The 144,179-nt window shown below is 43.4% G+C and overlaps 2 protein-coding genes and 1 pseudogene across 9 annotated transcripts; 2 read left to right on the top strand and 1 right to left on the bottom strand.

Moving 5' to 3' along the window:
• Positions 1–27,451: 27,451 nt before the first annotated feature.
• On the bottom strand, positions 27,452–38,777 carry LOC122448885 (collagen alpha-1(I) chain-like). Its single transcript, XM_043480552.1, has 4 exons — positions 38,672–38,777; positions 37,831–38,627; positions 33,971–33,974; positions 27,452–27,464 (listed from the first exon to the last, which is right to left on the bottom strand). Exons 1-2 carry the CDS (start codon positions 38,775–38,777, stop codon positions 37,870–37,872), a joined length of 864 nt encoding a protein of 287 aa, XP_043336487.1. The 3' UTR covers positions 27,452–27,464; positions 33,971–33,974; positions 37,831–37,869.
• Positions 37,633–123,860, top strand: BEND7 (BEN domain containing 7). 8 transcript variants are annotated; one of them, XM_043479682.1, is made up of 10 exons: positions 37,633–37,787; positions 38,641–38,836; positions 41,214–41,297; positions 68,091–68,390; positions 71,395–71,517; positions 75,098–75,363; positions 86,723–86,948; positions 108,998–109,117; positions 118,081–118,134; positions 119,866–123,860. In XM_043479682.1, exons 2-10 carry the CDS (start codon positions 38,776–38,778, stop codon positions 119,877–119,879), a joined length of 1,248 nt encoding a protein of 415 aa, XP_043335617.1. In that variant the 5' UTR covers positions 37,633–37,787; positions 38,641–38,775; the 3' UTR covers positions 119,880–123,860. The 8 variants fall into 8 exon arrangements, 6 of the variants coding, with proteins under 6 accessions (XP_043335617.1, XP_043335615.1, XP_043335613.1 ...); XM_043479680.1 differs by having other exon boundaries at positions 119,708–123,860; XR_006271595.1 differs by lacking the exons at positions 118,081–118,134; positions 119,866–123,860 and adding an exon at positions 97,947–98,194 and having other exon boundaries at positions 86,727–86,948; positions 108,998–109,092.
• Positions 123,861–126,309: 2,449 nt separating this feature from the next.
• On the top strand, positions 126,310–138,570 carry LOC122448884 (annotated as a pseudogene).
• The last annotated feature ends 5,609 nt before the right edge of the window (positions 138,571–144,179 follow it).

Below are 144,179 nucleotides of genomic sequence, written 5' to 3'. Positions count from 1 at the left end.
ATTGTATATCCTTGCCTCCTTTGTCGAAGATAAGGTGTCCATAGGTTCGTGGATTTATCTCTGGGCTTTCTATTCTGTTCCATTGATCTATATTTCTGTCTTTGTGCCAGTACCATACTGTCTTGATGACTGTGGCTTTGTAGCATAGTCTGAAGTCAGGCAGGTTGATTCCTCCAGTTCCATTCTTCTTTCTCAAGATTACTTTGGCTATTCGAGGTTTTTAGTATTTCCATACAAACTGAGAAATTATTTGTTCTAGTTCTGAAAAATACCGTTGATAGCTTAATAGGGATTGCATTGAATCTATAGATTGCTTTGGGTAGAATAGCCATTTTGACAATATTGATTCTTCCAATCCATGAACACGGTATGTTTCTCCATCTGTTTGTGTCCTCTTTGATTTCTTTCATCAGTGTTTTATAGTTTTCTATGTATAGGTCTTTTGTTTCTTTAGGTAGATATACTCCTAAGTATTTTATTCTTTTTGTTGCAATGGTGAATAGTATTGTTTCCTTAATTTCTCTTTCTGTTTTCTCATTCTTAGTGTATAGGAATGCAAGGGATTTCTGTGTGTTAATTTTACATCCTGCAACTTTACTATATTTGTTGATTAGCTCTAGTAATTTTCTGGTAGAGTCTTTAGGGTTTTCTATGTAGAGGATCATGTCATCTGCAAACAGTGAGAGTTTCACTTCTTCTTTTCCTATCTGGATTCCTTTTACTTCTTTTTCTGCTCTGATTGCTGTGGCCCAAACTTCCAAAACTATGTTGAATAGTAGTGGTGAGAGTGGGCACCCTTGTCTTGTTCCTGATTTTAGGGGAAATGCTTTCAATTTTTCACCATTGAGGGTAATGCTTGCTGTGGGTTTGTCATATATAGCTTTTATTATGTTGAGGTATGTTCCTTCTATTCCTGCTTTCTGGAGAGTTTTAATCATAAATGGTGTTGAATTTTGTCAAAGGCTTTCTCTGCATCTATTGAGATAATCATATGGTTTTTATCTTTCAATTTGTTAATGTGGTGTATTACATTGATTGATTTGCGGATATTAAAGAATCCTTGCATTCCTGGGATCAATGGAAAAAAGACAACCTCTTTAACAAGTGGTGCTGGGAAAACTGGTCAACCACTTGTAAAAGAATGAAACTAGAACACTTTCTAACACCATACACAAAAATAAACTCAAAATGGATTAAAGATCTAAATGTAAGACCAGAAACTATAAAACTCCTAGAGGAGAACATAGGCAAAACACTCTCCGACATAAATCACAGCAGGATCCTCTATGACCCACCTCCCAGAATATTGGAAATAAAAGCAAAAATAAACAAATGGGACCTAATGAAACTTAAAAGCTTTTGCACAACAAAGGAAACTATAAGCAAGGTGAAAAGACAGCCCTCAGATTGGGAGAAAATAATAGCAAACAAAGCAACAGACAAAGGATTAATCTCAAAAATATACAAGCAACTCCTGAAGCTCAATTCCAGAAAAATAAATGACCCAATCAAAAAATGGGCCAAAGAACTAAACAGACATTTCTCCAAAGAAGACATACAGATGGCTAACAAACACATGAAAAGATGCTCAACATCACTCATTATCAGAGAAATGCAAATCAAAACCACAATGAGGTACCATTACACGCCAGTCAGGATGGCTGCTATCCAAAAGTCTACAAGCAATAAATGCTGGAGAGGGTGTGGAGAAAAGGGAACCCTCTTACACTGTTGGTGGGAATGCAAACTAGTACAGCCGCTATGGAGAACAGTGTGGAGATTCCTTAAAAAACTGGAAATAGAACTGCCATATGACCCAGCAATCCCACTTCTGGGCATACACACTGAGGAAACCAGATCTGAAAGAGACACGTGCACCCCAGTGTTCATCACAGCACTGTTTATAATAGCCAGGACATGGAAGCAACCTAGATGCCCATCAGCAGACAAATGGATAAGGAAGCTGTGGTACATATACACCATGGAATATTACTCAGCCATTAAAAATAATTCATTTGAATCAGTCCTAATGAGATGGATGAAATTGGAGCCCATTATACAGAGTGAAGTAAGCCAGAAAGATAAAGAACATTACAGCATACTAACACATATATATGGAATTTAGAAAGATGGTAATGATAACCCTATGCAAAACAGAAAAAGAGACACAGATGTACAGAACAGACTTTTGGACTCTGTGGGAGAAGGCGAGGGTGGGATGTTTTGAGAGAACAGCATCGAAACATGTATATTATCTATAGTGAAACAGATCACCAGCCCAGGTTGGATGCATGAGACAAGTGCTCGGGCCTGGTGCACTGGGAAGACTCAGAGGAATTGGGTAGAGAGGGAGGTGGGAGGGGGGGATCGGGATGGGGAATACATGTAAATCCATGGCTGATTCATGTCAATGTATGATAAAACCCACTGCAATATTGTAAAGTAATTAGCCTCCAACTAATATAAAAATAAATGAAAGAAAAAAAAAAGAAATAACCCAGTTGTTCCATGGAAAATTCCACTATTGGTGCCAATATAATAGAGATCATTATTTTGCAAAACTGTTCATCCTAATTATCTGTTTTTAGAAGCTTGTATTGTCTATGGATGCTCATTCTACATTTGAAAATAATAAATATATTTTGAAGATTAAAAAATAAAAAGGTTACAAGAATACGTTATACAGCATAGTGAGTATAGCCAATATTTTTAGCAATTTTAAATGGAGTATAATCTTTAAAAATATTGAAGAGACCAAATCCTAACCACTGAACCACTAAATCCCCCATTTTATTTTTTTTAAATAATTTTAGTTAGTTGTTTTTGGCTGTGCAGGGTCTTCACTGCTGCACGGGATTCCCTCTAGTTGTGGGCAGGCTTCTCACTGCAATGGCTTCTCTTGTCACGGCTCTAGGGCACATTGGCTCTGGAGTTGTGATTCCAGGGCTCCAGAGCACAGGTTCAATAGTTGGAGGCACAGCCTTAGTTGTCTCATGGCATGTGGGATCTTCCCAAACCAGGGATTGAACTTGTGTCTCCTGCACAGGCAGGTGGATTATTTACCACTGAACCACCAGGAAAGCCCCCCCTCCCATTTTATTTATTTCTTTTTGGCTGTGCCACATGGCTTGCAGGATCTTAGTTCCCCAACTAGAGATGGAACCTGGGCACACAGCAGTGAAAGCACCAAGTCCTAGCCACTGGACCACCAGGGAAGTCCCTCCAGTTCAGTTCAGTCACTCAGTCACATCCGACTCTTTGCGACCCCATGGACTGCAGCAGGCCAGGCCTCCCTGTCCATCACCAACTCCCGGGGTTTACTAGAACTCATGGCCATTGAGTCGGTGATGCCATCCAACCATCTCATCCTCTGTCGTCCCCTTCTCCTCCTTCCCTGAATCTTTCCCAGCATCAGGGTCTTTTCCAATGAGTCAGTTCTTCGCATCTGGTGGCCAAAGTATTGGAGTTTCGGCTTCAGCATCAGTCCTTCCAATGAATATTAAGGACTGATCTCCTTTAGGATGGACTGGTTGGATCTCCTTGCAGTTCAAGGGACTCTCAAGAGCCTTCTCCAACACCACAATTCAAAAGCATCAATTCTTCAGTGCTCAGCTTTCTTTATAGTCCAACTCTCACGTCCATACATGACTACTGGAAAAACCATAGCTTTGACTAGACGGACCTTTGTTGGCGAAGTAATGTCTCTGCCCATCAGAACAAAACCCAGTTTCCCCCTCAGTCAGTCTCTCCCATCAGGAAGCTTCCATAAGCCTCCTGTCCTTCTCCATCAGAGGGCAGACAAACTGAAAACCACAATCACAGGAAACTAACCAATCCGATCACACAGACCACAGCCTTGTCTAACTCAGTGAAACTATGAGCCATGCCAGGTAGGGCCACCCAAGACAGACAGGTCATGGTGGAGAGTTCTGACAAAATGTGATCCACTGGAGAAAGGAATGGCAAACCACTTCAGTATTCTTGCTTTGAGAACCCCATGAACAGTATGAACAGTATGATCTGAGCCACAATCAGTTCCCAGTCTTGTTTTTGCTGACTATATAGAGCTTCTCCAACTTTGACTGCAAAGATTTCGGTCAAAAAAAATCTGATTTCAGTATTGACCATCTGGTGATGTCCATGTGTAGCGTCTCTTGTGTTGTTGGAAGAGGGTGTTATCTATGACCAGTGTGTTCTCTTGGCAAAACTCTATTAGCCTTTACCCTGCTTCATTATGTACTCCAAGGCCAAATTTGCCTGTTACTCCAGGTATCTCTTGAGTTCCTACTTTTGCATTCCAGTCCCCTATAATGAAAAGGACATCTTTTGGAGTGTTAGTTCTAGAAGGTCTTATAGGTCTTCATAGAACAATTCAACTTCAGCTTCTTCAGCATTACTGGTCAGGGTATAGACTTGGATTACCGTGATATTGAATGGTTTGCCTTGGAAACGAACAGACCATTCCATTGTTTTTGAGATTGCATCCAAGTACTGCATTTCGGACTCTTTTGTTGACTATGATGGCTACTCCATTTCTTCTAAGTGATTCTTGCCCACAGTAGAATCATAGTATAATGGTCATCTGAGTTAAATTCACCCATTCCAGTCCATTTTAGTTCACTAATTCCTAAAATGTCAATGTTTACTCTCACCATCTCCTGTTTGACCACTTCCAATTTGCCTTGATTCATGGACTTCACATTTCAGGTTCTTATGCAATATTGCTCTTTACAGCATCAGACTTTACTTCCATCACCAGTCACATCCACAGCTGGGTGGTGTTTTTACTTTGGCTCCATCTTTTCTTTCTTCTTGGAGTTATTTCTCCACTGATCTCTAGTAGCATATTGGGTACCTACCAACCTGGGGAGTTCATCTTTCAGTGTCCTATCTTTTTGCCTTTCTGTACTGTTCATGGGGTTCTCAAGGCAAGAATACTGACGTGGTTTGCCATTCCCTTCTCCAGTGGACCACATTTTGTCAGAACTCTCCACCATGACCCATCCGTCTTGGGTGGCCCTAGACGGCATGGCTCATAGTTTCATTGAGTTAGACAAGGCTGTGGTCCTAGTGGTCTGATTTTAAAATACACCGAGTTCAGATGTTTTCACTGCAGAGAACCACATAGTCTTTACAGAACAGTAATTCAAACTTTCTGGGCTCAGAAACTCTTTCTATTTGCAATAATTCTTAGAGATTTCAGGAAGGCTTTGTTGAGGTGAATCATACCTATCAATATTTATCATACTGAAAATTAAAATAAAAATCTTAAATTATTAATTCATTTTAAAATAACAACAAACACACTATATCTTAAAACAGATATACTTTTGTGGAAAAATAATGGTTTCAAAAAATTTAGGGAGAAGAGTGGCATTCACTGGCTGTGTGTGCTCAGTTGCTTAGTTGTGCCTGACTCTTTGTGACCCAATGGACTGTAACCCACCAGGCTTCTCTGTTCATGGAATTTTCCTGGCAAGAATACTAGAGTGGGTTGCCATTTCCTGGTCCAGGGGATCTTCCTGATCAGGGGATCCAACTCAAGTCTCCTGCTTTGCAGGTAGATTCTTTACCACTGAGCCACCTGGGAAGCCCAGTATTCATTTACATCATTTCACATCTATTTAGTATCTAGCATAAACAAAAGAAATCCAGGTTCTCACATTCACTTCTAACATTCAGTCTGTTGTAATGTGTTATTTTGTTTAAAGTATGTGAAAAAGGGACTTCCCTGGTGGTCCAGTGATTAGGACTCCTCACTTCACTGCAGGGGGCATGAGTTCAGTCAGGGAACTAAAAGGAAAATCTTGCTTCAGACAGCTATGCAATTGGGAAATGGCAGTATCTTAATCAGACTAGTGTAGACATTCTTCTTTGATACTATACCCAACATGACAAACTGTGGCTTTCTAAAAATTAGTTGCAGTGTGGAATCAGAAACCATATGAATAAATTTTCCTACTCTGTTACATTAATGTCCATCAGTCTTTCTTGAACTTTATTTGTTATTGTTTTTTAATTTTTATTGGAGTAGAGTAGATTTACAATGTTGAGTTAGTTTCTGGTGTATCTTGAACTTTAAATGTATCATTTACTTATGCATGATTTTCTAACATCATGGACTGGTCATTTGGAAAATATTAGTTCGCTGATTTATGCAGGTCTTCCAAAGGCTAACGCACTATATTTTTGTTGTTGTTTAGTTACTAAGTTGTGTCCAACTCTTTTGTGACCCCATGGACTGTATCCTGCTAGGCTCCTATCCATGGGATTTCTCAGCCAGGAGTATTGGAGTGGGTTGCCATATCCTTCTCTAGGATCTTTCCAACCTAGGAATCAAACCCATGTCTCTTATATTGGCAGGTGGGTTCTTTATCATTGAGCCACCTGTGAAGCCCAACACATTATATTACATATTTTAAAAATCATTTATTAATATCCTCAGAAAAGGGTCTCCTCAGAAAAGCCTTTTGTTGGTGGTGGGAATGTAAATTTGTACAGCATTAGGGAACAGTATGAGGTTCCTCCAAAAGCTAAAAATAGAGTTGATATATGATTCAGCAATCCCACTCCTGGGCATATACCCAGACAAAACTATAATTTGAAAAGATCCATGCACCCGTATGTTCATAGCAGCACTATTCACAATAGCCAAGACATGGAAACAACCTAAATGTCCACTGACAGATAAATGGATAAAGTATAAATATAGATATATAATGGAATATTACGCAGCTATTAAAAAGAATGAAACAACGCCATTTGCAGCCCCACGGGTCCACCTAGAGATTATCATACTAAGTGAAGTAAGTCAGAAAGGGAATGACAAATACAATATGACATCACTTATATGCAGAATCTAAAATACAACACAAATGAACACATTCATAAAACAGAAACAGACTCACAGGCATCGAGAACAGACTTGTGGTTGGCCAAGGCAGAGGGCAGGTGGAGGAGGGAAGGATTGGAAGCTTGGGATTAGTAGATGCAAACTATTATATATGGGATGCATTTTTTAAAAAAAAACAGGTCTTGCTATATAGCATAGGGAGCTATATTCAGTATCCTGTGATAAACCAAAATGGAAAAGAATATAAATATATATATATACATATATATGTATAACTGAGTCATTTTGCTGTACAACAGAAACTAAACAACACTGTAAATCAACTATACTTTAATAAAAAATGTTAAAGCTTTTTAATTACAGGAAAGAGATTAAGCTCATGGTGGCAGATACAATTTGGTAATTGTAAAATGCTAGTTTTTACTGAAATCTCGTATTTTATCCCTAGCAACAGATTTTGTCAGTTGTTTCCTTTAAGTGACAAGCTCACTTTGTTCGTTTGCAAGAAGATGCCTCCCAATAACCAAGTCTGAATACCATATTTTGTCTCTTGCTTCTTCTTTTAAGTAAAAGCAGTAGCCCACACACAGAAAGAAAGAAGAGCTGGCTCAGCTTGCAATTCAGACAACACACATGCTTTTCCTAAAGCCAACCATTAGAATTCAGTATGCAACAGAAGTGCTTCATGTGTACTTCCGGTTTCATCACACAGAATATTAAAAAGATGCCTAGCCATGTGGCAAGAGTTGATAAAATTAATCATTTTTACTGCTTTATTAAGAACTTTTTAAGTGAAGCTGGCTTTCGTGTGTGTGAGGGCATGAATATGAAGGATCTGACTAGTGGTACAGTTTAGAGCCACAGTTTTGATTCATGCTAATGCATCAGTGAACTTACTATTGCTTTTGTACCTTCAATGTAAATGTCAGCTTTCTAAAATGTAATATATAAATTCTGTGTTCCACTTATATTTTTTATGGAGTGGGGTTTTGTCAAAGGAGAAAATTATCTTAAAGATCACATGGAAGTAAATATTTCCAAAAATAGCCACAAAAAATAGTGAAAAGGTAAAAAAAAAAAAGATAGTGAAAAGGTGTAGTGAATTGTTACTTCTCTCTTTCCACTTTTTTTTTTAACCAGAGGATAATTGCTTTACAATATTGTGTTGGCTTCTGAATTGTTACTTCTAACCTAAAAGACGAACTGCTAAGGAACTGCTGTCCCACGCTATTATTGTTTAGTCACTCAGTCGTGTCTGACTCTGCAAACCCATGGACTGTAGCCCACCAAGCTCCTCTGTTCACGGGATTTCCCAGGCAAGAATACTGGAATGGGTAGCCATTTCCTTCTTCAGGGGATCTTTCCAGCTCAGGGATTGAACTCATGTCTCTTCCATTGGCAGGTGGATTTTTACCGCTGAACCACCAGGGAAGCCTGCTGTCCCATCATAAACAATTATAAAAATAGGGGAAATAAATGAAACAACTCTTTTTCAGATTCTGGACAACAGGCAGCACAGGCCTGTGCCTCTATGGCCAGGGAAGCCAGCGAGCTGAGTGCTTGCTCTGGACTGCTACCTGGGGGTCGTTTCCAGGATACAAGGCACACAGGCAGAACCCAGTGGTCTCACGGAGTTGAGGAAAGGAGTTCTGAACACTAATGAAGCTACATTTGTGGGACAGAATCCTGGGAAGGACAGAAGCACTGAAGGAGAATCCTCGAGAGATCTGCAGAGGAGTCCCTTCAGATCATTGACTGAACCCTGATCTTCGTGTTCAGGTGAAACTCCCGACACGGAGTAAAGAATCACCCTGAAGCAGAGACCACACGATACACAGAACTCAAACAGGGCTAGGGCCTACACCAGGCATAGAAGAGAGTCTTCAGAAGGGAATCACCCACACCGCGGTGATCTAATCGATTTTCGACTGAAGGCTGCTCTGACTTACCCTAAAAAAGCAGAAAAGCCGTCCTCAAAAGGGTCAGTCTGATTCCAACCAGCTTAACTGTGTGTCAGGCCAAAGGTCAATATTTTTGAAGGAATACAATGATATCTAGCACCCAACAATATAAAAATCCAGTGTCCCGAAATCCAAACAAAACTACTGGGCATGCGAAAAATATAATTCATAACCAAGAGGTTACTAGTAAAGAGTATTTATAGAAAACCTACAGCTGGTATCATACTGAATGGTGAAAGAATGAATGGTTCCCCATTGGTTTGAGGAAACAACCCAAACATATATCAACTAATAAATGGATAAAAACAAATGGTAGTATAAGCTTTTCAAAGGAATAATTATCCCGCAATAAAAAAAGAATGAACAGCTGAGACATGCAACAACATGAAAAAGTCTCAAAACATGCTAAGTGAAATATTCCAGACACAAAATACCTTATACTTCGTGATTCCATGTATATGAATTCCTCAAAAATGAAAACTACAGTGATTGAAAGCATATTAGTGATTACTAGGAGCAGGAAAGTGAAAGTGAAGTCGCTCAGCCGCGTCAGACTCTTTGCGACTTCATGGACTGTAGCATACCACGCTCCTCCATCCATGGGGTTTTTCAGGCAAGACTACTGGAGTGGGTTGCCATTGCCTTCTCCAGCTAGGAGCAGGACTTGCTGGCAATTGACTACAAAGGGGCAGGAAGGAGCTTTTTGGGGCGGGGGGGGAGGATGGAACTATTTCTATATCATAAAGTTAAAAAAAAAAAAACACCACTTCTAGGCACACCCTAAACTTCCTATCACCTGGAATATTCCATAGTCCTCCAACTGCATCCATTCCTTAGTACCCTCTACCATTCTCTTGTCCTGTGCTAACCACCGTACCCAAAATATACACACTTCCTTGTTGGGCTGTTGGGGAGGACATTATTTGTGACCACAGTCACTACAGTTCATAAGGAGAGACAAAGCATTGCAAGTTGGCAAAAGCAATGGTCATGAGAAAAGCCAGCTATGAACAGCCCCTGAGTGTTAGAAAAATCTTTCAAAGCACAATTATATGCTATATTTCATCAACTCTAAGATGCTTTTTTTTTTCACATTTTAACTTCTCTGAAACACAGATGCATCTTCAGTTGATGATATCATGCAATTATAACTGGCTGTGTTTCTTTTTCTTAGCAATACCTTTTTTCAAACAGTGCACCTTAGAAGTAATGGCAAATCCCAGAGTCAATAAACTGTAAGATGGCTGGACAGAGGATGCACACGATGTGGCTGTGGCTTCTGGGGTAAGAAAGCAGAGATGAGAGCAAAGTTTGAATCCAGAGAACTGGAACCATGCCCTGCACTGGAGTCTTCATGTTACATTTGAAATGAACAGCCCTGTCCCCACTCATTCCTGTCTCTTGTTAAAGCTGAGGAAGTACCCTGGCAAGTGGTTGCCAACAGACTCAGGAACAAGCTGGAAGAAATAATGCTAGGGAAAGGTAACAAGTGCATGTCCCATCTCCAGCAGGGGGCACCACAGAGAAGACAAATAGATGGATTTGAGCCTGGCTCAGGTGAGGGAGAGTATGGTTGGCCAACTGCGTTATGAAATTAGGTAACTAAGCAACTTGCCACAGTGCTACTAGGGGATGAGAGGACAGGGCTTCTCCACTATAATTACTTATCTTTCTGAACTTCAGTTTCTTCATTTGTAAAATAAGGGATAATGATCATACCAACCTAATAGAATGAGTACATGGACTAAAAAGACATAAAAAAACATGTGAGGGCTAAAAACAAGCCTGGCATATGGTAATACTCAATAATTTTATGTATCATTATGGTCATTTCCGTAAATACTCAAAACTACATTCATTCATTCACTCATTCTTTCAACAAGCATGCTTAGCAGTTATGATGCTAGGAGCTGAATAGTTTATTGTATTTTGTCGCTGTTCTTTATGTCTTTTTAATATGCTTAGAAATAGCCAGTAACAAACACCAGTTCCTCATACTCTCCTCAACTACTTATCATCCTCAATGTATTTTATTTGTTCCAATATCTTGCCAATTAAGCAATTAGTTGAAAATAGAGCCAAGGCTTTACTCTTTATATTAAAACCAATACTATTGATTCATCATAGACTATCCCAGCTGTTTGCATGCCAACAATGATCTAGAAAAATACACAAGGCTGAAAAAAGAGAAATAGAAAGTGGCTTCGTTAATGAAGGAGGTGTTATTGTAAGGCAGTCATTTGCAAAATAAAGATAATACTACACTGGCACAGATTTTGAGAGAAATAAATGAAATTATATGTCAAGATGCATAAATTTATTATTATAAGTAGACTCATTATTATAGATTTTGTAATAAAAAATAACATGGTACCCCAAAACTAATATATGTCAATTATGCTTTAATTTTTTTAATTAAAAAATTATTTTCTTTTGATTGGTGAATATTTTAGTAAAATTCCTAAGAGAGGTAGAGACAAATATTACTCTGAATTTAGATATGATTTTTTATTGTATTGAATAAAGGAAATTATCCATGATTTATTAATGGGCACTAGTGCTACATCTGTCATCTGTACTTCCTATTTCCCAAATTTGTATTTCTTCCTTTGATTCCAAGCCCCTTAGCCTTTCAAAAGGAAAAACATGCTTTTAGACCAGAGGTTGTTCAACCCTGCCTGCTCAGTAGAATCATCTAGGGAATTTTGAAAAACACTGATGCCCAGGCCTTATCCCAGAATAGCTAAGGCAGAATCTGGACATTAGTCAATCTAAAAGCTTTCCAGGTGCTCCTAGTGTGATTCAATACTGAGAATCACTAGTAGCAAATTAAACACCACCTATGCTATTTAAAAATCACACACGTGCAACAATACACTTTCTGGTGTCAGCTTCTCTCCTGACGTCGTTTTGTTGAGCATGACCTGCACACAAGACAGCACTGAGTGTGGACTGTCGTGCGTCCCTTTCGTATCCCCATCACCCTTCAATTACACTTTTCTTTTTTTTTTTTTTCAATTACACTTTTCTTATTGCGGCTAATAGTCCACCTTACTGCATAATTATTTCTGTATGTATTTAAATTATCTTTTAGAATATACCTTTCCTGAAGATAAGAACACTGACAGTGCCTTTTAATGGCAGATCTTTGCTGTTTCATTTGCCCACTTTACGATTTCACTGGGGAGTGACCATGCATCCCCTCCCCAACCTTCACTCCTGCCTTATACCTCCCTCCTGAATAACATAACTACGTTTTTTAATTTACTTATTTTATTTTGGCTGTGTCAGGTCTTAGCTGCAACGTGCGGAATCTCTGTTGCATTATGCAGGGTCTTTCGTTGCAGTGCATGGACTCCAGTTGTGTCACAGCCTCCAAAGCACGTGGACTAAGCAGTTGTCATGTGCGGGCTTAGTTTCTCCACAGCATGTGGAATCTTAGTTCCCCAACCAGGGATCGAACCCATGTCCCCTGCATTCCAAGGTGGATTCTTAAGCACTGGACCACTAGGGAAGTCCCCTAATATACCTATTTTCTTTTCCTAATTCAGGTGTCACCTCCACACACTTAATTTTGTTCTCATGGAATTCCATTCACCATTCATACTTCTTCCAAGTGTTTTCCCCCTCAAATTATCACTAGAACGGCTTTACAATTCTTCCTCTCCCTTGGTTCTTCCCTTACAGCTTCACTCTTCTTTTCTTCCTACTAACTCTTTGCCTCATTCTCTCCTATCACTCAACCACCTTTTCTCTAAGTCCCCCACAAAGGGTATTAGCCTCATTCAAAGGAATAAGTTGCCCAAAGGACAGAGCTGGGGTGTTCAGGGGCATCACTTCTGGCCAGTGTTGGTGAGGTGTTCAATGAGAGCTAGACCTTGAGACAAAAGAAAGGCTAGTGGGGAAGACCAGATCGTCCACACTGGTTAGGTGGGGTGGGGGGCAAGCCGTGGGTGAGGATATGGCCCATTGGTGCAATGCCAAGAGGAAGAGGTGAGACAAGAAGAATAACCAGCAAGTTCATGATCTGCCAAGAAGAAACAGGTTAGACTCAGGGACAGATAGAGAGGAAAAATAGGTAACAAAGTGCAGAGATCAGAGTTCACAAGGCATACAGTTAATGAAACAGGTTCTGGTTTGATCAGCACTCCACACCTCTTTTTGCTATCCTGTCAGTCTTAAAGTGCTCATACTTAGATACCTTCTCGCTCTGCTCCTTATTAAAGACCTTCCTCCTGATAGCTCTCCTAGAGCTATCAAACTAGGACTTTGTGGTGTAAGAGGTGAAAATTGCTTATAGTCCTTAGCGTAGACGGTAGACAGACATGTTAGCTTCTTAGATGTAGTTCCTGTTAACAGAGCTGAGGGAATGAGGAGATCATGTCAGGTGTTACGGGGGCTGGATTGGACCAGACAGAAGTACTGACTCAGGCAGAGGCAATCTTAGGGGTAAATGCAAGTTACTGCTGTGAAGAGAAATCGGAAGTTCGTGCTAAAAGGACAGCATCAAGCATGGGATCAGAGAAACAAGTCTAAGGCCATAAATAGGAGGAGGGGCAAGGGATCAAAGCCAGAATATTTCTAATATTTTCATGAAGCAGAGTGCAATCGTGAAATAAACACTAGGCATGCACAGCGTGTCAGAACAGGCATTCCCAAGACCTGGACTCGTGTACTAGGATAGCTAACCAATTTAAGGACACAGGGGCTGATGAATCTTGTCCAAGAGATCCCTCCTACAGACAGGATAGACCCAGAGTTGCCCATCTGAGATTTCTTGATGGAGGACGGAGTTCCTCTCTTGGGTGTGTATGAGTATCCAAGGGCACCCTTCAGGGGGCCCCTCCCACTGGACCAGAGTGGGAACAGGTCTTGGAGGTTGTGGCTACATCAACCTCACTAAGCATTTACCTGGGGCCTCATGTAAGACTGTTGGAGTCAGTCTTCAGGGTGTATAATAGAGGTCAGGTGCTGAAATGTGTAGAACAGCACATACCAGGGGAACTGGTATGATTGCATGGGGAAGGCAATCAGAGCTGTGAACACTGTAATTCTGAACTTTGTAATAGACTCTCTGATAAAGATAGATGGGGTGGATGGTGGAAGGGGAGTCAGCAGCTCTCCCATCTGAATCCCTCCCCTTGCTATCTGGTACTTATTGATCAGGGCCTTAGATTGTAACGTCCCTTGTCATGCTAATGGAGGCCTGTAGGTGTTTCTGAGCAACGTGAGCACCTACAGGGATCTGACCAGGAGCTGGGCTCACAGAGGTTCAGGATGATCCCAGGAAGAGGTGGAGGTAAAACTGTAAATAACACAAAAGGGAGTACCCAGGGGAGGTGAGTTCTGGGAGCTGTTATTTCTGGATGACTCACTTAACCTGTTCATCTTTGCTGCCATTAAACACAAAGAGTGCCACTGTCCCAACCTCCTCTGAAAAGTGTCATCCTCAATAAATTCCATAGCTGCATAAGGATATCTGGGCACTGATGACGGTGACTTCCAAACAGTCCCAGCAGAGTCATTAATGCAGACAATATTTCAGAGCCCGCTAAGTCATAAGCTAAGGGTCCTTGAGCACAGCCCTGCCCTGGCCTCCCAAGAATGGGGGATAGAGGATCCACTTGGGGGTTAGTCCCTTCCCCCTCAGCACAGTGACAGCTCTATCAATACTCTTCCTTGACCTTGTTACCACCACCCTCCAATCCCATGAGGTGAATAATATCACTCCCTGGGCAAAGAGACACGGTGTGATCAAATGACTTGCCTTGTCACATAGCACTGAGCAGAAGACCTTGAACCCAGGTTGGCATTGTTTCAAAGTCCATGATCTTACCAACTAAATTAGTACTGCCTCAAGGTAGAGAACAGTCTTGGGGGACAAAGCACAGATGAAGGACACATCAGTCAGACACTGTTCAGGGCTTGCTGATTTCAACATTAATTCCAATCACAGCCAAAAGGGAAGAGAAAGTGAGTATGAATGATGGGCACCAGGTGGTCTAGAAGGACCTAGCTATTCCAGAATCCATCTAAATCCAGTATGGGGATTTTCCATAAACCTTTGTTGAGGGGCCTGGAAAAAGAAGTTTTTTGTTCTTGCTGCTTGTTTCTGTTTTTTTAAATCAAGAGCCAGACTTGATTTTCGTGGTTAAATAATGAGTTTCTCAAAATGACTAGGTGGAAAAGATCTAATGCTGGGAAAGATTGAGGGCAAGAGAAGAAGTGGATGACAGAGGATGAGACGGTTGGATGGCATCACCAACTCAATGGACATGAGTTTGAGTAAACTCCAGGAGATCGCAAAGGACAGGGAAGCCTGGGGTGCTGCGGTCCATGGGGTCACAAAGAGTTGGACATGACTTAGCAACTGAACAACAACAACAGTACTCACTGAAGGTACATCCCGGGACCCAAGAAACACCAGGACAGCAATAAGTTTATGAAAAGAATTATTTAGGGACGTCCCTGATGGTCCAGTGGTTAAGAAATCTGCCTGCCAATGCAGGGCACACAGATTCAATCCCTGTTCCGGGAGGACCCCACATGCCGTGGAGAAATAAGCCCAGGCCCCACAGCTACTGAGCCTGTGTTCTAGAGCCCAGCATCCACAACTACTGAGCCCACAAGCTGTAACTACTGAAACCCTCGCATTTTAGAGCCCATGCCCTGCAATGAGAAGCCACTGCAACGAGAGGCCCGAGAACCACAACTAGAGAAAGCCCACAAACAGCAACAAAGAGCCAGTACACTGCAGAGAAGACCCAGCAGAGCCAAAAAAAAGAAATATTTAAATCAAAGAAAGCATTAGTCTAAATGGGAAGTAAGGATTACAGAATATTTCAAATGAATACAGCTGTATAGAATTATAGAAATTTGGAAATAGAACAAAATAAAATCAGGTACAATTTGAATTTTATCAGATAATCACAAATGTTATCATTTGATAACATTTATATACATATTTTATATGCATATTTATAGACTTTGTAATGATTCTATGCATATTATTTCATATCCTGCCTTCTTAACAATATTATATCATATGCACTTTTCCATTTTGACTAATAGTCTTCATAAGTTTATTTAGTTATATAATATTTCATTAAGTGAGCTATAACCAAAATTAATTTAAATCATTCTGCTCCTGTTGGATATTTAGATCACTGCAAGTTTTTGCTATTATAAATTATTCTGCAGTGAACATCTTTATGCAAATGGAACTTTATTTGCATAAAGTATTTTAGATTCATTACTTCTTATATTTACTACCACTCTAGGCCAGATCTTAAGCATCACATAGCTCCATGAATGAATTCACATGCTAGTCAGTCTCCCTAGCTTCTGATCTATCCTGCATAACTCTAAGAGATTAATTATCCAAAAATGCCACTTTCATCTTGTCAATTTCTTACCTAAGATATCCTTCTCTGTCTGCCTTCCATCACCTGGTATAACTGGACTATTCTATTATAACCTTTATAGACCAAGTGGAAGTGTGTTGGGGTCCCGAAGGCTAATCAGCAAGACCCAGGAAAACAGATGGTAGAGGTAACTTAGTAGACAGGAAAAACTAAAAATCAGCCAGACTTGTTGGTAATACAATATCATTAAGAAGCAAGCTATTCACCTCAAAGAAACGTGGGAAGTCCTGGAAATTAGAGGCACTAAATAAGACAGAGGGAGGCATGAAATGCAACCAGAAATAGAGGGACCAAACTTCCCAGGAGGTCCAGTGGCTAAGACTCTGCACTCCCAATGCAGGGAGCCCAGGTTCAATCCCTGGTCAGGGAACTAGATTCCACATGCCACAACTAAGAATTTGAATGCCACAACTTAAAAAAAGATCTCGCATTGAACAACCAAATAAATAAATTTTTTAAAAAAATAGAGGGGTTAGTTGAAAGTGGCTGTAAAAAGTCTCTTCCATACTCCATGAAGTTGGGTGCTCCTCCCCAACCCAGAAAAGGTGTGGGAGGTTTACTTTTGGATAAATTAAACCCTACAATCTGCACATAGACACCAGACACAGTAGAGGAGGGCAGTGAAGAAATGTCCCTAAGATTTCTTTGCATGAAAGTTTGTATAGTGAATGGTGTAGTCCAAGGTCCCCTACCCCATTGTCATCTCCCAAGTTTAGACCACCAACCACCAACCTGTCTCACCACTGTTCCCCATCCTTGCCTCTAACCTCCTGGAGATTAAGTGCACATACATTTGCATTTGAAGGTCAACCAATAAAACAGTTATACGCCTGCCAATTACCCTACAGTGAAGCAAGCACACCAGACAACAAGCCTTGTTCATACTCATTAAGTTGCCAAGTAGGACTTCTAAAATACCCAACTTTTAACTGTAAAAGGACAGCCCATGATCACTGAGCAATTGAGGAACACCATCTATGTTGTTCTTTTCCAAGACTGTTTTGGATATTTTAGGTCCTTTACCCTTCCACATAATTGTTCTGATTTTTTTCCACCATATATTAATTTTGTCTTTTCCAAAACCTAATATGTGTGCATGCTAAGTTGCTTCAGTCATGTCCGACTCTTTGCGACCCTACGGACTGTAGCCCGCCTGGCTCCTCTGTCCATGGGATTCTCCAGGCAAGATACTGAGTCGAATCAAATAGTATGTATTCCAGCTTTGTTCACTCAGCATTCCTGTCACATTCAGGCATGTATAAGTAGTACATTCCTTTTGATTACTGACTAGTATTACACTGTATGATAATATCATAATTTTTAACCTACTTTCTTACTGATAGATATTTTGTCTCCAGATTTGGGCTAATATGAAGAGAGCTGCCGCAAGTGTTCATGTTCGTATGTTTGAGTGGATACACAACTTTGTTTCTCTTGGGTAAATAACTAGGAGTGGAATTGCTGGGTCAAAGAAAGGGATAACATCACAAGAAATTACCAAACCTTTTCCAAGGTGATATTATAATTTTACATCCCACCAGTTGCTTCACATCCTCCTCTCAACATTTTCCACTCTCATTTTTTAAAATATATTTTAGCCATTAGAATAGTATCTCATGGGTTTTATTTTGTTTTGTTGTTAGAAGTGGGTATTTATTTTAGAAACAATTTCAAACTTAAGAAAAGTTGCAGATAAAGTACAAAGTACAGTCCCCCTTGAACCAGTTGAGAGTAGTTGCCAATATCATGTTCTTTACTCTCAAATAGTATTTCCTACAGAAAAGGATTTTATCCTGCATGATCACAACACTGTCAACAAAATCAGTAAACTCTCATGATTACATTACTAGTATTTAAGAACTACTTGCCAGAATGGCCATCATCAAAAACAAACAAACAAACAAAAATGCTGGAGAGGGTGTGGAGAAAAGGGAGCCCTCTTACACTGCTGGTGGGCTTGTAAATTGGTACAGCCACTGTGGAGAACAGTTTGGAAGTTCCTTAAGAAACTAAACATAGAACTACCATATGACACAGCAATCCCACTACTGGGCATATACCCTAAGAAAACCATAATTAAAAAAGATACATGGACTCCAATCTTCATTGCAGCACTATTTACCATAGCCAGGACGTGGAAGCAACCTAGACGTCCATCAATAGATGAATGGATAAACATGTGGTACATATATACAATGGAATATAACTCAGTCATAAAAAGGAACAAAATTGAGTCAGTTGAAGTGATGTAGATGAATCTAGAGGCTGTCATACAGAGTGAAGTAAGTCAGAAAGAGAAAAACAAATATATATTAACGCACACATATGAAATCTAGAAAAGTGGTATGGATGAATCTATTTGCAGGGCAAGAATAGAGGTGCAGACAAAGAGAACAACGTTGTGGACACAGGAGGGGACGGAGAGGGTGGGACTAACTGGAGAGTAGCATTAACATATATACACTACCATGTGTAAAATAGATCAATACCTAGTAGGAAGCAGCTGTGTAATACAGGTTGCTCAACTTGGTGCTCTGTGATGACCTAGAGGGGTGGGATGGGAGGGAGGGAGAGAGGCTCTAGAGTGAGGGAATATATGTATACATGAATTTTATTAAAATGTCCATTCTCAGCACTTTCCAGTGGCTCACTCCGCACTCCCAATGCAGGGGGCATGGGTTCAATCCCTGGTCAGGGAACTAGATCCTGCATGCCACAACTAAGAGTTCGCCTGCTGCAACTAAAGATCCCATAGGCCGCAACAAAGACCAAAGATCTCAAGAGCCACAACTAAGAACCGATGCAGCCAAATATATAAGTATTTTTTAAATGTCCTTTCTCCTCCCACATATCTCTGGGGGTAAACCCTGCCTCATTTAGATCAGTGTTGTAATTCATCTCCCCTGCTTCAGTGATATGTTTAGGAAGGGTCATCTATCAGTCAGGAAATTAGAAGCTACGTTTTGCAGGCTAGATATAAAGGGTTCTAATATAGGAAACTGGTGGATTACTCAGAAAAAAAAAAAAGGGCCTAAGAGAGCAATGGTCAGATAAATCACTGCTCATCTTCTCAACCTGAAGCATTCAAGCAGATGGCTCTCAAAACTCACCTTGAAGTTTCTCTGAGTATCACATCCGCTCACAATTCTGGCTGAAACAGACTGGAGAATAATGATCTTTCCATCACTCTGGCTCAAGGATTCCTCCTGCACATATGCTCTAGTATGGAACCATATGATAAAGGGGATTCTGGCAAATGTAGCTCCTGGCTTCTCCTCTTCCAAGCAAAGGAGAACTTAGGGGTGATGATGACACCAAATCAATAAGGGATAATCCAATCCAGGGCATTGACCCAAGTCAGCCAAAGGCACAGGAAGGGAAGAAAGCTGGAGAGCTTCTGAAAAAATATTTGCTGATAAACTAAATAAAACAAATACTTGCAGTAAGGATAGTCCTCCTTCGCTTTCCACTGGAATTCTCTTCTATGTGACTCTTGGAACCAAAGGATTGATCTTATGATCATGAGAAGAGCCAGTTGAGATGGAGGCAGATACATCTTGAAGCTTGTCCAATCTGCATTTCTTGTTATGTGAGAATATATGTTCTTATTTAAGTTATTTTCAATTGTTTTTTCTGCTATTTATAACAGACAGAGCCCATTACTTAGGTCATGCAGGTAAATCCCAGGAGAAATCATTTACAAGAGTGAAAATGGGAGACTTAATGAAACAAGACTGGGATAATGAGTTGCAGTACAGAGCATGGTGATTTTTATTCTGTGCTTTGCACTATTTCATGTTGTAAAGACGATATATGCACTACTTGGATAAAAGATTGAATTGGAAAAGAAACAGTCCAGGGACTTCCCTTGTGGTCCAGTGGCGAAGACTCTGCACTCCCAAAGCAGGGGGCCTGGTTTCGATCCATGGTCACAGAACTAGATCCCACATGCCACAACTCAAAGTTCACTTGTGGAAACCAGCATAAATAAATAAAAATGGATATTTAAAAAATACGGGGCAAGACAACTCATGTCCATCTCCACAGTGAGCTTTTCTTGATTTACTCTGATCTATAGAACAAAAAGAAATGGCAGCTAAATGCCACAGCTTGTCCTTTTATCTTAGCATTCTCAAAGCCAACATATAAGATTGTGTAGGTCCTCAAGACACGTCTATTGAAGAATGGGTAAATAAACAAATGAATAAACACAATTACAAACACATGGCTTTTTAAAAATAATGTTGTGGGGGACTATACTTTCATTCAACTCAATCCACTGCTCAAAAAATAATTTAGAATGACACTTTTATTTCAGCTTTATTTCAGTTGAGGAGTCATACAGAAAGTTTCATTAATTTTGCTATCTTGTTTTTTTCCCCAAATTATTTAACTTATTATCATTATATACTTTAACCACCAAAGTATGTTCCAAATTTTCCTTGATTGTTTCCAAAAGTCCAATGCATCTTTAAGGATGAAGATTTTTCATTGCTGAGAACTGAAATAACTTGACATAAATTCTGAAGGTAATTCCAAACAGAGACCTGCATGTTTTTGAACAATGCAATGTTCAAATGCAATGCAAAGCAATGATGTATGAATACAAAGATTTCAACATACATGTTGACAACTTTGAGGAAAAACTCCATTTATTTGGAGTATTAGTGCTACTTGGCATGACAAAAATGTGTTTATCTCATGGTTACACGTCATGTAACACATATGTTTATCTATATGAGGATAATGGGAAAACAGTAAATAGGAAATCCACAATGTCATGAAGACATGACTAGATAATGCCAATTTAGTTTTTAATGTTCCTGTTGAGAATCACTGTTTTAGTTCTCCCAGGGAATCTTACAAAGATGAAATAAATGAGGCACTAGTGCTACAGTTTTGCTACCCAATGTTTGTTTGATCAGAATTTAATGGATCCTTATGGCCCTACTTTCTTCCTTTCTCTTCACTTTGTCTAAACAGTGTTTGCTAGGTTGTAGGTAGGGATACCTGAGGACACATCACATTCAGAGGAAGCATCGTTGTGACAGCAAAAAGTCACTGGATAAATATAAATAGAAACCACAGTGTCTCAAAAATTGCCAAAAGGGGGATAGATCTTACAACCCACAGCAAAACTTGAAAATCTTCGCTTGCTTTCTCCCCTCTGGTAGAGGGGCCTGGGCCTGGGCCTGGCAGGAACACTGTCCTGGTCTTTCTCTACATTTCCTTGTGCCTGCCCCCCCCGCCCACCGCCATCTCCCTTCTCCACTTCTGGCTCATGTTCCCCTTCCATACACACACTGTCTTCTTCCTTCTCTGCACGTCGGCTCTCATCTTCCATATCTGCTCCTTTCTCGCTTTGTCACTTCCTGAGATCAACGTAACCGTTCTTGGCTGCATTTAATTCCCTCTCTCCCATTAGCCTGGTCCAGTGCAATCCTAGGACCAGGGACACAGCATCGGTAAAGACAGAATTCGCCTTGCCAAGGTGAGAAGCAAGGAGATCCAACCAGTCCATCCTAAAGGAAATCAGTCCTGACTATTCATTGGAAGGACTGATGCTGAAGCTGAAACTCCAATACTTTGGCCACCCGATGTGAAGAACTGACTCATTTGAAAAGACCCTGATGCAGGGAAAGATTGAGGGTGGGAGGAGAAGGGGAGGACAGAGGATGAGATGGTTGGATGGCATCACCAACTCAATGGACATGAATTTGAATAAACTCCGGGAGTTGGTGATGGGACAGGGAGGCCTGGGGTGTAGCATTCCATGGGGTCACAAAGAGTCAGACATGACTGAGCAACTGAACTGACTGAAGGTGAGAAGGTGAGGTGTGAATCCTCAAATATTATTATTGTTTCTTGTCATACCAACATCTCACAGGCAGAATTACATTTCACTACAAACTATGATGAATAACCTTAACCAGATATACTCTTAGGACATCATCAGGTACAACAAGGTCTGGCTATAGAGTCCAGGTGAACAATTCAGGGACCACTTATTCACTGAATATGGCTACAGCCCTGCTGGGAGCTGATTAAATTGGCATTGATTTACATGGATGGGTTTGCATGCATTTACATAAGATATGGCTCAGTGGTAAAGAGTCTGCCTACTAATGCAGGAGATGTGGGTTCTATCACTGGGTTGGGACGATCCCCTGGAGGAGGAAATGACAACTCACTCCAGTATTCTTGCCTAGAGAACTACATGGGCAGAGGAGACTGGTGCTACAGTCCAAGGAGTCGCAAAGAGTCAGACACGACCGAGCGACTAACCCTACTACCATTACATATAAGGAGCTATCTCGTGCCTGGGACTACCTCATCCCTCAGAACCCCCTCCTTTGATTTGATACCTCAGCACCACTTTTCTAGGCCTGAAAGGGTGTCTAAAGCTCCAGAAAGTGCCAAGAACCCTCCTACATCCACACACCCTACTGCTCTCTCTGGACTCTGAACCTTGGGTGAAGTTCTGAGGACTGAAGTGTATGGAAGCTGCAGGAGCAGAAATTCCTATTTATTATAGGGTTGCCAAATAAAATACAGGGCACTCAGTTAAATCTAAACTTCACATAAAGAATGAATAATTTCTTAGTATGTCCCTAATATTGATGATAAGCTTATTTTAAAAGCACTCATTCTTTATGTGAAATTCAAATTTAACTGGAGGCTCCTGTTTGATTATCTGTTCTTACCTAGGTCTGGTAACCCTAATTTATGAGAATCAACCAAGAGTGAAAAAACCTTAGGCTTAAAAATGGAAATTCTCAGGTATAAACTGCCTCTTGAATTGCCCACAAGAAAATGTACCTGAAACATCAAAATATCAAGAAAGCAGTCTCTGAAAGACAAATACTATATGATATCACTCTCAGGTGGGGTGTAAACTAGGGCACAAATGAACCTTTCTACAAAACAGAAATAGACTTGTGGTTGCCAAGGGGGAGGGAAGGACTGGGAGTTTGGGATTAGCAGATGAAAACCACTATGCATAGGATGGATAAACAACAAGGTCCTACTGTATAGCTCAGGGAACTATAGTCAACATCCTGGGATAAACCATAAGGGAAAAGAATGTTTTTTAAAATGTCTGTATGCATATAACGGAGTCACTTTGCTGTCCAGCAGACTGGCACAACATTGTAAATCAACTATACTTCAATTTAAAAAAAGAAAAAAAGCCAGTCTCTGAAAATACCAAGACCAGACAGAGGGAGTCTGCAGCACTAAGATGTTGAAGTATCTAAACATATTTTATTGGTCTCCTACAGATAGAGACCAAGTCAACTTGTCCTAAAAGAGTATATGGTGTTGTAGGCACATGAAAATTTACTTGTCAATAAGTATAGATGAGCTTAAAGTCTCTTCTTGGTTCCTGGAAGGGGGAGTTGGGAATTTCAAAGCAAAATGCTTATAGGAATGTTTAAAAATCTGAGGGAAATCTACATTGCCAAACTGAGAGATGATATAGATCAAAGATCCTACAATAAAATGTAACTACAGTGACTTGGAAAACTTAAGAGGGATGAGGGTAGGCATCAGGCAATGTGCAAAAAAAAAAATCATGATTTTTGAAAAACACTAATTGAGTAGAAAAGTGAAAATCTGAAGTGATAAATTCAGTCTAATCTGGCTAATTCTCACTTTCTTATCTTCAATCTTGATTATTCTCATAAAAAGGAGGAAATAAGGAGTCTCACCCTAATTCTTCAGAGAGTAGAACTATTACAGAGTCACTTCATGGAGCTGAATCATTATTTTAAAGATAAATATGTAATATATGTTTATGTAATTATAAACAATTTCAGTTAAATTAGTGAAAATTATTAGCATTGTATAGATATATCTGGGCTTCCCTGGTGGTTCAGAGGTAAAGAATCCACCTGCCAAGCAGGAGATGCAAGTTCAATACCTGTGTTGGGAAGATCCCCTGGAGAAGGGAACAGTAAACCACTCCAGTATTCTTGCCTGGGAAATCCCATGGACAGAGGACACTGGCAGGCTACAGTCCATAGGGTCACAAGAGTCCAACAGGGCTTACCAACTAAACAGCATAGATGTATCTATATGGATTATTCATTATTAATCATCAAATTATGAAACCAGAAGAATCACCAAATTACCTAAGTTTCACAGCAGATATTCAATTTATTTGTCTTGCTTTGCTGTTTTAAAGACTATCAATACATACCTCTATTAGATACAGATATCAAAGCATTCTTGAGCAAAGGTTTAACTACAAAGGATTTTACAAGTGAAATGAGACTGTTTGGCCTCCCAGCGAGGATGGAACAGAGCATGTGCTAGTTCAATGGTAGCAGTAGCTACTGAAAATGATGAATTCGAAGCAGCTTCCTGCACCCACAGCTATTCCCTGTGGCATGAATAGGATGGTGAATCCAGGGTGAGTTTGTCAATGATGAGATTTAGCCCAAGTGAAAGCAGAGCTTCCCTGAGAACAGATCAGGGAAACAGGAAGAGGTGTTTGGAGCAAGTAAAAAGAATGAAGCAGTAGGAGGCTTTAGAGTGAAGGCCCAGGTAGTCACAGATAAGACTGTGCTGTTTATGTCTCCTCTGAAAAAGTCCAAAAACGACTCCACACGCTCAGCTCTCTGTTTGAAGGAAACAGACTCTATTCTGCTGAAATATGATTTTGGAGCCATGACGGTTAATTTTATGTGTCAACTTGACTGACCTGATTAAACATTACTTCAGGGTGTGTCTGTGAGGGTGTGTCTGGATGAGATTAGCAGCTCAATCAGTGGACTCCATTAAGTAGATCACCCTCCCAAGTGCTGGTGGGCATTACCCAATTCATTATAGGCTGGTGTAGAATCCTGAACAGAACAGAGGAAGAGGTATTTACCCTTTTGCTTCCTACCTCCTTGATCTGGGACACCGACCTTCTCCTGATCTTGGATTTACGCCATCAGTTCCTCTGGTTCTCAGACCTTCGGACTTAGACTGTAATTACACCACCAGTTTTCCTGGGTCTCTAGCTTGTAGATGCATTTCGTGGGACTTCTCAGCCTTTGTAATGACTTGAGTCAATTCCTCAAATAAATCTCTTTACCTACATGTATATTGTTAACCTAAAATAATAAAGCAGTCAATTATTTTACCAGTAAAATGGGTTCATTCTGGAGCCGCAAAGGATTGCCATTCAGTGCGTACAATGATGGTGAACCACGTGATAAAACAAAGGAGAAGAAACTTTTTTATAGAGGAGAAGGAAGAATTGGGAGGGGTTATTACAGAGTCCAATGGGGGAAACTTGGAGGGGGAAGTACAGTGGCTTTTCATTGGTTGGGTTGTAACAATCTGATTGGCTGAGCTGTTGCCAGGCGGAGAAAACTTTTTGATCCTGCAGTCAGTGTTAAAGTAGTGTCACTTCCTGCTGGGGATGCAAAATAGGTCTTTTACTGTTGGTATCTGCGTTGATGTTAAATGGCATGTGTGTGAGTACTCTTCTGCCTCCCAGCTCCATTTCAGTGAAGTTTCCTTTCATTCATTTGCATAGTATCCATATATCTACAGCTATACCTCTCCTGTTGCTGCTGCTGCTGCTAAGTCGCTTCAGTTGTGTCTGACTCTGTGTGACCCCATAGACGGCAGCCCACCAGGCTCCCCCGTCCCTGGGATTCTCCAGGCAAGAACAGTGGTCCTACAAAGGTCCATATAGTTAAAGCTATGGTTCTTCCAGTAGTCGTGTATGGATGTGAGAGTTGGACTGTAAAGAAAGCTGAGCACTGAAGAATTGATGCTTTTGAACTGTGGTGTTGGAGAAGACTCTTGAGAGTCCCTTGGACTGCAAGGAGATCCAACCAGCCCATCCTAAAGGAGATCAGTCCTGAATGTTCACTGGAAGGACTGATGCTGAAGCTGAAACTCCAATACTTTGGCCACCTGATGAGAAGAACTGACTCCTTGGAAAAGACCCTGATGCTGGGAAAGATTGAAGGCAGAAGGAGAAGGGGATGTCAGAGGATGAGACAGCTGGATGGCATCACCAACTTGATGGACATTAGTTTGAGCAAGCTCCAGGAGTTGGTGATGGACGAGGAAGCCTGTTATGCTGCAGTCCATGGGGCCACAAAGAGTTGGACATGACGAGTGACCGAATTGAGCTGAACTGATTGGTTCTGTTTCTCTGGGGAAACCCTAATAGGAGAGTAAAAATAAGTCCATGAGGCATCACAGAGGGAAATGAATCTATATTTGCCAACATGGAGGCCTCCTCTGGCACATCCTCTTTGCCCAGCCCCAACCACTCACCATCTAAATTCCATTTCCTATTTTTCATTCAGTTTTAGAAGTGACAGTCCATGTGAAAAACAGCAGCTTTTTCTCACTTTGGCAGCTAACCAAAGAGTATACTCACTGATGGCAGGAGAAGTCTCTCAGATCTGTATTTCCCAGGGTTCTAAAACCTAGAAGCAAGTGATTTGCACACAGATAGGAGTTTCAGTGAATTAATGAATGCAATCTCCAAATGGTTAACATTTACAAACACTAACTAGCAGTATATTATTAATCTCCAAAAACAAACCAGACTGAATCACAGAGACCATCTTGCTGGGGATGCAAAGTAGGTCTTTTATTCTTGGGATCTGTACTGACCTCTGTATTTACAATTCTCACCCAGACTCCTTTAGAATGAGACTGAAGCATGAGATCAGGGGAGTGGAAAACAGACTGCAGACACCGAAGGTGTGGCTGCGGCTTTACCAAACTTTGTCCAGCACTCAATTAGCCAACACAAAATGAATAAAAGTCCTGTTAGCATGTCACACACACTGGGGAAAGAACAAATGAAATCACATGGATAAAATTCATCTCTTTCTATAAAATTTGTTCATTTGATCTTTCTCCCAAACCTTCTTTGACATGATTAACCAAAGATTGAAAACTGAAGATAGGAAACAAACAAAAGCCCATTGGATTATCTAGTCCACATTTTTTGGCCCTGTGTGCAAATTGTTTGTTCCCTAGAGAAATATTTTCTACTTCTTTTTTAAGAATTTTTTTTTATATGGACCATTTTTTTAAACCCTTTATTGGATTTTGTTAAAATATTGATCCTGTTTTAAAATTTTGTTTTTGGCCAGGAGGTATGTGGGATCTTAGTTCCCTGACCAGGGATTGAACCCACACTTCCTGCATTGGAAGGCAAAGTCTTAACCACTGGACCGCCAGGGAAGTCCCTAGAAATATTTTCTAGAACTTTGTCTAATCCATTTCTGGTAGATTTGCTCGTTTCAGCCTTTTTCTGAAGAATTTATTCCAGTTATTGTTTAATCACTCAGTAGTGTCCAACTCTTTGCATCCCCATGGACTGTAGCCCACCAGGTTCCTCTGTCCATGAGATTTCCCAGGCAAGAATACTGGAGTGGGTTGCCATTTCCTACTCCAGGGCACATTCCCAAACCAGGAATTAAACCTGCATCTCCTGCTTTGACAGGCGGATTCTTTACCACTGAACCACCAGGGAAAGATTCCTTATTCCAGTTAGGCACAATTTTGACACCTGAGAGTTATTCTGAGATTTCCATTTCAGTTTGCCTTATTTCAGTTTTGCCCCATTACTCCTACTTAGACCCCTCCCCTGTCACCATACTGTGGGTCGTTTTCACATTCCTTTTTAGGCATAATTTAACCATGCTTCACACATTAACTTGAGTAGACAGTATATGGTATAAATTACAGAAAACAGCGATGTGTGAAGACATTCTGTGGTGAATAAATTAAAGCATTAATTTCAGACATATCAAACTAACACTTTTTAAATTTGTGGTTCATATAATTTTCAGGCCTGTTTTCTAAGGTCTTTGGAATGGAGGAATTAAATGGAAGATTAGTCTAAAACTTCTACTTTTATTTCATGGGATAGAGATCAGCCATTCCCATGAATATTTAAAAGAGGAAGAATTTTAAAAAGGGAATTTAACACAGAGGACCTACTCAGATTTACGGAGATGTTGACATTCAGATATACATGTGAGAAAAACTGGGTTTAGCAACTCACCAGACATTATCACCACCAATCTGGCAGTAAAGAGAATTAAGACTATTGACAAGCAGGAGAGGACTTTCTCACCCACCGAGGATTTGTGCAACTTGGTACAATGAGTCTGAGTTGACAGAAGAAGCAAATGTATTTATATTGCAAAGGGAAGATTTTACAAAGGAGAATCTAACTCAAATTGACCAAAATTGCTAGCTGGAAACTATTCTCAGCACAGGCTCACCAGGGATCCTGGAGTTTCTGGTTTTCACAGCTGATATAGAACCACAGCATGTACATGGAACTGGCACCAAAATGCATGTGTGTGTGTGCATGCGCACGCACACACACACACACGCACACATCTTTTTAGGTAGTGAGACTTGAGGAAAATGATCAAGTTAATTCTTGCTCCTAGTTTTATTATACTTCATAGTATGTATCACTTACTCTATATCTTTATTTTTTATTGCCTCTTTCCCCCAACCCCTTCTAGAATTCAAACTCCATGTGGACAGAAATTTTTGTTTTGTCTTGCTCACTTCTATAACCAAGGGACCTAGATATGGCCTGACACAGAGTAGACAGCTAATGAATACAGCTTGAAGATATTCATTTGGCACTGATTCTCTAGTTAAGGAACAAAACAGAAAGATACCATGCATACTTTTCTGTTAAAAAGAGCTAACTCTCCCCCCTAAAACCAATACAGAATGGGGAAAGGCTCTTTAATTTCCTAAAGGTAGGCTTTAAGATAGTGTTAGTCCTTAAAGATAACTGGGAAGCATCTAAGATCTGTCCATCTAATGACGGTCTTGACGATAAGGCTCATGAAGGCAGAGACAGTGTCTCATTTTTCTCTTGATATCAGCTCATGATGTGGACCTGGGATAAGGTAATAAATAAAAACCAGTTGGAAGAGCTGACCTGGACTGTGTTAGTCCCTGATCTGGGCATTTCTATGTGTTAATTCAATTACTTTTTTTTACAATAATTCTATGTGGGGGGTTACAAGTCTTACCCCCTAGTTTCCAGCTCATAACATAAGGCTTTAAGATCATTATTGAATAATTGGCAGTTATCAATGCTTTTGAACTGTGGTGTTGGAGAAGACAGTTGCTTGGACTGCAAGGAGATCCAACCCGTCCATCCTAAAGGAGATCAGTCCTGGGTGTTCATTGGTAGGACTGATGTTGAAGCTGAAACTCCAATACTTTGGCCACCTGATGCAGAGAGCTGACTCATTTGAAAAGACCCTGATGCTGGGAAAGATTGAGGGCAGGAGGAGAAGGGGACGACAGAGGATGAGATAGTTGGATGGCATCACCGACACAATGGACGTGGGTTTGGGTGGACTCTGGGAGTTGGTGATGGACAGGGAGGCCTTGGCGTGCTGCGGTTCATGGGGTCACAGAGTCAGACACAACTGAGTGACTGAACTGAACTGAACTGAACTGAATGTACCTTGTCTCCCAGATCCAAACTTGCCCTTCTCTGAGCTGGCGGCTGGTGGAAGGCAAGGCTGTCAACAGAGGGCGCCAGAGGGACACACCTCAGCCCCAGGAAGACATCCTGTTCACCTTCTGGCCCTCCATGGCTGGTATTTGATGTTGGAGGCTGGTGGCCAGCTTGGAGGACTCCAGCGGAACTTCTGGCCACTCTGTCCTCACTGGGAACAGTTTCTGCAGTCCAGCTCTGGCCCCACCTTCTGGACTGTCTTCCCCCATATGAGGTTGTTGCTGTCATTGTTTGGTCGCTAAGTCGTGTCTGACTCTGCGACCCCATGACTGCAGCACATGAGGTACCCACAGCTTCTCTGAAGGGGACTGACTCTTACCCTTGGGTTTAGGGGTGGGACTGGGGTGGCCCCTGCCCTGGTCCTCTGTCCCTTTATTGTCCCCTCTCCTTCAGCCAAGACGTCATGGCTGCAGTCTCTGTAGCCCTCGAATGCTTTTTACCCTGTTTAGTAGCTCAGCTCCTTCTACTAATTACCAAGCCTTTACATTAAATTGTCCTCAGATACAGTGCTGGGAGGATGCTATATTATATCAAACAATGAACCGCCCAAGATGCTGCTGGTGGGAAGCAATCAAGCTGGGCTTCAAAGCCAAGAGATCTGGAACCAGAGGACACACTCCAAACTTCCATGCTACGTTGTCTAAAACATTTGGGAGAAAATTCAGGTTAGCTTCCCCTATGGCCTGGACATCACTCATGCCACAGGAAGTACTTACTTGCCTAGAATCTCACTCAATGGCAAAAAGTAACAGTGTTAGAGGAGGAAGGTACTCAAATGCACCTCCTCAAGTATGGTTTCCAGGTGGCGCTAGTGGTAAAGAAACTGCCTGCAGGTGCCGGAGACAGAAGAGACGCAGGTTCGATCCCTGGGTGGGGAAGATCCACTGGAGGAGGGCAGGACAACCTACTTCCGTGTTCTTGCCTGGAGAATCCCCATGGACAAAGGAGCCTAGAAGTTACAGCCCACAGGGTCGTAAAAAGTTGGTCACGACTGAAGCCACTTATGACCAAGAGACGGAAAACTGGACCTCGGAAAGACCCCTGTCCTAGTCCTTGGAGCGCCTGTGTGCCCCAACGAGAGTCTGGGTGCCACAGTGAAAGGTCCTGCATGATGCAACCAAGACCTGACACAGCCAGCTAAAAAAATAAACAAAAGAGACAGGCAGAGTGGGACTTCACACACACAGAGGAGCAGGTGTCATGAAGACAGAGGCAGAGATCAGAATGATGTGGCCACAAGTGAAGGAATGCCTGCAGCCTCCAGAAGCTAGCAGAGGTGAGGCCCAGAAAGAGGCCAAGAACAGATCTCCTCCAGCGCCTCGGGAGGGCACATAGTCCCCTGCTGCCACCCGAACTGTGACCCCAAGGTACCCATTTCTGAGTTCTGACCCCCAGAAATAGGAGAGAATAAATTACCATTATTTTAAGTCACCGAGTTTGTGGTAATTTGTTACATCGGCCTCAGGAAACTGATCCACTGACAAATTCAAGTTTCTTATGTGACTGGAAAAGATCTATATGATTGATCCTTTAACAACACTGATTTGAGCTGTGTGTGTCCACATGTACTTGGAGTGTTTTTGGACTTGTACTTGGAGTGTTTTCGGTAGTAAGTCTTATAGTACTGCATGACCCACAGTTGGTTAAATCCTCAGATGTGGAACCTTAGATACGGAGGAATCATGGATACAGAGGAACTGCATAGGTGGAAAGTGGACTTTAATTATATTCAGATTTTTTACCATGCCAAGAGTCAGCGTCCCTAACTGCAGAGTTGTTCACGGGTCAACTATAAAGCTACCTTCATTAAAATTCAGAGTTTTAAGAACATTCAGGATGAAAATACGAGCTACAGATTAGAAGACATTTGCAAAATAATATTCTACAAAGGACTTATATCCAAATATAGAACTCTTTCAAATGAAAGAAAAAAGACCAACAACTGGTAAATGAGCCATTAAAAAGAATGAAATAATGCCATTTGCAGCAACAGGGCTGGACCTGGAGATCATCATATTAAGTGAAGTCAGAAGAAAAAGACAAATATATGATATCGCTTACAAGCAGAATGTTAAAAAAAAAATACAAATGAACTTACAAAACAGAAACGGACTCACAGAGAATGAATTTATGGTTACCAGATGGCAAAGGGTGGGAAGGAGGGATAGACTGGGAGACTGGGATTGATGTATACACACTGCTTTATTTAAAACAGATAACCAGCAAGGGCCTACTGTATAGCACAGGGAACTCTGCTCGATATTCTCTAATAACCTAAATGGAAAAAGAACTTGAAAAAGGATACATGCATATGCATAATATAACTGAATCACTTTGCTGTACACCTAAAGCTAACACATTGTTATCAATTAACCATGTGCTGCATGTGCTCAGTGTGTTGGATTCTCTGCAACCCCATGGACGGTAGCCTGCCAGCCTCCTCTGTCCATGGGATTTCCCAGGCAAGAATACTGGAGTGGGTTGCCATTCCCTTCTCCAGGGGGATTTTCACAATCCAGGGACTGAAGTCGTCGTGTCTCTTGTATCTCCTGCATTGGCAGGCAGGTACTTTACGACGAGCACCATCTGGGAAGCCCATTAATAGTTAATTAACTATACCCCAATATAAAATTAAAATTTTAAATGGCCAAAAGACTTGAACAGGCCTGTGAAAGAAAAGGATGTCCAAATGACCAATAAGCACATGAAAATGTGCTTAGTGTCACTGGACAATTGGGGAATGCAAATTAAAATCCCAATGAGGCAAAAATGTACCACTATGCTCCGATTAACACCAAGTGCTGGTGAAGATGTGGGATAGCTAGCACTCTCATATACTGCCTGTGAGAATGTGTGAGTGTGTGCTCAGTCATGTCTCTTTTGCAACCCCATAGACTGTAGCCAGGCTTCTCTGTTCATGGGATTTCCCCCCCACACAAGGATACTGGAGCAGGTTGCCATTTCCTTCTCCAGGAGATCTTCCTGACCCAGCGATACAGCCCAAGTTTCCCAAGTCTCCTGAATTGCAGGCAGATTCTTTACTACTGTACAACTTTTGATACAACTACTCAGGAAAACTATTCGATAGTACTTACTAAAGCCAAACACACACACACACACATATACACACTCTAATCCAGAAATTCCACTCATGAACAGAACATATACACAAGATACAGTGTGCTTATGTCCACCTAAAGACATAAACTAAAACGTACAAGAATATCCATCAACTGTAGAATGGATAAAAAATTGCAGTATATTTATATAATGAAATAATATAGAGCAAAGTAAATGAATGAACTCTTGTACCCAACAACAGGAATGAATCTCACAGACATAATGCTGAGCAAAACCTTGATACAAAATGGTACACATTGTATGATGCCATTTATATGAAGTTCAGGAACACAGGAAACCAAGCTCTGGTGATAGAGGTTAGTTAGACTTATGGTGTCCTTGGGAGATTGTCTGCTGGGAGGGACCTCAGGGGAGCTGAAAATGTCCTAGATCTTAACCTGGCAGAGGGTGGTTTTTCTGTGGATGTAGACATAAGTAAAAGAAATTCATTGACGTGAACACTTAAGATTCATGTTCTTTACTATATATGTTAGATCTTCATTTAAAAAACATTAAATTTTTATTTTAAAGAAATGGCAGAAAGTAAGGTTAATGCATCACACTTAAGAGTCAGGAAACCTGCATGGCATTCAAGCTTCACTAAAAAACAATCTCATGAAAACTGATTTTCCTCATTTGCAAATTTGGAACATTAATACCTATCAACTTCCTATAGCAATTAAGAGCATTAGATAATGTATAAGTATTCTTGAGTTCCTATATGAGAAGCCTCATATAAATATACAGTAATGTTTTTGGTGGCACATTTCAAGATCTCATCTTCACTTAAGTAATCTCTTACAGATACTACCTCCTTTAAGTTATAATTGCTAAAACCCATGAAGTAAATGAAAATGGAAACTTGAGTTATGCCAGCAACAAACTGATAAACTGAGTCTAGAGTAGGGCTTACTTCTATTCTTTCCATGACCCTTCTGATGGGTGATCGTCACAAAATGAAAAGTTAATATTTATACTTATTAATCTTCCTGGAGGATTCCAGAATCAACTGACAGGATTTTCAATTCCAGAGACTCCAATCAAAGATTATAAACAGCCTCAAGCCATAATACCATCCCACTTATCTCCTTTTGGAGGGTTATTACATAAATAACAGCCAGGTTACAGTCATTATCTATGCACATAGTGTGGTTCAAATCATATAGTTCCTGTAAATCTGAGCCGTCTAATGTGGTAGCACTAGCCACATGTGGCTATTAAATATGTGAACTTAGCTAATCTGAATTGGCTTGTCCTCTAAGTGTAAAACACACACCATTTTCAAAACAGTGTGCAAAGAAAAAGAAATGTAAATTGTATCACTGAGTATTTTTATATTGATTGCATATCAAAATGATAATATTTTTAATATACTGGGTTAAATAAGATGTATTATTCAAATAAATTTAACTTGTTTATTTTTACTTCTTAAAAATGTGGCTGATAGAAAACTTTAAATTCCATTTATGGCTTGCATTATATTTCTATTGGACAGCAGGGCTCTAAATAAAGATGGAGATCTTTTTAATGCTGCTCTTCTCAGTACAGAGTTTTCAGAAAAGGATTTTTAAAAATTAGGGTTAAGGTTGCTTAAGTATTCTCTGGCCAAATTACCTGCCTTTATCAGAGATTAAAACCTATCTTTAATCTTTATCTACAATCAAATGAATTCTAGAATGGTCATATGATTAAATATTTGGCCTACCTGAAGTCATGAAATATTTGACCAGTTTTCCCTGAGCTTTAATAATATGTAAACCTGTGGCTCTAAAACCTTTGGGGAAACCTGAACTAGTGAGACAGAAAAAATGACCTTAATATATCTCCTGTAGGATTGTGCAGAACACCCCTACATTAAAAACTCAAAAACAACAGACTGTTACGGACTTCCGTGGTGGTCCAGCTGTTATGACTCTGTGCTTCCACTGCAAGGCGCACAAGTTCCCTGGTCAGTGAACTAAGATCCTGCATGCTGCGTGGCAGCCAAAAAAACCAAACCAAACCAAATACCAAACAAAATACTGCTACAAGCTGAATTGTGTTCCCTGCCCTCACACTCCTATGTTGAAGCTCTAACCCCCAAACGTGAGGGTACTGAGAGGCAGGGCCTTTGGGAGGTAATCAGGTTTTGGATGAGGCACTGATGATGGGATTATAAGAAGAGATCAAAACTCTCTTTCCACCACTGTGAGAAGGCAGCTGTCTACAAGCCAACAAGAGAGCCCGCACCAGGAACTGATCCTGCCAGACCTGAATCCGGGGCTTCTAGTCTTCAGAACCATGAGAAAGTAAATTTCAATTGTTGAAACCACTTCATCTATTGCATTTTGTATGGCAGCTCAAGTGACTAATATCTACCACTTAAAGCAATCTCTAATTAAACATCATTATTAATCTTTTGTTCTAGTTTAGTCGCTTAAGTCATGTCTGACTCTTTGGGACCCCATGGGCTGTATCCCCCCGAGCTCCTCTGTTCATGGGATTTCCCGGACACCTACTGGAGTGTGTTGCTATTTCCTTCTCCATGGGATCTTCCTGGCCCAGGGATTGAACCAGCATCTCCTGCATTGGCAGGTAGATTCTTTACCACTGAGCCACCAGGGAAGCCCTCTTATTTAATCTTTTATTAATAGTAATTTTGAATATATTACCTTTTTTGTTATATAAAGGTATGGTGATTTGCACAATGTGGAGAATAAACAAGTATTTGCCGATTTTCTCTACCTGTTAATAGGACAAGGCTGACTTATGGCCTCTGTAGACCAACTTCCTCGCAGACCATTTCTGTTGAACCAGGAAGAAGGGTCAAAGAGAATAATCATTATTTTAAAACATTATCACAATGAAATATCTTTTCTTAACTATATAAAAAATATTTTCTTCAGCAAAGGGAATTCATATTCCCACTTGAACTGAAAATGCTAAGTTGTTAATATCCCCCTAGGGATCTGCTTCTTGGTATGGCACCTTCAATGATTTTATCATAGCAAGCATAATAAAGTCTCATTTTATGCTCCAAGGCATGAACGATCCTAAATGTTTTTCAATCAGTACAGTCCTCAGCCTGTGGCTTCTGGAATAACATTTTTAAAGGCACTAAAAAAAGAAAGAAAGGGTCCCCGCCCAGGGGACAGAATCAGGTGTTTTGTTTCTTCAGAAATCTTCAAAACACGTTCAGGTACATGGTTTTAAAGAAAGAGAGGCAAAAAAAACAGTAGAAAACCAATTAGAGTAGTTGACCAATCCTTGCTATCACTTTAATCCTTTCTGCTACCTTTTAGAACTCCGAAAAATGTATATAATTTTGTTTGTCCTACACATATTTTCTAGGAAAAGGCCCTGAACTCTGAACATAATCTCCAAGGAGACAGTGAGCAAAAGTTAAAAACCTCTTATTTAAGGGTTCATTTTAGGGAACAAAAGGAACACTCCTCATTGTTTATTTGGCCCCTGTTGCACTGGCATGCAGGATCACAGTTCCTTGACCAGGGATGGAACCTGAGCCCCCTGCATTAAGTGCAGAGTCCTAACCACCTGACCACCAGGGAAGTCCCCTGAACTGTCCTTTTTCTCACTTTGAAACCAGCCTTCCCACTTATTACATATATACCACCTAATATACCCTGATGTTGGGAGGGATTGGGGGTAGGAGAAGGGGACGACAGAAGATGAGATGGCTGGATGGCATCACCGACTCAATGGACATGAGTTTGAGTAAGCTCCGGGAGTTGGTGATGGACAGGGAGGTCTGGCGTGCTGCGATTCGTGGGGTCGCAAAGAGTCGGACACGACTGAGCGACTGAATTGAACTGAACTGAACTGACCTAATATAAGACCTCGGAAGGTGTACCAGGCTCTGCTTCTGCTATATGATGGGTTACCTGGTTCCTTGATTTCCTGGTGTGTATGTGCTTATGCAGGTTGCCTCCAACTTATCCCTTTCTCTTAGGCGTCCCTGTTAAATAAGAGGGGATCCTGGGGCTTCCTTGGTGTCTCCATGGTAAAGAATCTGACTGCCAATGCAGGAGACACGGTTCGACCCCTGATCCCAGAGGATCCCACATGCTGCGGAGCAACTAAGTAGTTTCACAAATACTGAGCCTGTGGCTCTAAAGCCTGGGAACCGAAACTACAGAGCCCTTGAGCCTCCAGAACAAGGGAAGCCATTGCAAAGAGAAGCCTGAACACCAAAACCAGAGAAAAACCTGCCCAGCAAGGAAGATCCAGTACTGCCAAAAATAAATAATACATAAAATTAATCAAAAAAATAAAAAAATAAAAAAAGAGTGAGTCCTGAGCAGCTGCCTCTTCATTGGAGTGAGGTTGGCAGTGTTACCACATTTATCAACATACCCTCCCCACTTATTCTCTCCACTCTTTTGAGGTCACTTGAACTTGTCACAGTGCTGGTTCCGACATCCATCTCTTTACTCTCTTTGTATTTGCGTCTAGAGATGACCAGTTTGGTGGCGGTACTTTTCAGCTTATCAGATCACATTTCTGACCTGCCAGTCCCCGCTGGTATAGAATTCTCTTCCATCCCCACAATCAAGTTGTTGTGAAAAAGCAATGGAGTACTCTTAGCTCCCTAGAAAAGAATGCAATATAAAACTAACACAAGCTTTGCGTTGCTGCCGATTATTCTGGCAGAGCCCTGTGCACCTGCCTTGGCCATGTCTTCCCTAAGAGTCAGAAGGGAGGTGGGGCACCCACTGACGTCGCATTGCTCACCCCATCCACCCTCTCCAAGCCCCACATTCCAAGTTCTCTCCTTGAACTTAACTCCCAATCTTCCTACATCCCTCCTCGCATTGGAGTAAAGAACTGAAGCTCACTCTTTTCCATACTCGGCTGATCAGAAAATTCTAAAATCTCTTTTCCTTGCAGAGCTCAGATGGGTAAGTTTTGGGGTTTTGGTTGATTTTTTTTTCCCCCTAAAACTTGCCTGAAACCAGTGTCTGTCCTCCGATACCCTGAATCTCACGCGAGAGGAATGGGCTGGCCAGGAGGGTCGCCGACACCCAGGGCCGTTGAGAACAAGATCGGCCCCGGGAAGATGCAAGCGAGCTCGGAGGCGGGACCCAGGCCCCCCCCGGGCAGCCGCACCCCGACTCGCCGGCCCCCGAGGCACCTGCGTCGGGACCCCAGCGCCTGGCAGGGACGGCGGTCCCCGGGGGCGGGCGGGCCGGCCGGGCCGAGGGCGCTGCGCCGCGGCCTCCGGCTCCTCCTCCGGGAGCCGCGCGGCCAGGCCGGTGGGTGGCGGCGGCCCGGGCCCCGGGGGATGGCGGCGGCCGCGCTCCGCCAGCAGGTGGCCCCGGGGTCCCGGCGGCGCCGCCTCCTCCCGGCGCCCCTCCTCCCGCGGGGGCGGTCAGCGCCCCGACCCGGCTCGCACCCTGCCGCCGCCGCCGCCGCCGCCCTCGGCCCGCCCGCCGCGTCCCCGGGGCCGCGCTCGCCGCCGCCGCCGCCGCGTCGGGAGCTGCACCCAGGCCGGCCCGCGGCGAGCGCCCAGGGCGCCGGCAGCCCCGGCCCGCCCTCCCCGCCCCCAACTCGCTCCCCAAAGGAAAGTTCGGCTCCGGCGGCGTCTCGCCCGGCAGCCGGGGATGAGCTGGGGTCGGGGGGCGAGCTGAGCGGCGGCCAGGAGGGGGCAACTTCGCCCGGGAGAGCGCCTCCCGCCCGGCCCCGCCGGCCGCAGCCCCCGGGCGGGCTCGAGTGGTTTTTCCCTTGCCTGTGCCTCCCCCCTGCGGATCCAAGAGACGGACCTTGGTCCCCGCGCTCCTGCTGCCGGGTGACAAGAGCCAGCGCCGCCGCCGCCTCGGCCGCCGCTCCCTCCGTCCCTCCGCCCGGCCGCCCCCGGCCGCAGCCCCTGCCCTGCCCGCCCGCCGCACCATGGAGTTCTCGGAGAGGAAGCGGAGCAGGAAATCGCAGAGCTTCAAACTGGTGAACCGAGGTAAGCGGGGCCGGGCCGGGCCGGGCGGGGGGCGTGCGGGCGGCGGAGGGAGGACTTGGCCGCCGCGTAAACAGCCCCCGGCCCCGGTGCGGCCAACTCCGAGGGCCGGGGCTCCTGATACCCCCCCGCCCCGGGTCCCCTCCCCGAGTGGGGCTTCGGCCGCACACACGCCGGGCGGCGAGGAAAGTTGTGCGGCTGGGGGTGAGGGGGGGAGGCAGGATGTGATTCCGCGTAAACAAGTCGGAGGGCACATCAGGAAATTAGCAAACAATGACACTTGGGGAGCGGGGAGCCTTCTTTGGTATTCCTCGCCTGTGGCTCGGCGGCCGGGTGGGGGAGGACGCGTCTCCATCAGGCCGTGCGGACACCCACCCGGACCAGTGGTCGCGGTGGTTTGGGGTTGGTGTGCTTTTTTTCCTCCCTCCTGCAAAAAGAAGGAGAAAAGGTGGTGGTGGCTGTTGTTAAGACCGAGAAAGAAGCTCATTAGGTGTCCAAGCCCAGAGAAGAATTATTGACATTCAGCATCTTTCCCGGATATGTTATTTGGGCAGGGAAGATGTTTTCGAATAGATCACGTAACAGTCAGATAAGTATCATTAAAAAGAAAAAAACGAAAAATACAGCCGGTCCCTGACGATTTAACAGGTGTACACCGTGGTCTCTGGGCTTGGGTTTATTTTATCAGGGGAGAGGAAAGTTGAATAGTCCCGCCTGTGTTCAGTGACTTGTTAAAGCGTCTTTATTTTTCCTGATTAGACTTTTCAAAAAACGATAAGAATGTAAGGGCAGACAAAAAATTATATCTATCAAAATGCATCGTGTCACCTTAAATTAGATGCAGGTGACTTTTTCTCCCCTTCATGTCACAAGTCCCAATATTGAGTTTAGAATGATCGTGTTCAAGTGTCATCTTTAAATCAGCTTGAAGTCAAAACCAAACCAGAGAACCTGTCCACTCTGTTCCTCTGTTGTAGTATCTAGCACTGGCATCAGACTAGAGAGCAAGGTGATTATTTTAACAACCTGGAGAAGTCACATGTAAGCTGATGAAAATTAGAGGGCGATTGCAATTTCCAGCTAAGCTAACTGTGGTGTAGATTCAATAAAGCCTGCTTTCGGTTAGTCTGAAATTGATTTTGATTATAGACATTTTGAAGATCTACTCCTATCTGTTAACTCGAATTTAGTTTGGACACTGTTTGATGAAAAAAGCCTGTCGTAGTTGTACGTATTCAAAATATTTGGCTTTGCTTTTTTCTCTGTACAGTTTTTTTCCCCCAGCAGTGTTGATTACTCAGTCATTTGTACTTTAAAAGTACCTCCATTTGTGACTGGCCTGTTGGTCTATCTGATTCATTCTGGAATCTAGGTGGCTTTCTTATTTATGACTTAAGGAAACTTACTTTGTTGTTCAGTTGCTCAGTTGAGTCCGACTCTGAGACTCCATGGACTGCAGCATGCCAGGCTTCCCTGTCCTTCCCTATCTCCCGGAGTTTGCTCAAACTCATGGAACTTAACTACTTTATCTTAAAAGTGAGATAAGTTTTGTAGACCTTGTTCTGGGAGGGCTAAGGCCCCCAAAAGGGAATCACTGTTAAGAAGGATTGTCTAGTTTCTTACCTAAGCAATCCTACTTTTTAGAAACAGTTGCCAAAGTGCAGTAGCCTCTTTAGAGAAGCTTGTAAAATACTGTGTTTTAAAGTTTGACTGACATAGCAAGTCTGTCTTTTTCCTTTTTTTAAAAAAAATTACGGGTCTGCTTTTTCTCTCTGCTTTGCAGGTGCATTTTTAGAACTTAAACGATTGTATGTTGAAGTGTGGTAGCCGAATGCAAGACTCTCTTTCTTATTCCAAATTATACTATATTTGAAATAACAAATCAGTATTTTTTATGTGTGCTTGCCTGCAAGCTGCTCAAAGGCTAGGATTTTTCTGGATAAGCTAAGAGTACCAGGTAACTCTGAAGCGTACTATCATCTACTCATGCAAATAGGTTGTAGAGATAAATTTGGAAGCTTCTTCTGGCCTACGACTGGGCAAGGTTTTTTCCTTTTCCTTATAAAAATACTTGTCATTTGGAAGAAAAGAAGCCTGGTATGTAATTGGCATCTGTGGACCAAATTTCCTGTGAAAACTGTGTGATCAAGCAGAGCTGTTTTCTAAAGTGAAAATAATAATTTCAAGTTCGTGTACTTCTCCAGAGTAAGCAGAGCGGTAGGGATTACCAGTGACTGTAAATTCTGTGATGAACTGAGATCTCAAAAAATTATAAAGTATAGCTTACACATAACGTATATAATGACATTCTCGCCTTTCTTGCTTATTCATATCTTGCAGGTCATTAGAATTCTAATTTTTGGCTGTTTTCTCACCCCAGATTATCACCATGAGGTCTATAAGATCTCAGACTTCAGCAGCGATGTTAATGGGGAGGCCAAAGAGACACAACCCATTTTTTTAGGTAGGTTCTTATGTCAATTAATTTCTCAGCAAAACAGTGTGGCCATTTGCAATTAGGGGGAAGGGGGAAAAAAAAAAGATTGTGCTAGAATGGGAAATGTCTGCCACCGCTTAATGTATGACATTCTTTTCAAGACCTTTTATTTTACAGATTGCCAATAGATCCCTTATTAACATGGCTAAAAGTTGTAATTTCAGACATAAATGTTTATTAGTGTCTACACACAGTGCTAATTATCACTCACTCCCGGAGCCAGAAGCTGACCGTGCAGTTTTGTGGCTCTGTGCTCACCCCATTTACATCGCATATTCACTGGCATGCTTCATTGGCAATAGTTTGTGTAATTGGGGTATTACATCTTTGACATCTGGATAACAGAAATTCAATTTCCAGGAAGCTGCTATTTGTTTGCTTTTGCCTCCTCCTTGGGTGGGGTAGAGGATTAATATGCTGTCTGATGATAATGTCCCTTCACCGCTGTGGCCTGGTTGCTAATCCTGCCATGACAAAATTAAATTAACTCTCCAGCCAAAAAGCAGAAGGAAAAGGAAAGTGTGATGGTCCGTCGAACCACCTCTAGGTAGGACTAGTGATCACGGAGCCATTCCTCATTCGTCTGCCCAGCTTTATGCTCACTTCACACCACGTCAGAGAGGGGAGGCCGGTCCCTGCTCTCACCACCCTCCTTCCTGACCCACCCCAGGGCCACGCTGAGCAAAGCAGCGCCTTGGAGGCCATCCGACAAGAGTAGCTTCATGATGGATGAGTAGGTTCCCTAAAATGATGCCGCTCTGTCCACGTGTGGTTTTCAGTACAGAAACTGTACCCGAAGGGCCTTGCCCATGCAGTTTGTTACTTGTAGACCATGAGTCAAAAAAATTTCCCGAATAGCTCAGCAGGTAAAGAATCTATCTGCAATGCAGGGAGACACAAGAGGCGCAGGTTTGATCCCTGGGTTGGGAAGATCCCCTGGAGAAAGAAATGGCAACCCATTCCAGTATTTTTGCCTGAAAATTCCCATGGACAGAGGAACCAAAAATGAAACAATTTAGGATTTTGCCACTAAGGATGAAGTACCTGTGAGGTCGGAGTGGAGGACAAATCATGGCACTGGGCCTCCACCGTACCCACCCCCAACACTTCCTAGAGCCTGGGTGGCAGTGTGAGAGCTGGGTACCCCATGAGGAAGCAGAAGTGGGAGACAGTCCTGGCAAGAGCCATTGAAAGCAAGGGCCAGAATGGCCATGTCTCTGGGGAGAGTTGATAGGTCATTAAAAAAAATTTTTTTTTAATTGGAAGATAATTGCTTTACAGTATTTTGTTAATTTCTGCTGTTGAAAAGTGAAAAAGTGAGTGTTAGTCAGCTCAGTCGTATCTGACTCTTTGTGACCCCAGGGGCTGTAGCCCGCCAGGCTCCTCTGTCCATGGGATTCTCCAGGCAAGAATACTGGAGTGGGTTGCCATTCCCTACTCCAGGGCATCTTCCCAACACAGGGATCGAACCTGGGTCCCTTGCATAGCAGACAGATTCTTTACCATCTGAGCCACCGTGCAACTATGTAAATCAGCTATAATGTGTACATGTATTCCCTCCCTCTTGGACCTCCTCCTCGATACCACCTGTCTAGGTCATCACAGAGCTCCGATCTGCGCTTCCTGTGCTGTACAGTAGCTTCCCACCAGCTATCTATTTTACACATAGTAGGTCTTTTGGAAGCAAGATGGGTGCTCAGATGCAGGGTACTGCCAGTTAAAACAACAAGGAAGCCAGGCAGTTGAGGGTTCTCTTGATCTTGCTTGATGGAAGAGAAAGGGTGGGTTGCAAAGGACTGAGAATTGAAATGGGTACTGAATAGAGCAGGGGTCCCCAACTTCTGGGATCTGAAATGCCTGATGATTTGAGGTAGAGCTGATGTAATAATAATAGAAATAAAGTACCCAACAAATGGAATGCGTTTGAATCATCCTGAAACCATCCCCCCCGCCGCAGTCCATGGAAAAATTGTCTTCCACGAAACCAGTCCCTGGTGCCAAAACGGTAGGGGATCACTGGGACAGAGGTAAAACAGGAGGGAAATAATGACATTTCTTCCACCAGCGAGCACCAAAGGCGTGTGGCGCTTTCCATCCAGGCAGAGACTGTGGCTGGGGCCAGCACTGCTCTCAGCATCTGTTTTCTGTTCTGAGGGTCTAGAACCCAAAAGGTTCACAGTCAAGAGAGGTGCTGTGACCCAGGAGGAGAATATTCCTGGACTGTACTCTGTTCAGTTCTTTCCACTTATTCAGAATCCTGTATTTTCAGTTCCCTTAACTTGATCAGTCGGAATTCTATATCAAAGCACCACTCAATCTAACCATTTGAAAGGAAGAACTTGCCAATTAGTAGAAAGAGGTACATTTATCATAAAAAAGGAACATCATATCCTTGGTTTAGTTCATCTCCACACAGCAGGCTGTTCCCCCGTCTGCTGGGTACTTGGAAAAGGGTGAGGATGCGATACAGTGGGTGGATTCCAGGTACAAAAGGTGCTAGTGCTCGAGATTTGGTAAGAGGTAAACTTTCAGGGGCTTCCCTGGTGGGTCAGAGGTTAAAGCATCTGCCTTCAATTCGGGAGACCTGGGTTCAATCCCTGGGTTGGGAAGATCCCCTGGAGAAGGAAATGGTAACCCACTCCAGTATTCTTGCCTGGAGAATCCCATGGACGGAGGAGCCTGGTATGCTACAGTCCATGGGGTCACAAAGAGTCGGACACGACTGAGCGACTTCACTTTCACTTTCAAACTTTCCAAGGGGCAGGTCTGGCTTCATTCTTCCTAGCTTGAGCCCAGGAAGATAAGAGAACATCAGTGCAAGGCCAGGCTTGTGATAAGTTTCTAAGTCGCTGTTGGTCACAGAGGCCTTAGACATCAAGAGACAAGATGGAACAGTGTGAAAGTGCCTAGGTAATTCTCAGTCTTTTGCTCATTCTGGGGAAAGTGGGATATGGCTCCCATGGAACATTTCTATTTTGTGATCTTCAAGTCAATTGGGGGGAAAAAAAAAATGGGAAGAGCAAATGATTATGCAAACCTGATTTCTAGAGTAATTGAAAACAGTTACTGATAACATATGAAACACAGTTCTGTTGTTGATGGTGTTATAAAGTGGACTTTTTTAGGTTATAGTTCTTTCTCGCAAATGTCAGTCACGTTTGTTTTGTAAATGGTTTGAGTCCACCCATGATATTACGCATCATGGTGTAGAATTCCACGTGAGGTCTGTGACACCCAAGGGAGATTGTTAGCAAAAACAGCAGAACTGTTTGACCTGTAACACATTCCAGAAACAGGGCCTTTGGCATGCTGCATGGGATTTTCTGTCAAATGTCCATATGTGTCATCTCTGATACTATCTGCACCTGTAAGATTACAGTTCATGTCTCAGGAAAAGAGTGCTCCAGAATTTGGCAGAGGTTCCCACCTCAAATCAATTTCCCTGGGATATTTTTAGGTTGTTGACTAAGGCAGCACATTCAACAGGTTAGGATGGCTCAGTGGTGTGAACAGTTTGACCGAGAGCTTTTTGGGTGTTCTTCCCACACGTTTAATTTGCTAGCAGGGTCAGGAGAGATTACCCTGTGGACATTGGCTTTGTCCAGCTGGCCGTAATGGGCCACTATGAAGATTTGAGCACTATTTTGGAGAAAAACGGCTTAATTCCTTTTGATCAGTGTAACAGATTTTTCTTATTTTTTGAGAATATATGACAAACTCAGCACTTTTCTGGAATGGGAGTGGGGTTGGGGGCAACCAAAGAAGTGGATAGGACAGGGATCTTCTCTCAATGATTAAAATCCAGCTGGACAGGGACTTCCCCTGCTGGTCCAGTGGTTAAGACTCTGCTTCCAATGCAGGAGGCCTGGGTTTGATCCCTGGTCGGAGAACTAGATCCCACATGCCTCAGTGAAGATTGCACATGCTACAACTAAGAACTGGTATAGCCAAAAAAATAAAAAATCCTGTTGAACAAATTCAGGACGCAGTGAAGGACAAAATTCAGTCATCCTAACAACTGCAGTTGTCTGAGCACTTCCTGTGTGCCCAGCATTGAGTCGAGTCATTGACAAGAAGGATCTCATTTACCCCTCAGAGCAAATCTCTTAAGAGTCCTCACTATCCGTGTTTTGTAGACAAGACTAGAGGTGTTGGGCTTCTCTTGTGGCTCGGCTGGTAAAGAATCCGCCTGCAATGCGGGAGACCTGGGTTCAGTCCTTAGGTTGGGAAGATCCCCTGGAGAAGGGAAAGTCTACCCACTCCAGTATTCTGGCCCAGAGAATTCCATGGACTGTATAGTCCATAGGGTCACAAAGAGTCGGACACGACTGAGTGACTTTCACTAGAGGTGTCAGGGAGGCTGCCACAGGTCTCCCAAGGGGCAGGTGTGATCGCTGGGACCCCACCAGTCCATGTGAGCTGGGAACACCCCGCAGCACAGCGTGTGTGTGTGTGTGTGTGTGTGTGTGTGTGTGTGTGTGTGTGTGTGTGGTAAATGACAGACGTGAGCCTTTAGGGCAAAAGCTGAGCTAGAAGGAAAGGATCACATTGCCGGTGGGGTGGGGCGTGCTGGAAAGGCAACACTGTGACCTTGGGGAGGGTTTGAATAGGCAGGGGAGCTGGAGAAGATTCCAGGTGGGAGAGGTGATGGGAGCCTCAGCAGAGAACCGAGTATCACTATAATCAGACTTTAAGTGAGGGTTGTGCTCTGTAGTTTGGACAGTACTGGCCCAGCTGTCATGATTTTCTTTTTTTTTTTGGCAGCACTACGTCTTAGTTGTGGCACCTGAGGTCTTCGATCTTTGTTGCAACATGCGGGATCTTTAGTTGAGGCATGCAAACTCTTAGTTTCAGCATGTGGGATCTTAGTTCCTGACTAGGGATTGAACCCAGCCCCCCTGTACTGGGAGCACAGAGTGTTAACCACTGGACCACCAGGGAGATCCACATCCCCTGATTTTTCTCTTTTTTTTTTTTTTTTTGGCTGCCCTGGGCGCAGGCTTTCTCTAGTTTTGGCAGGCGGGGTCACGCTGTGGTTGTGGTGCATGGGGTTCTCACTGAGGTGCTTCTCTTGATACAGAGCATGGGCTCTACAGCGCTGGCTCAAGAGTTGTGGCTTGTGGGCTTAGTTGCCCCATGGCATGTGAGATAATCTTGGACCAGGGATCGAACCCATGTCCCCTGCATTGGCAGGTGAATTCTTAACCACTGAACCACCAGGGACGTTCCATCTCATGACTTTTACAGCGGACCTGTGCGTGGCCCGGGTGGATGTCATTATTCCCATTGCCCAGAGGAAGAAACTGAAGCTCAGAGTTAAGTGACTTGCTCATAAGTAGCAGATCCTGGACTAAACCCAGGACTCCTGTCCCAAGGTCTTTCCCTCTGCCTGGTTGAGCCGGGCAAATCCAGGGATCATTGGAGAAACCTCAGCCAGCATCAGGGCACTTTTAGGAAGTATTTTAATGCAACAATGAATTTATTATCCATAACAATAGCAAACATTTTGGAAAATCTTTTTCTATCTAGATTTTGTCCTAGGTTTAGTATTATAGTAGATAGATGTGAAACATGTCTTTTCAGGTGTCTGGTCCCATTCATTTGTTCAGTCCGATATGTATTGTGCTTCGGTTATGTGCTGTGCTGGCTGTTCTCTTTAATGTTGAGTCTGTGAAACAGCTTTCAGAAGACGAAGCTCAAGGTGCAGTAGCCGAGCTGAGCAAGCGGGGTCGAGATCTCTGATGTTTTGAATCTTTCAATGGCTTTCTTGATGACAGCCAGCCCTTTAAGAGTCCCCCGAATCTTGAAGATTCTCCTGGGGTTAGGAATCCAGCCAACCAGAGTAGTGTCATTCATCAAGTTGGATGCCAGGTACCATGCTAAGAACTTTGTTTTGGGAGGTTTTTTTTGGGGAGGGGGCGGGTTACGCCTTGAGGCTTATGGGATCTTAGTCCCCCAACCAGCGATTGAACCCAGGGCTGCAGCAGTGAAAGTCCTGAGTCCTAACCACTGGACTACCATGGAAGTCCCCACGTGGAGAACTTTGCATGTTATCCCATTCATTTCAGTTCAGTCACTCAGTTGTGTCCGACTCTTTGCGACCCCATGAACTGCAGCACGCGAGCCCTCCCTGTCCATCACCAACTCCCAGAGTCCACCCAAACCCATGCCCATTGAGTCAGTGATGCCATCCAACCATCTCATCCTCTGTTGTCCCCTTCTCCTCCTGCCGTCAATTTTTCCCAGCATCGGGGTCTTTTCAAATGAGTCAGCTCTTCGCATCAGGTGGTCAGAGTATTGGAGTTTCAGCTTCAGAATCATTCCTACCAATGAACACCCAGGACTGATCTCCTTTAGGATGGACTGGTTGGTTATCCCATTAATTGCCCCCCAACAGTATTATTATTCCCACTTTGAGGAATTTGAGGTTTTCATGAAGTAACTCAGTGACAGAACCAGGATCCAAATCAGGGTCTGTTGTCTCCAAAGCTCTCTTACCCACGTGGAAGGCTTGTTGAAATGAACTCCCAGGGGTATAAAGGTGGGGGGGGAGCAGAGCAGCCAGGAGCAGGTGGAGGAGGTCCTGAGCACCTGTCCCATGTCCCACCTCCTCCGCTGGCCTCTGCAGAATGGTCAGGGTGCCCTCAGCACTGTGGAAAAGCCTCTGGTCCAGATGATTTTGGAGAATTCCTACAGCACTGATGCTATGTCTGGTTCTACTGTGGGTCCAGAAATGGTTTCAAAAACAAGAGCAAGCCAAGTCCAATCTGAGAGCCTCTTGAGGAGCCTTAAGGACTGGTGGCTTCTTTGAACATAAATGCTCATAAGTACCTGTGCTTCTGTGGCTGTGGGCGCAGGCTTAGTCGTCCTTGGAGAGGACTCACTTTATTGCCTGAAGTTTAAGAGCTTTTGCTGCTAGGCTGTCTCATACTTCCACTAATCACTGAGTTAATACTACAACCCCTCCTGAAGGTGGGTGTTATGTCCCTTAGATGAATACAAATGGGAAGCTGACCTCAGAGATGACAGCAACTTGCCCAAGGTCACACAGGAATTAGTAGCTGACCAGGCTTTAAAATTGGGTCTTTTAACATCTCATTCTGTCCTCTTTTCTCTGTGCCAGAGCTGCCTCACTCCCCCCACCCTGCACCCCCACCTTCTGCTCAAAAAAGCTGATCTTAACATGTAATTCATCATCCTACCCCATGCTCAGAGACTTAACTGTCTTCTCATGGATTCTAGGGTCAAGTTGAAATCCCTTAACTTAATGTTGAGTATCCAGTCTGCCCCTAATGTCCATCTCCATCTTCAACTTCGATGTAACTCACCTCCCTGGGCCCCACTGCCCCCTCACCCCTAGCAAAGTAGGATTTCAGGTGAGAAAGCGGGCCCCACCACAGGTAGAAGGAATGGCATGGCCAAAAGCTTGGTTGAGGGGAAGCCCGGGACCCATTTGGGAAGAAAGAGACTCGGGTTTGTTTAATGTCTACTGTGGTCGGTGAAGTCTTGGTTTGAATCTCAGGTTAACAGTTCAGCACACCTTGAACAGACTCTTGAAGGTCTTATCTTCTATAATGAAATGCTGATGGAGATCCTAACTCCCTCATCCAGTGCCCCCATAGCACACAACACATCCTTTGTGGTGAAACACATTTTCAAACTAGAAAACACTGCATTTGTTTTTGTCCCCTTTTTCTCTGAATTAGAGGTTATCTTTTCTCCTGGGCACCTCAGCACTAAATAGGAATGCCGCTCTCCTATAGCATTTACCGCAGACTGCCTACAATAGTTCCTTGTTTCGTATGTGCCTTTACTGTGCTTCATGTCACCCTGAACACATCCCATGTTGAACTATGGTTGTTTTTAACCCACCTCTCCTCCTGTACATTGGAGGATCACAGAGAAAGTGGGACCTAAACTCTTTTGTGAATCCTTTAGAGCAGGGGTCCCCGGCCTCTGGGCCATGTCCTGGCACCTCCTGTTGGATCAGTGGTGGCATTAGATTACAAATAAAGTGCATGGTAAACTTAATGCCCTTGGATCATCCCAAAGCCATACCCTGCCCCCGGTCCATGGAAAAGTCATCTTGCACCAAAAAGGTCCCTGGTGCCGAGAAGGTTGGAGACCGCTGCTTTAGACCACTTAGCACAGTGATTTGTTTGAATACAATAGGTACCCGACATGATGGGTGCTCAAATCCCTGTCATCTCTGGGCATAAGTATACTGGACCCAAATTGAAAAATAACATATGTTTTGCTGGCTCTGTACTTCACCGTGATCTTGGCAGAACTTTACAAAGGGGCTGAAGATGGTCCTGCCCTGTTCGTAAGCCCATGTTTAGAACTAACCGTCTGGTTCTTGGGCTCCACTTGCAGCAGGTTTTCCTACCTGCATTTAAGAAAATCCATGCATCAGGTGGCAACAGACCCTGGTAGCTGTCCCGTTTGGACCCTCCGTCCCCACCCCCGATGTGTGCGTCTACACACACCTCTTTCAGTTTCTCCTAAAAGCTCAGGGTGGTTCTGTGACTGCCCTGTGAGTGAAACTCGTGGTGGGGTTGTGTGAGTTGGCTTTTCCCCCACCTATCACCACAACATCACTGAAACAAAGAAATCTTCACAAGGGACAGACTCTAAGGAGGTATCTTAACAGTTTAGCCTCCCTGGTTCCCATGGGAATATGGATTTTTTTCCTTTTGGAGGAAAAGAGTATGGCCATTCATAAGGGGAAAAAGAGACTGGGGAGCAGTGTGTTTCGCATCTCAAAGTTAAAAATAGACCTAGGACATTTACAAAGCACATCTGTTATTCTTAAAAGTGTTGGAGAGAATGCCACCTGCGAAGGAGGGTTACGCAGTAGCAGGACGCTTGCAGGGGCCCATGGTAATTGATGCAGGGGCGCCTGGAGGGCCCGTGGAGGATCGCACCCTCCCCCGTCCCCACCAGAATCTCCTATTGTGTCTGGCTCTCAGATCAGGACTCAGAAGATAGATTGAGACCCCACAGGAACTGCCACCTGCCTGCTTCAGGCTGATTCCTTACACTGCTCTTCCCACTTCCTATGCTTCAGCCACTCCAAACCACTTTCCACTCCTGCAGCCACCTCGCTTCCCCTCTTTACTGCCTGCACTGACCACCTCCTCTGCTTGCAACCCTGCGCCTGCACCATGCTCCCTCTTCTGTGCTTGGCTATCTCTTATCCCTGAAGACTCCAAGATGACGTTGCTTCTTCCAGGCAGTCTTCTTTGATTTCCGCCTCCCCTCTCCTTCCACAGCATTTCCACCAAAGTGAAGGCACTGCCAGTTTAATTCTCTCTCTCTCTTCCTGTGTCCCCACTGCCCAGCACCATGCTGGGCACGTTACAAACATCCAAGGATGCTCAGTGAATGAGCGAGGAGCTCCACTTCAAATTAAAAATAGTGAGATCAGCTACTCTGAAGCTTTATCATTCACCTCTTTTACCTCCAAGCTCCCATCTTGGCTTCATGAGGTGAATCTATGTGTCCATCTCAGGAGTTACCTGGACCTCACATGTCAGTAGTAAAATACCCAGTGGAACAGTTACTTTTCTTTTTTTTGAAAATAACAATTTTTAAAGTAATTAATTTCATTTATTTTAAAGTTTTTGATTGTGCTGGGTCTTCATTGCTGCGCGCATGCCTTCTCCAGTTGCAGAGAGCTGGGGCTGCTCTTTGTTGGGTGGTGCGTGGGCTTCCCTTGTTGCGGCGCTCCAGGCGCGAGGGCTCAGTAGTTGTGGTCCAGAGGCACTAGTGTGCTGGCTCAGAAGTTGCTGTGCACAGGCTTGGCTGCTCTGAGGCATGTGGAATATTCCCGGACAGGGGCTCAAACCTGTGTTCCATGCATCGGCAGGTGGCTTCTTACCCACTGTCCTACCAGGGAAGTCCACGGTTACTTTTCATTACACATGTTTTTCTTTCTGGTTAAGTTAATAGCTGGCCCCCTTTTAAAGTTGAACTCAAGACTAGGATGCCTTTGTGTGTGTTCCTGCCCCTGCCCCCAGGGTCTTACAGACTTAGACCCCACCTGTGAGGGTATCCCTGAAATATTGCGGTACTGTGGTGCTGGTCCCTGCCTGCCATCACCTCTACGTAACTGCCTTGTCTGTGAGATCTCTGTTGACCCCTCAAGTCTCAGCTTGAATTCCTGCAGGGCAAGACTTTGAGCTTCCTGTGTTCCCAGGGCACAATACCTGGCAACAAGTAGGCTCTGGGTTGCTAATTTTGGATAAATGAGTACCATGTTAAAACATGTTGAAATGTATTTTGCCTCCAGTTATCAGCTGATCCGAGTGGGACGGTTTGTTAAGCCGAGAAGGTTTTCTTGGGCAGGACTGTCGTACACATGGAGGGAGGTTAGGATCGTACCCTCTGAATGTTGGCATCATAAATACACGTGCAGGTCGAGAGCTTCCCACTCAGTCACTGTGACGACCAGCCTCCAGCACGTGGGAGCCAGAGTGTGATCCTTCGCGTGCCAGGGTTGTGGGGTTCTTTAGCTTTTTTAAAAAATTGTTTTTGGCCGTGCTGGGATTAGGTTCCTGTACACGGGTTTTCTCTAGTTGTGACGAGCGGGGGCTACTCTCTTCTTGCGGTGTGTGGTCTTCTCATTGCGGTGGCTTCTCTTGTTGTGGAGCCCAGGCTCTCGTGTGCATGGGCTTCAGCAATTGCGGCGCATGGGCTTAGGTGCCCTGTAGCATGTGGAATCTTCCGGGACACAGGGATTGAACCTGTGTCCCCTGCATTGGCAGGCCAATTCTTAGCCACTGGACCATCAGGGAAGTCCAGGTCCTTTAGCTTTGAGTGGGGAAAAAGCCTGGATGCCTTTCCTTCACCATTCTCTCTCTGATGCCCTGTGTGCAGGGGGACAGCAGAGACAGAGGCTGTGATGGACCAGTTCAGCTGTATCACCCTTCGGAGAAGGAAGAGATCAAAGGGCACATTCCATTCAGGGTCAGGTTACTGCACCTCCTTTCCACGCAATGGACGGCTTACTGCCTGCATATCTGAGCATATATTTTAAAACCATGAAGAAGTTTAGACAGGTTTTCTTTCAAGATTCCAGACAGTATCCTGGTAAATAAGAATCCATAAAATTGTTCTCTTAGTATTGCAATTTTCTCCCCCAGCTTGTACAAATATATAGTGTGTTCTCTGAATTCCAAGGGTTTTACAATGTTTTTTGTTTTTTTTTTTTAACTTGGAAATCAAATTTTACATCTGAAAGGTTAATGGAGAAAACTAATTATGCTATCTGGTAACCAAATGTGTGATGGGACATTTGTCTCTGTAATTAACAGCAAGGAGCTTTTATAGTTTCATAAAATCGAATGCTACATCGAGTATTCCGTGAGCATTTGTTTGGACGAGGTGTCCAAAACAGAGATGTTTATGGACGATATAAAGTTGAACTGAGATGGAATGCAGGTGTCTGCTGTGCATCTCGCAGAATTTCTCATTGTTGAAATGGAAGCCAGAAGATTAATAACTTGACTTTGTCATGATAAAATAAGTAATGTGTTCTTGGAACAGTGGTGCGGCACATAAGTTACTCGGTAATTCCAAGAATTTATTCTGTTCCAGGAATAATATCCTGACCAATTTATTTTTTACAGAAAAAGTTGATGCAACATAATAGCCTCCGAAGTTGCTTGTGTGGCTAATGGAATTATATCTCAAATGTGACTTTACGCCCACGTGTAAGATGTAAAGAACCCCACAAAAATGCAAGGTTAAGGCACACCTTGAAAGTAAGGAGTCAGGAGGTGCACAAGTAAAGGTTCTTCTGTGAACATTAACTCATTCTCCTCGCACATATATAATTTTTTCAATTACTAGCAAGACTTTAATGGGTACCTTAATAAGCGCTGTGTGAAATATAGCGGTGCCGTCGTTGCTGCGGGAGTGGGAGCTCGAGCTGTCCCTGTGAACTGTTTAACTCCTCCTGTGAGAGGCAGGGACGCAGACCCAGACCTAGTCCGTCTTCCTCTGATTTCCTTTGGTCATTCTGGGCAACTCAAGTCTTTGACGTAGACCATTTTTAAAGTCTTTATTCACTTTGTTGCAACAGTGCTTCTGTTTCACGTTCTGGTTTTTTGGCTGCAAGGCATGTAGGATCTTAGCTCCCTGTGAACCATTGCCCCCCCACCCCACCCACTGCCACCTCCTGCATCAGAAGGTGAAAGTCTTAACCACTGGTCCCCCAGGGAAGTCCATATCTTGTTTGTTTGTTTGTTTGTTTGTTTTGGCAACTCAGTCTTATCCTTTGTGAAAGGAGGTGGGGGGTGGGGGTGGTGTGGATTTCTTGTTTGTTCTCCTGGATGAACTGGGAAGAGGCAGAGAATGAGACCTGTTCCCCTGGGGAGCTTCCCTGATAGCTCAGTTGGTAAAGAATCCACCTGCAGTGCAGGAGACCCTGGTCCCATTCCTGGGTTGGGAAGATCCCCTGGAGAAGGGATAGGCTACACACTCCAGTATTCTTGGGCTTCCCTGCTGGCTCAGCTGGCAAAGAATCTGCCTGCAGTGCAGAAGACCTGGGTTTGATCCCTGGGAAGGGAAGATCCCCTGGAGAAGGGAAGGGCTACCCACTCCAGTATTCTGGCCTGGAGAATTCCATGGGCATCGAGTTCATGGGGTTGCAAACAGTCAGACATGATGGAGCGACTTTCACTTTCAGGCATCAAGTAGCCTCATCTGGCCACCCCCTCACACCCCATGGAAACAAGGAGAACTTCTGTCACAGATGTCGGTTTACGCCTTGTACATCAGTGGTGTTGGGGGGTTGTTCCCCCCGCAACTTTTCTCAACAGTAGCTTCAGCATATCTGATTCTAGAATTAACCATTCCTATACCCATTGGTAGGTCTTTATTGAGCAGCCCTTGGTGCCAAGCTGGGAGATTTGACAACCCATAGGTTGTGATAGAAAGACAGAGCCAGGGGACCTCACCTGGGGGCTGAAGGGAGGTGACCCTTGAGAAGAGGACATTTAAGCAAAGAAGGACCTAAAGAGTAAGTATAAGGTGGGGCTGAGGCTGTGAGACAGTAAGGAAGTGAGAGCCTGTCCCAGGAGCCAAAGACCCTCCTTAGAGAAATTCTTTTCTTTTATTAAAAAAAATTTTTTTTTGGCCATGAACATGGCATGTGCGATCTTAGTTCCCTGACCAGGGTTTGAGCCCGCCACCCTCCGCACTGGAAGAACAGAGTCTTAATCACTGGACTGTCAGGGAAGTCCCTGAAGACCTTCCATAGAGCTGAAATGGGGAGCCCTCTGGCCATCCAGTATAGTCACTAATGGGGTTTGGATTCAACTGTCCTGAAGTTAGGCCTGGTTTTTTTTAAAGCTATCCATGTGATTCTCATGTGTATCAGACCCAAGAGCCACCGCCTCGAACAGGGGGAGACGTGGCCAGAGCCAAGGCTGGAGAAGCCCCCAGTGCAAGAGTTGGGCCCCATCACCTTCCACCAAGGCAGGTCCCATGACAAGGTCTGCATTTCCGAAAAATCACCCTGGCTTCAGCATGGACTGTGGTGGGGTGGAGCAGTGCTGCAGGCTTTTGGCCGTAGCCCCTTCAAGTGATGATGAGAGAGGGGTGGAAGGACTCCTGAGTAATCTAGAAGTTACAATAAGCAGGACTCAGTGTTTAAGTGGCTGTGGAAGGGAAGAGATGGAAGATGAGGCCCAGTTTTCTGGCTTGGATAGCCAAGTTGGTGCTGTTTATCGAGGCTTGGTGATAGTCATCGTAAAATACATTCTTGGACGTAGTTTTAAGGTTGCTTTTGAAATGTCCAAGTGGAACTGTCCAGTGAGCAATTGGATGTATGGGTCGAGAGCCCTGAGGTGGGATCAGGGCTGAAGTCATCACAGATGGTCACTGGAGCCAGAAGAGAGGTGGGGTGGGTGGGGTGAATCCAGAAAGTGTGTGGAGAGGGAGAGGCCCGTGTGGGACAGGGTCCAAGAAAACTTCAGCATTTAAGGCAGTGGCCGTGACCTGTAAGTGGGTCATGAAGTCAGTTTAGCAGACTGTCACCCACACAAACTATCGATACAATAATAATAAGAGAAATAGGTTAGAAAATATCAGAGTGTCTTGCATGCAGGAAGGATAAATTCATGAAACTTTGATTTTCTTGCTGTGAATCACAGTCCAGAAAGTTTGGAAGCTGCTGAGTACAGCCGCAGTTGCCTCACCCCTGGCCTCGCTCAGGGAAGGCAGCCACTGCCAGTCTCCAGGTGCCTTTGGGCCCACAGTTAATCAGTTTCTTGAGATTCGTGGAAGAGAAAGATGCTGTGAACATCATACATCTCTCATCATCATTAATATTATTTATACTGAAGATGTTGGAGAAGACTCTTGAGAATCCCTTGGACTGCAAGGAGATCCAACCAGTCTATCCTAAAGGAAATCAGTCCTGGGTATTCATTGGAAGGACTGATGTTGAAGCTGAAACTCCAATATTTTGGCCACCTGATGCGAAAAGCTGACTCATTTGAAAAAACCCTGATGTTGGGAAAGATTGAAGGCAGGAGGAGAAGGGGACGACAGAGGACGAGATGATTAGATGCATCACCGACTCAGTGGACATGAGTTTGGGTAGACTCTGGGAGTTGGTGATGGACAGGGAGGCTTGGCATGCTGCGGTTCATGGGCTCGCAAAGAGTCGGACACGACTGAGCGACTGAACTGAACTGAACTGAATACTGAAGATGAAACTGTACAACAGCATGAGTATTTTAAGTTGGAATATTTTTAAAAATTTAAATGACCGAAGAAACAGTACCGCCAGTACTTAACCTTGTTCATCCTTAATTGACCCACGATATGGTATGTAAGTTAATATTTAAGTCAGTAGGGGCAATGTGCAGTTCTGTACTAGCGTTCTTTAAGAGTTTTCTGTGCAGTAGAGCAGAGGGTCAGGATTTCAGGTTATATGGAAACAGATTGTCTCTTTCCAGACAGTCAATTATGAACATTTTATTTCTGATTAAACGAGGGCAAGATTTTGTTTATGCTCCTCTCGGAAAATGAAAGCAGCCCTTGGTCTGCAGTCTTGTTATATTTTTCCAATGTGTGTTGTCAGCCTTTGAAGACTTTTGCTTTATGTCTCAGAGAACCATAGGCACAAATAAATTCTCATCTTCTGTAGGACTAACGGGACTCACATGAGCCCTGTTTTGAATTTAAAGGGCATGTCTGAGCTGCCTTCTTAGTTTGAAACCGTACAGCTAAGTTGGACTCCATAAAGGTAGTGTGGTCCAAAGATTTCACTGTTTCCACCATGGGTATTAAGATCAGTGGGTGGTTAGTGTGCTGCCCACTTCATGCAGTGCCCAGTGCAGGTCTCTGCAGTTTCCTGGATGCAGTGCAGTGGGCTTCACGGATGGAACCCTTCCTGCTGGCCAGCTGGTTAGTTCCCTGCCCATCCTGGTAGAACAGTGAGGCTCATGGACCTTGGAAGGTGATGGGTCTCTAATGTCTAAATTCAAAGTCCATGTTTTCTCCTGGGGAAGATGTACTCATCAACTTCTGAACCCATTTAGCTTGTGATCAGGATTAAGGGTAGGCAGTGTGCTTGCCCGAGGGCCCCGTACATAGTAAAGTGGTGGTCCATAAATGGTGACTCTAACCCTTTTCCTCCTAAGCACATCCAAATTCCTGTAAAAAACACATAGCTTGGGACTTCCCTGGTGATCTGATGGTTAAGAATCAGCCTGGAAATGCAGGGGACGCAAATTAGATCCCTGGTTGGAGAACTAATATCCCACATGCTATGGGGCAACTAAGCTCACGTGCTGAAACTAAAGAAACTGTTCTGTAACTAGAAAGTCTGTGCATCAGAACAAGGGCAGTCACATAGTGCAGCAAAGATCCAGTGAGCTGCAGCTGAGACCAGACGCAGCCAAAATAAATGTTCATTAAAAACAACAACAACAACCATGGTTTGTACGCTTCTAGAGAAAATCATCTTAGGCCTGTACCCCTGGATTGCAAAGTGCACCCCAGGCAGCCCCCTCCTTCCCTGACTTCCTTTTCACCACCTACTTCCCACTCCTGCCCAGCTTCATCTTTGCTGGGAAACATCAGAGAAGATTTTTTTTATGTCCAAAGCTGTTTCCACCAGTTGCCTTATACCCAACTTTACAATCCCACAGGGAAAAGAGTGTACATAATTCTTCCAGATTATTTTTTTTCTTACAAAAATTAACACATATTCATTTCAAAATCATTTTTTTTACAGTTTTCATTTATAAAGTTGAAAACAAGATATTAAAAAAATCCTGTCCCAGTCACCCTCTCCAGAGGTAACCGTAGAGTATGCGTAAAAAATACAGGCGTGTGTGTTACAAAAAGGAAAATGGGGCTTTCTCTGGTGGCGCAGTGGATAAGAATCCACCTGCCAACTCAGGGGACATAGGTTCGGTAATCCCTGGTCCAGGAGGATTCCACATTCTGTGGAGCAACTAAGCCCATGCACCACAGCTGCTGAGCCCTCGCTCTAGATCCCGTGAGCTGCAGCTGCTGGGCCCACGAGCTGCAACTATTGGAGCCCGTGCACCCTGGAGTCCGTGCTCCTCCCCTGGAGAAGCCACTGCAGTGTGATACCCAAGCACCGCAACTAGAGAGTAACGCCCCGGCTCTCTGCAACTAGAGAAAGCCTGTGCACAATAACTAAGATCTAGCACAGCCAAAAATGAATGAAAAATAAATCAACCATTCAAAAAGGAAAATAGAACTATCCTGTATAATGTTTTGTAATTTTTTTTTTGCTTAACCAAATCTCCATCTGTTCCACACAGGTTGAGTGCCTAGTTTAAGCCAGGCAGGCTCTGACTATCCAGTATTGAAGGAAATAATCATGGTCTCAGCCTTCATGGAGTTTATAGGATAATCCTGCACTTATTTCCAAATGACTATAAAAAGGTCTGCTTCATCCTTTTCAGACATGTAAAGATACACTGTAATCTCAGTCTACAGATATGTCATAATTCACTTATCTAATACTCACTGATTGATGTCTGGGTGGTTTGCAATGTCTCACTAGTGAAAATGATGCTACCGTGAATGTTCTTATAAGTATGTCATAGACATTTGTCTAAATGTTTCTGTAGGATAAATGCCTATGAGTGGAATTGCCGAATTTCCCCTAAAAGGGCCCCTACCTGTAGCCTATGAGAGGGACCATAACCCTACACCTTCATCAAAAATGGGCTTTTTGAATCTGTTTATTGTTGTTTAGTCACTAAATCATGTCCAACTCTTGCAACCCGATGGACTGTAGCCTTCTAGGCTCCTCTGTCCATGGGATTTCCCAGGCAAGAATACCAGAGTGGTTGCTATTTCCTTCTCCAGGGGATCTTCCCAACCTAGGGATCAAACTCAAGTCTCTTGCTTGGCAATGGATTCTTTACCATTACACCATCTGGGAAGCCCTATGAATCTATGCTGCTGCTGCTGCTGCTGCTAAGTCACTTCAGTCGTGTCCATAGTCTTTGCCAAATTAATAGACAAAGAATTTTACATTATGTAATTTTTGTTACATTAATCATTAGGGACATTAAGAGATTTGAACTATTTATTTCCCTTATGAGTTGCATGTTCATGTCTTGTGCCCATTTTCCATTGTTAGTAGGTATGTGGCATCGTCTTCTTCTTCACTGATTTGTAAGACCTGTCCTGTACATTTGGGATCTGAACTCTTGGCTTGATTATTCCTTAACATTATTCGAAGTGGTGGCTTCTGACCTACCCACTTAATGTGGCTGGAGTTAACAGTCCATGTCTGATGAAGGAACATTCAATTGGGAGGCCATGCTGTATTTGTTATAAAATCAAATTTTTCCTTGTTATAAATACATTTGGGGAAGAGAAAAGTAGATAAACTCTCTGAATTGGTTGGGTAGTTCTAGTGGTGTCATATTGCTTTCTTCATTGATGTCCTGTCATTTTCAGGATAAAGTAAAAACAAGGTCCCTGTGTTCTATGTTTCACCCATTCAGTGATCATTCAGTTCAACCAATCAGCTTCTCACTGGTTTTTCCTCTGCCTTCAGTGGTCTTCTCTCTTCTCTCCCTCAAAGCACCCATGGACTTGCTGACCACATGTTCTTCACCAACTCAGGTCTTCCTCTCTTCATGAAGTCAGCTGTAATCCTCACAAAGTTATCTCGTCCTGTCAATTCCCAAAACACTCGTAATTTAGGCATCATCCAAGGCATTTATCCTGTGTTCTCTAGGTTTAATCTGTCCGATCGTGCTATAAATGTATTCCTAGAGCACATAGCTGGAGACAGTCATAAGCAACAGCCCTTTGCCTTCTGTAATGGTTCTGAGTTGGGGGACCGTGGGGCCCTGGGCTGTTCCATGGAGAGAGGGATCTGCACATTTCGGTGGGCTCAAAGCAGAGAATACTTGCATTTATTTTTTTAGATAAAGCATGAAGCCATCAAAGAAAATTGTTCCTTCATCCCCTTTTAGGGCTTTGCCCCTAAACTTCTCATGGATGTTTTTTCTACTCTGTCTGTAGATGCTCTTTGAGGGACATACTTTTTAAAACTTATTTTTAATTGGAGGATAATTGCTTTACAATGTTGTGTTAGTTTCTGGTGTGCAGTGAAGTCAGTCAGCCATATGTATACATGTGTCCCCTCCCTCCGGGGCCTCTCTCCCACCCCACGCTGATCCCGCCTCTCTCGGTCATCTCAGCGCTGAGCTGAGCTCCCCGTGGTGTACGGCAGCTTCCCACCAGCTCTCGGTTTTACACGTGGTAGTGTGTATGTCAGTGCTGCTGCCTCAGTCTGTCCCACTGAGGGACACATTTGAGAAGCAGCGTGACAGCCCATGTCGATTCATGTCCTGGTGTTTCTTTGCTCCCCTGGCCCTTCTTACCCATCTCAAGCCTTTCTTCCCCTTTCTGCTTTGCAGGCCCATCTTCCCAGCCTGGACCAGTGGCATTCTGTCTTGGGACCTGTCTTGGCATCACTTCCTCAGTCTCAGTTAAAAAGAGCTCCTGCCTCCCATGCTAGCTGTGGGTGGCCCAGGCTGGGTGAGCTTGCCCACATGTCAGGAGAGAGGCCCTGAGTCCTCGGAATCCTTGTGCGTTCATCTGGGTTCCCAGCGAGGCTGTAAACCCTGGAGGGGAGAGATGGTATCTTGTCCTTCTTGTCTTTTTCTTTCTTTGGTCCTACAGAAATCTCATATTTAGTAGTAGTAGTACAGTAAATATTTATTGAATAGATGATTGAACCTGATGTTATCTAAACAGATTTGTAAGGAACCTCGTCTTTTCAATGAAAACGCCTTCTATGCCTGGGCTTCTTAATTATATTCCACCTAACACTTCAGTTGAACAGGAGGGTCGCCCAGCACTGTGGCAGCACGTGTGCAGGTTAACTCCCCCTGATCAACACATCTGATTCCACCAGTTCACCGATCCTGCAGCCGACGTTTGCATCCTTCCTTCCTAGTGGCATTTAGACTACACAGTGTTCTCAACTGGACTCCAAGGACTGTTTTGGGAATGTAGGTTCTGATACATTCTCTTCCGTAGATCTTGGCTCCTCTTTATTTGGGGGATTCCACTTCAGATTGCTTCAGAGCAAAGGGTTCACTTGGCAGCCATCACTCTGTTCTCTATGCTTTTCAGACCCTTCTTGCCATTAGCACCCCCAGGCCTACATGTCCCTGGTAAACGTGGCTGCCGCCCCCAGGGATGGCCAGCCAGGACCTTGATAGTGTCTGCAAGTCAGCACAGGTTTGGGGCATTGATGCTAACCCGGGTCTTCTCAGGGTGCAGAGTCCACTGCAGATGCCTGGCTATTCCACTCACGTGTCGAGCATTGTGGTGGAGAGAGCTGCTGTGTGGTCTTGATGGACCCTGCTTCCTTTTTTCCTGCTTTCCTTTTTTCTCACTGCTCTCATTTGACAGGTCAGAGTTCAGCCTTTTCTACAATACGACTCCACGCCAGCTTCTGCTAGTGTTTGAGAAGGAGGTACTTGTACTATCCAGTATAAATCATGGTTATCTCAGTATTTCTCACTGATAAACTCAACTTTTTTCTGTTTAACTACCATTACCTGGAAAATGTAAGGAGTTTTTTTTTTGCAAGGAGTTTTAAACCTTTTTTGGAGGCTGCACTTTGTGGCTTTTGGAATCTTAGTTCCTCGACTGGGGATCGAATCCTGGGCCCACAGCAGTGAAAGCACCCAGCTGTAACCACTGGACCGCCAGGAAGTTCCCTTAAAAGGCCTTTTCCAAAAAGGATGTTCACAGTGGTATGCAGCCATTGCCACTGTTTCCAGCACTTCTTCAACATCCCAGACAGGAGGCATCCTTAATACCACTCCTTCAGCATATCTTCTCAGAGGTTCCTCCTCTGTTTCTAGAACTGGAGGGGTCAGCTTTTTAGACCATAAGGTTGCCCAGCCTCCTGCCTGGAAGCTACAGTTTGAGGCCACTTTTTCCTATGGATAATGAACAGTGTTCGTGATAACCTGTCAAGTGTTTGAAGAGGAGTCACTCAGTAGCTATTTGTCTCTCAGAGAAACGACCCAACTTCTTTAACCTTTCCTTGATCCTTTCATCTTTTTTGTTGACTTTTGCATGATCTCAAGTTTCTCGACAGCCTCTTTAAAAGAGTGCAAAACTGGACGTGATGGGAGGTCCCTGGCGGCTGTGGTTAGAACTCTGTGCTTTCACTGCTGTGGCCCGTGTTCAATCCCTGGTCGGGGAATCCCCGTTCAATCCCTCGTTCAATCCCCGAGTTGTGTGGTTCGGCCAAAAACAAAAAGGCTGGACATGATACCACAGTAAGAGCCAAAGCATACTGGATGTAGTGGTGACTGTCCCCCAGTCCTTTCAGTGTCCATCAGTCCTTCTGTAGACATGAGTTGGGGAGTGGCACCCTGGGGATGGACTAGACGGTGGTCAGGGTGCGTGAGGAGCTGGAGATGATGCGGTTGTGACCACGGGGACTGCTGCCTGCCCTGGGGACTCAGAGTCCAGGAGGAGCAGGTGAACTCACTTGGCCAGCTTGGACACACGTGAGCTCTTAGCTTTTAATGTTGAAGTGAGGGTGCTGAGCTCTCCACGTGTTAAATCAACAGGAAACCTAGTATCTCCGTATAAGATGTCCTGCCACCCCCTGAGCTGTTTGTGAGCCCAAGGGGTTGTCTCCGTCCAAAGGGGCCAGGTACCACTGGTAATAACAATAGCTACTGCTGTCTCCAGTATTCCCACTTCATCACCATCAACTTCTTGTACATTCCCAACTGCCTGCCGACTATATAAATTTCCTTTGTCAGAACTAGTCTCAGGGTGGTGGTCCAGTGGCTAAGAATCCGTGCTCCCAATGCAGGGGGCCTGGGTTCCATCCCTTGTCGGGGAGCTAGATCCCACATGCCACAACTGAAGATCCCACATGCTTCAGCTAAGACTCGACACAGCCAAATAAATAATAAAATAATAAATATTTTTTAAAAAAACTAGCCTCATTGTATTCCCACTCTCCTGCAATCTTCTAATTCTTTGACTGATGTTAGATAGCATCCATTCAGTCACCCCAGCTAGAAACCTCAGATTTATCTTTCACTGATTCTTCTTCACATCCTTGCGCCCATCCCCACATCCAGTGAATCACCAAGTCTATTTGGTGAACCTTCTTCAATGTCTCCCTCTCCATCACCATCACCCTATCCTGGCCCAGTCTGTCACAGCCATTCATGAAACCTTCAGCAATAACCTAGCCGGTTTCCTCTCCCCACACTACTTTCACCATAGTTTTGCCAGATTTGTTTTTCTAAGGGAAAGATCTGATTGTTTACCATCCTTATGTTAAAGAGAGAGTGAATTTGAAATTACCTAGAGCCGGACTTCCATGGTGGTCCAGTGGCTAAGACTCCATGCTCCCAATGCAGGGGGCCCAGGTTCAATCCCTGGTCAGGGAACTAGATCCCATATACCTCAACCAAGAGTTCACATGCCGTAACTAAAGATCCTGCCTGCTGCTGCTAAGATTTGGTACAGCCAGATAAATAAATAAAAATATTGAAATAAATAACCCAGAGCAATAACCCAATATCTCCAGTGCAAAATTATTCTTCCTTAACCTGGCACCTTAATGGGATGACCTCACTGTATGCATTGACTTCATCACCTGCCACTTTTCTTTATGAACCTTAAACTCCCGGCACACAGACCGCTGTTCAGGAAGAAGAGGGGGAAGTGGTACAGCTGTGACATCTACCCAGACAGTGAGCTTCTGCCTGCAAGAGTGATGCTCAGGGGCCACCCTCCGCAGTCCCAAGGGAATGGGAGGTGAATAACTTTCACACAGGGGGCTTCAGGGGGGCAGGGTCCTCAGAGAAGGGCCAGCTTTTAGCTCCAGCAAGAAATCAGAGGTGTCTACAGATAGCAGGGTAGTCTGCTCGCTGGAGTTCTGGGGGCACGTAGTTAAAAGAGGTGCAGGTCAGCAGGCTGGGGAAAATCAGGACCATTTTTCAGAATAACCAACCCATACAAAAGGATTTGAGTAAAAGATGTTGAAAGATTTGGAAGGGGAGTACCTTTCAATTTGAACAGGATGATCTTTGTATCTCTGGGGCCCAGGAGATGCTTGATAAATTGTTACTGAATAATGTATTTCTGGTACTTTTTGACTCCATCCTATTAATATTGGGTTGGCCAAAAGGTTCATTTGGATTTTTCTCAGTATGTGGTTTGTTTATAACCTTAGTATCACATTTAATTCTACTAGACTTCATTCTGGTTGTGATACAATATTTCTTTCATTTACGTAAGGAAGATGTATGAAATGACTGTTATAGCTCAACACTAGTTAATTTTTCATACAAAGATATGGTGACTATTTTGAGTCTTTGTGAAAAGAAGGCATATAGAAATGGATATATAATGTTAATGTACATCATCTCACTCTATCTTTGGGCATTACTGCCTTTTTTCTTTCATTACCCCAAATCGTGTTCTGTGTAGTATGTTTTTCTCTCCTGACCAAGTCATCCTATATGATGACTTCTGTGTTGCAAGACTCTCAGTTCTGTATTTTGCAAATTATTTACGTAAAGGAAAGTAATCTATGTAAAGGAAAGTGAGTCTTGAAATTTAGCAAAGGGTAAAATCCAACCTGTTATCTTTTGTCAGTCTTGTCCAAGGAGTCCAGTTACTAAACATACAAACCATTTTTCATTTAAGATTGTTTTACTAATGCAGCCACACACCATGGATCCATGTTTGTAAGATTCCTGTTCATTTTTTCTAAAAAGATCCAGCCCCTTGTGGTTAAACATGTGTAAAGGCATGGCTGGGTTTGGAAAGTGAATAGGTTTCCTCATGGAATTGTTGCTTCTTTTTGTTGTTTGTTGTTTGTTTTTGTTTTTTGCCCTTATCGCACAGCGTGTGGGATCTTAGTTCCCCAACCAGGAATTGAAACATTCTTGGCAGTGAAAGTGTGGAGTCCTAACCACTGGGCAACCAGGGAATTCCCTGGAATCATGCTTCTTTAGAGCTTCTTTTTCCTGGCATTTATACACGGAGAGGACATCAGCTGATTAGAACCGGAAAGACAAAGTGGTCAACTAGTGCTTCAAATCTCAATATCTTAATTTATCCCACTTTTTTTTCTTTTTTTTGAGTCAGAGAATTTGGCTTCACTGTGGCAATCAGAATAAGCCCACTGTTTCTGAGAAGGACATACGTGACTCTTAGAGCTTTTCGGTGCCCTGTGAACATCTTGGTAACGGGAAAAACCTACATCCCTCCTCGACTGCTCCCCCTGGGTTATGCCAAGCATGGACTGGTTCAGAATTCATTTTTTACGGTTCAGGAAGCTGAAGTCTGAGAATAGCAGGTGGCTCATCTTGTAGCAAGTAGCAAGTCAGCACAGTTGGGAAGTGAGTCCAGGTCTGGGGCACCCCAGCCCCAGTCTGTCCCCGGACCCACCCCCCAGCATCTGTGGTCCAACCTGCAAGCTTCACCCTCTCCATCCCAGCGTGTGCAGGCTGCTCAGCTTTCTCTGTCGTCCTCACTTTTAATCTTCAGGTCTCCCTCCTGATCCTCTGCTGCACCCCTCCTGAATGTGTGAGGACTCGATTCCCCTCTCTCTGCAGAGTGCATCATCCCCCCGCCCGTGTGTGTGTGTGTGTGTGTGTGTGTGTGTGAGAGAGAGAGAGACAGAGAGACAGAGAGAGACAGAGACAGAGAGAGATGCGGTTCTAGGGCCTCCTCCCCCGGTGGCGTGCTCAGGGCTGCTCCTGACTTCTCTGGCTAAAGGAAAGACAGCTCATCCCGCTGCCCTCTGGGGACACCCAGCCTGTCACCTCCAGGAGGCTGCCCCGCAACCAGCCCGTTTCCAGCCTTCCCCATGTCTCTCAGCTTTCCTTGACTCCAGCAATTCTTACACTTAGCTGTTTTCTGTCCTTTCAGCTGTCCCGCAGTTGGATAGACTGTGAGCCGTCTTCTCAGGAAGTCAGCCAGCTCTGCTACCTGCCTTCGCAGCCCCCTGTTTTTCTTCCTCCACAGTCCCAGGTCCTAATCGGTTGTCATGGTTTGCCTCTTGTTTTGATTTTGTAAGTCAGCCCACAGCCAGGATCTCCCTCTTTCTTCCACAATCCTGGTTGTCCTCTTCAAAGTATCAAGTGTGCAGAATTCACACTCTACTTTCAGTCTTGTAAGTTTCAGAGCTGTAGGTTCTCAGACTATGAAACTAAGCTCATGACAAAGCAACTTTGATCCTAGAAAGTTCCAGGATCCTCATGACCTTTTTTCCCTCCTTCTGAAGACAGCACTTTATCATAGGATTCAGTCACTGGAGCAGAAGTGGAACCTTTGAAAAGAGAGTGGCCCTTTGGCTGTGATGCGTCAGGGTTCATGTGGGGAGTAAGCTGGCACTGATCCAGGCTCCAGGCAGCGTGCCCGCCTCTGCCTGGCTTGGCTGGTGTGGTTCTTGCCGGGGCCCTGGGACGGAGGGGAGTGGCAGCCACCAGCCAGTGTCAACCGAGATCAGCGTGCTGCAGCCTAGATGCGTGTGTGACGTCCCTGGTCCAGAATAAAAGCCCTGCAGGAAAGAAGCTCCTTCCTGCCCAAGCTGTGCTGTTAGTCACGCCGGGAAAGGGCTGGTTTGGATGCTGAAAGTAACAGCAGCCACACTGGCTTATAGATTTATCTCTCAGAATTCCTCTGGGACCTTTTCCAGACACACCCTGTTCCCCAGACATCCTGAGAAAGTTGTAAATGCTGGCTTCGCATTTCTTCAATTGTGCTTGGTCATTCATTCTCATAAAAATCTGGAACATGATTTATTGTTTCTGTATTGTCATTTTCACAGGTGTTTGAAATGAAAAGAGTTTTATGACAAAGTAAAATATTTCTCCTCTCAAGCATATGCCAACACAGAGCAGTATTGTAAATTTGGAAATCTGTGTTAATTCTGCATTTGTTCATGTTAGCTATTAAAGACAATTAATACTTTTGTTATCATTTTAAAAATTGAAGATACTAACTTCACAGCATAAAAATAGAAAAGTTTCCTTACATTCAGTTTTGTTACTGTTGTTGTTAGGTTTGCTAAGTCATGTCCGACTCTTTGTGACCCCGTGGACTTTTTCAGGCAAGAATAATGAAATGGGTTGCCATTTCCTTCTCCATTACATTCAGTAATGTATTTGTGTATTAATAAGTTAAATATCTAACTAGACAATGCAAAATACCTATATTCATTGTGCAGTTACCAGTGTGATAGAGAAATCTGGCTAATATGCTGAGGGCATTACAACATAATTATATTAAATGTACTCAGGACTTCCCTGGTGGTCTGGTAGTTAATACTCCCAATGTAGGATGTTCCCAATTGGAGTTCCCAATGTAGGATGCGTGGGTTTGATCCCTGGTCAGGAACTAAGATCCCACATGCTGCACAGATGTGGCCAAAAATTAAAAATAAATAAATAAATGTGCTAGATTTGTTTGTAGGAGCTATGTTTTCCTAGTAGATGCTTTCTGTGGGCCTTTTCCTTCTTTCATAGTTGAAATTTCAAGCATTTAGTAGAATGACTCTGAGTGTGTACTCTGGCATTAGACTTTTATTTTAAAACCCAAATTAGAGAATAAGAAGAAAAGACTACTTCCCTTAACCTTTGTAAAGTTACTGGCTGATGACAATTTAAGAAGACAGTATGTTTACAGTGGGCTTCCTTTGTGGCTCAGCAGTACAGAACCTAGCTGCCAATGCAGGAGATGAGGGTTCAATCCTTGTGTCGGGAAGATCCCCTGGAGACGGGAATGGCTACCCACTCCAGTATTCTTGCCTGGAGAATTCCATGGACAGAGGAGCCTGGCGGGCTACAGTCCATGAGGTCACAAAGAGTTGGACATAACTGAGAGGCTGAGCAAGCATGCATGCATGTGTGAAATAGCCCCTAATAGATCTGGGCATCCTTTAATGATATTATTTATAGAAAATATTTTATATCTGTATAATTTCAGTCATCTTTAAGTAATATTTATTGAGCACCCTCGGTGCAATACAGATACCTTGGTTCAAAAAAATAATAATAATAATGCTCTGAGGAAAGAAGATTCTTAAAAGAGAAGCTTGCATCTGGAGTCAGTAAATCCTCCCCTGATTCCAAAGAAGGAAGGAGTGGTGTCTCGTTTTTTGTTTTTCTTTTCTGGTAGTGGATTATTTTTTCTTTCACTAATTTACAGTGCTGTCTCTGGCCCTGTTTCCATTAGGAGATGAAAGCATGGAAATTAAAAAACAAATTACAGGAATGAGAAGATTACTGAATGACAGCGCTGGGAGGATATATCAGCGTGTGGGCAAGGAGGGGGAGAAACTTAAAGAGGAACCCCAGGATTTGGATGCGATCTGGCCTCAGCGTTTGAACTCTGCAGAGGCCCCCCAGAGCCTCCACCCGTCTTCCCGGGGCACGTGGAATGAGCTGCCACCCCAGAGCGGGCAGTTCTCAGGGCAGTACGGCACCCGCTCCCGAACCTTCCAGAGCCAGCCCCACCCTGCTGGGAGCTCCAACGGTATGGCCCTCATCAGACACTCACAGTCGTCGCAATGTGTTTTCTGTCTATAAACATTCAGTGTGTTCTTTGAGTTCAATATAGTAAACCCTCCTTTAATTACCTACCTTAATTGAGTTATTTTAAAAGCCAGGGAGGACATAAAAGAAAAAGAGCATAAAAAAAATCTAGACTTGAGATGCAGGAAAAACTGGGGGTTCTCTATTAGAAGGGATAGTTTCTTGATAGACACTTTAGCTCTTTAAGAAGTCAAAGCCATCAATGGCTGAGATACGGATATCATTGTCACAAACAACTGAACGTTAGGGCAGAAAGAGCTCCACTGTGTCCTTCAAAGAGGCTTCCTGGTCACGTGGTGTATTATTAACACATCCCCTTGCTAAGTCCTGGGCTTTCTTCATTACGGGGCGAGTCACTTAAAGGGAGGACTGATGAACCCACCAGTCAAGTGACACCTTGACTTTAACCTCCCATTCAAGCTCCTGACCCAAATGATCCATATGTTACAACTTGCTTCATTCAGGTTGAAAATTATTCCTTTAAAGTAAAATTTCCTTAATTTAAATTCCTCATGGGTTTTCTAAAATTAATTTGGAGTGTAGGTGATTTATAGTGTTGTGTTAGTTTCAGGTGTATAGCAAAGTGAATCAGCGATGCACTTAAATATATCCACTCGTTCTTAGATGCTTTTCCCATGTCGGTCACCATAGGGTATTGAGTAGAGTTCCCTGTGCTATCCAGTAGGTTCTTATTAGTTATCTATTTTTTTAATTTAGTTTTTTTTAGTTATCTATTTTAAATTCCTAATTGTTAAGGGGGAAAAACTCAAATGGCAATTTTTTTTTCCCCCAAAGCGTAAGGAAAAACTTGATTTCTCCATTCATGTTAATTTTCCCTCCAGTAACACTGATCGTTATTCGTGTTATAAATTAGATACAGATGTGCAGATCTGTAGTTTTAACAAAGGGAATGAGAAGAAAGGAAGAACGCATTTCTAGTTTCTTTAAAAAGTTAAGGATTCCCCGCCCCAATCATCATCCTTCAAGAAAAAGAGAACTATTGTGATTGTATGTTTTGTTTTAAGCACAGTTTGTGATAACCAGTTCAAAGGTATGAAAAGCCATCACTAGCTACTGCTGAAGAGACAGGGAGGGACCCCAAGAGATGTATGGGTGTCTTCTGTCTCTCTTAATATTACATAAGCCAATATCAGATTCTCATGCTGGCGTGCTTCCAGGTTAGAAAGAGATGGCTCTTTAAAGAGTCCTCCATAAAAATAAAAAGGCAGTTCTCTTTAAAATTAGAAAATGATTTATAACAAGCTGAGAAGGATTGGTTTTGTCCTCTAAAATGATACAGACTTGGAATAGTGACTAGGAATATTCACAAAGTCCTCCTAACTCTACTGCTGTGGGAGAAATGACTAGAGAAATAAAATGGCCTCAGGAATCTATGAAACTAATAAGCGCCCCATCAGAAAGTATTGGGTGAATACTGTTCTATTTTCCAGGCCCCAACAAGGATGGTGGGTTTACTTTGGAAAATATGAGTAATGGTCAGAGTTACAAACCTAAATTCCCCCATATTTGTTTTAAAATACTTCTGGGTTAATGGCGTATTTTTGATCGGAATACATTTGGTATCTCACTGGAGTTTTAATTTAATCATTTGTAGTTTTAAAGTTGTAACATCTCATTTTGCTACAACTCTGAATGTACATAATTGTGCTGCTCCACACATTAAGTATTCCATAGTTTTGCTGTGGTGAAACTTTTAATAATTAATATTTGCAAAGAATGCATATTGCAGGATGTAAATTACATTTAATGTATAGTAAAGAATATAACCGGACCAAAACCTTAGAACTTCCCTCTTCCACCTATGAAAAAACCCAAGTGAGAGCAGTCTCTTATCCTGATCCCCTTTAAGGGAACTTGGATACTGAGGCCAGGGCTACTGTACTGAAAGCATGTTTTTCCAAATGTCCCGTTTTATTCCAGCAATAACAGGAAGATATTTGTTTACATGTAAGTGAAACAGAGGAGGAAAATTTTATGATGTATTAAACAGTGACAAGGGCTTCCTTGATAGCTCAGTTGGTAAAGAATCTGCCTGCAATGCAGGAGACCCTGGTTTGATTCCTGGGTCGGGAAGATCCCCTGGAAAAGAGATAGGCTACCCACTCCAGTATTCTTGAGCTTCCCTTGTGGTTCAGCTGGTAGAATCCGCCAGCAATGCAAGAGACCTGGGTTCGATTCCTGGGTTGGGAAGACCCCCCTGGAGAAGGGAAAGGCTACCCACTCCAGTATTCTGGCCTGGAGAATTCCATGGACTGTATAGTTCATGGGGTCGCAAAGAGTTGGACACAACTGAGCGGCTTTCACTTTCAAACAGTGAAAACGAGACTAAAATGAAACTGAAGAACTGGGAATGGAAGATGTAGAAGGGCACTCCTTTATGAAGCTGGAGAAAAGCCAACACAGCAGCAGCCTCTGACCCTCAGTTCACATGGACCCTCCCAGGCCCTGCTGCCCCCGCTTCCCCCCACCCAGACACACCACACCCAGCACAGAAGCAATGTGTTGACAATTCTTAATTTTTGGAATCACATGGTTAATGCTAAAACTATCTTTTAAATAGTTAGATACATTTAATTCTCAGTATGAACCCTCAGGACATGTGCAGCTACCCGGTTTGTTTGGTTTTAGATAAAGGCTGTTCACAGAGCTAGTTTTTTTGTGCAAAGTAGCACAAGTGTGTTCTTAGTAAATGTTTTCTGTATCGTTATCTGAGATGAATTGGGGTGGCAGCAAACTGTGTGTGTCCGTCCACACAGGCTCCGCCGCCCTGTGATACGACACACACCTGACGGGAGAAACCCGGACAGTCAGCTAAAGTCAGACCCCAACCTCCAGGCTGTGAAAATCACCGGGTACCTCGCTTATTTTCCCCTTTATAATCTTGCTGCTGCTTGGCGGCCATCATTCTCTCCTTTCCCGCTCAGGAGAACTTCCAGTGGTGAATTCATCAGCTGGATCCAACTGCTGCACTTGTAACTGCCAGTCGACGTTGCAGGCCATCCTCCAAGAGCTCAAGACCATGCGGAAACTGATGCAGATTCAGGCAGGTATGCAGGTCCGGCCTCAGAGGGAGGCTCTTCAGTGGGGATATTCATTATGCTTTGATTACACTGTGCCTCCCACCTTGCTGTCTCACCAGCAAGGTTTCCTTTTTTTTTTTTTTTTAATTAACAAATTTTTTATGGAAGTATAGTTGATGGGGTACTTCTTCAAGCATCCATTTTTCTCTGTTTTTTCCAGAACCCACCTTCCTGTTAGCCAGCGTCACAGATGCTTTCTGGCTGACACTGCTCAGTCCTTCTGTACATGTGCTCCTGGTCCTTCACAAATGTCAGCTAATTAAACTTTGAAACAATTACACCCGAAGGCGGGCAGAGCCCTTCGGCTCCTCTCCCTAGTGTAAATTGACAAGGAGGTTCGTGATGGGGAAGGAGGTGAGAATGGCTCATCTTCCCTCCTAAGGGGCTCGGTCTGGGGGGCTGTGTGCATCTTACAACCCTCACTTCTGCACAAGCCCACCCTGCCTCCCACCCTGGGCTCCCTGTGATGGGTGAGGAGCCAAGCAGTTCTGTACATGCAGAGGAGCCCTTAGGAAGCCTGGGCTCTGCTGGCAGATTCCAGAGTATCAGCTGACAAGAAACGTTGGCCCTCGGGCTCTGCTGGTGGCTTTTCTCCCTAACATTCAGGTCAGAGAGGCTCAGAGACAACTCTGGTTTTGTCTTTTTATTTACACGATGCTTTTTTTGTTGTTGTTGTTCTCACTCCTGTTAGACAAGTTGAGGAACCGAAGAGCAGTGAACTTGCATTTTAGGGTCAGAGTTCCAGTTTCTCCTGTCTTAGCTTGGGTGACTTCTCTGAACCTCAGATTTCTCATCTGTAACTAGAGTATTAATATCTAACTCACAGGGTTGTTCTGAAAATAGAAGAGATAGTAAATGCAACTGAACTCGGTAAAGCATGATCTGAGCCTCAGCTATTTTGTGAGTGTTGTTACGAAGACCTGGAGCATTTCTTAGAAGTCTGGAAGTCTAAGTCCTAATTATAGTGGCTGTGATTTCTAGTCTCCAAAATTAGGGGAGAAAACGCTTTTTTTGTCATAGGGGAGCCTCACGTGCTGCAGTCCATGGGATCCCAAAGGGTCATACACGACTTAGCGACTGAACAACAGCAACAGAAAATAATAAATCATTTCATTAAGCCTTCCACTTCATCAGGGAAAACTGCTCTTGAAGCTGGAAAATGGCCCAGTCATATATAACTAACTTCCCCCCTTTCCACTGTAAAGGCATTCAGACAGCTCAGAAATCGTCCTTGGTGCCGTTTAGTTAATTCTAGTAAAATTTTAATATTCAGTGATGTGGTTTGATACTTAAAAAGCTTAATACTTAAACATATCAGTCACCCAAGACCACGTGCAAGTAAAATGAGCAAAAGGCTTTCTGAGAAGCAACATCTAATTTTATGCACTGGATTTAGTCTTATCCCAAGGGAAAAAATAAAAAGCATTTTGGTCAGGCCAGTAAGCATTTAACTCACCTTGTTCCACAAGGATAATCTGTGTTCTTATTAACCCAGCAGAGGCTAACATCTCCTAAATAAGGAGCTCAGAAAGAAAGGTTACTTCATTCTGTACAGATTTCTTTCCTCAGAGGAAGAATTTGTTAGCACTTAAGAAAATATGCGTATGAAATGGTAATGATTTATTTTGTTACTTAAGCTCCTTACTCCCAAAATGGCAAACTACAAATTGCAACCATTTAAATCCCTGACTGAAGCCTTTTGAGAATCTATTAAGTAAATGCCACTATGTCACCCTGTTTCCTTTTATGAACCTTTGCAGATTAGGGCAGTAAACGACCCCAGAGCTGACAGGGATCCCAGAGGATAAACTGAATAAATTAGTCCCCTTTAATTTTCTTAAACTGAAGGGTCTGTGTTGGGTGAGTAGATTGACTTAAGGTTTATTACCTGTAAAATGTAGATTTACCTTCGACTTAGAAAGTTTCACCTTTACTTCTGGGAGAAGGCAAGGAATAAGATCAAGCGATAAGATCTGATTCGAAAGAACACAGCTCTGTCCAGACTTGCAGAAGAAGAAGAAAACCTCAGACCCTGTGTTCTTTAAACTCAAAACATTTTCGCTTTTAATTTTGGAAAGTGAGGCTTGGTGAGGCTGGAGTCCTAGGTCATTGATAACTGCCTCAGTTGTCTAACTTTCCAAATGGAGACCTAACCTCAGCTGAAAATTCAGACCTAACAGAGAAAAGTTCCAGTCCGGCTTATATATTGGGGATCACTGGAATAGCTTTTAAAAAAATCCCGATACCCAGGCATCTCCCTGGGAAATTCCAATCCCAGTTAGTCTGGATTGAGCCTGAGGCACTGGCTTTTTTTTTTTTTTTCTTTTTTTTAAAGGTGAATCCAGTGAGACTAATGTGTAGCTGAGGTTGAGAACCAGTGAGCGAGACTACTTACTGCATGGGTGATTAAAAAAACTTTTCAGTGCTCATCTGCAGTGCAAGTAGTGTGTTTCTAATACTTATTTATAAATTTCTGTCCAGCCTAGAGATGCAGATATCAAGTTCAGAGTACAGATATTCCCCATTTACAACCTGATAAGAAAAGATCCATATTGTGTGCATGTCAAGATCTTTAGGTTTTCATCTGGCTTATTTTTAAAGCTGTATTTCTGTGAAAAAGCAGCTGTGGTCATATTTTTAAAAAACATACTAACACATGAAGATTTAAGTAATAACGCCATTTTTCCACTTTCCATCAGAGTATTTTTAAATGGTTAACAAGCACTACTTCTTGAAGGGCACCTCTGAGAACTGTAATTACCATCCTTGATTCCCTTAAGTATATATTCAGCATCAGCACTCATTTCTCAATCAGCGCTTCTCGTCTTTGGAACTCAGACCATTCCTGGACCTTACTGATTTGTTCTTCTTGTACTGAGCTATATTTTTCCTGTTTTTCAGCTCCATAAAACTGAGTTATGGGGAAACAGCTTGGTCAGAACCCAGTAGCATAGTGTGTGGAGATGGCTGATGTGTGGACCTTATTGGTTTGTGGGGCAGGAGTAACTGGACCTGAAATTGACCAACAGACCTAGCCCACATGCTTACTGGTCATTCTCAAGTGATGCTTTTGATCAGACTTGCCGAAATGAGCATCGTTGCCCGACTTTTGTTGATTTCGGCACCTATAGGTTGCTGGCTACCAATCAGTTTAATCTCAAGTGGAATATTCCCGAGATTGGCTTTTCAAAAAACATGGATGTCTACACCTCAATTTAAGTTCTGGGGTTCTTGGTAATACAAAAATGTCATGTGATGTGTAAAATCATGCTTCAGTGTTTTCTCATAGCTCATCATCCTTTCCTCCTTACGATTACCCACCAGGTAATCAATTAGCCACCAGGATTTGGAGGAGAGTTTTCTCTTGGGTTTTTTCTGCCCATAGACCTTTTGAGGCAGCATTTGGTCACGCTCAGGTTTAGCGTGAGGTTGATCTCGATGTGCCTCATCGTCCAGTGAACCCATTTCAGCCTCAGTTGATGGAGCAAGAATATTCTCCTAGGTTAGACACACATGGCTGTACCATATTTTTGTTTGTTGTTCACAGTTGGAACCCAAAACAGACAACAACCCCCAATTTCCCTTATCTGCTCCCAGCGAACTGCCGTCTCACGCAAGAGAAATAAAAAGAAAAAAGTGCCCCCAAAGACTGTGGAACCTCTCACTGTGAAACAGAAGCCCAGTGCATTGGAAGCTGAGAAGAAGGCTGCAGGGGCCCCCGAGAATTCCAGTCTCCCCGCGGCCGAGCACCCCTCTCCTGGGGAGAACCACATTCTAGGATTTGGCATCGTGCTCGAATCACCAGCCTCCGATGTAAGTTGATGTTTTCTAGCTGCTGATGCTAATATGTAACTTTCAGACACTGTGCCATATTTATACACTTTGCCCTTCACTAGTTCTGCCCAAGAAAACCAGAGAAACTTGCAAAATACACATGGGAAAGAGGAAAGGAGAACTCTTAATGCTCTCCTTGCCCAGAATTTTCTCTTCTGAAAATCTTAGGCCTTATTTACCTCAGCATGTTTCCATTCTCTCCGAAAGGAGAAGGGTGATGGAGTAAATATTCTCTTCACTAATTTCGTTAACATTTGTAATTTTGAAGCGGCCGTTTTCAATTTCCTCAGCATAGAGAGCTAAAAGAATGTAATTAAATCCTTTGTAGATGGACATAAATGAGCAGAACCCTACAGATAAGGTCACACCTTTCTAGAAACACAAACTAATAATAAAAAAAAAAAAAGAGCAGTGCTCACGCTAATTCTATTTTATAGATGCAAGGATGCAAGTCACACTGCTAATTAGGTTGCAGTGCCGTGCCATTGAGTCTGTGTAATGATAGGTTAACATTCTGCAAAGGCTTTTCTATTTTAATATCATAGCTTGAAGGTCGTCACAGCCCGAGATACTGGATGACATCTAAGACAACCGTCGGACTTAACATTTTAGAGTCACACGGCCGTAAACGAACTTAGCGACGTGTTCTGTCGGCCACGGCGAACTCGCCTTAGTGTCTTATGAGTACGCTGATGCTGTGAACCCCAACTTGTTGGGAGAGTTCCTAAAATAAACCAGAACGAGTGGGCTATTATTACCAGATGGCATAGGATGAGAACCCTGCTGAGAACTCCCACAGGCCTATATAGGATGCAAGTGTGGTCCTACTCTTCAACTTTAAATAAGAAATACATTGCTATTTTAAAACAGCATTCCTTTCATGTTGGAGAAAGACAAGCTGCTAGCTTGGGTCTTTAATAAAGGGAGGCAATGAAAATGATCTTCTCGTGACTTTTTTAGACTAGAAAATCACTTGAACTTTTATCCCCTCCTTGATGAGAAGAGTTCATGTTTGTTTTTTATCCATGAACACATGCACGATTGTTAAGAAGTTCTTCCAAACTAAAAACTTAGCCTTAGAAAATCATTAATGGTGACAGCCTTCCACCCTGGACTAGCCGATTCATTTCATCCTATCCGGTGGTTATTGTAGCTGAGGCCCTAGGTTCAAAACCCATGTCAGTCACACATTTGGAAGCAGAGGCAGATGATACCCCAGCACAAAGTACATTCAGCCTGAAGCAGCTTTCACAATACTTTTATATTTTTCTTGAATTATTTAGAGCCTTCTCTCTGTGATAGGCATTAGTGTATCAGAAGTAACCACTGGAGTTGTGAAAATCATCTTCTAAATGAGTCAATCTCATGCTAATCACTGAACTTCCTCCTTTTTAAAAATTTTAAGCTCTAAACATACTTCAGAGATAAACTGAGAAAGATCTGATAAAGGCTATATGTACATTAGTGAAATAGAACTTTCCTTTACCAATATCAGAATGCCAAAAAAAGTAATTTGCTTTTTATTCATGATGAGTTTTGCTAACAAGAACTATTAAATTTAATAAAGCACATTCAGAATTGTTCATGAAGACTCAGGGGCTGACTATCTTTGATAAAAGAATAACATGCTTCTTAAAAAAAAAAGCACAAACTGTATATAGATGTTATCTTTACTTTATCCAACTGCTCCGCCCTTTGATTCATCTGCTGAATGGAAACTAACTGCCCTTAGAGAACCACACAGCGCGTCCCATCACTGGAAACTGTCCTCAGAGTCTTGCTGGCGTGGGTGAGGCTGTTGGCCCCTTAGGTGGTGGGTCCATCAGTGCTAAAGGTGTCTAAATTTAGACACCCTTCTCGTCTTTTATTATTCCTTAGCTATGAACCTTTTACACTTTGGTGGAAGTCCAGAGGAGAAAATAGAAAATAGATAATAATCTTATAGGAATTCCTCTATAAAACTGATTGGAGAAAAAGTAATAAAGCAGGATTATATGTAAGTAGATGGGCATTATGTATCTGAAGACAGGCTCTGAAAATACCCAGTGTTGGGAAGATTAGGTCCAGAATTGTAGGAGTGGGCAGGTGGGCCAGTGTGGCTGAAGCAGCCTTGTGGCTGAGCTGGTAGCACATGATCACGTGAATGTGGGCTCAACAGTGTATCAGACAGTGAAAGCCCCAGCGTGTTATCCGAGGCCCTTGGCTTTTTTATCTTGTGGGCACTAGGGAGCCACTGCAGGCTTCAAGTAGAGGAATAGTCATATCCGTGTTTAGACTGGAATCTGGAAGCGCCTTGTGGATGACTGATCAACACAGAGAAGAGACCAGAGACCAGGAGACAGATAATTCCAGGCAGCCAGGCAAGAGATGGGTAGAGTCCAGCCATGAGCAGTGAAGGGACAGAGAAATGAGAGGCGCCCAGGAGGTACCCCCTACGGGAGACCTGGTGCCTTGGGAGAAGCAAGCCCCACATGTCTATCCTAGAAAATGAGGTTAGTCAGTACTGACTTCCTTAACTGAGACAGGGAAGGCAGGAGCAGGCCTTCATTTCCAAATGGGAAGTGACAGGAGGTTGAGTATCCTCAAAAAGTCCAGTAGATGTTTGAAGCGCAGGAAAAATATTAGAGCTGGAAGCAATGGAAAAAAGGATACATAAAACCTGTGCCTTTATTGACTTTTAAGAAAAAAATTTTTTTAAATCAGAATTTTTAAAAAGTCATTTATTTATTTTTGGCCACACCTTGCAGAGTGTGGGATCTTAGTTCCCTGACGAGGAATGGAACCTGTGCCCCCTGCAGTGGAAGCGCAGAGTCTTAACCACCGAACTGCCAGGGACGCTCCTATATTGCTTTTTAAATTAAAAAAAAAAAATACCGTAAATTGTTTAAAGTTCACAATGTATGAAGTTATCTTTTTTATGCTGTGGCTTTTAGCATTGCCCAAATACAAATTTGTGTGTCTGGACACAAGCAGGAACATGAGGGACTATGGATCATTGCAGGGGGACCAGCGAGCCCCTGACACCTGATGGGTAGCCCTGCTCAGTGCGGAAAAGCAGGGCATCCTAGTCAGCACTAACCGCAGTGAGAACCTCAGACTGTTGTCCGTACTCAGTGATCTAGGGCACGCAGGGAACCCTGCCCCAGTGCCTGGCCCAGAAAAGGTGCTCAGTAAACAGCCATGCATCCTCCACTGCATTAACCACAATACATGAAATCACCTTATAGAACTTTGGTTCTAGGACTTGGCTTTAATTAGAACCCTCTCCTCAATTTAATGTGATTTTCCCTCCTTCCCCCTTGGCTTCTTAAGGGCAGGGATTAAATAAAAAAATAATAACAATAATAGTAGTTGTAGTCGTGTTTGCCAAGTAATTTTTCAGATTTCATCCTTACTCTTTGAGGTATTATTATTATCCTCAACTTATAAATGAGGAAGGACTTCCCTGATGGTCCAGTGGCTAAGACTCCATGCTCCCAATGCCAGGGGCCTAGGTTCTATCCCTGGTCAGGGAACTAGATCCCACATGCCACAACTAAGACCTGGCACAGACAAATAAATACATTAAAAAAAAAAGATTGATAGATGAAAAGACTGGCATAAAGGGTTAAGTAGCCTGCCCGAGCCCACGCAGTCAGAGGTGGAGTTGGTTCTCAGACCAGGGCTGAGTGTACCCTATCCACCAAGTGCTCGACTCAGCGCATTCGCTAGCCCAGTTCTGTGTGTGACCACCGCTAACTGTTCATGAGATGATGGTAACACAAAGGAGAAGAGAAAGGTTAGACTGTGGCTCTGTATGCTGGCTGGTTGGTTGGTTTGGGTTATTTATTTATTTGGCCACACCCTACAGTTTGCAGGATCCAAATTCCGCAACCAGGGATGGAACCCATGCCCCCTGCAGAGGAAGCACAGAGACCTGACCGCTGGGCCGCCAGGGAAGTCCCCGTGTATGCTGTTTACTTGGAAGTTTCCAGGGGAGACCTTCATGGTCAAGGGTATAGCTCTGAGGTCAGGATGCCCAGGCTAGAAGCCCAGCGTGTAACCCTGACAAAGGTACCCACCCTCACCTCCCTCAGTTTTCCCGGAGTAAAATGGGAGTAATAATAGTGCTGACCTCACAGGGTGGGCCAGCTGGAAGAATTAAATGACATTATCTATGTAAAGCACTTAAAATAGTACCTGGTACCTTTTTAAGCTCTCAGTAAATATTGCTTCCTTCTTAAACCATAGCAGTACCTTTATAGGGATAAATATAACTTTGTTAAGTAAACATACAGGTATATACACTTGAGCAAATACACATGAACTAATTGTATTTTTTAAAAGAGAGTGGCCAGAAGTGGTTCTCTCTGGGGGCAGGATTACTTGACCCATTTTAAGTTAGTGCATTAAATAAAACTGAAATCTGAACTGCACAGAAGCAAAAACAGAAACCCCAAACCAAATTTCAGATTTAAATACAATATTCAATTCTTTCTTTAGGAGTTCCCAACCCAGTATTCTATCAGGACTCAGAGAAGACAGGTGTAAATGTTTGACAGTTTTCCCTACCTAGTTGGATTTATTGATTTTTTTTTTCAGGGTAGATACACATGGCTTAGGTTTACTTCCTTGTTGTTGCTTCCTGTTTGGCTTATTGTTTGGCCTTGATGAAACACTAAGATCAGTTTTTTAAAATATTTTAAATATTTTTTAAAAACATAGAAAATGTTTTTCTATTTTCTGTAGTTACTATGAATATTTTCCAGTAATCCCAGATCACACAGAAGTTATCAGAAGATACAGCTACATATTCATCAACTTAAGATAATTTTGTTAATGTTTATGTCATTCTTAAATAATTTAAAATGCACTGGTGCTTTCAACATAAATAGCTACTGAATTCAGAATCTGTTTTCTTAATTTCTTCATAGCCCAATAAGTAAAGTAACCCACTGGGAACTGGTAAAGCAGATCCATCAAGCAAGCAATTTTTTAATTTATTCATTGACATGTTGAAATTTAAGGCAGTGTATGCTTGAGAGTTAAAGTTCTAGTGCAGACTGCCTGGGTTCACAGCCCTGCTTCACCACTTATTAGCTGGATAATCTTAACAAGTTACCTAATCTCTCTAAACTTTAGTTTTTGCATCTGCAAATTGGGGATCAGGAAAGTGACTGCTTCATAGGATGATAAGAATTGAATTAGGAAACCCATGTAATGCGGGATGGACATGCTAATTACTGCACCATTGTCAAGGGCTACTGAAATGAATGAAATAGTCCTCGCCCTTCAGGGACCATATGAGGAAAACACATAAGCAGTAATCACAGTGTAATAGGATGTAAGCGGAGCTGTCCTCTGCCCGGGGGGTTAAGGACAGGCTCTCAGAGGTGGCCATTTTCTCCAAAGAGCAGTTTCCATGGAGTTGTGATGGGAGAAATTAGACCACAGTGGTTGAAATCTTATGAAACATTTTGGCTCAAATAGCATGAGCATAAATCAAGCCCAAGTCCTCAGAGCCATTAATTTACCACCTGAGAAAGGAAGGCACTGAAAACATTTCTGAAAGAAAGACTTCGCAATATCTCATTATGCAAGTGCGTGGAGTCATTTTCAAACTATTACCTTTCCCTTACTTTTTTTAAAGTTAATTAATTAAGTTAGTTAGCCACACCTTGCAGCTTGCAGGATCATAGTTTCCTGACCAGGGATTGAACCCTGGGTCCTGGGCAGTGAAAGCACCGGGTGGGTCCTGACCACTGGACCTCCAGTGAGTGCCCCCCTGTGTTTTCTTTTCTAACTTTAAATTCTGCCAACATTTTGTCGAATAAAATTCGATCAAGGATTGGCTCTTTAATGACTTCCTGGTAATTATCACCCTATTCAACATTCAGTGTAGACTAGTCTAGAGATCATGTATACTTTTTGATACAACTCCTGCCTGAGCATTTTTTCCTCATTACAGAACATCCTTTTTACACAATGGGTCCACCCACTGTGCCCCATCGAAGCAGTGGTTCGTGGCTCTGCCGCGTCCACAGGCCACACTGTTTTGTGCTGTGACAGCTGAACCAATAAAATCAGGTCTGCCTTTCAATCCCGTGGGTTCTTGAGTCTACCCAACTGACTGGCCATGATCTTGGCATGGCTTAATAAATAGTGACAGTAACACTGGCTAAATCTACCTGGAGCAGACCTGAGTTAGAGGAAACATTTTCAGTATTTCTCAAAGAGAGGCAGATCACATTTGCGAGTAAAACAAAATCAGTTATGAAAGGGTTTTGTGGGTTTTTTTTTTTAATTTTCATAAACTAAAGCTTGTTTTCCTAGAAGTACATCTAGTGCACTGCTAAATAAACTCTTAAATGAGAATAAAGGATCATTGTATATAATAATGTTATGAACAGAAGGACTGAATTCACTGTTCTTATGAGTTTTGTTATACATTTTCAGTTCAAATGCAGTTAGTCATACTTAAAAGACTCCTTACCTTTTCATCCATAGTTTTCTTATAGGTTTCAATCTTGAGCCAGTCTGAAACTTGACTAGGTAGCAAGTCAAGTTTACAAAATGTTGTGTATAGTTAATTAACTTGAGATTGAAAATCTGGGACTAATGCCCAATATGAATATTCCTGTACTTCTACTTACTTTAACCTGATGACTATATGTCGCTTTTTACGTGTCTTCCTATAATTTGCAGCCAACAATGCCTTACATAAAATAGCCAGTATCAGAAATATTGCCTGTGTGATTAATTTGTATGATCTCAAAATTGTTTTATGTATTTTTCTTTAGATTATACAGGGGAGTCATATACTCAGACTTAGGGGAAAAATGTTTTTTCTTTTTTAGCCACACCTTGTGTCATGTGGGATCTTAGTTCCCCAAGCAGGGATCAAACCCCAGACCCCTGCAGTGGAAATGCAGACTCAACCACTGGACCACCTGGAAAGTCCCTGGGGAAATCTGTTAATTTACCAGGTGTTATAGGATCCCCCCCCCCACCAAACTAGATCTTGATCCCACCTACTTCTAATCAAAGGGGGACCAGAGTTGAAATGCAACTGTGAAGAGAAACAAGATAGTTAATGTCTACAGGCCTGGGTCCAGGAACATTTTTAAGCATTCTCATGACTACATGCAGTTTTTGCCTCCCAAACTTCACTGGGTATAAGATGCAATACCATTGGATAGGAAGGTTCAACATTTGATACATTACTGTGCTAAGTGGCTGAGGTACTGAAAATAGGCAAGCCATCCATGGGAATCCAAATTTATAGTGGGCATTCAGACTCTTGACTCTTAAAAAGGTGACTCTAAGAGTCGTAAATCCTGTCCATACTTTGAATGTCATCATTTAAAAATCATATTACTTCAGTAATCAATAGAATCTGTAAATCAGTATATGAGCTGTCTGTCCTCGCTGGAGTATCAGACAGTAATTCTGTCAGAGGAAATCTAGCTTTTAAAATGATATTCATTTGGAATAATGGTGGTTTCTATCATAGCCATCATCAGTAAGCAGAGGGATCTCACTTAGACTAGACGGTAAACAAAAAGAGAAGAGATTCAAGCATACGATTACAGAGTTTTAACCTGTTTTTAAATGTAAGTAGAAAGCTGTGGATCACTACCAGGTCCACTGTGATTATATTTATAAAATGGAAGCGATAAAAAGATTTCATTGTAAAACAATGAGATTAATCAACCATCAAATTCTTCACGTCTTAGGAAGTAAGGCTCCCCACTCCTTTTTTTTTTTTTTAAAGGAATTGCTTTGTAGTTTTGTGACACCCTAGTGCTCGCTGACAACCAGCTAAGAAATCTGCTTGAAAGAAAAGACTTGAGGAGCAGGGCGGGCCAGAGACCAGTCACCTTGGCCTCTGCCGCTGCCCCTGGCTGTTGCCTCCACTAATAAAACTGACTCCTTTGTAAAGGAGGCATAACTGGGCAAGTTCGTGTTCCTTGATCTGGAGGAAAGTCTTCAAAGTAACAACAATCATCTGATAGTAGAAAGTAGAGCACAAAGTATTGATAGCTTCTGCAGCGGGATAGCATCTCAGAAATCAGAACACTGCTCTGATCCCATTGGGAGTCTCAGCTCCACAGAAAGCTCCAGATGCTTAGTTTTAGGAATCGAAGCAGATGCCGCAAACAGCAACTGTATCTCTCTGAAATCCTAAAACCTCCAAGGCCCTAATAAAATGCTCTCCTGCGCCCTCTACCCAAACCCCTTCTCCCCTCACCAGCCAACTCTGCCTGATGGTCCTTGCCCCTCTTGCGGCGTTGGTCATTCTCCACTCTGTACGATGGGGGTTTATGTATCTGTCTCATCTAGTGAGCCCAACCTTAAACTCCTTCCACACTGAGGATGCCAAGTAAATATTGATTGAGTCAGGGCCGTGTTCTGTAGGTAGCTTGCTCCCCCAGCCAGCACGGGCCCTGCGAGGAGAAGGCTGGCAGGCTGGACTGGGGCGCAGCCGACTTCCACAGCCACTTCCTTTATGTGGGGATAAAAGACCTCGAAATCAATACTAGTCATTTTGAATGAATTCTTCCATAGTGTTTTGTTCATTCTGAGAAAAATCTATCAGGCGCTAGCCGGGTGTTTGGCACTCTGAATGCCAAAGACAGTACACGTTCTGATGAGAAACACAAACTCCCAACTAAACAAATGCATCATGAAAAGTGCCAGAAATGTAGTTCATAGAAAACACTGCGTCTGTGAAGAAAGGAGTGGCCAGTCCTGCCTGGTGGGCTAATCTAGGTCAGTCTCTGAAACCAGGTTCAAGTCCTACACGATGAATCCAAGGGGAGGTGCTAGGAGTCTCAGAGGTCAGGTGGCTGCTTTAAACCCCTGCTTGGTGGTTATCAGCGTCCAGCAGACATACATGAATGAGAGACCATGGTTCATCTTTCCCTTTTCTCTCTTGCGAATTTAAGAGCTTCTGTACCACCCCCCGCCCAAACCCCCGGATCTTCAAATAGCTGTGAGTTGCTATTTCTATGAAGTAGACAGGGACTCTTTTTAAGTGGTTTTCAAATGATATAGGAGCATTTAGCAAAAATCTGGCCAGTTCATTTAGCATAAAAGGTCTAAATTAGGCACCCATAGGATGTGCAAAATAAAATTGTGACTATGGATACAACTTTATCTCAGATTCTGATGTAGAATTCCTTCAATCCTAACATTTCTACATTGAGTCATTCAACAAATGTGCCTTGAGTTGCCCAAGTGTACACCTTCTGTCCCAGGAGTTGGGGGCCCAGACTCTGGCTCCCGTCAGCCTCCTCTGCAGACCATCACCAGCAGTGAGGGGCAAAAAGTCAGGGGCCCACCCGGCAACACTGTTTTTAGAGTGATATTCACTGTGCATTCAGAGACCAAAAGCCAAATGGGAGAGCAAAGCAGGGAAGTGAGATGATTTTCTGGAAAATCCAGTTGAGAATTCCACTTGGGAGGAGGAGCAGGGCCCTAGATGGTCCCCACACAGTCTGAGTCATTTAAGCCTTTCCCCAAGCCTAGGTGGCACCAGTGGTAAAGAATCCACCTGCCAATGCAGGAGATGTGGGAGACTGGAGTTTGATCCCTGGGTCAGGAAGATCCCCTGGAGCAGGAAATGGCAACCCAGTCTAGTATTCTTGCTTAGAAAATTCCATGGATAGGTACAGTCCGTGGGGTTGCAAAGGGCTGGACACGACTCAGTGACTGAGCATGAGCACTGAACCCTTTGCTCTGACCACAGGGCGTAGTGCACATAGCTGGCATTCTGAGAAGCAGTAGGACAAACAATAATTCCTGTTCTCCGGGAGAAAAACAAGACCCAAATCCTCACATGTCTCATATGATTTAGAAAATCTAAAGTGGCAGGCATCAGGTTAGCCAAGTTTGCAATAAGATATCTAAGAATTAGCTTTTATGATCTATCTTAAGTGAGATTTCCTGCTGACTTTTTTCAAATGAAAGTTTACCAACTGCATTTCTTCACCCTAAAGTTACTATTTTAAAGTCATCATGTTCTAATCCGTAGTGAATGACTTAGTAGTTTTTGTAATGACTAATGAACTTTTATCTATTTAACAAGAATTTATTTAGTGCCTACTGTGTTCCAGGCCCTGGAGACATAAAGCCTGAGTTCTAGGCATCAGGAAGGGCCACAATCTAATCAGTTATTATAATATAGTATAATAAATACAATCAGATAAATATGAACATCCTTGATAGTCCAGTGGCTAAGACTCCACACTCCAAATGCAGGGGGCCCTGGTAAGGGAACTAGATCCCACATGCTACAACTAAAAAAATGATTGTGACTACTGCAATGAAGATTGAAGACCCTGAGTGCCACAACTAAGACCTGGCACAGCCAAATAAATGAATGAATAAATAATTTTTTTTTTCTTAAAACAGATAGCAGTGACAAAGAGTACATAGCTGCCTCCTTGGGAAAGAAGGAGCTAAGAAAGACTTTGAAAAGGAAATGGTATGAGCGGGTTGAAAGATGAAAGGATGAGTTGTAAACATCCATGGCATATACATAGAGAATGTATTATCAGTGTCTGAGCTTATATGGTAGAGTTCAGGTTGAAAGGCCCCTTGTCAGTCTTCTGACCCAGTATCCCCCAGCCAGGAAATCTCCAGCAGGAAGCACTGGTACTGGTACACTGGTCTCCCGATGATGCTCTGGAATAGAGCTTCAGATTTCCCTCCCCAAAGCAGGGGTCAGGGCACCTGCTCAGGATTTTTGTTTATTTTATACATTAGTTGACATAAGTTTTCCTTGGAGGGAAAAATAACAGTTCCACAGCTAAAAACCACTGGCCTAGTACAAACAGCATGAGACCTTTGGGGTAGCCCCATGTCCATAGGCAAATGAGATCAAATTATTTAAGGCAGGAGAAAGTGATCTGTAAACTGTAATGCAATTGAACACCTCTAAATTATTTTTTTTAAGTCATTTTTGTTATGATCTCTTTGGGCCTGAGTTCCTTCCTTTACAAAGTGAAGACATTTCACCCAGAAGTCTCAAGTCCCCTGGGTAGCTCTAGACTTAAATGCTTTGGAAATTATCCAGCTTTCTCTTAACTCTTTCTGAGGACGAGAATGCTTTTTCAGCGTACTCCTTTGCACTGTTTTTGATGAGACTTAATACTGGAATTAGAGCATCTTGCTGGTGAATTACAACTAGTCACTGGTTTTGTAAATTGCAAACACTGGCACGCAAAGCTGAGGCTGTGTGGTTTTCACGATATATGGCCATTGCAAGAGCTGGTGATGTTTTTTGTTGCACATATGCCCAACATTGGTAACTTCAAATCTTGCTTTTAATGACATATTTATGTTCTTTTGGTAGCCAGAAGTGCAACTTGCTGAAGGCTTCGATGTGTTTATGCCTAAATCTCAGCTGGACTCTATATTGTCAAACTACACTCGCTCAGGAAGCCTTCTGTTTAGAAAACTGGTGTGTGCATTTTTTGATGACAAGACTTTGGCTAACTCCTTACCCAATGGGAAGAGGAAAAGAGGACTCAATGACAACCGGAAAGGACTAGACCAAAATATTGTGGGTGCAATAAAAGGTTGGTCTGCCTCATTTCATTTTAACGGGGTCTTTGTTAAGCTTTGCCTTCATTCCATAAAGATGCAGCAGAAACTGTAGTCAATGAACTAGAGGTGAATTTAACTTGCTGTTGGACATCTGCCCACCGGCATGGCTTTTGGGTATGAGCTCCTTAACCCTCCGCCCCAAATACCACTAGAACTTGCTGTTTCAAGGGGATGTTAACTTGTTAAAATCAGAATTTAAAAGCCAGTCTGATCTGCTGCAGAACCAAAACGAAATCGTTCCTTAATTAACTTTGAAAATGAAAGTATGTTTTCCTCTCAGTCATTTCACACTAAGAACTTCCTCAACATAGGATTTCTACTTAGATTTTTAGTTGTCAGAAGGAATACAGCTGTGATGCTCTTTTGAAAGAAAGTAAAACAGTTCTCTCCAAAGTTGAGAAGTTGCTTTACCAGCTGACTGCTTCTAAAGACACCCTAAGTGGAAGTGAACCCACTGTGAAGCCAGACCCTGCTCTGCTCCCTGGGGTTTTGTGATGTGGAGTCATGCCAGTTACATGTAGACAAGACCCTGTGTCTCCCCACGCACACTGTGAAGGTGTGTCTGAATCTCACTGCGTTAGGATAGCCAGGTGCATGCATACATGGATCTTCATTTAAGTCCAGTTCCACATCCTAGATGTATTTTTTAATTCCTCAATGTTAACATGTCTTTATTTAGGATTCTGATAAATGTAATTTTAGGTAATAGAAGTATGTGACTTTCAGGAAGAATGTCAGTGAATTGGCAAATTTAAAACACAGCTGCCATGAACATGAAATTTGGGGTCAAGCCTTAGTTCCTCTAGAATCACTGACTGGAATGTTCCTCCCTGGCTGTGGACTGGGACTGGCATCCAGAAAGCACCCCCAGCCTCCTACCTCTTGGTCCCCGAAAAATGAGTCAATGAGCGTAATAGCACTTAGAGTATACTTGGAAACCCATGACTGACTTTTGAAAATAATACAGTTTTTAAATGGAGCTAGCAAGTGCCAGGCAGCCTTTGTTCATGGCCAGGAGGACATGAGCCTTCATTAGGACAAAATTTCTTATTCTCCAACAGTTTTTTCACTTAAAGTGACAGTTCAGTTGTAGTAAATAAGCTACAGAGATATCATAATCGGTGCCACTTCTGAAAAGAATGATTCAGCCTGAAGCGACACTGAAAACAAGATTACAGAATTTGAAAAATAGCCAGTGATGTAACTAGGACTTGCTGAAGTGAAGAAGGGTCCTGTTTGGATTTAATATGGCTGGGGCTTGCGGAAACATGAAGGTCAAGGCTGATGATGCTTTTCATGCTGAAGCTCTTAAACATGCTGCAATGTAGCCAGGAATTGTTTTAATTTTCTTTTTTTTTTTCTAGGGCAGTATATTAACAGTATGAAAGTGTTTGGAAATTAGAGGATCATAAAAGACCACGTTTCATTTTAATAACAGTAGAAGAGTTACCCTAATCATAGATGATAACGAAATATATCATTACAAGTAGACCGATACGGGTTTTATTCTACCATTTTCCGTTTAGACTGGCCATGATACCATATTCTGAGAAAGTATATTACTAACAGAAGCAGACAACACGCCTTAATCTTCTTCACATCTCTCCTCTTTAGCTAGAAATAAAAATGGCAATGAGCCCTCTTCAAACCCTAGTGCATCATAGAGCAGTTTATTCAAACCAAGAAGAACTTTAATTTTCCATACTTTTTTTTTGTTGAATTAAACCTGGCATTAAAATTCTTTTAGGACAACAAACAAACACAGTAACTTTAAAATAGACGGAAATCCACCCATAAGACACCAACAACCTAAGTCAACAGATATTGTATGTTCGCTTGTTTGCTTCCAGTGTTGATTCATAGAAACATTTTTATTTTTCTTTCTTTTCCTTCTTACAAAAATAACACATGCTTGTTAAAAAAAGAAATCCAAACCATGAAAAAACAGAGAAAGCTGAAAGGCTTCCATCATCCCACTCTGCAGAGGGTCTGTGTGCATTCCTATAATCTTCGTTAAAACTATGAATGAGGTGTCAGCTTTGTCTCTCTAACGAGAACATTCTGTTCATGCTGATCAGCCAGCATTTTTACCTGATTTTTCTGACAATTTCTTACAAGCACCTTGAGGACAAGCTTTGTCATCCTGTTTTTTTTATTGCCTGTTGCACCTCACTGAGAGCTCTACACCCAGTCGGGTTTCCATAAATACATGCGGGGTGAATGAATAGATGTAGGTTTTTGTTTTTCATGCTGACTTTGCCTTAATTTATTGACATAGTGGGCCTATTACTAAACATCCATCCTCAGGGCTTCTCACACCTCATTTGGAACAGCTGACATCAGATGTTGCTGTAAATTTTTACTTGTTAATAAAGTGCCAATGAAACCAAAAATATGGAAACAAAAATTGAATGTAAATTTGAATATACTTCTCTTAATTCCCTAATTTTCCTCTTTTCATATCATACTTTGACTCACTAAAAATTTATTGACTCACATAACTACAATATGAAGTGATTTTTGGAAGTAGTTATTAACTGAAGTTCTTTTTTTTGTTTTATCTGGTTTTGGTTATCACTGTGCTGTGTGACTTGCAGCATCTTAGTTCCCTGACCAGGGATTGAACCCAGATCCCTGGCACTGTAAGTGCAGTCCTAACCACTGGACCATCAGGGGATTCCCAAAGTTCTTTTTTTTAAAAAAAAAAAAAAGAGAAAATAACAAAATAACATGCATACATGAAAGAGACCCAAGAAATCTAAGCAACTCTTAATTTAAGGTCTTACAGAATAATTATACCCAGTTTTTCTTGCTATTATTAGAGCTAAAAAGAAATTTATTTCCCCAACCAAGTCTTTTGAATCTGAGTAATCTGGCAAAGTAATAAAATGATTTCTTTCTTTATAATTATGGCAAGACTACTCATACTTTGAAAAGATTTTGCAAGTATTAAGTGTTCTGTCTTTCTTCCTCTGTCCTTTATGGGACAGTGCACCAATACTATATTAATTTGCAAAGTTTTACAACTTAGGGATATACAAAGACTGGCCAATTTTATAAAACCTTCAAAGTAAAAACAATAGTGGGGCTGGATTTTGTTTCGAAGTGATAAGGTTGGTTAAGAATGGGAACAAAGATGAAGGAAAACCTGTAAAATGCTTATAGATAGGAACAGAAATGTACTGAAAAAGCAGTTTATTATAGGATTGTTAACATAGCTCTTTGTAGTGATAATTAATATTCCCCATAGTATAGTATCTTGAAAATAAAATATAAACCTCTTTATAGAGATCATGCTTTCAATGTAATCTCATCTGTCTTATGGTAGCTAACACTTATTGGTAATTCATTAAAAATTCATTTATAGCTGTGACCCAAGGTGTTGATGATGGAAGGATCCTTAATTAGAAACATCAACCTGGGCACTTGGAATTTAACTCTGGGAAGAAGCAACTTAGGATCTTATTAAGTGGAGTCTTGGGTTTTGGTGCTGAGGAGAGTTTAGTATCCTAGATTTAATTTGGAAATGATCTTACAGCCAGGATGCAGCATTGAGGTCAGGACCTAGGCAGACCGTCCTCCCTTCATGCTTTACCTGCCAGAGACCACCTAGTTCTTGATGTCTTATGCCAGGAGACCATGCAGGGTGACCTAGTGAGAGTTATGTCAGATATTGACATAATCACTCATGTCTGAAGGCTCTTCAGAAAGTATAGTTGCAGTAAAGCCGTTTTTAGAACCTAGGTTATGATTTTTAATTGAGCTTCATAGTAATTAGTTGAGTTTTATTATTGAGTTGGCCCAAAAGTTCATTATTGTTTTCCACGGTCTTAAGTAAAAACCTGAACGAACTTTTGGGCCAACCTGGTACTATCAAGAATCAAAACTAGATTCTTGAATCCTCTTGCATTCAGAGCAAATTATGTCTGCTTGTCAAGTGCAAGAACCACTCTATTGCCCTTCGCTCACTCCATGCAATACACGATGCAGCACAAACTTTGATGCTGCTCTTGGGGGCATCTAGGCTGCTGACCCGCTGGTATGGCCCACAAGGATCGGCATGTCCCCAGAAGTGCCTTGGGTGGTGGTGTTTCTGACACTTCATGAGACCCACCCTTTCATAGGCTTTGCTAAACAGACCACCACAACCTCTCCTTTTCTTCCAACAACTCAAGAGACATCCAGGGTCTGTATTTGTCATTTTATTTTTTTGAACTTTTTGGCTGTGCCTCTTGGCAAGAGGGATCTTAGTTCCCCGACCAGGGATCGAACCTGCACGCCCTGCGGTGGAAGCACAGAGTCTTAACCACCGGACTACCAGAGAAGTGCCTGCCGTTTTAGAACTCCTTTATTCTCCAGTTTTATTGTATATCATCACTCATTTCCTTGGATTTATTCCCCAAAAGTGAACAGCTATTTTCTATCTGGTCTCTAATAGACTTTAATATGTTTGGGGGTGGAATCTACATCTGACTTCTTAGTCATTTCTATCTTTTTTTTTTTTTTAAATAATTTTATTTATTTATTTATTTTTGGCTGTGCTGGGTCTTTGTTGCTGTGAGGACTTTCTCAGGTTGCTGCTAGTGGGGGATACTCTTCATTGCAATGTGTGGGCTTCTCGTTGTCATGGCTTCTCTTGTTGCAGAACAAGAGCCATGGGCTCTAGAGCACATGGGCTCAGCAGTTGCAGCTACAGACTCAGTTGTGGTGCATGGGCTTAGTTGCTCCACAGCACGTGGGATCTTCCTGGAACAGGGATCAAACCTGTGTCTCCTGCATTGGCAGGCAGATTCTTCACCACTGAGCCACCAGGGAAGCCCTTCCTTATTTCTTGATGGGAACTTCTTTGTGTCTGAGAGCTCTCTTTAAGAACAAGGCTGAAACATCCGCTTGCATTTTCGTTCCATTTATGGGAGAGGAAGCTGAGGCTGTGAGAAGTTGAGTAAACTTAAAGGGAACAGCTAGTAAGTGGGAAAACCAAGATTGAACCCCAGGTCTCTCTCCAAAGCCATTACTTTGTTTCTTATATGAGGACTATCTGAAAAGAAAGAAAGGTATCTCAACTTAAAATTTTTAATCTTAAAATTTAGCATTTTGGATTCTTTATAAATTCCACTGGGAAGGTGGTCATGCTAATGATTTGAAATGACTGGTCAGTTGTGTGGTATTCAGGATGAATTTCTAGATAAGCTTAGCTCTCCTTCAGTTTATTTCCTAGTTTCTAGGGCAGGTCTTCCTTTGAAAACACTGAGAATCAGTCCCATTAACAGTAGAGAGGAAAATAGACGTATGATCCTTTCCCTAGGGAAAGAGACACTTGCAGTACATAGAACCACGGAGAAAGAGCATGCACGTCCCACTGCACGTGCAACTTCCAACACTGTATATAAATTTAGTTCTAGGTGAAGTGTTTGCCCATTGGAGCCAATCGATGAATGCTTTCATTCAAAAATCCTTTTAGTTTCCATGTTACAACGCTGGAAGTCACAATGCGACTTGCCTGCTCTTTCTCTGTGGTTCTTGTGGTTCTATGTACTGGAAGTGTTCATGTTAATGTTTGGCAGAAACCAACATAATTCTGTAAAGTATAAACATCATTTATCCTTCAATTAAAAAGTAAATTACTTTAAAAAAGAATCCTTTTAGAAGATGACTAACCATTGTGGACAGGGAAGCCTGGCATGCTGCAGTCCATGGGGTTGCAAAGAGTCGGACATGACTGAGTGACTGAACTGAACTGAACTGAACCATTTGTGAATTTATCTGTTCGTCGGTTTACGTATCAGATCAGCTTAAAACAGGACAGGACTGCATAATATATGATGGCAAACTCCAAGAGATTATTTAACAACATCACATTCATAACTTGTCTGTGACTGCTACCTAGTTGTTGTGATTGGCATTCTCCCTCTTTTTATGGAGGCCCAGCAACACATGGGTGATGTTGAACCTTGATCATTCTGCACCTAGAACCCTATGTGTTCAACCCCTGCCATAGCTGGTCTTGTATTTCAAGGTGCATCAGAATTACAACAGGTATTGGTTCAAAATTCAGATTTCTGGGTCCCCTCCTGGAGGTTGATTCAGTAGGTAGAGGGTAGTCCAGGAATCTGGATTTTGAACAAGCAGCTGCTGATGACTGATGGTGAGTGTTTCCAGACCGCCCACTTGGCAGGGCTTCCCTGATGTCTCAGACGGAAAAGAGTCTGCTTGCAGTGTGGGAGACCTGGGTCCCATCCCTGGGTTGGGAAGATCCCCTGGAGAAGAAAATGCAACCCATTCCAGTATTCTTGCCTGGAAAAGCCTGTGAACGGAAGAGCCTGGCGGGCTACAGTCCATGGGGTCGCAGAGAGTTGGACACCGCTGAGTGACTCACACACACACACTTGGCAGAGCAGCGCCACCCCAGCTCAGGTTGTAATGACTGGTTCCAGGGAGACTCCGTCTGGCCTGGGCTGCCTGGCCCTCCTGCACATGTCCATCCCTCTGTTGCTAAGAGTGCCTCTTTTCTGAAGCCTGCCCTGCGTCTCTCCTGGAGCAAATGACAAGATAACCTGTGTCCACAGCTCTCATCGTTAGACTGTCTGGGGCTTAACCTGATTTTTTTTCTGTCATCTGACATAAGGGTTCTGGTTTCAGACATACCCTCAGTGCCTCCCCAGGACTGGAGTGATGAACTACCTCGTTTCCCAAAGTGGAAAAAGGGCATAGCCAGACTCAGCCGGAGACTAGTGTGTGGATCAGTAAACACATGTGTAGTATGCTGGGAGGGTCTACTGTCACTACACAGAAGGTCGTCTCTGTCCTTGGCAAGCATTTGCCCAGATTCCTCCTCGATGGCATACTTGGAGCACTTTGCCACCAACTTCCACACCAAACAGCATCACACAGAAGACGTGGTCTTGGCCACTTTTCTGATTCCAGTTAAGTCACAAGAACACCCAAACATTTGCAGTATTTTCATTGACCTCACAAACTTAGAAATCATCAACAGGCAAGACTTTTCTGTTAACAACACTCAGGCTTATTACCAACCCACTGAGAGCTGGGAACAGGTGCCCTGACCTTCAGGGTGTGCAGTCCCGCAGAGCGACAGACCTGTAAACAGTGAGCCGAACCCAACACCATCTCCAAGACAAGACAGGAGGAACGTCAAGTGCCCATTACTGATGGAGTGATTGCAAATCCCGGTTAAGAGAAGGGCTCACGGAACAGGTGACGTTGGAACTCAGTGTCCTAGATGCAAAGAGAATGGAAAAGGTTAACTTACAGAGTAAGATTAACGAAGCTTCAACACAGTAAGACATTGGGTGAAAGCCTTTCGCCTCCAGAACAGTTTAAAGTCTATTCTAAGCGTAGGGCCTTGAATCCTCGCCAACCTGTTTACCTTCGAGTGTTTAACTTCATGAATATAAATGCCAATTGCCATGGATGCAAACATAGTTTACCCTCAGGGGTTTTCAGCCTGGGCTGTGCTTTTTATTTTTTTAAAGTATTAAGTCTTTATTGAATTTGTTACCATATTGCTTCTGTTTTTTATGTTTTGGTTTTTTGGCCTGGAGGCATGTGGAATCTTAGCTCCCCAGCTAAGTGGGAGGGATCGAACCTGCACCCCCTGCATTGGGAGGCGAAGTCTTAACCACTGAACTGCCAGGGAAGTCCCTGGGACTGTGATCCTTAAAGTTGCTTCTTAAAGCTGCCTCAGCACCATCTCAGACTTACTGAGCCAGAAAACTTGGGATTGGGGCCATAAGGAGTAGCCAGATTGTCCCTCATTTGTCACTGGTCATCTGTAAGCTCAGAAAAGGAACCTCCTCCCCTTCCTCAAAGGGACAAGTCCATCTGCATAAGGAGCAAGGGACACATGGAAACGTTTGTTGAGAAGGACGTTGTGGCTTTTGTTGATGTTGTCTTCACCCCATCTCATCACAGACAGGAGCCCGCCATGGATTAACTCGCAGGGACTCAGTTGTAAGTCCCAGGTACTGAATTCTCACCCAGCCTGCCTTTCAGCACCAGCTGGGGCTGAAGTAAACAGCCTCCTGTCAAAAGAGATGGGTTTCTGTCGCACAGGCAGGGCCACCACAGCACAACTGTGCATTTTGTGATGTTACAGGCACCCTTCCCGGGGTGGACGCTGTCAATTTGTTTATCTCTTACGACAGTTTTCTGGCAGATGCTAGTCATATGTCCCAAGGGAGAGGTACCGTCCTAATTTCTAGCCACGGCACAGTATGACATGGCCTAGCCACAGCCCTGGACAGAAGCAGCAGTATTTTCTGCTTAGCCCACCTCACTATTCTTTAAATCCCTGAATTGCGCGGCTAATCTGAAATGCTCGTCATTTAGCATCTTCAGGTAATGCCACGTCTGTTTTCTTTTGCATTGCCAGGAAGCAGAATTGGATAATGAGTCCCAAACTAGTCAAATTACATTCCTCGTTGCTTTTCTCCTGGACCTATCATTGGTGCTAGTGATCTGGCAATTATTTTAATTCATTTCCATGAAGAGTTATTGACTGTCTCCTGCAAGAGACTCAGCAGACTTCTGAGAGACTCGGGAATTGACATTCGCTTGGACAGCTGCCCCACAGATGTCTATGCAGTGATTGTGGGATATTTGCTGTCACTGTGGTACCAGGGACTGGTGGTCAGCTCACAAAAAACCTAGGATACATGTCAGTTTCCATTAAGAAAATGCCTCAAAATCCATGGGCCTTTATTTAAAATTGAACTGAAAGCTGTCATGGATTGTGGGTGCCTGGAAGACATCTCCATATAACAGCAAGCCTGGCTGCAGCTGTCTTAGAAGAGGGAGATGCTGCCTCTTGGAATTAGTCGGGTTTTCGCACTGCCTCTCCCTTTAGTCAAGTCTCTGTTTCGCTGACTGTGTTTCTAGGATCTTCTTTCTTCCTTCTGGCACTTCTTTTGATTATGATGCTTCTCCATCATCAGCTCCCGGTATTTCTCAGAACCACAGTGTCCCCTTGTCAACCCTTTGCCTTTGATCACAGAGCCCATCTAGCAGGCCTTATGTTACATACAAGAGTCCCAACACCACTCCATCACCACCCGTCCCACATGGAAGCAGCTTAGCCATCTACAACTAAGTAGGGGAAAATCTTAATTAGAAATGTGAATGGAAGCCAGGTGCAAAAGGAGATAGGTGACAGCAGGAACCAAGGCATGCAGGCCATCCAGCCTAACCACTACAAGATGTGGGGACCTGTCCTGGCCTCCTTCTAGAGTCAGGGTTGGTCCTTCTTACCCATGCGTGCATCACCTGAAAGGTGGCTTGGGCCTTCTTACACTAACATTCCCTGGCAGGAATTTTTTTTTTTTTTTTGGCTGTACCACTTGGCATGCAGGATCTTAGTTCCCCGACCAGGCATCAGACCCACAATCCCTGCAGTGGAAGCACAGAGTCTTAACCACTGGACCACCAGACACACCATTATTGACAGCAGCATCAACATTCTCCTGCTTTTCAAGTTTGAAAGCTCAGACATCATGAATGCCATTTTTTCCTTTCTGCCACTGATCACTGGGTCTGATCACGACCCAGTCCTATCAGTGCTTTCTGTCCTTTCTCTCCCATTCACTGGTCTCAGCTTCTCTGACACCATCCTAGTCTAGCTGTCTATCACTTTGACCCCGAAGTTCTGCAGAAACACTTTTTAAATATACTTCCTACCCCTCACTCTTCATCTAGGTTGTACTAACAGTATACTAACAGCCACTTGTAAGATGAGAGTCCATGGCATTTTTCCTACCTCCTCTTTGCCGGTTAAATCAAGTGCAAACTCTAGCCTTTCCCCAGACTCCCCGGAGCTTGACCACATTTCCCCCAGGCTCCTACCTGGTGAAGCAGCCCAGCACTGACACTGTTCCTTAAGCATCACTTGCTTGTCTCAGACTTTGAGCCTTGCTATGTTCCCCAGGCTACGATGCTCTTCTCCCTTTGTAGGCAAATCCTGCCCATTCTTCTTAGTCCAGCCCAGGTCTCATTACCTTGACGGTGAGACTCTCTCCTGGTGCCTGAGCCTCCATCGATTTTTCCTTTCTCTAAACTCCTATAGCACACATGTTACCTTTATACAGCTTAGCAGTACATCCTAACCCTTAGCTTTGCTACTCATGGTTTAGGTGGAGGATGGCTCTATCATTTATTGCCCAAATTGGAACCCTTTGAGAGTGAACATGGTGCTGTTAATCACTTCACTGGGTAAACAGGCATTTTGAACTCTCCAGTGAAAATCAGGATTTTTGGTCATCCTCCTTGTGCTTGGACATCTTATCTTCCCAAGACTGTGAGCGCCTAGAGGGCAAATCTTACATGGGGAATATTTGCTTTGCATGTTTCTTGGCATGTGAAATGCAGTTAATGATCAATAAATGCAGGAAGGAAGGAAAGATGGATGGAGGGAATCAGGCAGTCAGTTTATCCTCACTGAAAAAGCTGGTGTCTTAAGAATCAAAACTACTCTACCCCACATGAATCCAAGGTAAGCACACAACTTCTCTATGACCAGTTGGAAGAGAGCCACTGAAGTTAGAGAAGGCAGAATTAGAAGTTTGAAGATAGAAGAAACAACAGTAACAGACGAATCAGGTGGTATAGAGGAGTTGAGGATGGTATAAATCTTGTCAGTCAAAACCATCAAAGCGATCCTGAATATAAAACCTAATTTGTATTCTGTGGAGGCTCTGAAAGCATGAATTATCATTATATATCAAAGAGCAGCCACCACAGTATGCAATATAGGAAGTGTAGTTTTTCCCACTTTCATTCACACCAGAAAGTAATCATCTCCAAAAGGTAAAGTGTAATAATTTCCTCATGGGATTTTGATTTTAAATAAACTCCCAAATTGAATCCCAAAGCAAGCTAAATGTGCCATTTTCTGTCTTTTACCATTTCAGGACTTCTTGATAATGTCAGTATACTTATCCATCCCTGTGTTTCCTTAGCATCCGTCATCACGGCACCTCGGTGGCTCAAAAAGAGAGTACTGAGATTGAGAACTTCTCTTGTCAATCTCAACATAACTCCCAAATTTCCTTAAGCTGATCTCAATTAGAAGGGAGTTGTTCACCGTTAAGAAAGAAGAGGAAATAGAACCCCAGCTCCGAGGCATCAGCCCTGTCCTAACACCCAGCATCTTCATTGCCATGCTCACTTGCAACATCAGCCACGGGCGGATGGAGGCAGGGATGGGGTGAGTGTGTTGCTCTGCTGACCTGATCCCCATGGGCGAGACCTCAGCACCCCCTCTGCTCTCACAGCTCATCATTCTTGTCCTTCCCATCTCGGCCGTCTCTGAATTTTGGTGGTGGTGAGGGACAGAATGGTCCTTGAGCTTCCCAAATATGTCATCACTCGTTCTGGTCCTGTGACTATTAACTGGCCAGCGGGCGCACTCAGGACCTCATGGAATGACTTCGAAAGTTCACAAGCCAAGAATCCTAGCTTTAAAAACCAAGAGGAAAATTCAGCACTTTCCCCTCATTTGTTTCTATGAAGAACAGATACACATAGAAGCAATGCTGATCAATGCTTAGCTACTCCGCGGACGCGTGATTTATGCCACTGCCCAACTATTTGAGCTGATGATTCCCGAGATTTTAAATTTCATTTCACCCAAGCCTCTCAGTTTCTGACCTATGAAGTAAAGGAGTTATATTATTTCTAGGATGCCTTCCAAGCAGAATTTCATCTATGATCTTGAAACATTTCTCTTTACCAAAAAAGGGGGGTACATAGTGAAACACCATTAGGTCAAAGTTTGCTATTCACCAGACCTTAATATTTAGCAGATACAATTCATCCCCTTGAAACACACAGCACAGTAAGTGAACATGTGGCCACGTGCTGCACCACAAGCCAAGGAAAAGTGTTACACTTCTCACTAGTTGTGTTATAGATGAGCCCTACTGAGGGGTTCCTCATGTGTGTGTGCGTGCGCACGCTCAGTCATGTCCAACTCTTTAGGACCCCAAGGACTATAGCCCACAGGCTCCTCTGTCCATGGGATTTTCCAGGCAAGAATGCTGGAGTGGGTTACCATTTCCTCCTCCAGGGGATCTTCCTGACCCAGGGATGGAAACCACGTCTCTGGCATCTCCTGCATTGCAGGAAGGTTCTTTACTGTTGAGCAACCAGGGAAGCCCTTGAGGACTTCCTTAGATAAAAGTAAATTAAAATTAAATTTGTTTAATGTAAGACACCACTAGAGGCACTTCCTCTTAGACACAGACACCACTGTAGCCAAAGCCAAATTTTTAAAAAAGAGACAAGGGATCTAGTTCTTTTCCTCTAGACGCTTCTCTGGCCTCTGATCTTTGAGAATCGCTGTGATTCCCCAAGACTGTTCAAACCTCCAAGTCCCACCAGTTTGGGGACAATGAAAGGAGCATTGTGGGATATAGAATTACTCCTGACTGCCATGTAAGGTCTTGAGACACTACCCTCTCTTGAAAAAAAAAAAAAGTGTGACTTGACTAATTTTTCAACTTGCTTCCAATTCAGAAATTCTGTGGTTCAGTGCTGCTAAGTCACTTCAGCTTTGTCTGACTCTGCCACCCCATGGACTGTGGCCCACCAGGCTCCTCTGCCCATGGCATTCTCCAGGCAAGAATACTGGAGTGAGTTGCCATTTCCTCCTCCAGGGGATCTTCCTGACCCAGGGATCGAACCCGTGTCTCTTGGCAGGCAGGTTCTTTACCACTTGAGCCACCTTCAGTACATTTATCCAAATTCTCATAATTAAAAAATATGTCCAGAAATCGGTTTTATGGCTATCCAGAGTCTTCTTCATTACAACAACTACCTAGAAGTTCCCACCCCGTGGAAGGTTCAGCACTGAGGACAAAGTATTCCATGGTCGTTGAGGTCAGCTATGACTCTGCTGAGCCAGCTGCCTGCCCTGCAGGCTCCTACATATGCAGTTCAGTATGATATTCTGATCTCATCAGTAAACACATTATTGTTTGCATGACTGCTTTAACTTTCCTCCTAACCTGAAGACTTCACATTTAGGTGTATTTGTTGATACACTTAAGCTCAGTATTATTAAATCAAACCCCAGATGAACTCGGGGACTCAGTGTCTTTCAAGACTGATGACTATTTACTGAAGAATTCTTCCTTCAGTTCTTTTGAGTTAAGTCACAGACCTGAAAAAAAGAGTTTCTCTGATTTATTATTCCACCAGCCATGCATTTATGCTGCCTGTCATGTGCCAGTCACTAACAAGAGAGCTGTGATCTCTGCGCTTGTCGATAATCTAGATGATCACTAGATGGTATGATTTAAAAACCACTAGTTAACCAACTCAGGGAGGCCCTTCCTGAGAAGGTCACACTTCAGCTGAGACCTGCAGGATGATGGATTCCTGCCTTCATATGTTATTTCTAGCAGGCAAATCACCCAGACTTCTCCTGGGTCTCTTTTATTTATATTTTGGCCATGCTGCATAGCATGCAGGATCTTAGTTCACTGACCAGGGATCGAACTCATGTCCCCTGCGGTGGAAGCTCAGAGTCTCAATCACTGAACAACCAGAGAAGTCCCTGCTGGCTCTCTTTTACAGAAAGCTTCTGGTGCTCATTGCAAGAGAGAGTGTGTGTAAGGCATGATCTTGAGACCCTTCAACACTGGTATTTCCACGGCCTCATCCTAGGAGACGTCTGAGCTGTTCATAGACTGATCTACAAACAGCGTTTGTCCGAATTAGCAGTAAGTAGTCTTGAGGTCAAAAGTGTAAATAATACATTCCTCTTCATCTTGAATGTGTTGAAGATATTTTCCAAGATTCCTTTTCTCTCTGTCTTACCACCGAGATCGAAAACAGATGTTAGACTTACTTCATACCCCACCCTCGCTCCTTAATTTTTTAAGAATCAAAATGTTCCTCCACCAGACTTTCTTGCTCTTTCTCCCTCCTGTTCCAGAGTATTGTGAAGTTGGTATGAATGCTCCCCCTTCATTTTTTCATCCTTACTGCTCAAATATGTATGCATTCATCACATTTACTACTTCGCGAATTTGTGAGTGTACATACATGGCTTCATCCTGTACTTTTTTGCAAGTTTGTGTGTTTTTTCCCTCAAATTGATCCATATCAGTACATTATAAATCTAGTTTATTCCTTTTAACTGCTCACCGCTGTATAAATAAAGCACTTTCTTTCCCCAGTCTTCTGTTCATAGACAGTTATGTTGGTCCTCCTTGCTTTTGATTTCCTGTGGAAGGCGGCGTGCAGCAGGCAGTGGAACTAAGTCTCAGGGTAGAAGTGTTGTCATCACCACTAAGATTTGTGCAACAGCTCTCTAATGCCAACAGTATGGTTTAGACACCCCCCCGAAATGGATCCAAAATCCCATTTTTCCTTATTTTCACTGACATCTGGTGTTAACAAACTTGACTTTTGTCAGTCTGATGGGTCTCAAGTAGCACCTCAGGGGTGGGTTCCCTGATAAGTAATGAGGTTGAGCATCATTTCATGTTTATTACTATTTGGGTATTTGCCTGTGAACATCCATCCTTTTCCTGTGTTTCCCATCAGGTTGTTGGTTCCTTGTTGACTTACATGAATTCTTTCCTCTGTTTCAGGTGTTGAAAATATTTTTTCTTATTTTCCAACTTGTAGAAACTTCTGACCTTTATCATACCAGAGTTTAGAATTAGCAGTCAGATGGATTACTTTATGCCTAGTGCATTTCTTGTGCCCTTTTTAAGAAGTCCTCCCTGCCCTGATTATGTAATGATATTCTTTTTTTTTTTTCTTTTTCCCAACAAAGTTTTCAAGTTTTCTCTTTCATATTCAAGTCTTTTATCCATCTGGAATTTACCTTTGCTATAAAATTTGAGGGAGGGATTGAATGTGTTTTTTTCCTACGGGTTGTCAGTTATTTTAACACCATACTCTTTTTTTTTTTAATGTGAATTGTAATCCACCTCTGTCATAAACTAATCGCCCCCTTTCCATGTTTACATTTGGTCTTTTATCTGCCTCTGAGCCAGTACTACACAGTTTTCATTAGTTTGGCATTGCTGTAATTCTTAATATCCTGCAGGTCCTGTCCTCTTTTTTTCCCTTCCCCCTTCCTGTTCTTTCCTCCCACATTCTGTTTCTTCATCCTCAGGTACAGCCTTAGGTCATTCTTTGAATGCGGGTCTGTGTGGCAGGTACAGCCTTAGGTCATTCTTTGAATGCGGGTCTGTGTGGCATAGTCTTTCCATCTTTGTTCTGCCTATGTCTTATTTCATCCTTGCTGTGCACCCAAGCTACCCGAGGCTGTGTCCCTCCCCGTACCTTACCAAGGCCACCTGGGCCCCTTGATCGGGAGGGGGAGGCGTGATCCCGCAGACCCGGGGAGGGGTCTCCCACCCCGTGGCAGCCATGCCTCTGTCTTGTGTGGGTGAAAGTACCACCAGCGTTCACAGCTGTCACACGTAAGCATTGCCTCAGCTATAGATTCGTTCCTATGGAGAATTCAACCACTGTTCTTTTCCAGAATCTGTGCTCATTGTTGTTCAATCGCTAAGTCGTGTCCAACTCTTTGCAACCCTATGGACTGCAGCATGCCAGGCTTCCCTGTCTTTCACTATTTCCCGGAGCTTGCTGAAACTCATGTCCATTGATTCAGTGATACCATCCAACCATGTCATCCTCTACCACCCCCTTCTCCTGCCCTCAATCTTTCCAAGCATTACGATCTTTTCCAATGAGTCAGCTCTTCACATCAGATGGCCAAAGTACTGGAGCTTCAGCTTTAGCATCAGTCCTTCCAATGGATACTCAGGATTGTTTTCCTTTAGGATTAACTGGTTTGATCTCCTTGCTGTCCAAGAGACTCTCAAGAGTCTTCTTCAGCTCCAGTTTGAAAGCGTCAATTCTTCGGTGCTCAGCCTTCTTTATGGTCCAACTCTCACATTCATACATGACTACTGAAAAAACCATAGCTTTGACTAGACAGACCTTTGTCAGCAAAGAGATGTCTCTGCTTTTTAATACGTTGTCTAGGTTTGTCACAACTTTTCTTCCAAGGAACAAGTGTCTTTTAATTTCATGACTGCCTTAAAAATTAAATAACTTATATGGAAAATAATCCCTATTAACTGTGCCACCTTGCACCAGTTATTTAACCTGCCTGAACTTTCAGCTTGTCATCACAAAAGAAATAGGATCACAATACCTGTGCCACCAGGCTCCTGCCAAGCTTAAATGAGACAGATGGTGCTCAGCACATGAGGAGTTTCAAATCGTAGCTTGGAAAGAGGCAAAGGAGAGAGGGAATGGTTGGTTGTGGGCTGGGGTGCTGGCTGACCTATCCTCACTTAGGTGGGTGGATGTGGGCGCAAGCAGCCTGCAGGGAAACCTAGTCGGCTTGTCCACCTCTCCTCTGGGGCTGGTCCCAAGCTTCCTCCCCGCTCGCACATCCCCAGGACCCTGCTGCGGACAGCTGTCTTTCTCACCCTCAGTCCCCAGCCGCTCACAAGGTCCAGGAGTTTAGCAGATCTAACGAGGACTCCACTTTCAGTTCTGATTGATGTAAACCTTGACTTCTGCTCGTTTTTCTGATCAGAAGTTTACACCAAGTCTGCCAATCAGAAGTAGGCTCTCAGGGCTGCCTGAAGTTATTCATGGTGAATTTCATGGTGAAATGAAAGCTCCCCAAGCCTTCTCCTGCTTCATTACATAGTCTGTGTGATCCAGGGGCTTTCTTTCAGCATCTGTACCGTGCCCTGCTTTTCCCAGTGCAGAGAGCCAGAAAAACCTACATGGAGAGCCCTCTAGAACAAGGGTCCCCAACCTCTGGGATCTAATGCCTGATGATCTGAGCTGATGTAATAATAGAAAGAACATGTCCAAAAATGTAAAGTACCTGAATCATCCCAGAACCCCGTCACATCCAGACTCGAGCCACACCGCTGTGTTCACTGGTAGCGACATCAGATGCCGGGTTCCCAGGGAAGGATCTGCTTAGCCACCGCTAGCTTATTCACTATTGATGCACAATTAAAGGGCAGGGTTTGAATGAATGCAGGCATCTGAGGAAAGTCCTTATTTGCGTACAGATCAAATTGAACCTTTGTCATTTCCCTGGCGACTTCATGCATCTTTGTGCCTTGGGACCTCAGATGATGTTAAGCAGAGTAGATGCTTCCACAGTTGTATTCAGTTTAATGGTTGGCCTTAATCCACTTGTTCAGATAATTTGGACTTGTGTAAAATCATCCCTCGCTTCCCCTTAATATATTAAACTAGGAGAGAAGGGAAATTTCTTTTCAGGACCTATCGCATTCTAAGGATAAATGCAAATTGTTCTCCTCTGATTCTTAATGACCCACTATTAACATAGTAGGAAGCCCAACGCATTACTGCAATACCTCTTTTCACATCATTACTCCTAATGAAACTGTTAGCAGGGTAATAGCTTGACCTTTAGCTACAGATTCAGATAGCAAAAATACGTTCTGCTTACCCAATACCTATCCACATAGCATATGGAATGTTTTCAGATCAATCCAACCACAAACCTTTGGCCCCTTTCTCAGGCCTCATCTACCCATGTCACAAGGAATAGGATTTCGTCCTCTGTATGTAGATTCTAGTTAAAAGTTTCTTTTAAGTTTGGGTGTAAGCCAGAAACGAGAACATCAGTAACATGCTCAGTGGAAATAATTGTTTGTAGATGTATTTTTTCCCCGAAAGCCTAATGCTTTGCCTTCAAAGTCCTCAGATGCAGACCGAGGAGGCAGAGAGTTCCCTGGTCTCTCGTGATTGAAAGCAGATAAGCTTTTGCTGAAAGGAGAAAAAAATAGCCAGCAATTGTTGCCTTTTGAACACGCAGCAGAATACTTGAGCTCAGGATGAGATTAGAAAGATCCCCTTGGATGCCACCCACACAGTAGGGGACCTTCCCTCTACTCCTGGACTTGCTCATTGACACATGCGTCTGCCGGGAATCACTTCGATGTTGGCATAATCCAAATCTTTGGTTTATTTCAAATCTTTACTTCCTAATCTGGGCTAATTTGGATGCATGCATTTCCCAGTCTAGGAAGAGAGGGGTTGCCATGGAAATTAATTACATAAATAACATTACAAGGAAGGAGGGAGATGTTTACCTGTAAGATGGTACACTCAGTCATTTTGTGGTACAATTTTCTTATAAACTAATAGGGTGCCAAATACAGGTACTTTTTTCTAGTCGTTCAAACAGGATTTCAAGAACCTTTCTGCAGCTCTGATTAAGAAGTGTCACAATAAGAAATGTCATTGTGGGTATTTGACTATAATAAAACCTGGTTACTTTAAATATATGCCATTAAGACTTTCTGCTAATTCAGATAGTCCTTGCTCCTCCAATTGGCCTAAATGTCTGAGCTGTTGTATTTACTTCCGTCAGAAACAAAAGCAGAAAGTATGTTTGTTTATCCTTCAGATGTTTATGGGGCTCTTAGTTGGGGGCACTGCAGTAGGTGCTTTTAGGGAGATAAGACGCAGGCCCCTGAAGTTGTCTACAGTCTGGTAGAGGAGACTCGCAGGCAGCCCCATCCCCAGGATATTGTCCCCTCTGCCTCTCTCCTGGGTGGAGCCTGCTTACTTGCATGGCCCATGCATCCTGTGGTGGGCAGCCTGTTGATGTTTTCCCTGGACCTTAATTCTGCCTCCTCCTCCTCTCAGTTGGGAGTTGGGATACAGACTTTACATCAGCACCACTCCGCATCATCCTCTCTCCCCCAGGTCCTGCTGGCATCTGGGAAAACCTCACCATTCACATGACCGCCTAGAGCTAGAGTGTCCAGACCTCGTCCACACTGGCTCTCAACCTCCGCTTCAGCCCTACACTGCTGACCGCACGTCCTGCTACCCTTTATCCCTGGTACTTGCTTGCCAACCCCACTGAGATTTCCATTCCCTGGTCTCTTATGTCATCCCAAGTCTGAACTACTTTCTGGCTTCACTTGCTTCCTAGATTTGGGTGGAAAGGAAAATGGGTGAAGGAAGCAGTAATTCATTCCGGGGGAGGGGAGCAGGCATCTTCACCAACATCTTCAATGCTGTCCTTTATATCCTGTACCTTTGCCAAAACCAGCCAGCAAATTCGTAACCCTAGACCAGCCTTCTCATCCGCCATCTCCTCTCTGGACGAGGAGCTGCCAAGTGCCCTGGAGAAAACACCTGCCCTGCGGTTGCCACCACAGTCACGCGGCCCTCCTGCTCAGCACCCTGCATCCTCACTGCCTTACAATTCCAGATGTTCCCGCACTCTCCCCGCCCCTCACTGCCCGGTCCAGTGAGGCCTCAGGGGCAGTGATGACCACCTCTGACCACTTCTAAATCCACCCCTGTCTTCCCATTCTCTGGGTTCAGAGGAGGAAGTTTTCCTCCTGATTCTGGTCGAGGGTCACCCCTCTCTCTCCAGGATCCCAGCCCCCAGTTTCTCTGGTATATGGTTCCTCTGATTGTTCCTTTCTTCTCTCTGGATCCTACCCCCTCCAGCAGTGCTGCCTGCCTTCCCCCGCCCCAGCCTTCCTCCTCCTCTTCTTCCCCGCTCCCACAAACGTGGTGTTTGGAGAGTGCTCTCTCTGGTCACCTTCCCCACGTCCTTGCCGGCTGCCAGGGATCCTCTCCACACCTCCTTCCTGGCTCTTTTGCACCGGGGACTGCGGGTCTGTCCCCTGTAGTGTATTCACACACTCCCTCCTGCACCAGACCATGCTTCCCAGCTGCTCCCTGGGCTCTATGCCTTAGCCTCCCTCAGACCCCAGGGGTTCCTGCTGTTCTATGCTTTGCCCAGCCCTCTGTTGAAACCTTCTCCCTGCCCACTGTGTTTTCTCTTGTCGTTTTAACAACCACACACGTTTGTGCCCTTGAAGTCTACATCTTGGGCAGAGACCCCTTCCCTGAACTACAGGCATCTGTGTTGAAACAACTGCCAGCCGTGCCCTGTGGTAGCTCCACAGATGCCCCAAACTCAGCGTGTCCCAAACCGTGCCTGATGCATCTGGCCCATCCCCTCACAATCCCTCCTCCTGGATTTACAAGTCATGTGAGTCTCCAGAAATGCCAGTTCCCCATCTGTTCCATCATCCCTTCTGTCTTCACTAGCGCTACCCCAATTCTATGACTATGCACATTCCTCAAAGGCATCCGTGCTCCCCCACACACATAGCTACCCGTCCCGGGCCGCCCTGCATCTCCTCCTGCACAACTGGATTGTTGATGTGTGTACACTCCCCCCCCCCCCAACCCTACCCCTGCATCCACGGACTTTGCACCTGCAGGTTCAACCAGCTGCCAATAGAAATATTTGGGAAAAAATTCCAGAAAGTTCCAAACAAAACAAACTTGCCAAGTGCAGGCATCTTATTTACATAGTATTTGCATTGTGTTAAGTATTCTAAATCATCCCTGAGATGATTTAAAGTATATGGGAAGGTGTGCATGGGTGGTATGCATATAATACACATTGTACATATGGGACTTAAGCATCCATGGATTTGGGCACCCGGGGGGATCCTGAAACCCATCCCCCACAGATTCCAGACTGTTTATGACTTTTTCCCCTTCTCTCACATTACTGTTTACTTAGGATAAATTTATAGACGTAGGATTACCAATCCAGAGGAATAACAGTTTTATGTCCCTTGTCATATACAGCCATCTTATTTCCCAAAAGAGTCTTGCCAGTTTAAGCCAACAGTCAAACTTGCATGTACCAGGTCCACACAATTTCATCAATATTAGTATTATCTTAATCACTTAGCTAATTTAGTAGATATGTGTTTTGCAACCTAGGGGCTTACCCCTTACTTGAGTGTTTTCCATATTGTTTTTTGCTAAGTCTACTTTGTCCATTTATCCGTGGAGGCTTGAAGTTACGCTTTTATTTGGGATGAGCTCCTCCTGTGGTGGTGGAAGCTAGTGCCACTAGCTCTGCTCATTCAAATGAAAATTTTATTTTTTATTCAATAGAAATTGTTCACAGTTAGTTGAATCTGACAACATTTTCCTGTGTCCTTTCTTTTTGAAAGAAACCTTTAAAACATTAAAATGATCACTGTTTTAAACACCAAAGAGGCAATGTGACATGACCTCATGGCAGGCCTTGACCTGAAGGGGAGCAGGTTGAAAAGTGCTCGGGAATGCAGCGTGAAGCGGAAGTGCCAGCCCCAGCGCCCTGTGCACCGTCGCACGCTGTGCAGCTTTGCTCAGATAATTGTCCTGCTCCCTTGTGTCCTGGCACACAACTCCCAGAGCTTCCTTTGTGCTTCCAGGGAGCTCTTCTCTAGGAACTGCTAGTTCAGGATGCAAGAAGTTGACTCAAAGTAGGATTGGAGCTTTCACTAAGACCCAACTGCATTGATCCACTGAGCGCTGGTCCAGTTAGCGGGAATCACCATGAGAACATCATCTCTCTGTGTAATTTTCCATTTGATTTGTTTTTTGATGTGGACCGTTTCTAAAGTCTTTATTGAATCTGTTACAATATTGCTTCTGTTTTGTGTTTTGGTTTTTTGGTCTCGAGGCATGTGGGGTCTTAGCTCCCTGACCAGGGATCGAACCTATACTTCCTGCGTTGGAAGTCTTAACCACTGAACTGCCAGGGAAGTCCCCTCCATGTGATTTTGAGTTAACAACAGAAAAGTGAAATACGTTAATACACTTGCAGAATTCTGTCATGGGGCCAGTGGACCCCTAGGAAGCATTTTCTCTGCCCATAAAACAATACACTTGGACGTGGAGCAATCAGAAAAAGCAGTTTCAGTAGAACTACTAGCATTTATAGCCAGTTTCATTTGGAAGCACAGGATATGGTGTGCAGGATGGGCCCTACCAAGCTCCATCTTCACCAAAAGAATGTCATATGGATTTGGAGAATAGCCACTGCAGAACTGATATCTTTTAGAAATATACTTCCCCCTGCCCCTTCTTGGGGGTATGATCCTATTTCAAATATGCATTTTCTTTTTTCAAATGTTTAACAATATTTCACATTTTCTTTCAGTCTTCACAGAAAAATATTGCACTGCTAATCACGTGGATAAACTTCCTGGCCCAAGAGACTGGGTTCAGATTCTGCAGGATCAAATCAAACTGGCGAGAAGAAGGTTAAAAAGAGGCTCAGGTATGAATAAGCTGCAAGAAAATAATTGCAGAAGCCCTCAACTGAATTCTTAGATGTTGCAAAGTACAGTTATTTACTCTCGGATACTTCATTGTCTTTTGAAGGAGAAGCTTTATATAATGTGCCTTGGTTTTGTGTTTTAAAATCTTATTCAAATGATTTTGAAATTCACCCTAAGATTAAATAGTGACAATTACATCAGGTTGTTTACTTTAAATAGCACAAATGAAAAAGATTGCTAATCTCATTGGTAGTCTTGTGTTTGAAACAAGGTCTTTCTTTTGTGATCTGCTTCTGTTACCTGTTGGTTTTTATTTGTTTGGATCTGCATGACTTTATAAAAAGTACTAGTTGCTTTACGTTAAAAAAAAATGAAATAACAATAAACATCCATGTGAAATACCATGTGAAATAGAAAGGGCTTTTTAAGTAAACTATTCACTTACCTTTTTTTTTTCAATCTGGGCTTGGCAATTCTGGGATAATTCTTCTAGGAAAAGTGAACACTGGTTGCATTTGCCCGTTTCGATTTGGGCATCTGAATTCTCAGTCTCCCCAAAGTAGCAGTGGGACAGTTTATCCCTTTGGAGTCAGTTTTCTGCCATTATGTAGTTATTATTTTAAAAACAAAACAAAGCATAATTCCTAATCAAATCTCAGGACCCCTGGCCTTCTAAGAGCCTTCTATGCCTCTGTGGCTGTGATGTGAGAGTTTGGCGGACAGATTTTATTTATTTTTTATTGAAATATAACTGATTTGCAATGCTGTGCCCACTCTGCTATAGAGAGTGACTCAGCTCTAACTCATACGGACATTCTTTTCTTATATTCTTTCCCATTATCATTTACCACAGGATATTGAATATAGTTCCCTGTGCTGTACAGTAGGCCCTTGTTGTGTATCCATTCTAAATATAATAATTTGCATCTACCAACCCCAAACTCCCGGTCCATCCCTCCCCCTCCCCCTTTCACTCTAGCAACCAGAAGCTTGTTCTCTGAGTCTGTTTCTCTCTCATGGGTGGGCTCATTTGTGCCATATTTTAGGTTCCACATATGAGTGATATCATGTGGCATTTCTCCCTCTGACTTACTTCACTTAGTATGATCATCTCTAGTTGCATCTATGTTGCTGCAAATGGCATTATTTCATTTTTTATGGCTGAGTAATATTCCATGGCATATATGTACCACATCTTCTTTTTCCATTCATCTGGGGAGACAGAGTTTAGATGCTAGAATGTCACACTTTGGGATTTAACAGAGGTCTGGAGGTCCATGAGAACAGTAATACAAACTCAGGAGACTATCTGTAACATAGCCTCTTGGAATTCTCACCGTGAGTAGAAGTAACTGTGACCAAGCGTCCTGAGGAGCCCAGTTACCAGCCCTTGGAAGGAGAGCTCTGGGCTCAGGCTCAGAGTGCCTTTGACAAGACCCAGAGCATGGAGGGACCACGTGGTTTTCCAGTGTGAAAAAGCTTATAGTCAGACTTCCCCAGTAGCACAGTGAGTAAGAATCCACCTGCCAATGCAGGGGACACGTGTTCAATCCCTGGTCCAGGAAGATTCCACATGCCACAGAGCAGCTAAGCCTGTGCCCCGCAACTACTGAAGTCTTTACACCTAGGGCCTGTGCTCTGCCATAAGAAACCACCACAGTGAGAAGCCCTCGCACCAAAACAGAGAATAGCGCCTGCTGTCCGCAACTAGAGAAAGCCCATCAGCAGCAACAAAGGCCCAACACAGCCAAAAATAAATAATAATTTAAAAAAAAAAACCCTTACGGGTCTATAAAAGTAGCCAGCAGGACTCAACTCCTAGGTGAGTTTTCTATTAAAAAATCTTCCCTTCCTCCTTCTTTACCCTTCTAGCTTCTTCTTACACTTAACTGATTCTCTTTTTATAAAGAGCAGTGGACTACTAATTTAACTGGTAAACAAATGGATTGTCGCTTTAGGTAACAAGTCACAGAGAAGTCAGTAGATCCAGTTCCCAGGACTCATGTCTGCTCTCCGCCAGCTCTGGCTCTCAGACAAGTCACCAGGTCCTTCTCCTCCTTGGGTCTCCATCACAGGGGACAAGAAGTACAGCCAGTCTCAGCGCTGTCCTGAGGCTCCTGACGTGTGCTATACAGGAATGCCTATCAGCGAAGTTAGCGTACCTCTCAGAACAGGTCTGTCTTTGGGCACAGCCGTGCTTGGCAGTGTGGGGCTCACTGGGCAGCCACAGTTGCGTCCTCAGTCAGGAGACCCACCGGCCTGCTACGCCAGGGCAGCTGTTTTGCTCCTATGGTCCAGGCGTGATTATCAGTGACGCTCCTTTCGCTCGCAAAGGTTTTCAGGCTTGGGCAGTAAGTCATGCCCTCACCCTCCTCTTCTCTGCCTCCTGCATCCCCAAATCACCAGCAATAAACACAGCACAGCGCGGTGCAGAGGACACGCTGCCCTCCTAGCTCTGGTCTGCCATTTACAATCTGGCAACCTGGACCAGTGTCTCAACCTCTCTGAGCCTCAGGTTCTCCATTTATATAATGAGGCTGATACCTTCCACGGGGTGTTTTCAGAATTAAAATTAGATAAAGTATTGCCACTGATGGAGAGCAGAAATATAATAATGCTCAAAAAATGCCCCCTTATTCTCCTTCCCTTTGCCAACTCAAACTTGGACCAATGTCTCAACCTCTCTGAGCCTCGGGTTCTCCATTTATATAACGAGGCTGATACCTTCCACGACGTGTTTTCAGAATTAAAATTAGATAAAGTATTGCCACTGATGGAGAGCAGAAATATAATAATGCTCAAAAAATGCCCCCTTATTCTCCTTCCCTTTGCCAACTCAAAACAAAACAAAGTGACTCCTTTTTCCTTGCACATCTTAAAAGCACTTCTCTGTCTTTCTCCTGGCATCGTTGGTCAGATTTCTTCCCAAAGGGTCTCTGTTCCCAGAGTTCGCCTCCCCATCCCAGTTCACTTTATTTATTTCTTACTGGAGGATAATTGCTTTACAATGTTGTGTTAGTTTCTGCGGACAACGTCGCGAGTCGGTTATATGTACATATATACATAATCCCCTCCCTCTCATCCGACCCCTCTAGGTCATCACAGATCATGGCTGAGCTCCCCATGTTATATAGCAGCTTAGGATCCATTGCATTTTGCCCTCTGACTTCACTCCTCTGCAGAAACGTTTGCCACGTTCACATTGGATCATCAGATTTCACTTGTTTATATTAGCAGTAGAACTTGACCTCCATACTGATTTTTACCCTGTCGAATCTCCTTCTTGACACGCTCTTCCCCCAGGTTCTGCGATTTCATTCTGTTTCTCTTCCAGATTCCCCCTCAGTGTCTGGGGTCTCCTTCCCTGCTTCTTTCACTTCTGCCTGTCTCCTCTGTCCTGCATCCTCCCTGGTGACGTCCACTGACCCATCGTCCCCAGCGCGCGGCTCCAAGCTTGGCCATATCCTGAGACCCGAGTCTTCGTTCCCTGTGCCTCTGCTAATGGGGTCTGTTCATGCCCCGCCCTGGGTTAAATACATCTGACTTCCTGTCAGCCTCCAAATAAAATCCCTGCTAAACGCCCCTCTCAGCACAGCATCCATGGTTATTCACCGTCTAGCGCCAGCCTTATCGCCTGCCATCAGCTTCTGCCCCCTGAAGCCACATCAGCCCCCTCCCTGGTCTGAAATAGGCTGGCACCCCCACACCCACTTTCTCTCTGCTTGGAAAACATGCAGCATCTCAAAGGTTACTTCCTCCTGGAGGCCTCACAGGCAGCCCAGACACTGATCTTCCGCCACCGGAATAGTGACAGGGACACACCTGTCTCCTCCACGAGATCCTTGGGAGCAGAGGCTGTGTGTCCCTAAATGTTTAGAACAGCGTGTGCCACAGCGTGGACACGTGGGACTATTTGTTGAATGAACCAATGAACCAATGAATAGAAACAAAGGGACAGCAGTCCACAGCAAACAGGTCTTAGCTCATCGCAGTCACGTGAAATCCCGGAGAATAACCCATTAGTTCCTTACTTGAGGTTCAAGTGCTTCCCCATCCCCCCCAGAACCTGGGGGTGGCTGTGTCCAGGGTACCCCTGCAGCCACTCTCCAGATGCCTGTCCTCCCTCCTCAGGTCCTTTCCCTCACTTCTCTGCCCCCATCTCCTTACTGCTCTTTCTTCCCTCCCGACTGCCGCTTCTCCCAGCCTCCCCCAAAGGTTCAGAGTCGTGAGTCAGGATGTCTGGAGCTCACGCTGAGTGGATTAACTGAATAACACCTGGGAAGATCAACCTTCTGCTGGCAGGTCTCATCTCTTCTCAGGCTGAAGGCCCCCTGTCTCCGCCTGGAGACACCTTACAAAGGCCGCCTTGTGACTCTTGACCCCTTAGATCTCAGGCTCCAAGGAAAGAGCTCTTTGCAGCTGACTGACAGGTGTTAGGAAGGACAGCACCCTGAGTCAGCCCTTGTTAAGTGAGCACTGGTGTCATGTTGGGTGCATGTCTCAGATGATTCCTAATCAAATTCCAAGAAGAAGCCTGAACACTGTTCCTGTTAGCCTGAATTCTGCATTAACCCATCCTGACTGTTTTGAGTATGTGAGCACTTGTATCTACCTGTTGGCTTTTCAGAGCAAATTCTCGAACCCCCAGAACAAAAGACACTAAGTCTATTGTCAGAGAGAACTGAGATTTATCACTGTGGAGAGACTGAAATGTAATATGAGGTTAGTCCCAAGGAGACGAAAAGAGCCACAGCCACCCCACCCAGCCACCTGCTGCCCTGTGGCCCCTGCACCCTGGTCCCGGTCATGCCGTCAGCTTCCAGCAAATCTGTACAGGCTCCTTCCACCTAAACCCCTGTGTCACAAGGGGTGATGGGCGCATACGGGAGGATACAGGGAGTGCTCGGAGCTCCTCGGAAGCTTGCGGGGAAAGGGTGGGATAAATTCTCATCCTGACACTGCTGACTGAGGAGCTACAGAGACCACCTGGAAGAAGAGGGCTCGGGGTCCCAGAGCCTGCACCTCCAGCGGAGGTGAGTGACTCACCATCCCTAAAGGACTAAGTTCTAGTCTGAAGGGTCACCTTTGAAGGCAGAAGATGTGCATCGGGCGTAGCGCGCTGGGCCTGTGCTGAATACACTGGAGAGCACTATTCTCAGAGACGCTGGACTAGAAGAACAAGCTCCGTTTTGATGTTGTTCCCCCCTCCTGTGTATATTTTATACATAAACACACCTCTTTTTTTGTTTTTTTTTTTTCTGTTGTCAGATGCTGAAACCAATTACTCTAGGCTCTGGCCTCCATTCCCTTTCCTGTGACACGCACACACAGTGGGGACCTTCCTCCACGTCCCCCAGATAGACTGGCCAGGGAACACACTCCTTAACCATCTCAGGGTTTGGGTCAGTAATTCCCATGCTGTTGGTACAGAATGGGGTGCAGTCTGCACCCCCCTGCCCCATCTCACCTGCCCAGATGACCGCCTGCCCTGCTCTGGGGTCGTGGTCTCATCTGATTTAGGATGCTTTCACTTCTGACCCTGGCTTTAGAGTCTCTGCCTAGAGAGCTGTGACTGGCACCTTGGCAGTTCTCTCCTGCCCTTCTAGCAGGTTCTATCAGCGTCTGAGAAGTGGAAGGTGACACAGAGACCACACAGAGACCACAGGAGCTCAAAATGGCGGCGCTTCTGCAGTGACCTGCCAAGTAGGCTCTGCCTCCCAGTTTCGTCGCTTCGTGCCGCTCGGAGAGAATCAAGTGGGTTAGTAATTCATTCCCCCACTTCATTCTCTCCGAGCGGCATGGAAGTGGGACCCCAGCAAACCGGAACTGGAGCCACATGTGTTGCTGTCATCCCCTGATGGGATCTAAGGGGCCGGGGGTCAATGCTATTGCTTGCTCTTTTTGTGTCTCCTTCTTGGTCTAAGTGACAATACAGTGTCTCAAAGGTATTCCACAGCTTCAACCTGATTTATCATATTTGGCCCAGTTCCTGGAATTAGGTACACACTCTACCTGGGCAAATAATCAACTCACCGCTAAAGCCAGCCCTCACAGCCTCCATGAAAAAAGGAGTGCCCCCCATAGACTTGAAAAGTTGTTCTTCAAATTCAAATAGAAACTCATTCAGGGCTCTCATCACATGTAGTAATTTTTCTTCGATAACTGGAATGATTCCTTTCCTGGTGTGGATTTTTTTTTTTTTTTTTATCATTTTCATTAGATTATGTCCTCGGTGCGGAAATTGCAATTTTTTTTATTTGTGTTGGATCTAAGAGTAAAGCTGTTGCTGCTATTACATTTTTATTGGACTTGTTCAATCTTCCTCAAATTTCACAACTTGCCTGTCACCAGAGAAGAAAGACTGTGAGCTTGTTGTTACAGACAGATGTTATAATTAAATTTAAGTAACAGTCATGTTCTTCATCCAAGACACTTGGCTCTGTTCATGCAGCGGGCAGCTGCTAATTTATACATAATCCTTTACAGATTTGGGGGTTGTGTATGTTTGGTTCTTACAGAGCACATATTTGCACAGGCCTGTTTTTAAAAAGTGAGGATAGCTGAATTACAAAGTGATCAACTTCATCCCTGGAACTGATTTTTGTCACCACTCAGTAAAAAGCAGTTTTTCATAGAAAGTAGAGGAAGTTATTAAAGTGTAAAATGAACTAAAACTTTAAGTTTTATAGACTCATGCACCTGGAGAACAGACCTGTAGTTGCCAAGGGGAAGTGAGGCAAGGGAGGGAAGGCATGGGATTAGCAGATGCAAACTATTATACATAGGATGGGTAAACAACAAGGCTCTACTGTACAGCGCAGGAAGTTATAGTCAATATCCTGGGATAAACCATAATGGAAAAGAATATAAAAGAAGAATGTCTATATGTATATAACTGAGTTCCTTTGCTGTATCGCAGAGATGGGCACAACATTGTAAAATCAGCTATACTGCAATTTAAAAAATTAATTTAAAAAACCTGAAGTTTTAAAAATGTAGCTTATAGTGATGCATGTTATATATGTTTGGACTATTAATAGCAAAGAGATTAAGTCAAGGCGTTAACCTGAGTCAAATCCTTGGCAGAGTCACTTACTAGCTGTATTATTACCTTAGGTAAATTTATTAATGTCTGAATCCATTGCCTCATTTGTTCAAATGGGCATAGGCTAGACCTACCTTGTAGGGGTTGCTAAGGATTAGATGACATGGTGCATATAGTAAGTCCTCAGTAGGTGGTAAGCATTTAGTAAATGGTGATGCCTATCATAGCTATTATTATTATTACTGAAGAAACTTTTAAATCCCAGAAAATGAAAAATCATCTTCCTATTCAAGTTCACTGAAACCAATCAGAAGAGAATAGTGTCAGGACATCCCTAGAGGTCCAGTGGCTAAGACTCCAAACTCCCAATGCAAGGGGCCTGAGTTCAATGCCTGGTGAGGGGACTAGATCCCACATGCTGAAACTAAGACCCAGCACAGCCAAATAAATAAATAAAAATTTTTAAAGAGAATAATGTCTTCTAAATATGAAAATAACATGCTTGTTATTTTTTTAAATATGAAAGAAAATTTTAAAATTTGTTAAACTTGAACAAAATTTTAAATATTCATAAACTTTTCATGCAGAAACACTTAACATTTTAGTGTGAGCTGTATTTTGCCCATAAATATATTGACAGAATTCTAATCTTACCATTTGTCCCATCTGGATATGTTTTATATTATTAAGCATTCACCTACATCATCATCTTCTCCAACCAAAACTGGTCTTGACTACTCTGTCTCAGTGTTTTTCTTTGTGGTGGGTTTAGCAGGTAAGGGGTGATGAGTCTTTCACAGGCCAGCGTGTGGCAATCTGCAGACGGGATGGTAGAGAGGTGAACGAGGGGAAATCTCTGAATGTCTCCATCCACCTCTGAACCCTGATTGTGTCTAAACTCACAATGATCAAGAACTTCCCTGGCAGTCCAGTGGTTAAAACGCCGCACTTCCTCTGCAGGGGCATGGGTTCCATCCCTGGTGAGGGTAGTAAGATGTCGAGCAGCCCAAAAAACAAAACCACAGCAAGCAGAACAAGAACAAAGCACTAGTTTGTGTCCCACCAACTCAGCATTACAGCGTGTTGCACGCAGCAGCCCTCACCCAACTGCCCTCTCGGGCACACGTGCAGGAAATTCCAATAGGGCTGCAGCCTTCGGACAGAGGGAGCAGGCCAGAGTGATCCCAGTAGCTGTGGAATGCTCTGGCCTATCCACAGCACGTCCAGGAAACTGACAAGCCCATCATCACTTACCAGGAAACAAAGAGGCACCTTCTTTTTTTGTACTTGGTGGAAGGTTCTCTGTGACAAAAGGGTCTACTTTTGGAAAACTCTTAAGGGCAATTGAAATATATGAGATGAGCAGCATTTTGCATTTTAAAGGATAGAAGTAACAAATCTTTTGAAGAAATGCTTATTATTCTTTCTGATTTTATCCATGACTTTATGTTGATTTTAGATTGAGTTTCCAGCCATCAAAAAAGGTTTCGTTCCCAAGCTGTCATAAGCCTGCCCCACTGGAATATTTCTGTGAATGACCAGTAAAATTCTGCCATAGGAATTCACTGACCTCCATGCTTTCAACAATCAGGTTTAAACAATTCACCCCAAATTCTGGGTAGATACCGAAGCCTGTGTAAATAAGCGAAAATGAACTGAAATCATCAATGAGTGATAGAATAAGGACCATAAGATATAAAAAAATTTAATACACGAAAATAGATTTTATATCATTTAAAAAAATTTTATTTAAGTAATGCTCCTAAAATCTCTAATGTGATCCAGCCTAAACTGGGAAGGGAAAAGAAAGGTGAAAACTATTATGTACACTGGAGTTTTTAAATTGTATTACCATATTACGCAGAATGAATGAATGCCTTGAAACTAATGAGATTCTTATTTTATGTTTGTAACCAGCAGAGGCAGCTGACAGTGATGAACGGCTGGACGGTGTTTCTCTAACCCCAACAGGTAAAACACATTTCCATTTTCATCACCCGCTGGAAAATATGGCATATGAGAATATTTGCATTGAAAATGTTTTTAACATCAGAGATGCCGATGCTTGAGCAAACTACTTCCGTTGAGAGACCCAGCCCCTAGTCCTCAGAGGAGCTCAGTGCCCTGCGTTCAGGGAGATTTTGCAAATTGAATATGAAAAGCTACAGTTTTCTCACATTCTGTTTCATCATCTTGAAAACCTCAGAATAGCAAGTCCTAAGAACTTAGTGTCACATTTTGCCTCCCCAAACCTTGGGACATTAAAAAGATATCTATTTTGACATAAAATGATATTTCTGTTTAGATTAGGGATCATCTGTTCTATGGTGGGACTCCTGTCTGTCCTGGCCTCTCCCTCCTCCCCTCAAAGGGCTTTGAGGGGCAGTATCACCACTGTCCCTATAATGGGCACCCTTCGAATACTGTGCTTTGAGTGAGTGAATAAGCTGATCCATCTCTTCAGGTGACTAACACTGTAACCAGATCAGCTGAATATAACATCTCACTGATGCATCTGTGGCAGGGATAAGCTGCCGACTTCATTCAAACTTATTATTTAACTCTCCAGTAATCCTTCCAACCTTGGTCTCTGCCTGTGCCTCAGTTCTCACCCAAGAGGCCAAGGGACAGATGTCCAATCAGTGACCCTCGTGACAGAGTTTATCCCTCAGTTGGTCTCAAGATTCTGTATTGACTGCCTTGGAAATACCTCTAACAACCAAACCCAGACATCGCCCTGCACCTCCCCCTTCAAAAACCCTGTCGGTGAACAAGCTCAGCTCAGTGATCTCTCTCCCTTTGGCATGGTAGCGCCAGCAACTGTGAAAGGCATGTGTAGGAACTCTGCAAGGCCCCGTGTACACAGGCAGCACTCACCCTGACTTCAGGGTATACAGACACACATTAGTGAACTTCAGAGTAGTCACAGCCACACGAGTGAGACGGTGCTTTCTTTGTCACCGAGTAACCAAGCAACAGATAGATGGATAGGTAAATGAAATAAACTGCGGGGGCCAACAGCAACCTGCTTCTGTCAAGGTCTCACTGGATATAGTCATTACAGAAATGCCAGAAAAGTGGTTTCTCTTCTAGTTTGGCTATGTGTCCATATTTATGAGGGAAGATAACTGAAATGCATGATCTCTATTGTTCCTGTCCTTCTCTGAGTATCAGGAAAATTCCCATTATCCTTGTTCTGACCACCCCCTCCCAGTAGAGGCATGAAGTACTGCTACTAATGATGAGATTGTCCCCTTTTGGGAGGCCCTCTGGAGGAACCCCTGGCTGTTCTACTTGTATCTGTTGGCCAAAAAGTTCATTGGAAACTTTTGTTTCCAATGTCTTATGGAAAACCCCCACTGACCTCTTTGGCCAACCCAATACTTTCCAGGGTTCCTCCCCAACCAGCCCCATTGTCCCCAAGGCATTTGCATTGCCCATCCTGGCCCATCCAAAGCCCATCTGCCACAGTGGGCTTTTAAGAAGTATATTATTTGAAAACCACTCCCCTTGAAATAATACCTTTGCATTTTTCCATCTGAAGATGGAGACAGAGAGATGTTTCAGATGAGAAAATTGAACCCGGGATGGTAGAACCGCCTCATGGAACTGAAAACACTTTCAAGGACTCTGAGAAAAAAAGGAACGTTAGAGGTCATCTAGTCCCGTCCCTCGTTTTTATCCAGTCCTTTTATTTTACAGGTAAAAAAGCCTGAGGCCCAGAAACACTAAATGACTTTTCAAGGTCTCACAGCTGGTTGGTGGCCTGGCCGGAGCCCAGGCCTCTCAACTCCCAGCCGGTCCACTGCGTAGCTTTCTTAAACCTTCTCTGCATGTTTCCTAGTGATCCTAAGAGTTGATGGATGTACTAATCCCTGTAGGATTCCGTTTCAGTGTTGCCCCGTCGTATGCCGGCCTAAAGTCTGCTGCAGTTCAGCTCTCGGGTTTGTCCTCAGATCCCGAGGCTGTGAGGTCCCAGTGAGGGCAGTTGTAAGACACCCCCCGCAGGTCTTTTCACTAGACTCCTGCTAGAGATTTGATACAAATCACTAGACAGCATGAGAAATAATAACACTTAATCATCTCGAAAAAGGGAAAAGAAGTCACGGATTGGTGCCCGAATCTTGCAGTCATGGAATTAAATGATCTTGATTAGACTAGCAAGTCTCCCCAGAGCCTCTAACCTAAACTCATAGCCCGGGGGCTTCTCTGAACACAGCGCCACCACTGCATGCTCTCTTCTTACGAGTCTCCTAATGAGACCGTCTGAGACCGTCCCATACATGCAGCTTCCTCCCTGGATCTGAGACTCACTGGCAGGTTAGTCCTCATCTGGTTATCTGGTCTCTCTGAGCCAGCCATAGTTGGTCTTTTTTTAAAGATTTAACAATGCTTTTATTATCCGGTTAAGGTCTTTTTGCTCCTTCCAAATTCATGTATGTTGAGGAGGGCTGGGACAGGGGTATAACTCCCCAAGTGTTTCTATGAACCAGAACCAACCAGGCCAACTTTACGGTCAGGCGTCAGATGACATTAATCCCAATCCATCACACTTAAGCAACCTTCTGTTTATCTAGTTTTAACAAAATGGATACATATTTTACAGTGGAAAACATTTTCTTAATTTCTCTTCCCTCCACCCTTTCAGTAAGCATTTTTGAGCAAGGCCAGGAATCAGCACTGAGTTGGGAGACTTCTGAATTTGAAATAGGTTAGTGCAGAGTGCACCTAGGCTTAGCATTTTGGGGTCATCATTTGGCATCCGTTTACATACTTTTAGAAATTAATACAGAAAAGTGTAACGAAGAAAATGTAAATTACTTTTGCCACCCAGACACAGTCGTTATTATTGGGTGTTTTTTTCCCCAGCCTTTTCTCTGTATTTTTTTTAAATTTATACACTGGAGGTCAAATCCATCCAGTTGGTTCCCTAAGGTTTTGTTCTGTTTTGGTTGACCACCTAACAAGAATTTTCCATTTTATTACAAATCTCCATACACATTCTTTTAATAGCTGCATGATATTCTGTTTTACAGGTAAATTATATTTTATTTAGCCATTATCTATTGCTGGATAATACATGTGAACATCCTCTAGAAGTAACCCACATTCATGGATTTTCCTGCAAAAATCATTATTGCAGATTTCTAATGGCCTAAAATTGCTCATCTGGCACACCTAAAGCCTTGGTTAAGAAACAGTGATTTAAAAAAAAAAAGAAACAGTGATTCAGAGATAAAACACAGATGCCTCCCCAAGAGGTCCTACATCTGGCCCTGTCATGGAAGAGCGTACAAGTCCTCCCTAGAGAAGGGACCCCCTTCACGCTCTTGTCTCTGTTGTAGGTCATATACTTGACACCAGGAGAGAAAAACCGGAAGACACAGGGACAGCTTTCACTGCCTAGACTTTCCTTTAGTGACCCTGCTCCTTAGTACACACAGCTCCTCCACTTGAATCTCCTCAAAGATCCACTAGCATTTCAGGTCACTGCAAGGCATGGGTGTTCCATGGAGCTGACCCTTCATGTTTGAATAGTTTTCATATTCTTTCTTTGTCATATGCAATAACCAGGCCTCCGATTTGGTCTAAGATTTTTAAAAAATCATCTTTAGAGTTGAACTGTCAGCCTTTCAACATCCAACGTATCATTCAGTTGGTTCGTTGTCCATCAAAAAGGAGCAGTTTTATTTTCTTTTGTTTTTTTCAATGTGAATATAGTAGAGAGTTTGGAAGCACACATTTTAACATAAATTGCTTCAATGCATTTTATAAAGGAGAGTAGCCCTTTCAGGAGGACTGAAGGAGCAGTGGTGAAGGCCAAGATTAATTAGAACTGTCATCAGCCTCGAAGATGGAAAAGTTGTTTTGGGAGACAGGGTGACTCTAACCTATTAGATGAAATCATTTGTGACATTATTTCCCCCCAAAATAATCATGTCCCTGATAAGTGCAAATGATACATGAATTGTCAGGAAAGAAAAACCTTTCACGTAGGTTGTGTGTTAACACAGTGACAAAATACCTAATTGGAAGGTGAGAAACTCAGAGTAAGCAGCCTTCCACATGATACCCAACAACTATTTTAACAGATGACTCTAACTGAGTAGTCCAGGGTTGTGGCATCGTGTGGCAACTGGCCACAAATGTACTTACCCTTCACACTTCATTCAGCTCTAGCACACGTGCTCTCCACTTGACATAAAACCAACAAATGAAAATGTGGGTTCATTTCCAAGAAGTATTTTGGTATGTGGGTATATGTTTTACAGAGATATTTATCTCCAGATTCCTTTCTCTAGTTGAGATGGTGAATTTAAAATAACCTGTTTGTTTAGGAACATTACTTTTATACCTCATTTACTGTATAAAGCAAATTACCATGAATCTTTGACACTTGACCCAAAGGCCAAAAGTTGGCTTGAAAGGAATTTGGAGAGTAGAAACACCAAACCTTGGGGAGGGGGTATGCTATACTGCCATTTAACACATGTCCCTGACAGTTATTTGATCGAAGCAGAGAGTGTTAGAGCTCAGAGTTATAGCTCAGGCCTTCAGGCCTATAGTTCACCCCTCGTTTTGCGGTGAGGCAGCTGAGGAGTGAGGGCTATGGCCATCCTGGGCTGGGCAACAACCCGTCAACCTGCTAGCCAAACCAGGAACCTCAATTCCTTCCTACCCCACCCAAGGTACTTGTGCCATACGTGTGACACAGGGCAGTTGACCTTGAGCCAGGAGGAGAGCTCCAGGGGGGTTCAGGAATCCACTAAAGACCAGCCAGTTAACCCAAGGCGTCCCTGTGAAGTGACAAAGCTGGTCTAGGTGTGGCTTATAGACTCGATCCAGCTGCTAGACAGCTACGTCTCATACATGTATGTCTTTTGTCTTCTTTTTGGAGCCTCCAGGAAGGTTCAGAGAAATGGTTTCCATCACAAGTTTAGTCAGCCTTTTCAATTTCAGGCCAGTTAGTAGCCCCTTCCTTGAGACCCACTCCTCTGTTCATCACAGGGTCTAACAAAGTACTGTGAACCCAGGCTTTTGTTTTTCTGCAAGGCATTTTTTAAAATTTGTCTTCTGCCTCTCAGAAGGAAGTCTTTCTTGAGGGAATTGAAAAGATTAATTAGTGACCTTTCACCTCTGTTATAATACTATGAATACGATGAATACGTTGGGAATAAAGGTAGAAACATCTACCTTGTGGCTGTGGAATCTGTTAAATACACACTATGAAACTTCAAAGCACTTCCTGCCAGGACTAGGCAAGAGCTTGAATTTTTCACTACTTGAGAGGGGGGTGGGGATTGTTCAGTTCACAGATATGTGCAATGGATTCACAAATTGGAAATACGTGTTGTAAAACTGCAACAGCAAAATCATTTTTGTAAATTAAAACTGTATTTGTGTTTACTTAACTGTGACTACTGTTCAGACTCTACTCAGAAATCCTTTTTATAGGCTTTCTTAGCAAAAAAAAAAAAAATTATTATTCCATACCTATGGATCATGTCTCAATCTTCTGTATATATGTTTTATTAATATGTAAATATTTAGATTTTTTTAAGATTACTATGTTCTTTTAAAAAAAATTCCATGCAAGGCTAGTTGTGAAAATGGTGTATAACATGTGTTGTGATATCAAGTCCCAAGACACCCTTTATGTCTGTTCTGGAAGAAAACAATAAATTACTTTAATTGAATGCGCCTGTCTCGTGCCTGTGCGCCAGCCCTCCCACGTTTATGAAGAGGAGCCAATGCAAGCCATTAATTAAAAGGTATTTATTAATACTCTGGTGATCTTACGTGAAAGTTTTATCATCTCTTTATGAAGTTAATTTTTAAAAATAAACGCACGGGCCAGATTGCCACCAGAAAGAGAGTCTTGGAACGTCTCAAGTCGCAGGCTCTGTCTGGCGATCAGATCAATGGCAAGCCCCACAGTAACACTTGAGCAGTAAGTACTGATATGCTTGAAGCCTAATTTTAAATGAATTAGGTGTCTTCATAATCTTCACTTAAAAGGTTAAGCCCCGCTTCTATGGAAACAACACATCAGAAGGACAAGTCAATCTCCTCTAATGCAAAGTGGCTGTTCAAACCTAATTGCTTTTATTCTCCTCTCTGAACACAGAAGGGCGCTACTCTGCATGGGCACTTGCCCCCTCCTGCCTCCAAAGGCCCCCCAAGGCGGGTCTGTCAGCTCTGTCCAGGCTTTGGGTCAGGATCCGGTTCTTGGGCCCTCATTTGGGGGAAGGGGGTGGTGGGCTAGTCTACAGCTGGGAGGAGGGTAAGAAAGCCCCTGGATTGCAGGAGTGAAAGTGACAAGGGTGAACTGCTTGGAGAGAAAGGAAATCGAAACTCCTGCCAGCCGATGCTTCATGAACCCTCCATGTACCTGCATCCCTTGGAAGCTTAGGGTCTGGCCCCAACCTGCCCCTCATGCTGTAACCGCTTCCCTGCCCTCCCCCCCGCACACACGCAGGGCTTGATATGGCCCTTTTACTGGGGAATCATTTATATATATATTTTTAATTATTGCTATGTCATGTGATTTGGCCCCGGGACACCTTTGTTCCCACCTACTGGTGAAGATCTGTGCTCTCTAGTTCTCCTGGTTGACACCCTGAAGAGGTGAGGGCTGGAGCTGGGGCAGCCTGTCAGCCTGGGACCATCCCACAAAATGGGGCGGTTGTGGGGGCCACTGAAAGATTCTGAGTAAGAGGTCTGATCAGAGTTACAGGCACCGTTGATGGGTCTGGCTAAAGTCTGGAATATTTAGTGGAGGGGAGGGGCACATCAGGAGCAGGGAGTCCCATTAAGAAACTATGGGAACAACTAAGGATGGATAGAGGACCCCAGAGGACCAAGCCCCACATGCTAAAGCACAGGAGGACCAAGAGGACCTAGTGATGCACTAGCTCGGCTGGAGGAGGGAGTGCAGCCTGCGAGAGGAGGGAGGAGGTGTGGAAGACGACACCCAGGTCTCCGGCTGGAGAACCATGAGATTGGAAACATGAGGGGAGGGGCCGTTTGGAAAAAGATGACAGACAAGTTCAGGTGCACATGGGACTCCGTTACTTCTTTCAGTGAGTGGTCGCTGAACACTTAGGGTCTGCCTGGTACAGTTCTGGGGCCTGGGAGCACAGCCGTGAGCCCCAAGGAACACCAGCGCTTAAAGTCTGCTGAGTTCCTGAGTTCCGGAACAAGAAGAGGGAACTTAAATTGAGCAGCTTTGTCTCAAGGTAGAGTTGATCAAGATTTGAAGCCCCAGTCATTCCACATAATTCAAGTCTGAACTAAACTACACCAGTACAGAGGGTCTGTCAGCTCACGAGAAGCCCCCAGTCCCCATCAAGTCACAGTCTTTCAGTCCCTTTGAGTCACTTACCATGCTCTGAGATTGTCTTGTTTATTTATGTTTATTATCTGTTTTTCCTTTGAATCTAAGCATCATGATGTCAGGGATCTTTAAGGCCACATAGATTTCAGGCCTTGGGGAAAGAAAACATGTTTTCAGGACCCCCACTTCCCATCCTCCCCAGCAGAGGCGGACTAGGACACACACTTCCCTCTCCCTCTTCTGTGTCTCATAGCCTTGGATCACGTGGACTTTCTGTCCCTATGTTGACTCTTCATAAGTGTCCATAACTCTGCTGGAGGGATACTGGGTGCTCCCCAGGAGAATCTGGTAACTAATGATTCAGAACAAAGCTTTGAATTTTCACAAACCAACTCCGTTTGCATTTTGTAACCTCCGAAAGTATGATAGTGATCATCCCTCCCAAAATACATATTATATGCATGTATGTATTATTTAGTTCTATTTTGTTATCGGTGAAATTAAAAGAATGTAAAATGAGTCATAATGGGAAAGCCGAAGAACAATAAAGAAATGGAGCCCTTGTAGGATAATCCACAGCATGCTGTGCTTTCATACCGATATTCCAAATAGACTCAATACTTATGGGCCTTTCCATTGTGTTTTACCTTTTTTTTTTTTTTGTCCATTTTTATCTGTTAATGCTGAGAAATTGAAGGACATTTTAAACTTAAACTTTGAAACTAAGCTACTTCAGCTAATTCCTTTAAAACACATATCAAAAATGAAGCTAAGCAGTTGAAACTGCTGCTAGCCTGGGTCCTCTCACCATGGATAACCCAGAAAATGTTTTTCAAATGTCTGAAGCCCATATGCAGAGTTACAAGGGCAATGACCCACTTGGAGAATTTTCCTGAGAATAAAGAATACTTCAGTTCAGTCACTCAGTCGTGTCCGACTCTTTGTGATCCCATGGACTGCAGCACGCCAGGCCTCCCTGTCCATCACCAATTCCTGGAGTTTACTCAAACTCATGTCCATCAAGTCGGTGATGCTGTCCAACCATCTAATCCAACCATTCTCTTCCCGCCTTCAGTCTTTCCCAGCATCAGGGTCTTTTCAAATGAGTCAGTTCTTCACATCAGGTGGCCAAAGTATTGGAGCTTCAGCTTCAGTCCTTCCAATGAATATTCAGGACTGATTTCCTTTAGGATTGACTGGTTGGATCTCCTTGCAGTCCAAGGGACTTGCAAGAATCTTCTCCAACACCACAGTTTAAAAGCATCAGTTGTTCGGCGCTCAGCCTTCTTTATAGTCCAACTCTCACATCCATACATGACCACTGGAAAAAGCATAGCCTTGACTAGACAGACCTTTGTTGACAAAGTAATGTCTCTGCTTTTTAATATGCTGTCTAGATTGGTCATAACTTTCCTTCCAAGGAGTAAGCGTCTTTTAATTTCATGGCTGCAATCACCATCTGCAGTGATTTTGGAGCCCGAAAATAGTAAGTCTGTCACTGTTTCCATTGTTTCCCCACCTATTTGCCATGAAGTGATGGGACCAGATGCCATGATCTTAGTTTTCTGAATGTTGAGCTTTAAGCCAGCTTTTTCACTCTCCTCTTTCACTTTCATCAAGAGGCTCTTTAGTTCTGCTTCGCTTTCTGCCATAAGTGTGGTGTCATCTGCATATCTGAGGTATTGATATTTCTCCCGGCAATCTTGATTCCAGCTTGTGCTTCCTCCAGCCCAGCATTTCTCAAGATGTACTCTGCATATAAGTTAAATAAGCAGGGTGACAATATACAGCCTTGACATACTCCTTTCCCAATTTGGAACCAGTCTGTTGTTCCATGTCTAGCGCTAACTGTTGCTTTTTGACCTGCATACAGATTTCTCAGGAGGCAGGTCAGGAGCTCTGGTATTCCCATCTCTTGAAGAATTTTCCCCAGTTTGTTGTGAACAACTTCCTCAGAGCATCTAATGAAGGAATTTTTAGATTAGAAGAGACATCACAATGACCCAAGGTTCATCAACTATTGTTTAAAATTTTCCGAGTGCAACAGTGACCATCACCAGTTTTTTCAGTTTCTGTACAACCACGGGATCAGAACCTGGTCAGCTCCTCTGTGGAACCCAGGGAGCTGCTGCAACAACAGTACAGGGTGTTTCAGACACGCCTCACTGAAACCATTTGCCAACTCAAGCGAGAACCTCAGAACCTCTGCTTGATGCTCAGATTTTAAATCAAAGGTAACATCAAAATCAAATCCAGGAAATAACTCAGCCTGCATTTCTAAGAGTCCACAACTTTCTGGAGCAACACCTGCAGCTGGTAATAAAGGGTCGAACATGGAACAAAGAGTGATCACGATTTCTAAATCAGGATATTCTGCACACCCATCTGTGGCAGACAAAGCTGATGTTGAGCAGTTTGTCATGTCAAGGAGCAGCTTATTCGCGGAGAATCAGAGTTTCCCTTCAAAGAGCTGAGAGCCCAGAAATACAATCTATGGAGAGAGCATGAACAATGGGTAAATAAAGAGAGACATTATATGAAAAGGAAAGAAGCAAATGCTTTTGAAGAACAACTATTAAAACAGAAAATGGATGAGCTTCATAAGAAGTTACACCAAGTAGCAGAGATGTCTCATGAGAACCTTCCCTCCTCCCAGGGGACATCTGAAGTCAGTCCAGCATGTTTGGGGCCACACACAGACTCCCAGCAGGAACTAAGAGCTCCAGGTCTTCCAGCCATCCCTCAGCAGACCTCAAAGAATGAGGACGAGAAACCCAGAGAGGCCACTTCTGTTCCTCTTATGGCAAATGCTGTCACCACTGCTTTGGTGTTCCCAACCATCAACCAGAGTGTAGCTTGCCCGGTTCCTTTGGCAGGCCAGCCAGTGATGGACACCATGTTTTCAGGGGCCAGCAAAGATGCCAGGTGTGTGAACAAAAGTACTCATGAATTCAGGCCACAGAGTAGAGCAGAGATAAAAGAAGGGTGTGAAACACAGAGGTTACTAACACAAGTTCCTTTCACACAACTCCAAACACATCACTGGCACTGGTTCAGGCAACACCATCCAAAGTGCAGCCATCACCCATAGTGCACACAAAGGAAGCTCTCGGTTTCATCGTGAATGTTTCAGGCTCCTACAGTTCCTGATATTTTTGATGACAAAGAGGAATGGCCATCTCTAGGTCAAAATGAAGATGCGTTTGAAGCCAAGTTTCAAAAAAAATGTAACATCTTCTGGGGCTTGGGGAGTCAGTAAGATCATCTCTTTTTTGTCATATGCTTTTCCTGTATTTGAAGATGGAAACAAAAAAAATTATGGATTACCATAGCCAAAAAAATAAACCTGCAGGAGCCAGGACCTTTGGAGAACGTCCCATGAGCTGGTTTCCTACAAAACCAAATGAAGTGCCTCATACTGATGAGTTTCTGGATGATTCAGCCGTGGGGGGCATCTGCTGCAACAAAAGCCTGGTGCCCAGCCCCAAGAGCCCAGGAGACTTTAGGTTCGCCGTGCAGCTCACGTCCACAGGCTTCCCATGGACTCCGCGCACCCACTGGAAGATAAAGAAAATATGGTAGGAAACCAGCACACCCATGTAGCTTTGGATTCTTTCAAAAGAAACAAGGTGGAACCCTTGAAAGAGAGAAAGTTCAGTCCAATTGAAGAGATAAGACGAGACTAAGTGTGCCCCACAGATGTCCCTTCTGTGTCCTTGCTCTGTCTGGGCCAGCCTGCTGCAGCCGTGCTGACCAGCAAGGCAGAGTGGAACCTCAAGTCCTGTAAAGTCACAGACCCTGACTTTGCCATTGAAGAGGATCCGGCAGAAGCCAGCGCTGGGCTCCAGGCTGAACTGATGCAGGCTGGCTCACTTGGGAATGTAGACATTCCAAACTTCACTGTTGAGAATTCCTGGGATGAGGAGTTGATTCTCAAACTTTTATCTGGGCTTTCTAAACCAGCGAGTTCCTATCCAAATACTTATGAATGGACATGTAAGCTTCCAGCCATCAAGCCCAAGACTGAATTCCAACTAGGCTCTTTGCTGGTCTACGTTGATCACCTTCTTGGAGAAGGGGCCTTTGCCCAAGTCTATGAAGTTACCCATGGAGATGTGAAAAATAGCAAAAATAAGGAGAAATTTGTTTTGAAGGTAAACAATCTGTACATTATAGAAATGAATTTTAGAAAAAAAAATTAAGCTGATGCGAGTGTGTTAAACGGAGAAGCTGGTCAGAAACCAGCTCTTCTGAACTCCAGGTGTGCATGCTCTCCAAAATGATGCCATCCAGATTACAAATGTGGAGGGCCCTCGATGTGAATAGGGAGCAAAAAAAAAAAAAATCCATCTTACAAAGGAAATTGGGCATCCTAAATTGGTTCAATGAAGTGGTGGACCAACTGCACATTCCACTAGGAGAATTGCTTTCTGCCGTCCTCGAGCAATGGAGGGAGGAAGGATACATTACAATAGATGGCACTTACTCTGTATATGACTGAATTAAGAATTCTCCACATTGATGTATTCCTAACCACTGAATAGGGGGAAATCAGACTCAGTTAACAGTCCCCTTCCTCTCTTGTAATCAACACTGCAGCACTGCCCTGTCTTTAGGAGAACTCTCACTGGCGTAAAGCAATGCCACCTTCCTCCACTGCGACCTCACAGACCCTCCCTGTAACACAGACCCAGAGCTGTGGGCATCTTGGATTCAGTAAGATTTTGCTTGTTCATATGGTTTGTGTCACGGACTGTTCAAGTGTGTATGTCCTCCCTGCCTCCCTGGAAGCCATAACCACAGCTGTCTTTCCCTCTCTCTGGGTGGATGGGCTCAACGATCATGGAGGACTGGGTATATTTTAAATGTCCAGCTGACTCCTGGATGTTGGCTGGTGGTCATATTAAGAGAAAGGAGCCCCAAATACACCTTGATAATGCCGAGGCTAGCATTTTGACACACAGCTTTAGAAAATGAGCAAACTCTCAGAGACCAAAAAGTGACTTTTGATTGGAAAGTACCCACTGACTTTGGAGGTGGAAAAGAGGAGGTGGTGGAAGCTGACAAAATGAGTCTGAATTCATTTGAAAGACTGAATGCAAGAGAAAAGTCAAGAAATGCTCTAGAAATTGTGAGAGAGACATAGGCCCCTCCCATCCTTCTCCCATTTAAACATAAAATTATTGAAATTGAAGCTGTGGTTTTGGTACAAGAATAGACAGATCCATGAAACAGAGTGGAGATTTAAGGAAAAATTTGCCTCTATACAGCATATATTAAAAGTATTGTTATAATTAGCATAACATATGTTCAGCTGCTATAACAAAGAGCCCCCCCGCCCCCGTAAGGCACTCAAATGCAAAACAGATTTTTTTCCCTTCCAACTGATAATAGCCTAGAAGTGGGTGTCGGGGTCCAGGGTGGTCATAGGCAGCTCTGCTTCATGTGGTCATCCAGAAACCCAGTTATATCCATCTTATTGTGCTATCACCCCTGGGAAACACCCTCATCCAAGTGGTCAAAGCTGACTCACCAGCACAAGTCTATATTTAAGACTCTGGGAAGGGGGAGTAAGAGTGGAGGGGAACTGGGGCTTCCCTGGTGGCTCAGTGGTAAAAATAAATCCCCCTGCTAATGCAGGAGACAGATTTGATTCGTGATCCAAGAAGATCCACGAAACAATTTAAAAGAGTAGAGGAAAGGTCAAAGAATTGAAAAACTCCTGAGCACACAGAGATTTGTACACAAATGTTCAGAGCAGCATTATTCATAGTAGCCAAAAATTGGAAACTTCAGTGTCCCTCAACTGATGAAAGGATAAAGTGTGTTATACCCAAACAGTGGAATATTATTCAGCAATTAAAGAAAATGAAATACTGATACATGCTGATATGGATGAATCTTGAAAACATTATGCTAAGTGAAGGAAACTAGACACAAAGGTCATATATACTATGATTCCATTTATATGAAATGTCCACATTAGCCAATCTGAAGAGACAGAGTATTGTAATTAGCAGTTGCTTAGGACCAGAATGGGGAGCAGTAATAGGAAGTCACTGCTAAGGGATGCAGAGTTACCCTTTGTAATGATGAATATGTTCTAAAATTAGATAGTGGTGATGGTGCACAACCCTGACTATATTAAAAACCACTGACTTGTATACTTAACTTTTTCTAAACTTACATTTTTTGGCAGCATGTGGGATCTTAGCTCCCCAAGCAGGGATCAAACCTGTGTCCCCTGCCATGGGAGCACAGAGTCGTAACCACTGGACCACCAGGAAAATCACCTATACACTTTAAAAGGGCAAGTTTTATAGTATGTGAATTATACCTCAGTCAAACTGTTAAAAAATTACAGTATAGTTGGATCCTCTTATCTTACTCTGTGTGACAATTCCAGAGATTTCAAGGATTTAAATAAAAAACTAGAAAATTTGAAATTAATATTTATACAAGCTTGAGGAAAGAAAGGATTTCTTAAACATGATGCTGTAGTAAGAAATAATCAACTCAGAATTATTTAATTAATTAATGGGCATACAAACCGAGGAAACCAGATCTGAAAGAGACACGTGTACCCCAATGTTCATCGCAGCACTGTATATAATAGCCAGGACATGGAAGCAACCTAGATGCCCATCAGCAGACGAATGGATAAGAAAGCTGTGGTACATATACACCATGGAATATTACTCAGTCATTAAAAAGAATACATTTGAATCAGTTCTAATGAGATGGATGAAACTGGAGCCTATTATACAGAGTGAAGTAAGCCAGAAAGAAAAACACCAATACAGTATACTAATGCATATATATGGAATTTAGAAAGATGGTAACAATAACCCTATATGCAAGACAGAAAAAGAGACACAGATGTACAGAACAGACTTTTGGACTCTATGGGAGAAGGCGAGGGTGGGATAATCTGAGAGAACAGCATCAAAACATGTATATTATCAAGTGTGAAACAGATCACCAGTCCAGGTTGGATGCATGAGACAAGTGCTTGGGGCTGGTGCACTGGGAAGACCCAGAGGGATGGGATGGGAAGGGAGGTGGGAAGGGGTTTCAGGATGGGGAACACATGTAAATCCATGGCTGATTCATGTCAATTATGGCAAAAACCACTACAATATTGTAAAGTAATTAGCCTCTAACTAATAAAAATAAATGGAAAAAAAAAGTATATTGGTTAATAAATAAATAAATAAATAAAAAGAAACAGGAAAAAAAAATTTAAAGTGTACTTCAAAAAGTTTACAAAGAAAAACAGCAAATGACAAAATGAGAAAAATATATGCAGAATAAATGATTTTTTAAGAAAGAATATACTTATCACATATCCAACTCATAAATAAATGGCCAATAAACATTAATATGCTAAAAATTAAACCAAGAAATGCAAATTAAATAGTGGAAAGAAAATTATGGTTATTCAGTTGGCAAATATTGAAAGATAGCACCAGTGTTTCTCTTTGTGCTGAAGGGAACTCTTAGCCATTATGAATAGACATGTTCATTGCTACAGTATTTCTGATGACAGTTTGTAAATAAATATCAAATTTGTTTAAAACTTTTGATCCAGCAATTTTACTTGAAGGAATTCATCTGTAAGAAGAAAGATTTGCCCCAAGATCAATGTACAGGGTATTAATCACAATATTGTTTAAATATTTTTAAAAATTAGAATAATTTACATGTTATAATGTAAACTTATATTTAAATTATAATACATTCTTAAATTAAAATACTATATAGGCATTTTGTGTCTTAAAGACTTAAATATTTAAGACGTGACACCATAAGACTCCTAGAAAAGAACATAGACAGGCAAAACATTCTTTGACATACCAGTGTTTTCTTAGGTCAATCTCCCAAAGCAATAGAAATAAAAACAAATATAAACAGATGAGACTGAATCAAACTTACAAGCTTTTGTACAGCAAAGGAAACCATAAACAAAACAAAAAGGCATCCTATGGACCAGAAGAAAATATTTGCAAATAATGTGACCAACAAGGGCTTAATTTCCAAAATATACAAACAGTTCATACAACTCAACAACAACAACAAAAAAATCCAAATGAAATAATGCCATTTGCAGCAACATGGATGGACCTAGAGATTATCATATTAAGTGAAGTAAATCAGAAAGAGAAAGACAATTATCATATGATAACATTTATATGTGGAATTTAAAGGACAAAGGAATATATCTATGAAACAGAAACAGACTCTCACAGAACAGACTTGTGGTTGTCAAGTCGGGGAGGTAGGAGAGGGGTGGATTGGGAGTTTGCAATTAGCAGATGCGAACTATTATTTATAGAATGGATAGACAACAAAGTCCTACTATAGTGCAGGGAGCTATATTCAATATCATGTGATAAACTATAATGGAAAAGAAGATGCAAAAGAACGCATATATGTGTGTATAACTGAGTCCCTTTGGTCCACAGCAGAAATTAACACAACACTGTAAATCAACTAAACTTCAATTTTTTAGAAAAGAATACTATACATCCATTTTCAGTGGTATAAACAGAGATCAACAGTCAAGAGGTGAAAAAAGCAGATGAACAAAAAAGAACAATAATACGAACTCAAAAAAACGTCTAAGGGGACATATGCCCAACTACTGATAGCTACCTCTGAATGGTGAGATTATGGGAACTTTAAAATTTTCTTCCTGTTATTTATCTAAATTAACTTTCATGTAATGAACAGGGAATGAAAAGGGAGGCTATTCTTAAGACTTTTTAATAATGCAGAAAAATATTTATGGCATGAAGTAATGCCCATATAGTTAAAGCTATGGTTTTTCCACTAGTCATGTATGGATGTGAGAGTTGGACCATAAAGAAGGCTGAGTGCTGAAAAATTGATGCTTTTGAACTGTAGTGCTGGAGAAGACTCTTGAGACTGCCTTGGACAGCAATGAGCTCAAACCAGTCAATCCTGAAGGAAATCAACCCCAAATATTCATTGGAAGGACCGAGGCTGAAGCTAAAGTTCCAATACTTTGGCCACCTGATGCGAAGAGATGACTCACTGGGAAAGACCCTGATGCTGGGAAAGATTGAAGGCAAAAGGAGAAGGGGGTGACAGTGCATGAGATGGTTAGGTGGCATCCAGTGGACATGAGTTTGAGTGGACTGCAGGAAATGGTGAAGGACGGAGAAGCCTGCTGTGCTGCAGTCCACGGGGTCGCAAAGAGTCAGACACGACTGAGCAACTAAATGACAATATATTAAATAGTATGTTCAGCCTGATCATACTTTTTATTTCAGAAACTCCTTTATTTTTATAAAGTTAGATTAATGGTCATTGTGTGCAACTATAGCGAAATTGCAGCATGTTCAAAAACATACCTACATCAACAACCTCCTACAGCTTTAAAAAGGTACAGACGTCGTGTTACCCATTGGCCTGATCACATTCTATAAAAGCAATATTTACACACACGCACAGGAAAAAAGAAATTGTTAACAGTGGTTAGCTCTGGGTGGTAGAATTATGTGTGACTGGAAAAATTATTTGTGTAAGTTTTCTAACATGAACACTTTTTTGTTGTTCAGTCACTCAGTTGTGTCCGATTTTTTGCAATCCCGTGGACTGCAGCACACCAGGCTTCACTAACATTGTAAATCAACTATATTCCAATAAAAATTTAAATATTTGAAGGTAAAGGAAGAAAAGGCTCACAGGTCTATATTATGTGTATGTATGTATGTCATGCTTATTGCTTAGATACTGTTAGGAATACCTGAAATATCAATGTAAAGTCTTATAACACAGAGTTCCAAAGAATCGTATAAGCTCCAGTGAAAACTTCACCTTGTTGCTCCTATAAGTATGTTGAACCCCTTTATAGAGCTCGGTAAATCAGTGCTTCACTTTGAATGGGGGGAAAAGTCATTCTGCAGCTTAACACGAAAAGCATATCCTCTCTGTAGCTTGAAAGGACACTGGAGCTGATGATTTATAAAAAATATATCAGCTGCAAGATAAGAAGAAACCCATCCGAGGTCTAAATGCATCTGACACATCAGTTTAAAAGACAATTCCACCAGGGCCCTTGGGATTCGGGGAGAATGGCTGCCTAAGAAAAAGAAAATCGGTGGGTTCCTGTAATAAATGAAACCAAGACATGGGCAGCCAGGCCACGACAGTCTTCACTCACATGCTTATCCCTCTGTGCAAGGTGACAGGGACCTAACAGGTGGGATTGATGGCTGTCAGGCCCACAGGTAACACCCACTCCCCGTGACTACCGACCAACACAGATTGGGCACATGGCGCAGGCCAGGCACTGTCCTAAAGCTTTAAAGCCCAGTGTAACTCACCTAATCCACAGAGCCATCCTGTGAAGTAACTGCTATGTTTATCCCCATTTAACAGATGAAAAAAGTGAGGCAGTTTATTCCAGTTCACTAAGGAGTCGTTTTTTTTTCCATTTATTTTTATTAGTTGGAGGCTAATTACTTTACAATATTGTAGTGGGTTTTGCCATACATTGACATGAATCAGCCATGGATTTACATGTGTTCCCCATCCCGATCCCCCCTCCCACCTCCCCTCTCCATCCCATCCCTCTGGGTCTTCCCAGTGCACCAGCCCCAAGCACTTGTCTCATGCATCCAGCGTGGGCTGGTGATCTGTTTCACACTTAATAATATACATGTTTTGATGCTGTTCTCTCGAAACATCCCACCCTCGCCTTCTCCCACAGAGTCCAAAATTCTGTTCTGTATATCTGTGTCTCTTTTTCTGTTTTGCATATAGGGTTATCGTTACCATCTTTCTAAATTCCATATATATGTGTTAGTATACTGTATTGGTCTTTATCTTTCTGGCTTACTTCACTCTGTATAATGGGCTCCAGTTTCATCCATCTCATTAGAACTGATTCAAATGATTCTTTTTAATGGATGAGTAATATTCCATGGTGTATATGTACCACAGCTTCCTTATCCATTCGTCTGCTGATGGGCATCTAGGTTGCTTCCGTGTCCTGGCTATTATAAACAGTGCTGCGATGAACATTGGGGTGCATGTGTCTCTTTCAGATCTGGTTTCCTCAGTGTGTATGCCCAGAAGTGGGACTGCTGGGTCATATGGCAGTTCTAATTTAAGGAGTCGTTTTTAGCCAAAATATGAATCCAGGAAGTGTGACACCAGTTCCCATTCATCCAGACTTTCAGTAAAATGCTCAGAATAACTCCACTGAGGGCCAGGCCTATAGGAGTTGCCTTTACTAAGCCCTTTATTCTTGACCTCAAGGCTGGTCAGAGTGCCTTGACCAGCACTCCACTTTCCAGGGTGACCCTGAACCCCACAGACAGGATACCTAGGAGGTTGGGCAGCATCAGCTGGAGAAGAAACCAAACCCACAAATCCCAAAAGACATTTAGCAAACCGACAACTATTTACCAGGCCACTACAGTAGGGGGTCCTGCCCCAGCAAAGGGGACTAAGAGTACCTAACATGCTGTCCCTGCTTTCAGGGGTGGATGAGGGCATAGAACATCACCCAGCACAATTACAGAGCCTGGACAAGCTCCAGGAGCTCTGAATCCTCAGGTTCCTCTAACTGCCACTAGAAAATATTCAGGAAAAAAAATTCCAGATAGTTCCAAAGAGCAAAATTTGAATTTGCCCCATGCCCAAACTGTTGTTTACATTGCATTTTTATTTAAATTACATTTTAGTTTGCACAAAAGCATTGAACCAGGAACGATAACACTGTCCTAAGTACTTTACAGACAAGAATTCAGTTGATCTCAGTTCTAAGCTTGGAAGTACTACTAGGATCCTTCCCATTCTACAGATGAGGAGACTGAGTTAGAGAGCTTAACTAACTTGCCCAGAGTGCGAATAAGTGGCAGAGATGGGATTCAAAGCCAGGCATCTGATCTAGAGCCTGTGCTTCTGGTCTCTGTGCTATAGGATGTACTTCCAGGCACATGTCTTGGATGTCTGTTCTCTGTCAGACCGTGTTTTAAGTATTTTAACTAAATCATGTTGTTTGAAATACCCTCAACACACTGTCAGAAAGAGCCAGGGAAATAGCCAGTGTCTTAACCTGAAATAGGTTCTTTGTTAAAAGGATTCCAAATGTACACAGCAGAGTGGTTAGCAGATAGACTTTTGTCATCAATTGACCACAATTTAAATACTGACTCAGCTATCTATCTTTTTTTTTTTAATATTTATTTATTTGGCTGCATCTTAGCCTGATCTTAGTTTCCCGACCAGGAATGGAACCCAAGTCCCCTACATTGGAAGGCAGATTCTTAACCACCAGACCACCAGGGAAGTCCGGTCAGCTATCTTTTTATTTCTAATTTCCTTCCCCTCTTCACTGTCCATATGTCCACTCAAAGAATTAGAAGGAACACACTGAAATGCGGGTCAGACTATCCCCAGAATGATGCTGCTGCTGCTGCTGCTGCTAAGTCGCTTCAGTCGTGTCCGACTCTGTGCGACCCCATAGACGGCAGCCGACCAGGCTCCCCCGTCCCTGAGATTCTCCAGGCAAGAACACTGGAATGGGTTGCCATTTCCTTCTCCAATGCATGAAAGTGAAAAGTGAAAGTGAAGATGCTCAGTCGTGTCTGACTCTTAGCGACCCCATGGACTGCAGCCTACCAGGCTCCTCCGTCCATGGGATTGTCCAGGCAAGAGTACTGGAGTGGGGTGCCATTGCCTTCTCCCCAGAATGATGAGAGCCACTGAAAACCCTCCACGTCAGTGGAGAGACATTTGCTGCAGGTGGCAGGGCTGGGGAAGCCAGAGGGAGTGATGCCCCAAATCAATGACCCTCAGAGTATGATTCTCCAGATGGGTGGCAGCAGCATCACCTGGGAAACTTGTTAGTGATGCAAAACCTCCTGTCCCGCCCCAGGTCTGCTGACCCAGCAGATCTGGCGGGAGGCTCAGTGAGTTTGGACGAGGCCTGCAGATCACCCAGATGCACGCTGAAGTTCGAGAGCCACAGCCCCAGGAGAGCTGGGCGATATGGGGAGGCCCCAACCTCAGAGCACGACGTGGACAACCAGTAACTAGCGACTAAGGACAACAACGTGAATTCGGTCCCTTAACAAGTCAGGGTGGATTCAGTGCTTTCCCCGGGCTAGCATCACTGACCCTGGCCTTCTGATTGGAGGGAACCAGGAGGTATTAATCACAGAAGCTACTGGAGGTGCCAGTCCCCCAGTGGCTGGTTGGAGGCAGGGCAAGCATGTGAAGAATTTCAGACCTGGGCCCTCTCTATTTTAACTGCTGGACAGAGGCCCCTAGAGGGCAGGGACTAACCACAGAACTCTCACTCCCTTGGGCCACATGCTTAGCTGGCCACTCCCTCCCCTAGACTTGTTCAGCGCATGTTCCTCCTGGACTTCCCCTCCACCCCTTCTGTGGTTGCCCTGGACAGTCACATAACCCACTCCATGGCCTTGACCAGCACTCTGCCCTCCAGGATGACCCTGAACCCCACAGACACAATACCCGGGAGGTTGGACAGCATCACTGGAGAAGAAACCAAACCCACAAACCCCAAAAGACATTCAGCAAACTGACAGCTATTTACCAGGCCACTACGGCAGGGGGTCCTGCCCCAGGAAAGGGGACTAAAGTACCTAACATGCAGTCCCTGCTTTTTAGGGGTGGATGAGGGCATAGAATATCACCCAGCACAATTACAGACCTTGGACAGGCTCCAGGAGCTCTGGACCCTAAGGTTCCTCTAACTGCCAATAGAAAATATTCAGAAAAAAAAAATTCCAGAAAGTTTCAAAAAATCAAAACTTGAATTTGCCCCATGCCTGGCCTGCTATTTACATTTCACTTACATTGTGTTAGGTATTAATGGTATTAGGTAGGTTATATGCAAACATCAGGCCATTTTATATAAGGGACTTGAGCAGGCAAGGATTTTGGTATCTGTGGGGTTTCCTGGAATCCGTGCCCTGCAGACACCCAGGGCTGACTAGAGAGACATGGGAGGAGGTAAAGCTTGTAGCCAAGTGGTCAAAAACCTTGGAAACTAGAGTAACAAATTCCAAACAGATTCTATAGGCCAGGGTTTCCCAAAGTGGAAGTATATTTCTCAGAATATTCTCTAGGTAGAATTTTAATACATGTTATGGGACAGTCCATGGGTCCGCAAAGAGTCGGACACGACTGAGTGACTTCACTTCACTTCACGGGACTAAAAGAGTTCTAGCACCCATACCAACAGGTAAGTCTCAGGACCCCAGTCAGGCATCCTGCAAATCCACTCAGTTCTGACAGTCTCTACCCAGAGATAGCATCAGATTCCACAGCTGGTCCTACAAGACTGCCCCTGCTCCATTCAGACTAGTCCAGGTTGTCAACTATGCTTCTGACAACCAGCTATATATCAGAGATTGCCACAGCTTTCTCAGGTTTGAGTAATTTGTTAGAGCAGCTCATAGAAACATTTTATTCACCAGATGATTGTTATCGCTGTTCAGTCACTAAGTTGTGTCTGACTCTGCGACACCATGGACTGCCGCATGCCAGGCTTCCCTGTCCTTCACTGTCTCCTGGAGTTTGCTCAAACCCATGTCCACTGTGTCAGCTTTCACTTTACTATACCATCAGGAGAGGATGTAACTCAGGAACAGCCAGACTGACGAGATATGTGGGGAAAGGGAAGGGGGTCTGGAGAGTCCATGTTCTCTCCAGGGACCACTGTCCTAGCACCTCCATGTATTCATCAACCCAGAAGCTCTCTAACCCCCTCCTTTTGATTTTTAATGGCTTGACATCCTTACATAGGCATGATTGATTACATCATTGGCCGCTGGCCCCTCTCTGCTGGGTCAGGGGGTGGGATTAAAAGTTCCAACCCTCCAATCACAGACTGCATGGCAACCAGCCCCCACCCTTAAGTGCCTCCAAAAGTCACCTCATTAGTGTTAACAAGAGACACCTTTGAGGCCATCGCCACTTAGAAAATCCCTAGAGTTCAGGAAGCTCTCTGCCAGAAACAGGATGAAAACCATGTGCCTATTTCTTACTGTAAATCACAATATCCCGGACAAAAGAGTCTTGTAGTCTCATAGGTCTTAGATGTCCTGGATTGGATGGTTTCACAGGTATCTTACTTGCAGGTTTCTTACCTCTTTAATTGTGAATCTCTGGAGGGGTATGTCGCAGGCTACATATTACAAACATTTCAATACAGAACCCTTTTACTGAGGGCTAGTGCGCCATGTCACAAGCTCAATTTGTACATTCCAGTCAGTGGGTCAGCGGGTCTGTTCCTGCTGTGATTTCCTCAGCAGTTTTTTAAAAATACAGCTTCGGAGGTCTCCTCACGGCTCCTCTGAAGTAGTTACTGCCCCAGGTGAGTCTAATATATCATCAAGCTTGGGAGCGACTGGTTTTCACTGTTGTAGCTGAATTCTAAGGGCCAGTGAAGATGACAAGGGACAGCTGGGGTGAAGAAGGAATTATAGGCAAGACTGTAGGGTTTAGATATGGGGCCATGAGTGGGATGGGGATCAGTGAGGGGATATGGGGGCTGTGAGGGGGATCTGGGGCACTGAGGGAATATGGAAGCCCTGAGGGGGAACAAAGGTACACAAAATAAGGAACAGAGACTGGAAGGAAAACCTGTAGAAACAACCTACACTCTGTGGAGGGACCCGTGTTTCACAGACTATCTTCCAACATACCAGCTGTCTTTCCTACAATCCCATGAGGTGGGGAGGAAAATTACTTCTGTTCCCCTTGGTTTAAGGAAACCCAGACTGTGTGGACAGGAGTTTGTTTTTCTTTACATTGTCCCATATCCGACTCCTCTCTGCACTCTGAGGAATTAGTTGAGGTGAATGAGGACCATCAGCATCCCAGGCAGCAGACATCAGCCCAGACCATGCTCAGGGCCCAACGTCACTGTTGTCACTGCCGTGCAGGCCCTGGGAGGCCATTTATCTGCCCTTTTTACCAAATCTGGTTCCCCGGCCTTCTCTCCCGACCATGGTGTGAGCCACCCTGTCTCCTTCCAAACCAACCTTTTCTAAGTTAGCTAGGGTAGGCTTCCATGGCTTGTAAGAAGCTTGGCTTGAATGAGAAAGGTTAAGTGTGGGCATGAACCTCCATTTCAAAATTCATAATTCACATCTTCCTCTGTGCCCAGCCGGAGGACTGAAAAGTATAATGAGTTCGATTTTAGTCTTCTGATAGTGTCAGTGATGAATGCCCAAGTGGGAATTTCTAGTAGGCATTTGGAGATAAAGGTCTAGTCTATGGGGTAGAGGTCAAAGTAAAAATATGGATTTAGGGATCGATTCCACTAAAAGCATGGATATGAGTGAAAGAGCTTGTAACATAGGTCAAGTTATGACAGCAAGCACTGAACACATTTTGGTGAGCCAAGGTGAACAGATTTGTTTGCAAAGTCCTAAGAAAACTCTGGAAAGAGAAGAAACACAGTTTGGCAGAGGGAAGTGGAAAGGCAAGACATTTGAGAAGATTCAGAGTCGAATGCCACCTGTGTTTAGAAAGGCAATTTCTTAATATTGAAAAGTGACAGTAATACAAAAAAAGCAAAACTTTCATTCAACAGTATGTACAGTATGATACCATTTTATTTTTTTAAATATATATATTTGCATCAGTCTGGAAGGATCTACATCAAAGCATTTGCAGCAATTATCTCTGGATGCTCCAATGACAATATTGGCTTCTCTGTTTTCTTTTTTTCCACGTTAACCATTCACTGATTTTTTTCCAGATACAATTGATAAACCACAAAATTCACCATTTTAGAAGGTACAGTTCAGTGTTTTTGAGATTATTCACAAAGCTGTACAACCATCATCACTATCTAATTCCAGAAAATTTTCACCATTGCAAAAAGAAAACCTGGGGACTTTCCTTGTGGTCCAGTGGCTGAGACTGTGCTCCCAATGCAAGGGACCTGGGTTTGATCCCTGAAGAACCAGGGAACTACATCCCACATGCCACAATTAAAAAGAACCTGAGTGCTGCAATGAAGATTGAAGTTCCAGAATGCCACAACTAAGACCCGGCACAGCCAAACAAATATTAATAAATATTATTTATTATTAATATTAAGATAAACGAAACAAACAAAAAAAATACCTTATATCCATTAGCAATCACTCCCCATCCCTGCCCTCCCTCCCAGCCCCAGGCAATCACTAATTACTTTCTGTCTCTATAGAGTTGTTTATTCTGGATGTTTCATATGAATGAAGTCATGACTTTTGTGACTGATTTCTTCACAACTAGAATCATGTTTTCAAAGTTGATCCACTTGTAGCTTGAGCCCACACCTTACTGTTGCCAAATAAAATTCGATGGTATGGCTGTTCAACATTTTTTAAAAATCTATTTCATCTATCTATCATGTCGATAGACAATTGAGCTGTGTCTTTCCATCTTTTGGCTAGGGCCTCCCAGGTGGCTCAGTGATAAAGAATCCGCCTGCAATGCAGGAGACTGGGGTTCAATCCCTGGATTGGGAGAAACCCCTGGAGAAGGGCATGGCTACCCACTCCAGTATTCTTGCCTGGAGAATCCCATGGGCAGAGGAGCCTGGTGGGCTACAGTCCATGGGGTCGCAAAGAGTCAGACGTGACTGAGCGACCAAACTTCACTTCAGCAATCCTGAAGTGAACATTTATGAACAAGCTTTTGTATGCATGCATGTTTTCACTTCTCCTGAGTATATACCTAGGAGTGGGACTTCTGGGCTGTATCTATGTTTAACTTTTGAGGAGCCACAAAAGAGCTTCCAAAAGGTCTGTGACCTTTGACATCCCCACCAGTAATGTAGGAGCATTCTGGTTGCTTCCCCTTCTCCCTAAAACCAGTAAATGTACAAACTTCACTTTTTAGAAAGTCTGGAGTGCACATGTGCTAAGAGGGACCCAAGATTCATCTTTTTCCCCCCAAGAAATTTAATCCTTTTCTGTGATTTTTTTCCAGATGAGAGATAAAGCATGCAAAGATTCCCTTTAATAATGACAGAGACATTGGCATTTACTGGATTTTTATTTGGCCTCTGGGAGGTTAATGTTGAACTTTGTGCATGTATTATCCCACTGTGCTGGGTCTTCTATCCAGTGTTCAGGCTTCTCTAGTTGTTGCATGTGGGATTTAGTTCCCTGACCAGGGACTGAACCCATGCCCCTGCTTTAGCAAGTGGATTCTTAATGACTGGACCACCAGAAAAGTCCCTATCCCATTGAATATATACAGGAAAACCCTGAGCTTGGAACCTATTCTAGAGAGGAAGACGATGTGGTTTTGAGGTGATGTGACTTGAGCAAAACTTCTGCCCCAAAACTGAAATTCTTAACCATCCACTGTGACAGCTCAAAACCCACCCTTCCTTTTGCTGTTTCTGGCTGTACACACCATGTGTCATTTCCATATTTTCCTAGGGGGAAAAAATCTTTCTCCAGATGATTTTTCACAAGTCAGTCAGGTACAATTTATCATACTCTGAGTGCCAACAAATTCTGGAGCTGCAAAACCTATAGCCTATGTATAAATAATCGGACTCAGTGGTGTAAACATTAATTCAATGCTTTAAAAAAAAAAAAAACCTTGTTTCTCTGAGTTGATATAATACTTCTTTTCTTCTGGATCTTTTATTGGCTCATTGGCA

This window comes from Cervus canadensis, chromosome 10 (assembly GCF_019320065.1).
Source record: "Cervus canadensis isolate Bull #8, Minnesota chromosome 10, ASM1932006v1, whole genome shotgun sequence".
Taxonomy (NCBI): domain Eukaryota; kingdom Metazoa; phylum Chordata; class Mammalia; order Artiodactyla; family Cervidae; genus Cervus; species Cervus canadensis.
Note: the sequence above shows the minus strand (reverse complement) of the source record. Positions and strands in the feature narration are given on the sequence as shown.

What these genes read in the sequence shown, in the direction of transcription:
- BEND7 (XM_043479678.1), top strand. Translation starts at nt 38,776, where the DNA reads ATGGAGTTCTCGGAGAGGAAGCGGAGCAGGAAATCGCAGAGCTTCAAA. An exon ending in CTTCAAACTGGTGAACCGAG is followed by an intron (nt 38,837 to 41,213) that starts GTAAGCGGGGCC and finishes TTCTCACCCCAG; the next exon opens with ATTATCACCATGAGGTCTAT. An exon ending in GACACAACCCATTTTTTTAG is followed by an intron (nt 41,298 to 68,090) that starts GTAGGTTCTTAT and finishes TGTTTCCATTAG; the next exon opens with GAGATGAAAGCATGGAAATT.
- LOC122448885 (XM_043480552.1), bottom strand. Translation starts at nt 38,777, where the DNA reads ATGGTGCGGCGGGCGGGCAGGGCAGGGGCTGCGGCCGGGGGCGGCCGG. An exon ending in GCGCTGGCTCTTGTCACCCG is followed by an intron (nt 38,628 to 38,671) that starts GCAGCAGGAGCG and finishes TTGGATCCGCAG; the next exon opens with GGGGGAGGCACAGGCAAGGG.